This window comes from Hermetia illucens, chromosome 4, assembly GCF_905115235.1.
Source record: "Hermetia illucens chromosome 4, iHerIll2.2.curated.20191125, whole genome shotgun sequence".
In the NCBI taxonomy this organism is placed as follows: domain Eukaryota; kingdom Metazoa; phylum Arthropoda; class Insecta; order Diptera; family Stratiomyidae; genus Hermetia; species Hermetia illucens.
The window spans coordinates 121,150,404-121,294,582 of NC_051852.1; the positions used below are offsets into that span (position 1 = coordinate 121,150,404).

Below are 144,179 nucleotides of genomic sequence, written 5' to 3' on the forward strand. Positions count from 1 at the left end.
CCGTAAAGTATCTCAGGTGGATTCCAAATGGTTGCGTGTAGCTAGATTGAATTTCTAATGGTTTTCTGCTAATGTCACTTCTTTAAGACCTTTCTCTACTCCTCAACAGCATATGCACACACAGGTGAAATCAGTTAGGTCTCAAGGGTAGTTCTTTGGGACAACTCCAAATGGTGTACCTGACACTTTGATATTCAAAAAGTTTACTGGTAAGTGGTCTGCGGAAATCCCTGTTTCAGGGATGATTCGTTTTGTATTACTTTAGAAATGAAGGACGCAGAATATCCATGTTTCATTTAGAGCAAGAAAGATTTGAAATGAAGTTAAAGAGTTTTAAGGAAAGGCTGGACCATTTAGTTATTACACAAAGATGTTTTGAAATGGCTGAAGACTTACTTGATGAAGATAATTTCTTTTCGCAAAGGAAAACTTTTATTTGAGAGGAGAAGAGTTTGGAAGATTTATGAATTGCGTTGTGATAAATCTCCTGGGGGATTTTATTTAACCAATGCAATTCTCGACATTTTCTGCCGTCATATCCGCCATACAATTGCGCGGAGTTTCAAATCAGGGGCGGCATGTTTGTGATCCATAAAATGTTTGGTCAATTCAGAGGATTCCCCTTTTAAATGTTAAATTCCCTCTCTCTCTTAAAAGTTATACTTTTCCTAGCAATTTCGAATTATTTTAGACGTTGAGGGCCGCATGTTGGATTAAAATTTCATATTAAAAACCTCAAATTTCGAAAAGCTGCTCGCAACTTGCCTTCCCCACCAAGTCTTTATATCTGTTCTCGGATTTTCCAGGAGGTCTCTCACTTTCCACCTTGGAATTGGAATGTTAGGAATTTTTTTGTCGTCCATACGTGACCTGCTAACTGGAGCTTTTGGTTCGTCATATCGGGTACGAGTCGCGATTCACTGATTCTCCCGGTAACTCGACGTTTGATTCACTTAATCCGCAAGGGTGAGGACAATCTAGCCTGGAAAGTCTAGGGGGCGATATCTATGGGAGAAGAAGAAGAGGTGATGAACATTGCCTAAGATGGAGCGATGGCCTAGGCCAGGTAGCCAGACAGCTTTTAGAGGTATCGGAACAAAACCCGGATGGTTGGAGTTCCTTTCTGAGGCAGATCTAGGTCGCATACCTCTTACCTGGTACTTTGTTTTCCTGTGAATATTTGTATTTTTAAAAATTGGTAGCACGGGATTGGGCGTTGATTTCGTCTATTTCATTGTTGCCTTTCTAAGAAGTGCGGCCAAGTACACAAAATTGTCGATTTGTTCGAAGCTGTAAACATTTAGTTTCATGTTTTGTCTCTTGGTTTATGCTATGATCATTTTTTAGGCCATCTGCCCCCGCTGTTTCATTTAGCTTTACCAGGGCCTCCTTTGCAATATATTCGATTCAATTGATTGTGCTAAGAGGTTTACATTACCTGCATAGGCCACTATCTCGTATGATTTATACAATAACGTACCATTTAAATCCACTGAGATACCCCAAAGCGGTGTTGAATAATACTGTGGCCAACCCATTGGCTTGCTTTCATCCGTCCGTTGGCCTTATAACTTCAGAGTTAGACTGACTCATTGTCATTATGAAAAGTCTCATCGACAACGACCGGTGACATTTTGTAAAGTATCCAGTAAATGATACTGTCATTTGAAGCCAATGAAAATTTGATGGGCAGCAGCTCTATTTTCCCAATCAATCATTGATCAACAATATTTTTTGAAAAGGGTTTGTCTCATTTTCAAGCATGTCTATCATCAGTTCGTCAGCTTTCTTATAAATAGGACAAATAGGTTTTTTATTATTTCAAACGGGCAACGTTTGTTTATTTAGGATGAGTATGTACGATTTGATTGTATACTATCAAATGCATTTTGCTCAGCGGCTGGTTGTGGGTAGTAGAGATTTTTTTCCGACTGATCGGCACCATTAAAATGAAGTAGAAAATCAACTGATACGTCGAAGAAAGTGCCGTTTAGGTTTTGTCATGCTTTGGCGGTGAACACCTGACCGGATAAACAAATTTTGGACGTAAAGGTGTTCGGCATTGTGGTTCTCTGAGGAGAGTCGCTTTTGAACAAGAAAAGTGGGGGATTTTTAAGGGTGTTGTTTCTGTTTGAGGAGAGTTCGCAGGTTCTGAACACTTCTTGATTCCTCTACCCGGAAAATTTTCGATCTCGTCAAGATGTATTGCGAGAAATGTTCATGCCGGTGATCTAGAAAGTATCTGCTTGTCCGTGCGAATTTTGGTACTGAGACTTGAATGTTAACCCGGGGCGGCCTAAATGAAAAGGCTAGGCGAAACAGAGAATAAACTGGTGTTGGTCTTTCAGTCTTCAGGTGTCGAGGACATTGAGGGGTCCACCTGGAACTATGAAATAAGTCGGAATTCCGGAAACTGACGTTTCGGGTATAAATGTGTTGTGTTCATCTTGCGTGAGAAATTTTCTACGCATGTTTTTTTGTTTGTTCGTAGCTAAAAACGCACAATATTCCGTGAAATATCTAACTTCGTCATTTATATGAGTTCACTTTATATGATCATGATGTCATACATGTCTTCGACTGTGATAAATTCGCGTAAAATGGAGTTACCAGGTGAGCCTGAAGCCCCGCGGGCCCTTGTTTGGAGCGTCCCCCGATTTGGCGAACGCTTTCAGCCTCGAAAAGGATACCTATTTGGGCCCGCCACTCCAGTAACTCCAAGACATTAAAGGGGCCTTCGTATGGTGAGTGCAACGGTCTCCGAGGAGCATCCACCCGAATGAGGACCTGTGAGCATGTCTCTGGGTCTCGAGGGTTGTCGACCTCCGGCGTCGTGTGTTGAGAAAGTGGAGTCGGCCGAAGTTTCGAAAACGCGTCCCTAAGCAGGTACAACATACTCGCTTAACCCTGGTCTGATATGTAACACAGGGTCTGTGAGGAGTCGCAGATTCTAGCCACACACCATTTCCGCGGGGCTAGACGTAAACTCCTCTCGGTGAGCTATGCGATGGCCGAGAAAGACGAAAGGCAGAGATGGTATGCAGGAGCTTGTCTAATTCCGAGAAAAAGTAGACTCAAATTGTATTCCCTGGTCCGTTATGATTACGGCTAGTATAACAAACCGCGAGGTCCGTCCTCGACACAATCGTAACATCAGAGGTATTGCTTCACTGTGTAAACCTGTCAATGATTGTGAGGCAACATTGTAACAGTGGGAGTCTCGCAAAGGGCCAATGATGTCGAGGTGGATGGTGTGGAAGTGTTTGATTGACCGAGGAAATACACCTACTTCCTTTTTTACTTATTTGCAGATTTTACACTTCTGGCACGCCATGCACTGTCTGGCCCAAGAGTTTACGTCCTTGTTCATGGACGGCCAGAAGTATTTTGACGTGACTAACCGGTTCGTCGTCCTAATGCTTGGGTGCGCAAGATCGTGTACCACGTGGAACACTTCCTTGCGAAAAACGACCGGAATAAATTGCCCGGGTCCCTTGTTTGAGGGTCTCGCAGAGTAAGTAGAGCCGAAGATAGGAAACTTCTGGAACTTGTACTTGGAGTTCACCCTCAAACTCTGAAGTTCTGCATCGTCTTTCTGCGCCTCGTCGTTTGCCGTAGAATCGACCGCGGTGGGGACTTTGACCTCCGAGATTTGAGACAAAGCTTCCGCAATGAAGTTGTCTTTTCCAGACACGTGTTTGATATCGGAAGTAAATTGGCTGGTTTTTTTAAGTGCGAAAATGAGGCGCTTTTGGTCCGGTGAACGACACGATCGTAGGTGCTGCAGTTACGCAGAGCTGGGTTGAGCTGTTTCGAAAAGAAACTCAACGGTTGCCACATTCGATTCACCCATTGGTGAAGAGCGGCGCCTACTGCCGTGTCTGAGGCATCCACGAACATCTAGGGGTGCATATGGTGGAGGCTAGTATTATAGTATCAACAAACTGTTGTTTAACCATTTCAAATGCCTGGACGCCTCAGTAGACCACGTAACCTCGCGGAAGTCCTTGTAGTAAGCGTTGAGGATCGCTAGGTGATGAGCAGCCTTGGGCACGAAACGACGATAGAAGTTTAACATGCCCAAGAACCTTCGCAGACCCTATACTGTGGTTGGCAGGGAAAACCTTGTCTGGGTCTGGTTGAATTCCGTCAGGGGTAATCATGTGGCTGAGAAATTTCATCTGCTTCTGTAGAAATTTGCCCTTTTCGACGTTTAGAACAAGTCTGGCCTGAAGGAGATGTTGAGAAATGCACTAGAGATGGTCCAGCACCAGGATCACTCCCGAGACCATTTACCACCAACATCGGTCTAAGACAAGGGGATGCCTTATTATGCGTCCTCTTCAACTTAGCCCTGGAGAAAGTGATTCGCGATGCCGATGTAAATCCAAGACGCACCATTCTCTTCAAATCCACCCAACATTAAGGAAGGCCAGACGAAATACATCGTGGCAACGTCAGTGCCAAAACCAAAATCGAAAGAACGAGCAACATCGAATCGCACTGGTCAAACGAAAACAATGAAGATAGGAGACTACAACTCTGAGACCTTCGACAATTTTTCCTATTTAGGGTCGAAAATCACAACCGATAATAGCTATGACGATAAAATCCGCGGACGGTTTTTGGCTGCCAACAGAGCCTATTTCAGCTTACAAAAACTGTTCCGCTCGAAACGTCTCACCATGAGGCCAAAACTCTTGCTGTACAAGACTATGATCTTGTCAGTCGTTATGTATTCCTTTGAGACTTGGATTTTCATGAAAAAAAACTGCGAACACTTGGCATCGTTTAAGAGAAGAATCCTCCGAAGAATTGTTGGCTCCCTACATGAAGATGAACGACTCCGTAACCTACATAACGACGAATTCTATGAACGATACCACAACCGTCTGGTTGTGGATAAAATTCGGCTCAACAGGTTGCGGTGAGCCTGTCAGTTAATCCGTATCTATAGTAGAAAAGTAGAATATATAGTAGAAAAAGGAGACGAGGTCAGGACGCTAGACAGTTTTTATGGATATCGAATTGGTGGACCTCAACGTAAAACCAGAGTGTCTGGAGTTCCTTATTAAGGCAGGCCTAGACCGGATACAGGTTGTTGCGCCGTTGATGATGATGATGGTGGTTCAAATACTCAGATTCAGAAGAAGAGATGACTCAGGTAAAGGAAACAGAAGTTTAGGTTTCATAGGATAGAGTGGCTTCTTTCGGTATGTCTTCGGGAGCAACAAAGATTTGGGGATACGCCCTGGCCAGATCCAAGGTCATGGAAATACGGCAGTTTGTCAGTTAATGCGCGAAATTTCGGATGAATTTAGTAGGGTATCTGTCGACGCCTGCAATCTCACCGTTTGACTTGGGGACCAAATGGAGTAGAGATGACCTATAGCTATTGAAAGATCTGAAAATATCTGCAGAATATCGCTTGCACAGATGGACAGTTTTCCTGGCGACTTTAAAGTGGTTGCGGGGTCTACTAAGTTTTTGTTCTCCAGGTCCACCAGCAACCCATAGTATCACAGGAAGTCTGCACCTAAAATGAGGGTGCTAATGCCTGCCAAAATGGATCGCGCATGGGAGAGGAGTTCGTGGCAGCTAACCGCAAGTTTTGCGGTATCAACATGTTTGGACGGGGTACGGAAGGAACCAACTTCTCCGCGCCCGTGTCGTTTAGAAAGTAAAACCTCGTGGATTTTATTGGCAGTGGCGGACAAGACCTACAACGACCCCGAGTCCGCGTAGACTAAGATGGCGTGGGTGCTCTCCAGGAACCACTGCAACCATAGGGACTTCAATAGCTCTGAACCGACCTTATCTCCACCCAGCTGCCTCATTTCTCGAAGCAGCTAGCTACGGTACGGTCGCCCAACCTCAGATCGTTCAACAAGTGATTCAGCTTCGCTTTCTCACTCACTGACAACCGGCGTATGAGCTGTCCTTTCAGTTTGACATAGGAGCAGTCTTCCAACACGACTGTGACCAAACTAATAGTCTCCTTGTCGAGATCGATAAGGGCGTGGTTAAAACGCGTGGCATCTGTTGCCTGCCAGAACAAATTGGCGGTACCACGCCCCGTTTTTGCGCCACCAAAAGGAGGGCACGCTGACTGAAACCGCTACCACAGGTGAGCGCCTCCCACGGTTTTATCTTTTATCCAAGACATGTGAGCTAGCGAGCGAAGCAGGAGCGAAATCCGACGACCGAAGCGAATAAAAATGAACTCACGTCCCGTCGGCGCAACAAATCCACCGTAGTCACAGGGAATACGACTCAGCGGAGAACGGAGCGCAATTTTTCCAGTTGTCCGAATTGTCGGGGTCACTAGTTTTAGATGTAGATGTCTGGTCCGCTCGCGGCGACTGTTCGAATAAGAAGGAGGAAGTTCAGTGCTTCGGCGAAGACGAATTCACCACCAGCAATGCAGTCGTGGTTCATGCCTCCGATGTGCCACCACACCTTAAAAACGAAAGTACCGGGAGAGATTGAGATTTTGATAGTTACCGCGATAATCAAATTGAGGTTTAAAATTATGGGAAATTGTGGATAAATTAGTAGCCTTTACATCAAGCTGTTATGAGCCTACTACTTACCTTCTTATTCTTTGCTGGAGTACTAATTATCTGAAATGAAATTGGGTTGAGATAAATGTAAATGTAGAAAGTTTTTCTATAGTATACAAAGGCATGGATCATCTTTTGTTGTAAAAGGCATATCGGTAAGTCATTGACTTTTGTGGAGATTGTGAAGCTTGAAGTCTGTTGTGTAATTGGAAAAGGATGTTGAATTAGAGTTGCATGAAATTATTTAGAAATTCAAATTAGAGTAGCATTATTTTACAAATTTCAAGTAGAATGTTAAATATGCGGTATAATTCTTGTTTTCTTCCGGTCCTCGTTATTAATAATTTGTTAAAGAAAAAAGTAATATAACTATGAATTCCACATTACATTTGAGGATTCCTTCCTCCTTCTGCACTTACCGGTAATACACCCCATTTCAAAGGGCATCCTGGATTATTACCTAATATTAAACGCGATGAACGGTTGCAGGGGCTACAGGTGTGGCTTAGTATGTAGAAGTGCAAATCGCGCACATCAGCGGTTTCCGCTAATCAAAACCACTAAGAGAAACACAAGATATAGGATTGTTTTCAATTTATTTAATGCTTAACAAATCGTAGAAAATAAAATCTCTGCCTTCGATTACAATATTTAAATAAAACAAACATTGTAGTAATATTAAATAATACAAACGTCATTAACTTAGCACTACGCTAGCAATGCAAATATGACAATGATTTTGGTACCATAATGCATTGAGAGATTTCGCAAAATACACAAGAATAGTCTGTTTGAAATTTGTGCAAATTTATCGAATCTGGTGCATTCACTACATTAAAATACGTTTCCTTTCAAATGCATTGTAATCTATGAGCTATTAATTAATGGTTCATTTACGAATTGTGCATTAAATCTACTTGAAATTTGCTGGTGACTGACTAAAATCCAATACGTTCCGAATGTTGATTTGGGTATTGGGTGAGATTCGCTTCAAGAATTCGGTGTTCGTATAAATAAGGACTCTCTGAAAGGGCCGACCATGTCGCTTTGGAAAAGAAGGAACTGACGACGAGATCGACTGTAAAACATATTAACCGCTATATATTGCACAATGGTCTTATACTGTTTCTATTTTCGTGGAAAAGGTAAGTTTGGAAAAAAGGTTGATTTACTGTTGGGAGTTTACTCTTTGTAAACAGAGTTCGATCTCTGGAATATTCCTCATTTCATTACTTATCTATTCCTTGAAATTCTTACTAATTTGTTTGCAAACAACTGTAACTGTTTTTGAAAAGGAAAAATGCCAGGAAAAACTCCAGTAAATAAATATTAAGTTCACTGTATAACAGTCTAGCATTTAAACTTAACCTTCTTCCCTATTCCCCCTAGCATAACATAAAGAGCACAAAAAGGACATTTCTTCGGTAACATTTTCTTAAACTGAGGAGTTCCATTTCTTGAGAAATTTTCTCTTTACATATTTACTGACTTGATTTCACTTAACGTAGTTCCTTAGATGCTAATGGTATTGTAGTATTTATATTAGATACCTTTAATGTTTCATTATAATAATTTATAAGGTATAAATTGACTAGCACAAGTACTTCTTTTTTGGTTTCATCATGCGAATACGTCATTTCGTTCCGCCCCCAGAGTTGACGCCATTTGTTACAACACTAGGTGGTTGCGTTGTCGCTGACACCTGGGGCTGTGGCTGGGATGGGGGTGATCTTGTGATTTGAGCACGAACTGTTTGTGCCGGATGTTTGGCCGTTACCTCAGGGCGAACATTACCACAAATCTGTAAAGATAACGAAAAATTCTCGATCAGTGGTAGAATTTTGAAAGTTATGAATATTTTTCAATTGGTGTTATTAGAACGAAATTTGAGTTTGCATCTATGTGTGGATTGATTCCAATCATCTAAACTTTCTTTTTCATATTTTGTCTATCCCATCATAGCTGTCAAAAATGTTTCCCGAGCAAATACTCACTCGTGAGGAGGAGATCAATGAGGACCTTGTCGTCAGGCAGATATGCAAGGGATGGACTTCGAAACTTGTGTTCACCGGGATACGCTTTCGACCAGGCTTTATAATTGCGGACTGCGCCACGGAAGACACTGCAAAGTGGATTAGAACCATAGTTCCTAGATTGCCAGGCTAGGAAGGAACAGAACTGTCAATATGCGCTGGGGATGATATACCAGAAGCATAAATGGTGACAGTTTTTCTCCCAAAAGCCGCGACAATAGAAACAGAAGACCTTATGGGCCTCTTAATCGCTCAGAATGAAGATCTCCATACTTAACCATGGAGAGTCTTCAGAAGCAAGGTGGAGGGCAAGGGTAAACTCCTCACGATCGGCGTAGATGACCGATCCCTGGAGGCAAAAACGTCGGAGTTGCCATATCAACCACCGATTCGGCAACATACCCGTGCATGTGCACAGGGAGAAGCCAAGGAAAGACACCTCGGAGGAGACACCGGGTGAAAAGCATACCGAATTCCCCGAAGAAGTCTCGAAAGCCATAGAGGCGGAAAGGACTTGACCAACCAGGGAAGTAGATCTGTTGCCCAGTGAAGAGCAGAAGCTAGGAGACCTAGACCTAGGACTCCTAGTGCTCAGGGTGGACAGCGATGCGCAGGAAAGCGCCATATCTGAGGAGGAGGGCGATACTCCGACAGTGGAGAAGAGCTCCAAACAATAACGGAACCAATGGCCAGCACTAAGAAGGCCCAGATAATTTTCCACTATGCGGTAATTGCAAGGGCAAGTTCCAAGGAGAACATTGGAATAGTGCTAGCTCAGGAACCCTGGGTGTACCGGTGGCAGATTCGCGGTCTGCAAGGAGGAAGCATGCAGGTAATTTGGGACTCCTCTTGTGAAAAACTAAGAGCTTGCATAATTCTTAAACATTATCTAAATTACATTTGTTTTTCAGAGTTTCTGATCAGGGACCTTGTGGCTGTCCAAGTCTCATTGGAAGCCGGGAGGAGCACTCGAGAGACAGTCGTTGCATCGGGATACTTCCCAGACAAAATCCGGGCTCCACCGGAACAAGTCGCAAAACTGGTGAAGTATTGTAAGAAGAGGACGTTTCCACTTCTCCTCGGCTGCGATGCCAACGCCCACCACGAAGTTTGGGGAAGCAGCGACACCAATCGAAGAGGTGAGTACCTCCTTGAATTTATTCTTAGCAATAAGTTAGAAATATATAACTTAGGGAACACTCCCACATTTGTGACCAGCACTAGACAGGAGGTACTAGACATAACTCTAGAAAATACTCTAATGAACGGAATGATCAGGAATTGGAGGGTGTCGGATGAACCTTCATAATCAGATTCGACATTGAGGGTAACTTCGAAATAAAAAGAATAATAATGAATCCCTGGAGAACGGATTGGGAATCCTACGCAACGCACTTGAGCAACAACATTGCCCACCTTCAAGGGGCGGTGACATCAGGAGCGAACTGGAACTAGAAACAGTGGTGGTAAATCTCGACACAGTCGTCATTGACGCGTATGAGGCCAGCTGTCCGGCTAAGACAGTTAAGTCATCAAGGGATGTACCATGGTGGAACAGGAACCTAATCAGAATGAGAACAGAGGCACGAAAACGCTTCAACCGGGGAAAACAAGCCTGGGGCTGGCAGAGGTACAAAAATGCACTGACTGCGTATAGCAACGCGATGACGGAAGCAAAACGGGACAGCTTCAGGGGCCCGCCTGTTACAGCACAGAGGAGACGTTGGCATGGAAACCCTTAACTTAATTTTGGTTTTCCGATGATTGCATCTCCAGATTTTAGACAAAACACGAAAATGAATTTCATATTTTCAATGTCATGTCGACAGATACAATGCTTTCTAGATATTCAAACTGGCACACACCTTCCCTGGTTTTCCGAATAGGCAGATGTCAGTACGGCGCGATTATTGTTATATTTACTAAGACCACGTTCGAGCAATTGTGATTAGATCCCATCTTGGCATTGGATTGCATGTTGCTGCTCATAGAAAGCATCATTCTTCTCTATTTCAGAAATCTTGGCTGGTGCACAGCATAGCACAATTGTAATGCTAATTCACATGGGCCAGAATTTCCTGCTAGAAACGGGTCCCGGGTTGTCAGCGTTATCATTCTGAAAATCTGCTTTAAAAATAGAGAAAGTCACGCTGAAACTGCTTGAATGCCTCGCGGAGTTTTCGGTAATACAAGTCCGCCTAACGTGCTAACTATTTAAAGCGTGATCAGCAAATTTTAAGAAACTGGGTCGGTTATGGACAATAAGTTACGTATGCCTTGACATATTGGCCGGTCTCCCACTCATCCATTAATCCTGGGAATCTCAGATCTTTCCTAGTGGAAGAGGAAAACCGGTCCTGAGTGCGAAAGTTTGAGGGATATGTGGGTGCTTCTTGCCATCGCGAAGGTAGTAGCAAAAATAATCCTGGAACACATTAAAGAACTTCTCGAAATTGTTATTCGACAGAGAGCAGGTTGGTTGGATCCTTCTATATTGACCACACCAAAACTCTTCGGATCATTTGGGAGTAGTGTGCACTTCACCTGCGCTTCATCGATTTCGAGAAAGCTTTCAACAGTGCGAACAGGGAGTGTATCCGGAATGCTTTACGTAGGAGCGTATTTCGGAGAAACTAATAGTTATTATAAGAGCGACATGTGACAATGCAAAACGTCATGTGCTGTTTCAAGGTAAAATTTCTCAGGAATTTCAAATTATTGCTTGTTATGGGTCAGAGTGAAATTATGCGGTGTTTCCAACAATTAATTAATTGAAGTAATAAAAACTTGTTGTTTCTTTTTCGTTGGTGTGGGTATTTATTCTTGCAAATACCGATATTTCGGGAACCACTTGTTGCCTTCATCAGTGCAAACAAGTTGTTTGCTTATTGACTTATTTCCTTAAACACTTCAACTATTGTACAATGATGACAACTGCCTGTTCTATCATCGAGCCTTGGACTTTAGCCAAATGCCTCTAAATTTGGAAAAAGAGGCAAACAGAATCAGATTGAACTCAGATTGGTTTTCAGTCGGACGAGTCATTGCATTCTTCCTATCTGTATCAACGAGCGAAACATCGAAGGTGTTAATCAATTTGCCTATCTTGGTAGAGTCTTTTCTACCGACGGTGGCACATCATGTCACCCGACGCGTTAACGTAGTTAGACCAGTCTTCGTTACAAATAAAAGGCGAAGACGGCTTACGGTTTCTTACCGTTTCGACTAATATTTTTAAAAAGTTTGGGTGTTAAGCCTAAACGAGGGGTCCATGGGCCAAAAAGAGAGAGAGAGAGATTGCTCCTCATTTAGTCCGATCCGACATCAAGTGGATGCGGACTTAGGACCCCGCAATCCTTAAAAAATATTTTCAGTGTTCATTGCTTTATCTAAAATTTGGACACCCAGATACCTCGATACCAATATTAAGTTGAAGTTGTTCCAAGCAAATGTTGTCTCTGTTCTGTTATATAGGAGCAATAATCATCACTGTTACACGAAAACTACAATGTTACCCGGTTGAGCAACTACACTCTGAATTGTAAAAATCGACACTGCTCGAGATTACTACCAAGACGCCTACAATAACCTGCCTTCTTAAAATAAGGAGAACTTTTGATTTGGAAGATTTCATACTGCCTCGAATCCTTTTCTCGATACCTCAACAAGTGAAAACTGGACCTCAACCTGCAAAAATACTAAACAATCGGCTTTAGAGGAAAAATGAAAATGACGCTGATAATGCTGTTTCTGAAATCAGAAAACTGTTTTTAAGGACTCATACTACTGCCAGTTCACAGGGAACCACGGTCTCACAATAAAGTCAAAATTACCAAGCATTTCCTACAAGAACAAGGTTCCGAACTGAGTAAATTGCATCTTCTAATTACTTTTGGTTTCATCTTTTGGACTAATACCTCTTCTGATCAAATTGAGAGGCTACAACCCCAGGAAGGGCAGACCCCTAGATATTGTGACGAAAATCACTTTAGAAAATTATGTGTGATGTCAATGTTAACCGTAGTAATGGCAATTAGCCAAGGCACCCAAGTTGTATAACAGTAGGGCGAATAGTTAGTTACGATAATTGTTAACAGATGACTCTAATGGTGGTAAGATCTTGTCAAAGGAGCGAAACAGTTTTCTAGTAAAGTGGTTGCATGCCTTTCTGGAATGTTCCGCAGGGTATAGAAGAGCCAGAAATAAGCTCACAAAGTTAGTCTAGTTCTAGAGTTAGAACGGATCACGTCGGTTATGAATACGCCTCGAATGTACCGGTTAAAAGAATTGTTCTATAATTAATTATACGGTTGTATAATTTAGTGTTTAATAAACGCTTATATTAAAGTTATAGAACTGGTTTTTATTTAGTGCTATGCAATCCGGTAACACGAGCCTACGTAAAGCAAGTAACGTAACTAGTGACGAGTAGGAATAGCGAAGAACGTAACAATTGGTGACAGCGGTGCGATTACGTAAAGAAAAAACGTAACAACTGGTGACAGCCGTAGGAGTACCTAAAAGCAAATTCGTAACAATATATTCAAAAATTACGATAGGAACCAAATCCATTCAAATGCCTAAAACACGTATTGATGCCGTCATGAGTCGATACACGGTGATATTCCTTCAACGGTGTCAATCACATCCTTAGTTACTTATTGTCTGAGGATTGAAATCAGTGAGGAAATTTTCCTCCGCGCTAAAAGCTTTCCGTACACACGGCTTTGCCGGACTAACACCACGCCCTTCTTTGGACACTGATTGATTTGGAGCCTACAAACAGAGCTCCGCTGTAGCTGGGACGGCCGTACTGGTTTATACTAATTGCAGACTTAGCACTCACACTTGCAAATACGAGGCCTACCGTAATTAAGGGGTGCGGTGCTCGAGTAAAACAGGGCAACTCCATGCCTGGGACCACAAGGGTGCTTCGTCCATTATATGGGCACAGCCACCATGAAAACACAACGGCCAACCGCAAATGACCGGGCCGAGAACACATCCCCCAGAGATTCTCCTCCTCTATTCTGGCTCCCATGGTACCACTGCAGACGTGTATTTCGCAGACTCCGGTCTGACCGCCCTAGACTTCAGAGCATTCTCATACTGCATCCACGACAAGCAAGCCGGTGTGAACAGCGTTTTCCGGTTCCATCACATGGAGTTGCTCTGAGCACCAAATATGAAGATACAACTCACTATTGTCACTTGATGGGTTGATGCCGTTCATCGTCTACGATACGATATTCTGTAAGCTGCAGATGAAGATTTAATCATTGCTGGCCGAACCTTCCTTGTTACCTTTTCGCTTGAGAAGTTGGAATCGTTGCTGTTTCATCAGTTTGATCCTAGCTGCAAATGCCCCGAATAATGTTCTTTCTTTTTCATAATAGCAAAAGCTGGAAAAGTCGACCCGTCCGCGACTTTAGTGCCCTAATCTTCCAGAAAACAGAAGAGCAAGGCACGACAGAAGGAAACTGCTGTGGAGCTGTGGTTATCATTAAAAAGGTAAGTGCTGCTACACTGTCCTTTAAGGATTTCAAAGTACCTGGCATTTAGGGCATCTATTCAACAATGCTAAAGGGTGTAGAGCGCCTAGACCAACTTCTAGCGAATCTGGCTCTGAGCTATATACCTACCAATTCGATACCTATAAAAGCTGCCAGGTGTCCTGTCCTACGTGATCGTTCCATCTGAGGCAGAGTTTGCCTTATTTTCTTTTTCTACCATAGGTATTGCCCTATAGATTTTCCGGGCATCCATATGGATTAGGTGACCCACTCACCGCAATTCATTGAGCCGGATTTTATCCACAACCTAACGATCATGGTATCACTCATAGATTTTGTCGTTATGTCGGCTACGGAATCGTCCATCCTCATATAGGGAGCCAAAAATTTTCGATGGATTCTTCTCTTGAACGCGGCCAAGAGTTCGCATTTTTTCTTGCTAAAAACCGAAATCTCCGAGGAACACCTGAGGACTAGCAAGATCATTGTCGTCTACAGTAAGAACTTTGACCGACTATACAAGTCGCTACTCTTATGCCCAATACGTCCCTCCACCTAAGGAAAATGTCCAAAAATACTGGTCAACGGGCTGGAACTTTGAGATTTCGCGTGTCTATTATTTGAAGTCCAATTTCTTTTATCAGTAAATGAAGTTCGCCGAAAGTTGCTGGCATCAACAATGGAAATGACCGAAAAAGATCATTAAATGTATCAACCGACTCTCAATATCAAAGTCTAGACGCAGTGAAGGAACGGAGAGGTTAGTTAAAATCTCACCTGATTTCGGGCGAAGCATGCAAGATAGCGCGGATACTTGTATAGGTTTAAATTAGACAGTTCATCGGAATACCGTCAATGTAGCGATCTAGAGTACAATTATCCCAGATTCATGGATAAACGAAGGCTGAGGTAAACATTGGATAGTACTGGAAAATCAATTTGCAAAAATGCTTGGGGCTAAACAAATTTAGATTCAGTTAAGCACATGGTAGAACGCGCTTAATGTAAATTGAAAGGTGCCTCTGGTGTGGTGAGAAAGGCTACAGCTAAGTTTGACCAGCGCCGTATTTCTTTGCAATAATTCCACAGGAAACAGGAGTACAGGTGGGTTCAGTGGATGTCTTGTTATTTTGATGATTTTCATCTTCGAAAGAGAAGACACAAAACTTCTTAAGTACAAAAATTGTCCAACATTTTTCTCTCCTTATTCCATCTTAATAAACATCATTAAAAGGACACGTCTGATAACTATGCATGATTTTAGTAATTATCCTCGCACTATCTTTCCAAATTGGGTTTGGTTATACATATTTAACTAAATATAAATTAAAGCTATCTTATTGAGAGTTTCGATTTGATAAGTATGGCTGGGGATTGGAGTGATCAAAATCGGCAAGAAAGCGAAACTAAAGCACTTGCATATTGGCTTGGAAAAGTAAGATAAAGATTTTCATTTCGGGTATCTAATCAGATATTTATATATTGAAATATAGATACTATGTGTGCATACTTCAAGCAAGTCAAACTTGAAGTTATAGAAAGGTATCTTGTAATATCTAGTGATCGAAACTAAACTAATGATGACCTTGTAAGTAAAAAATATACTATCGGAGCAAAATCTTTCACGAGAATACTGAATAAACTTACAAATCTTAGAATTATTGAATTGTTCTATTTTCTTGCTCAAAAACAATCAACTCTAATTATGTGGAAATGAAATGACCAGAAAATTTCTCAATGAAACAACAATCCACAAATATAAATGTACATATTCGCGGCATTCTATCTTTTTCAGTTATCACTCGAGCGTATGAGATTGTGCCTTTATCGCGTGGTGAAGATAAAGATAGAAAAATTTAGTGTTGGGATTTTTTTATTTCAAATTTCGGTTGCAGTGAGCAGGCCAGGTGTTTTCCACTCACGAGTTGTGAATAGAGAAAAAATCTTTACACACGCTCTTAGCTGAGATTGCGATGGGTGCAGACCGGTTTGCAATCTATTTACGTTTCCAACTGTGGGCGCCTCGTCATTCATACCTGTACCTGCAGAAGTGAACCGTGAACTGTTTGTGTGTATAAACATACTATTCGTACGGGGACGTAGCTCAGATGGTAGAGCGCTCGCTTAGCATGTGAGAGGTACGGGGATCGATGCCCCGCATCTCCAGGTTACTTTTGTCAAGAGTAGCAAAAATATTTTGAATAAAGATAAAAGTAACTTGTATCTATTTTGTTTGGTGTTTTTATAATATACGAGTATGATGCGGTATTGACTGGCAAAACGTAACCGATTGGAGATGCCGGGCATTGATCCCGGTACCTCTCACATGCTAAGCGAGCGCTCTACCATCTGAGCTACATCCCCGATATGAACGTTACACGATCAAAAAAATAAAAATATTTTCAAATAAATATTTTGTCTAATTATTATTTGTTCGGGCATAAATCCGCAATTCTAATTTGGCGATATGGATTCCATAAATATTTAATTACCAACGTAGTTGTCGGATCGGAAACTCAATGAGGGAGACAAAATCAGGAAAAATAAAAATTTCTTAAGGGGGTCATCCTGTGTGTCGGATCCGCGGAATCGATCAATTGTATCTAGATATAGTGTAGAATATATGGGCAAAGTGATTTTTTGATATTCGGGGTCGTTCGGAAATTATAGTGTTAAATACGTAATAAGTCACAGGTCAGATTTATGTCGATCTCCGTAATAAAGCTCGTATTTATCGGTCCAAATGACGTTCGAACGACTTCACAGAAAGGATAAAAATTGAAGCCAAGGCTGTACATGTGTTTCTTCAAGAAACCTAAGGCTTATGGACTAAATATAGCAGATTAATGATCAGTTAAGATTTTATGGCTAAATATCACATTCTACTTTTTAAATGCGTTTTTCTCGAAACTGCATGCTGCAAATCTGCTGCCACCATATCCCAAAATCTATCCAACGAAATTCTTTGAAATTTTCACGACTTATTCAGAATATATATATATACATAATAGATAATTGCGATTTATTCAGTAGTTTTTTTTATTCATAAAAGAAGCCTTAAAAAAACCGCCAAAATTCACGAAAAAAAGTTTAACAAGACGCAAAAAATTTAGCTTTTAATACTTTTCAATAATCCTAGTTTGCGGACTATAGTTAAGTCTGCACTTTAAAATGCCGTTTACTTTTTTTCTTTAAGATGATCGCAGCGCCCTCTAGCATGGCAGCAGAAAAAACGCTTTTTTTGGAGATGGGTGTATAAATTGCTATATAAATTTCAATAATGAATTACTCTATCGGGCTGGAAAAATTATCACGCATGCCCAAGAAATCAATAAATATATGGTGAAAAATTCGTATTTGTATCTTTATCCAGTTCCTCACAAAAAAATTCTAAAAAAAGCGAAAAAAAACGGCCTTCACATGGGATGATCCCCTTAAGGGGGCGTGACGGGTTCAATTTTTATAAAAAGTTTTTTTTTTATTATTGATTTTGGTTGAAAATACATTTGACAATATGTGGCATGAATATGAAAGTCATATTCGATTTTAACAGGTCGGAAGACCGGAAGCTGCACGCTTCAGGTATGAAAGGTTTTGTGTATTTCTTCTGTAAAGAGATTTGAGTGTGCATTTGTCCCATTAGTACGTAGCACCTAATATATGCACATATTATCTGAGAGTATCCACTTTCCAGTCTGGTCTTGAATTTGTAAAGAAGCAACAAATTCGACCTATTATAACTTTGTTAGTAATAGTGCGATTTTAACCTGGTAGGATTATAGTCTATATTATAGCCTACATTTGCACGTGGTACTAGGATGAACTTAAGGGGGGTTTTGCAGCCAATTACTAAAAATTATGGTAATATACTATTATTAACTTTATTTGAAAGGATATCGTTATGAAGGGTATGTCGGAGCTTAGGCACCATATATTGGCAGTCTCTTGTTTGATTCACTACGCTCCTCACCTTTTCAACAAATGCCCAAATTAACGGGCTTCGAAAAGTACTTATCGAGACCTTTCATTTGGTGAAAAAAAATGGGGCCCTTCGTGTCGACCACTATAACCGTCTCCAAGAAAAATGCGTGTGACAGTAGAGAGAACTGTAGTAGTTGCAAAACGCTCAGACGAGACCAAAATCTATACAAATGAAGCGATATGTGAGTTCAATTCCCGGTTGAAAAAGTCCGGCCTGTCACTGGCTGAACATAAAACGGAAATAGTGCTAATCAGCAAAAGAAGTGCCCTTCCTTCTGTGAAAATTAAAGTTGGTGAACAAACAATTTACTCCCAAGAGTCGCTTAAGTACTTGGGAGTAATGATTGACAAAAGGTACAACTTTAAAAAACACATTGAGGACGCCGCAACTAAAGCGTCTTCCATCGCTGTAACGATCGCGAGGATACTACCGAACATTGGTGGACCAAGACAAAGTCGACGACCAAGACAAAGTCGGCGGAATGGCAAAAGAGATAGAATAAGGCACAAACCGGCTGCTGGACCTAACGTGTTATTAAACACATTCGAAGATGGATTTAAAGGAGCCACAGGGAACTAAGCTACTAGGTAACGCAGTTTTTAAGTGAACATGGAGGTTATCGGGCTTATCTACAACGATTTGGACACGACGAGTGACCATGCTGCCCAAGATATGGTAACGTGGCTGAGAATGCAGAGCATGTTGTATTTGAGTGCCTTAGGTTTACAGCGCACCGAATTAGGCTGGAGGCGATCGCAGACAGGCACTTAACATCTAAAAATATAGTGGAGGTTATGTTGGAGTCAACGAAGGCTTGGAATCACGTGGTAATTGAGCTGAAAATGATTCATCAAAAGCTAGGGCATGAAGAACTGCGATGAAAACGAGAAAGGGAGAAAACAATAATGAGGCGCAGTTAAGAACTGATCCAGTCCCGCGATATAATGCTTATAGCAGTGCCGGGGGGAGAGAGGCAGAAGGAGGTGGTTTTAGTCAGTAGGAGTCTCACATAACTGCATGGCAGGAGCCATCAGTAGGTTTTGAACCTTTACACCTTCCAACGATAAACAAAAAAGGAAGCCAGGCAGATAGTAAACCGATTTTAATAAGGTTTTGTTTTACACAAAATTTTAAATATGAGCAGCCAGTGTATATAGTGCGCCAGGTCACGCTCTTACTTCTTGTATCGTGCCTTTCTCTTCAAAACTTCTGCTTTATACGGGTATGTTACACATTCTCATTTTGTTAGCGTGTTGTATAAATAGAAGAGAACACTTTGGAAACTGGTTTTATAGATTATGAATCGGATTGTGTGCTGAAAAGTCACTACTGTCAATATTGTCATAAACTTTCAAAGACGTTTTTCTCAAAACAACAGCAGCAGCAAGAGGTACGATCCTCTTCAAGTCCACCCAACTACTGGCCTATGCTGACGATATCGACATCATGGGAAGAACCACCCGAGACGTTCAAACTGCCTTCATCCAGATCGAGCAGGCGGCAATCGGGGCGAGATCTTGGGCTGCACATCAATGAAGGCAAGACAAAATACATGGTGGCAACGTCAGCACCGAAGACGAATCAACCAACAACATCAAACCGCACTGGTCAAACACAAGCACGAACAAGAATAAGGATAGGGGAATACAACTTTGAGACCGTTGACAATTTCTCCTATCTAGGGTCGAAAATCACAACCGATAACAACTACGATGATGAAATCCGCGCACGGTTGTTGTCAGCCAACAGAGCCTACTTCAGCTTACATAGACTGTTCCGCTCGAAACGTCTCACCATAGGGTCAAAGCTCTTACTGTACAAGACTATGATCTTGCCAGTCCTCATGTATTCCTCGAAAACTTGGGTTCTTAGCAAGAAAAATTGCGAACTCTTTGGCCGCGTTCGAGAGAAGAATCCTCCGAAGAATTTTTGGCCCCCTACATGAGGATGGACGATTCCGTAGCCTACACAATGACGAAATCTATGAGCGATACCATGACCGTCCGGTTGTGGATAAAATCCGGCTCAATAGGTTACGGTGGGCGGGTCACTTAATCCGTATGGATGAAGATGATCCCACCCGGAAAGTCTACAAGGGCAATATCTATGGTAGGAAAAGAAGACGAGGCAGACCCTGCCTAAGATGGAGCGATGGCGTGGGCCAGGACGCCAGACAGCTTTTAGGGATATCGAATTGGTGGACCTCGGCGCAAAACCGGGATGTCTGGAGTTCCTTATTAAGGCAGGCCTAGACCGGATACCGGTTGTTGCGCCGTTGATGATGATGATGAACATTTTTTTGGGAAATAGAGACGAAAATAGGTGCTAAATGCTTTGATTTACGTCATTTATCGCCACCATTTTGTTATTTTTTGGAGAATTTTTTTGATTTTGGTTCATTCTATAGAGAATTTCATATTGATTAAACTCCCATTTTTTTGGACGTCTCAGTGACCCAAAATCACCCACGCCATCAATTTTAGACATTTTATTAAAAAAAATTGTAGCAGCCTTATGAAAGACACCATCCGCTTCAAAAATGGGTTGACTTCATTCCGTTTCAGCAGTGTAACGCAGGCGTTGATTCGGTCCAAGAGAGTTTTTTGCGTCAACTCGTGTGGTTACCAAACATCCAGCTTTTGTTGGAATCCAATCTTCTGCAAATGGTTCCAAACGGTTTTATGGTCTACATCCAGTTCCTGGCCAATCGAGCAAATGCTCACATGCCGGTCCACTTGGATGATTTCGACGATTTTATTGGTTTCTACGACGGTTGGCCTACCAGTACGGGGTGTATCTTCGACATCCACTAAATCAGAATGAAATCGATAGAACCAACGCTGTGCTGTGCGAATCGTTACAGTATCGGGCCCATAAACTTCACAAATTTTTTCGGCCGCCTTCGTTGCATTTTGACCTCTCAAGTAGAAAAAAGGTAAAATATGACGAATTTCTTGCTTGATGTCTTCAAATCGCCGTATAGTATGACCCGATGCGATAAGTACAACACAAGATATATTTAAGTGTGGCCATCTGTTGACAAAATACGACATTTCTTTTTCCCCAACCCAATATATGCAAAATTTCATCCCAATATCTGTTTTTTTATAAAAAAATAAACGATTAAAAAAAATGAAAAAATCAAAATTTGAACCCTTAATGTCTTTTTCGACCTGATAACGACAGCAGACGTATCAAACTTTCCAGTTTCAATCCTCAGGTTAAAACTGTATTTTAAAAATTAATTTTATTATATTTCTGAAATATGATTAGCACTTTATGTAAATTTTTCTGAGAAGGTAGTAAAAGTTCCTACATTCTGAGTACACCCCTTCTCACACGTTCGTTAAATTATAGGGAGTTTCATGCAATGCAAAATCATATATAGCGTGCTTGGCGCCTGGGTAAACATCATTGCAACAGGTTAATTTTTGTCCGAAATTCCGAAGGTGAAGTTATAAGTGTTGAATCTAACGACTTTACTTCCTTATCGGCAGTCATTTATGTGGAATTGAATGAACTTTTTGGGAATAACAATGACTGAGAGAATATTACAAACTAATGCAATACCTGATGGTGATGCTCCCAGTCTTTGTGTTGACAAAATGCTCCACAATATCTCGCTAAGTTGCATCCTGAACAAGTCTCATTAGCTTTTCTTCCGCAATTCCAACAGGCCTGTAGACGGGACCAAATAAACGTTTTTTCTTATAAAATTTTTGCAGCCATTTTAAGAAACTTTCTTTTTTCAGTATAGAGAATCATTAAGATAGCAATCGTAATATCATGATTAAAACAGCATTTATATTTTTATTCTCATTTGCCTTACTTACATTTTGTCCAGCTGACAGAGATGGGGATTTGCTCTCAACATCGGTTTCTGTGGCATGTTTGCTCATATCGGCGAAAAATTTCTCCATTTTTAAACGTTCTTGTGCCATTACCTCTGCAGCACGATTTTCTGCAGCCGCCACAGCCCTTTGAATTTCAATGACAGCTTGTCTCTTAACCTAAATTGAAAGAATAAAAATATACATTATTTTTATTACTTTTGCATAATTTTAAGTAACTAAGTTAGGATTAGTCCTTTTGGTAAAACTGTAACAAAAGATTCAATAAAAAATTGCTTTATAATATTCGTGGGATGTCAACCAACAATACGGGATAGTGGATTCAATTGCATGGACTTGTCAAAAGCTGACAAACCGCACACAGGATATCGAACACTGCATTAATGACAAGAACGGCACTTTGCTTACCGACCGACAAACCGTGACGCATGCTATAGAAGGCGAGAATATTTCGAGCAGATTCCAAGGGAAGAATTTGTTCATCACAAGCTTTGCCACATTCGGAGCAATTCCACCTGTCAGCGCAACTGAAGACGAGGAAGCAAAGATAAGAATCAGAGAACGAAACAGGATCTGATGATATAGCATCTGAGGTCTGAGACCTCAACACCATGGCTCAGTGAATTGTTCAATCGGGTTATTCAGGAAGGTAGAACACCATCTGAATGGCAAGAAAGTACCACAGTTTCAATATGAAAAAAAAAGAAGTCCAGTAGAATGTTTAAATTACCGTCCGATCCGATTGCTGTCCCATACCATGAAGATTTTTTAACACATTCTTGACAACTGTATTCATGAAATCGTTCAAAGAACCATAAATCAAACCGGGTTTGCCAAGCACTGCGGAACTACTGACATAATACATGCTGTGCGTTAACTCACCGAGAAACGCCGTGAGAAGCATTGCACTCTTTACATCTTATTTTTGGAACTGGAGAAAGTGATTGACTGTGTGGAACCCGTACTCATCTGGTATGTTCTACGATAAGACCCAATGTCAGAAGAACTCGTGCGCTGGTCTAAATTGAGAGGTGCAAAGTGGGGCGGGTATATCAAAACCGTGTCGTATTCTTGTCGGTGTGCATCAAAGAAGTGCCCTCTCACCACTCCGCTTGTTATAGGGATTGTCACATGGGACATCCAACGTCCAGCGCCCTATACACTGCTCTATGCAGATGATGTTGTCCTAGCATCTAACAGCAAGAATGATCTCGAGCAACTTGTGCAAAAATAGAATGATCGCCTCATGCAACATGGTCTTAGAATGAATCTGAATAAAACAGATTTTTTTTCAACTGATCCCCATGAAGAAGACACAATCACTGTCAGTGGTAGTGACCTACCCAGCATTGAACGATTTAAATTTCTCGGGTCATGTCAGTGGTAGTGACCTACCCAGCATTGAACGATTTAAATTTCTCGGATCAATGCTATCAGCCAGTGGAGAACTACGTTGAGATTGAATTGAAATTGCTTATGACATTAGCGCAACCTGGATGAAGTGGTGTTCCACAACTGGTGTTCTTTGTGATTGTCGTATCAACGAACGTCTAATCTAAAATTTATTGCATCGTTTTCTGCCCTGTCGCCCACTATGGTTCTGAGTGGTGGCCGACTATAAAAGACAACGAACAGCATCTTGCGGTAATCGGGACGAAGATGCAGCGTTGGACCAGTGGTGTAGCATGCCTTGGATCACATCTGAAATGAGGATATCCGTGATCGATATGGAGTTGCACCGATCGTGGAAAATTTGCAAGAAAAGCATTTTCAATGGTGTTCACTTGCCAAGATTGGTCTGGACATCGAAATCGATGTTAAGCGTGAGGCCCGCCGAAATCATGGTGGCTTCATACGCTAGATGGTGATTTGAAAGCCTCGCAACTAGATCAGGCCTTTTATAAAACAAAATGGCGCGACCAATCATGACGAACCGACCTCCCTTATGAACGGGATAAAGGGTACAGAAAAGGAAGAAAATTGCTTCGCATAACTCGCAACGAAGTTGACGACCTTCCTTAATGTGTCACCTATCCGCTGCTACTTCAAAATACTCTAATGACACGATGCAGACATTAATTGATTACAGCCTAGAGCTTTTGAGAAACAGTGGCAGTAATTTGTCATGTATCCATACTATAGCAAAGAGAGAATATTGCTGCGGAACAGCTTCAACTTGATGTTAGTGTTCAGATAATGGTATTTCCAAATTTTGGACAAAACAATGATGCTGGATCTGGTGTTGCTAATACGTCGAGCAACATCAAGTTTGGTACCGGTTGATTAACGCCTTCGATGTCGTATTTATTAATGTAGATAGGAAGAGTGCGATGGCCAATTAGATTGATAGCCTTGGCTTTGCTATTCCTTATCTTCTATCTAGAGCCATTGCCCACTGTCCATGACTCGGCATGAAAGCAAATACCATCAGCGTAATCGAGGTGTTGGGGAAAGAAGAAGAAGAGAAGGACGTCACCGATAATGAGAAGAAAACGTATCGGTGATAAATGCTACCCTAGCGAACTTCGATTTTGAATTCAAAACTCCTCTAAGATTCTGCCTCGATGTATCACGTGACATTTCGTGCGAATCACATTCCTACGTAGAGCGTTTCACAAACACTCTCTGTTCACGCTGTTGTAAGTCCTCTGAACAGTGCGAAACCCAGCCTGCCGATCAAGATTCCGAGGTGTCCCTTATTGCGGAAGCGCCCCATATTTTATTTGAGTGGTCACGTTAGCGAAGGCCCTTTCGAAGTTGCTGTTCTTACGATATGGTCGACTTGTTCAAATGTTTCTAGTCAGCCGACCTCCTTCATAACCTACGAAGGTCATGTTTCCAATCATATGCCCGAGACAGGTATTGTCAGAACTGAGTTTGGTATTCAAATCACTCATCCCGATAACAATATCATGTTTACGAAGGCTCTCCTGAATTGAGTTTAGTTGCTCATAGAAAGCGTCAGCTTGTAGCCGTGAGGTCATCCCCTATCCGATGTGCCATTGACGTTTCAGTAGCAACGTAGTTTTGAAATTGGCAGACTACTTACCGACAATTTTCTCCTGGTTTTAGTTGCCTTTGGGTGTATTTCCCAAGATAAATGGAGCTTATATTCTGGACATTTAGTTTTTCTGTCCAATCTTGTATGTTGTGCGATAAAGTTACAGATATTCTCGACAAAAAGCCCAAAAGAAAAGGCATTTTACAGGGAACAGATTATGGTCGCTGATACATGAAAACTTTTATATCAACTAAAGTCTACGATGACTTCTCCGTATAGTCTGAGGCGAAGATATTGGGTTGGGGAAATAGAAATGTCGTATTTTGTCAATAGATGGCGACACTTAAACATGTCTTGTGTTGTACTTATCACATCGGGTCATACTATACGGCGATTTGAAGACGACGATCTGTGCTTCAAGTATCTCTTTGACAGTGTTGTGATCGTACGTTTCAGTCTCAAGTTCTAGCGCGTCAAAAATGGAGTCCACCAAGCAAGAAATTCGTCATATTTTACTTTTTTACTACCTGAGAGGTAAAAATGCAACGAAGGCGGCCGAAAAAATTTGGGAAGCATAGCGTTGGTTTGATTGATTTCGTTCTGGTGTAGTGGATGTCGAAGATACACCCCGTACTGGTAGGCCAATCGTCGTAGAAACCGATAAAATCGTCGAAATCATCCAAGTAGAGCGGCATGTGAGCATTCGCTCGATTGGCCAGAAGCTGGGTATAGACCATAAAACCGTTTGGAACTATTTGCAGAAGGTTGGATTCCAAAAAAAGCTGGATGTTTGGGTGCCACACGAGTTGACGCAAAAAATCTCTTGGACCGAATCAACGCGGCGAGTCGACCCAAATCATCGCCAAGCCCGGATTGACGGCTAGGAAGGTTTTGCTGTGTGTTTGGTGGGATTTGAAGGGAATCAGCCACTATGAGCTGCTCAACTATGGCCAGACCCTCAATTTGGTCCTCTACTGTGAGCAACTCGACCGTTTGAAGCAGGCGATTGAAAAGAAGCGGCCAGAATTGGTCAATAGGAATGGTGTTGGGTTCCACCAGGTCAACGCTCGGCCTCACATATCTTTGATGACCCGCCAGAAGCTTCGGGAGCTCGGATGGGATGTCCTATCGCACCCACCGTATAGTCCGGACCTGACAACAAGTGATTACCATCTCGTCCGGTCCATGTAAAACGCTCTTGGTGCTACTTAGTTGGCCTCAAAAGAGGATTGCGAAAACTGGCTGTCTGAGTTTTTTGCAAATAAGGAGGGGGTTCTATAAGGGGGGATAATGAAGCTGCCTTCTAATTGGCAACAAGTTTGCGAACAAAATGGCGCATATTTGACTAAAATCGCATAATTCTAAGTATGTTAAATAAAGCGTCAAATTTCGATCACAAATACGACATTTATTTTTCCCCAACCCAATATATTATGCTAAAGCATCGATTTGTATGGCATCTGTAGCAAGGATAGCTTGAAGGGGAATCGGGGAATACGATGAAAATATTTTGGAAATCAGAACTCGCGCTAAAGAGCATATGAACCATTATTCCCTTCTTTTATGGAAGTCTCTCTTCTGGGCGGCTCAGTCGACTATCCTTTACGTTAAGGATGCATTAGTAAATAAATTCTCACATTACTTCTCCATGATGGACGCCGGAAACTGTCTTCTGGCAAGCTCAGAATATATGTATTTGGCCTGATAGAGGTCTATTTGGTGGCTGATCATATTTTAAGGGCACGTGGAAGTGACACTTCTGTTAGAGTTATAAAAAGATCTTCAAGCCAGGATTACTAATAGAATTGCTATGTGACCAAGACGAATATGTGGACTCCGAATACCCCAAGCATCTCCTTCACTTTTGGTACGAGGCTAGCCAGCGATTGTCAGTGAAAATAAACGGAAAGTAAAGAAAAGACGCAACCAATTAACGCTAAACGTAACCGATCCCAGGAGAAGATTGGTGAGTTAACAAAAAGAGTAAGGTATGAAAGGTTTCAGGTAAGGTAATTTGATTAGTGACAAACTATCGTACAAGATGTGGTACTTGGTGGGATATTCCCGACTCATATATCGTAAGCCAGTAAGAAATACGAGAGAATAGTCTGTTCTTCTTTAGTAATCGAGAGCGAACTGGAAAAGAGGAACTGTTTTTTTATGAAAAAAGGCGACGACCCGGGTTCTATTCACGCTGCTAAAGAAATTTTGGAGGAGATGCAGATTGGTGTTCCAGTGGGGTGTCGACCACCATAAAAATAGGCAATGCTGCAGCGCAAATAAATCTGCACCATTCGAAGTGTGCCTTGGCTACTTTGCTAGTTTTCCTCAGAGAAGAAGAGATCGATATTGCCTCACTATAGAAGCCCTTGGTTGGAAAATGTATAGCAATAAAATGATTCTAGGGTAATCAGTACAATATATTTTACAATCAAAGAACTATTGATCAGGGCAGGGCTAGAAACTTTATGCTTTGTGGAAACGTCTTACAAACTTGGGTCTTGGCTTACGGGGAGGTACACACCTAGATGGTCGAAATTTTGTTTGCATTTTCTTGAAGTTTGGGGTCTCCTGAATTTCTGGTGAAAGTGGAAAGGTATTGCAATATTTCGATAAATAAATCAATTCCAGCAGAGAAGATGGAACGTGTTACATGACGGCTTTATTCACTCCCTAATTTTGAAACGCGTCTTTCTCAAAACCACGTTTCTCTAATGGGTATCCAAAATTTCTCGAAAACCAATGGACCTTTTGTGTTGAGGTTTTTCATGGTTATTACATACACCACTATCTAGTGCTTGTCATAGGATTGGCAACGTACTCGGATTATAGTATCTAATTTAATAATATTTGTAGTTTTCTTTTTCGGATGATTTTTGAAGAGACGCTAGTGGGTGTTGTGTCCACAGCTTTTTTTACGACGCTCCAAGAATTATATAATGTCTTTGGCCCTTTTTGATATTTTTGGATAAAAAAAAGAATTAACATATTGTATGTATGTATGTATGTATATACTTATAAATAATTAAAACCCCAACCCGAAATTTCAAATGTTTTTCTTAAAAAAATTCACAAAAATTGCCTTTCTTTCAGGCTTCTAGGTATTTATCTCCCCTTAAGTTTCAGTGATTTGACTGTCTGATGACAATAATCAATTACAGTAGAGGACTAGTATGTTTCTTTGGTATGCTTGGTTTACGACTGATCTGCGCTGTTGAAGCGTTGCTACAGCTGCGCTTTTGTCATACCGAGGAAAGGCAATCTTCTGAAGCCGCCTTTTGTTATCCATTGCTTCCGTTCGGTGTTCACCTCCTGGAAGAGTTTTGAAAGTTGCTGTCTTAAGACATGGCGTAGTTTCGTTTTGATCCGATTTTCGATGACGTTCCTGTTGAATCTGTTTGTATCTGTTTTTGTTTCTTCCTTTCCTCGTTGAGCGGTGTTCTTTGAATCATAAAGTTATATGCCGCCAATTTATCGTGGAAATCACGGTTTAAAGTATAAGTGATGGTTCGTTGTATCTGGGTCGGTTTCCTGTAGACGTCTTACTCAAAATCCACTCTTTCCCGGATTATTTTTGAGTCTAGGAACCGTATCTCCCATTCCTTTTCGATCTCCATGGTAAACTCGATGTTCCGGATTGAGTTTCTCGAGAATTGTTCCTTCCTTCTTGCTTCTTCCCTTTTGATAATTGCTAATACATCACCCACGGATCTGATCCAGAACCTCGGGAATGTCCCAGCTTCATTCTCCAGGTTCTCCATGAATACCTCGCATAGCAGCTGTGACAGGGGTTTGCTCATTGCTGCCCCAGAGGTTGCTTTATAAAATTTATGTGAAATAGGATTCATTCATGCACGTGAAGGCCAGTTTCTTATACAGTGTAGCCTACTTCCTTCATTTGGATGAGTTTTCGTGTGTCGTGATCCATTCCTTGAACAAGTGTAGGGCTTCCTTCATCGATACGCTTGGAAACAGCGCTTTTACGCCGAAGGATATTAGCATTTCATCGCTTTGTATCCCCCCGGGCTCGTTGAGTCTGGCAATGAGTTCTCGCCCGTTTCCCACTGCTCGTTTTCCTATTTTTAGGCCTAATCTTTTGACTTCTTCTAAGAGCCACTTCGCAATATTTTTCGTCGGTGAACTCGTTGCTGCTATTATCTCTCTGACCTCGTTGCCTTCTTTCCGTATTTTGGGGGACATTTGATTTTGGGCAGAGATGGGTTAAGCAATCTCAATTCGGCTGCTTTCTTAAAAATGTGTTTGCATTCAGCCGGGGCCTTTTTCACTCTGGCAGAGGGTTTTTCCGTATGACGTGAAAGTTACTTTCTTTTAAATTTTTACGTACTTGGTTGTTGTATGCTTCCTTGTCCATGATGACCACTACGTTTCCTTTGTCTGCTGGTAAGTAGAAAACGGGCTTCTCAGTTGGTCCTCCAAATACGTATTTGTATAGATTAGATACTTTTGGCCAATAAAATGGAAAATATCTTCCCAGGAAAGCTTTCATTTTAATGCGAAGGTAAATTGGCGGCTAGGACATAGAATCGCTAGTTAAGAAAGCCGGCGTAGTTTTCTATGTTTGCAAAAAGTCTTTTGTGCAAATACGAAGGCTAGGTCCAAAAATGGTTCTATGGAGTATATATAGCTATCATTCTTCCAATCCTCAACTATGGTCCTGTTGTGCTGCGCTGAGTAGGGAATATAATAGGACCAATTTTATCAGAATCCAATGAATCACGTGGTCCTTGTTTCCCGATCCTGAGCCCGAGGACACCCCTTCGCTCTTCTACCAGGTCTTTCTCTTCTCATTAGGCCCAATTCAGTGATTTAAATCTAATCATTCGTTGTGGTTCGTAAATGACCTTAGCCTATTTTATGAGTAATGTCTTGGCGAAGTTCACTGTGACTCCTGTTTGTGGCTTATTTTTCCGACCAAAACCGAGATTCTTTTTGGATCTAATCGATATTCCCTTGACCAAATGGCGTCGGTTTCATTCTGATGATAAACATCTTCTGCACACGTAATATAGTAGAAGGTCTTTGGGTTTTAATGTGAATGCCTGCCATGTAGGCATAATCCCACAGTTCTTTTTGGGCACGGATTGATTTGGAGGCCACATTCAGAGCCCCAACGCAACTGGCACGGCGGCATTGGTTTATAGTAAATGCGAGGCCTATCTAACTTCTCTGCGGCAACTAAAAAGTACAGTGCACAATATGTACAGCGCAATTCCACGCTTCAGCCCACCAGAAGCTCTGCCCGCGATATGGGTGCAACAATAACCACCATGCGACTCTCACAAGAGGACCAACCTCAAATAGCCAGGCTGAGATCATATCCCCCAGGAATTCTCCGAGACCATATACTCCGAGAAGGCCATCCCGGTTCCCTTGGTACCAGTTAATTTGATCTAATCAGTCTCTCCAGCCGGACAGTATGATATATTAATATTAAGACTACCTCGTCAAATTTGTGCTAACGAGAACTTCCACGCTTGCCCTAATTTTTCGCAATAGGGTACGATACCACACATGCTGAACATGTAGCCGATTCCATAGTTGTCCTCTGAAGCACGCATCAAAAACAGCGCAATAGGAGGGGTGAGGCCCTCGATTTTCAATGTCACCATGGAGTAGATGTTCAACTTCTACGCTAGATCGAAAAGTGAATGCAGGACTTTTATATCGTAACAAATTCGTCCAATCACCAGACGTAGACTGAGAAGCATCCCCCATCAATGTTACCATAAAAGACCTATTTAGATTTTCATCTTCAATAGCTTCACGCGAGTCTAATAATAACCAGCACTCCGAGAAAAGTGCCGGGGTGTGAAGCTATTTGCGATGATATTAATTAAGCTCAATCAGTCTCTATAATTGTTTTAAGTTTTGTTTATTTGATTCTTAGCTGTAAGCGCGACATACAAGGAGGTGTGCCTGTAATTATTGCCAAGAGATATCAATAGTAAGTTTATGAACATCTTTGAACTTCCTAATATGTAGTACCGGAACAGATTAAAGAACTACGAAAAATTTGCAATTTTCCCTCACCTGGTTCACAGCATCTTCAGCATTCCTTTTCAGTTCTGCTACTTTTTCTTCCGTTTGCCTTCGAATTTCAATGACCGCGGTATCGGAGTAATTCGGTTGGGGGTCAACCCCTCTTTGCTGTAATATCGTAATGGCACGTTTCGTCTTATCAACCATTGCCGATATACAATTGAGCATTGTATGAATATTCTTCCATTCTTCTTCGCCGCTCATTCGATTGCTTCTTTGAGAATCCGAACATCTGCTTCCAGGATCACGGTCATCACGATGATTTGACTATGAAAACAGAAATTAAAGCTGAAATTCGTGTTTCCATGATGTTTACGGGTGAAGGGATAATAATAAAATAATAAATACTGTCAAAGGACGAGGCTTTTTATATCAGCCCGTGGCGGAAATTGAAACTCAAACTGACTAGCTATTAACCACATGAAATCGAAAGTATGTTTTGTGTAGTAATAATAAGATGGAGCGCGTATCTGTGGTTATTTCAAACATTATCCAAAACCTTGAAGGAAATTACCTTATCTAAGAGCACACCAAATCCTGCTTCACTCTGATTTCCTGCACTCCCTTGGTACTCGAATAGCGATGGTTGACTACTGAATAAATGACTAGAATTCATGAGGGCCGTGTGGCTGTGCAATCTTTTCGCTGGCGGGTAGATGTAATCGTTCCAGTCAGTCACAACATTATGCTGATCCCCTAGAGTATCTGACGGCCTCCTTTTGAAAACTAATCCGTTACCATTCACGCTGCTATTCACTGTGGCACCCTCAACCGGAAGGAAAATTTCTGCGTGATCCGATGAGCCGTGGGAAAATTCGATGGCACTGCTTTCATTACTCGTTACATATTGGAGTGGGGTCTGCATCGAAAACAACACAATTTCTTGAATAATTGATAAAGTGTTAAATAATTGAGAGAGCGTTATAGGCATTCAATTTTGTGATATACCATATATTAAATGTGGGGACGAATGTTTTGTATTCTAGGGAAATAGAAGCCGCAATTGTTTTAGAGAAGGGGTTAGTTGAATCTGGCACGCTGAACTGATATGACACAGGCTGGCTAGGCATTAACTTCAAAAGGATAATAATCAGTACTCGAAAGCTACCAATAGGTACGAAACTAGGACTGCGCTAGGACGTAGTTAGAAAGTACCATACCATCTTCTTTCTGTACCGAACTTTTAGATCCAGTGCCACTTTGGGCTTTGATTACCATGAAAATTGCCTGCGTTCCAGCACACAGCTATGAGCGCATCGAACGAATGATAATCCATCTATGTGGGCTTTTCATTCTTACTTGCCTGCAGGTGCTTTCAATCACCTTCAGCTTGAAATTGTACATTTCACTCTGTACTTACACAATTCCATTCATATCCCGTGTAGCTTCAATGTCCTGTCTCTGACTGAATCCTATTCCATTCTGCCCAAGTAGGTACTGTGGGAAAGTAAGCTTGTCGTATCTACTTAATTATCATCATGAATAGAAGATATGCGACTCCCTTTCCACTGTACAGTGTAATGCTTGGAGTCCAACGTACTGGAGCCGAGTGGGTTTCCGCATCATGAGGGTGGAATTTGGTTGCGAAATTCTTTGATATACGAGCGGTGGAATGAGGAGCAGATGTAAATGTTCACATTGATATTTCAAAGGGTAACTATGGAAATCTGAGCAGGTGCTTTCGGCATAATTAATTTCGGATAAGTGTCCTTTAGAATGAAGGGAGAGTGTCTTCTGAATGGCTACATTTCTAGAGCCTCTTACCATTTTGTAATAATGAGAGAACATTCTAGTAACCAAAATAATTCAAGGAAGCGTTTCTTCATATGCAGCAGGCTTGATCGAAGGAAAGAGTCTGTTACTTGTTTACGTTGTTTTGCATTTCCGAAAAAATATGTCAATAAGGCAACTTCAAATCGGTATAGCGAAATAATTCTTCCTTAGTTCGCTTCAAGCCTCGTTGTGGAATAAAGGGGAAATTATTATTATTCTGTTATGGGAAAGTCGCACCGCCTCCTTGAACAACTATTGTGCCCCTTTTACTGGTTATAGTGTACCTATTGATCATAGTATCTCAAGCAGGCCTACAACCGTTAGGAACTTTAGTATGTTCCCTACTTCCAGATCTTTCAGCTCTGCATCTGGTATTAAGTGTTCTCCCAGATGACTCGACCTACTTTGCACAAGTGCCGGACACTGTCCCAGGACGTGTATAGAGGTTTCGTCATCCTCCGCACAAAACCTGCAGGCAGTGTCCGTAGATATCCCTAGCTTCCCAAGGTTCAGCCGACAATGACCAGTAGAATTCCCACTATGATTCGGAGGTTGCTTTTGGTGAGGTTTAAGCAATCCTTTATGCGTATGGGTTCGTATCCCCCAATAAGCACCCTGGACTGCTCCATCCCTGGTAGGCCGGCTCAGTATAGTTCCTTCAACCGTTCCTCTTCATTTCTTAGATTCATAGCCATGAAACCGTTTCCGATTCCACAGAAGGGTTCTGGCCCGTGTAAAGGCGTCCCTGCTCCCTTCTTGGTTAGTTCGTTCGCTTCCTCGTTGCCTTCCAACCCAGCATGGCCTGAAGCCCAAAGTATCCAGACCTTGTTGGACGAGCCGAGTGTATTCAGTCTCTCAAGGCATTCCCATACCAGTTTAGAGTTCACCTGGTTGGACCTAAGTGCCTTGATCGGTGCGTAGCTATCGGTGAGAATAGCTATCTTCTGCCCCCTGTAGTTCCTTTGGAGATTAAAGGAGGCGCATTTGTCTATGGCGTATATTTCCGCCTGGAATATGCTAGTGTACCTGCCCATTGGCTCAAAGTACATTTTCCTTGGACCAATGACACCGGCACCCGCTCCCTATGCTGTGAGGGATCCGTCAGTGTACTAAGTAATCAGTTGCTGGTTTAAGCCGTATGTCCCAGGGCGCTCTCCAAGTTTGCCTTGTTGCTCCAATATGTTTCAAACTTCTTATCGAAGTGACAGCTCGTTGTCATGTTTTCCCTTGGTGTCAGTAATTCGGGCTACCGGCTAGAAAGAATATCAGTCTTCCTTCGATTTAGGCAGCTCCTCACCTGAATATTGCCCTCCTTGCTTGCATCTGTATGTGCAGATGAAGAGGGGTTAATCCCAGAAGGACCTTCAGGGATGCCGTTAGGCATTGCCCTCATTGCCCCACTGATATACACGCAAGCCAGCGTTTGGAGCTTATGTAATTCCCTGGCTTGTGTGCTGAGTTGGGTTGTTTCTGCCCAGATTACCGCTCCATAGGTGATCATTGGCCTTACTATTCCAGTATATATCCAAAGTAGGATCTTCGGGCTGCATACCCATTTTTTTCCTGCTATGGATCTGCAAGTCATCAGAGTTCTCGTGGCTTTCCGACAAGTGTTTCCGACATTTGTCTTCCAAAATAATTTTTGATCTAGCGTAATTCCCAAATATTTGACCTCTGTTTCTCGTTTCACGTCCATATCATGTAATCTTATGGCTCTCCGGTGATCAAGCTTACCCCTCGTAGTGAATGGTACTATGGTGGTTTTGGCTGTGTTGATCCGCAGTCCCACCTTCGTGCCCCAAGCACTAGTAACCCTTAGTCCAGTTTGGATTCTATCACATAGGGTATCTTCATATTTGCCCCTACAGATTAAAACAATGTCGTCCGCGTAACCCTCGACTTGTATTCCAGTATTGTTAACACGTCCAGGAGTTCATCAACTACCATACTCCACATCAGTGGCGAAAGTACCCCACCCTGCGGACAGCCTTGCGTGGTATTCATGATAATAGAATTTGTACCTGCCGGTACTTCTATTTGCCTGCTTTCTAGCATTTTGTCCATCTAGAATGCCAGGGTGTTTCCCACTCCTTTGCGGTTCAGGGCATCTTGTATCTCTGTTGTCGAATGCTCCTTCGATATCCAAAAACGCGCACAGTGTAATTTCTTTTGTTTCTATGGCATCCCGTAGTACCTCTGTCAGCTGATACAGAGCAGTTTCAGTTGACCGTCGTGTCCGGTAAGCGTATTGACAGTGATGTAGGGGAGTACTCTTTAGAACGTTAGTTCTAATATAGTTGTCTATGACCTTCTCCACCGTTTTGAGTACAAACGATGTTAGGCAAATTGGTCTGAAAGATTTAGGGTGAAAAGGATCCTTTTTACCCGCTTTCGGAATAAAGACCACTTTTACCCGTCTCCATGTCCTTTGTATGTATCCCAGTGCTATGCTCCCCTTGCCACTCTCAGAAGAGACTCTAAGATAATTCCTAGGCCTCTCTGGATAAGTGTTGGGAAAATGCCATCTACTCCAGGAGATTTCAGTGGTTTAAAAGTTCCCACTGCCAATCTTAGCCTAGTTTCCGAGCATACCTCTTTTGCTAGTTTCCAGTTCTCCTTCCTTCCCCTTTTATTCGTTGTTGGGGTGTCAGGCAGAATGTTGTCGCCTGTTCTGAGGAGCAGGTGTACCCTGTCTTCCTCATTTTCGGTAAATGTCCCATCTTCCTTTTTCAAACAGACAGAGGATATTCCCCCGTCTTTGGCTACAGCCTTGTACTCCGAGTACGAGCACTCGGAGTACGACCCTGATAAGGACCTATCAAATTGTGCAGAGGAATAGCGTCAAACTCGTGACGACGGCTCTGGAATTTGCGATGGATGAAGTCACACTACCATACATCTGATTCTCCGATTACCCTTCGATGTCCTTTTATAGTTGGTCCTTGAAGTGGTACTAATGATAACCGTTGGTGTGACAATCCAATTGGACCAGGACCTTGAAGTGTATTACAGCACTTCATTGAAAACCGTAACAGTACACTACAGGACGGCAGTACACAGTAGGAGGCAATGTTGTCAATATTGTGCTTGCCTGTGATTGTTAGTGTGATTTGACTCAGGCACTCAGTCAACTGATGTCCGACATCTAGTCACGATACAAGTCCTTGTGCCACTAGTGAAATTTGAACGGCGACCTTCTATCACGACACCCTAGCATTCCGACCAGCCTTCTGGACACTGGAGTAGTAAGTCTGTTTATATTTGCTCTTTCAGCCATGGGAGAAGACTGAATGTCAAGGCAATACTGTCATGTGAGAACTGTCTTTATATCCCCTCCATTAGGGTTGATCTTTATTGATTACCTTATTCGTCGGAGTGTCACGTAAGTAATAAGGCCTATTACCTTTCGATAGATGAAGTAGGACTTTGTAATTTTCTACAAATAGCATTGGATAAAAAGTTGGTTTAAGTGGTGAAGCCCATAGTGTTTTACGTAGGCACCTGTCGTGAGACTTAATCCTACGGTCCTCTTTAAAACACGGATTGATTTTGTGACCACAATCAGAGCCCCGCTGAGACAAGCAACAACGGTACCAGTCTATACCAAGTGCATGGCTTAGCATTCATACTGGTGGATGCAAGAATTACCTAAATCTCTACCGAACTATGGAGTACGGCACGCGTGTTGATACGCAACACCACGTCGAGGCCCGAAGGTCTCTTCTCCCTTGAGCACAACCACAACCACCATGAAACTCTCACTAGGGGGGCCAACCGCAAATAACCGAGCTGTCCTCACATACAACAGGAGTTCACCCGAAGTATGTGAGTCGAGGGGCTTTCCCCGTTCCCATGGTACCAGTATACCCCTGGTAAGGTTTCGTGACCAATTTGCCACTTCAGATGAGGCCCCGTGCAGACTCGGGTCTGATCGCCCTAATTAGGCCTTTGAAGCATTCGCCTACTGAATCACGGCCGGCAAACCAAAGTGATTACAGCGTCTCCCGGTGCCACCACTATGGAGGTTCTCCTCGGCCCCTTGGTTTTGGTTTGGCCGATAGGGTTGCCACCCCATCTTCCTCGCCGCCACCTCTGAGCACCAAAGTGTTTAAGTTTAAGTGGTGAGAAAGTTGGAGTGGAGGACCAATTAGATTGTTTATATGGCTACTACTATCACCCCCACCCAAACTACGATAATGTTGGAGAAGGCCAATTGTACTTTCCAGTGCTTGGTAAGCAGGTGCATTTGCATATCATTCTGATGCAGCATAGTTTCCCCTTACAAGTCGGTGAAGAAGTTGTTATATTCAGGTGACCATGCTACTGGAAACTTCTATCGGCTCATCCATGGTGAATACCTCTAACCTCACAGCAAGTGGCGACACTTTTAATAGTTCACTATTATGGTTGTGAATCTTAGATTTCTGACAAATCGCATAAGCTGTGGCTAAACTAGATTAACAGCATCCTTGTGGCCCTGGTGCTAGGATGACCGTGGCCACACAGTTGCTTACCGAATCAAAAGTTCTTTGGAAGGTAGGAACTGGATTTCCCTATAGAAGTTTCGCAGAGCAAGCACTCGTCTGTGGAAGGGATGGCCATTCACTACGGCTTCAAGTTAAGGTTTTATTGCAGCTGCACCTCCGCAAGGTGGAAGCGTGCAATATCAATTCGTACAATCGTGAAAGATAGCCTAGAAACTTTTGACAGGCCTATAGTTACCGACACCTTGTTTCATCATCCGTTTAAACTGCTGCATAGCTGTGTGATATTTTTATGGAGTCTTTTTACTTTGGATTCAATTTAATTTGGTTTATGATTCAGGAAAGTGTCCTGGAGTCCCCTGGAGTTTACAGTTGCCTGGCACTGCGAGAGTGTAGAGATTTTTGCTTGCTTAATGACAAAATGGTTTCGTTAGTTGAGTGCCAGCCTTTAGATCTCGTTGTGCTGGGTTCAAAGCCAGGTCGTCATGGATGTTTGTATTTGTCTTTGTACTTGTCTCTTTGGTATAAATTGATCACATGCACAGCATTATGTGTGATGATAATGAAACTCAAGCACAGTCTCATTAAAAAACTAAATAGTGGGAATATACGAAAAAAAAACTGGGTCGAGGCAATGTACTCCACAAAGGAGTGATCAGGAAGTGTACTGTCAAGTAACGGTTAGTTAGGCTAGTATTACCGTCGGTTAGTTGGGATTCTATGAGCTCTACTATTACTGTCAGCTCCTATGATAGGATGTTCTATTTGTACTGTATGGGTATGAATGGTTTCATCTCAATGTCCTTTTCAGATTGAGGCCAAAAGACTCTTTATTGGCTTTTCGTACTGTTATGATGACTTTTCCACTGAATACTAGTAACATACAGTATACTCCGATTATGGGGAGGATTTATCTTTCGAAAAAGATAAATCTGAAACGGGGACTCCTGAATCAGTTGAAAATGAAGTGGTGACAGTCTCTATCTGTTTCTAAGCCAGAATTAGATTACCGGATTCCTGGTTATTGCTGCATTTCATTTGGAATTGCAACAATGGGCTTCGTTTCAAAATTTATGATGAGAATAGAAAAGTCCATTGTTGAGATCTGCTACGTGTTTTTGCTTTCAGACTTTTGAATTGGGGAAAAAGGGGTTTCTCAACTGCAGTCCAAGTTGAAGGCTAGATGGAATTGCTTTTTGTAGGATACACCTGGAGAGCATTAAATGACTTTGTCTGATAACTTTGAAAGATCTTCTAAATCGGTCTAGTCACCTGATATTTGAATTTTCAAAGGTCCGGGAATGAGGCAGAGATATTGTCTGTTAAAATGAGTCTGAGTAAGGGATTGCCTGCCATTAGCGTTTCTGCGAGATGCTGCATCTGGCCAAGGAGCTGCAAATGTTTTTCGTCTCCATTTTGCCGGTTTATTAGAAGATATCGAATCAATCTAACTTCCAAAGACCCATTATTTTGGTTGCTTTTTTTGGATAGTTAACTTTTCAGAAACCAAAACCTTCCACTAATATGCCAGTCATAAACATGACGGCCAAGGGAAATAACTGAGCTTTCCTCATAACTTCCTGAGATGCTTAGGTATTCATCACTGTTACAAGCATCGTTTGCCTGTAATTCGGGTTTTAGCATCAGACGCAGAATTTTTCGAAGGCGTTAAAAAGTGGAGAATCTGATTTACAGTCACTACCCAAGTACAAGTTTAAATGAACAGCGCGGCGCGGTCCGAAATCCGGAGCAAATAAGCCAATAAGGCTCTGAAAAATTGATAAGGAATTAATTTTCAGTTAGGGAGATACGCAATAGGTGTTGATAGTAGGCTTGGAATTTCAGGAAGTGATTTTTATATGAATGTGTTCGTCAGATAGTTTTCCTCCGATGAACTGTAACCTGAGATGAAATTTGGGTTTATTACAGACTCGGGTAAAAAGACAGCGGCAAAGTTGCCTTAAAACTAAGGGATCGGTAGCTACTTGTACAACGTCCGAAAACAGAAGAGGTTATCTCACTTATGCCACCATTCTGAATGCTGAAGGATCGTGAACTCTAGTTGAGAGCATGATCCACAAAGCATCCTATGCAACCCTCGGGGTAACCAAGCCTGATAAGAGGTTTATCAACCGAAGGACGATGTTCAAATGAAGGTCCGCAATAAAAACGAAACTGTCATGATTTTCACTTCGATGAAACACAGATCAATTGGCAAATTTACAAGGATTCCAGTCTGTGAGAAAAAAAAGCGATCATTGGTTTCCGTGATACAAAGATATTCACGAAAAACGAGACGCTCGGGATGGGGGGAGAGATCTGTATTTACTTGTCAGCCCACACCAACGCGTTGCGTCATTTTTCATGGAGAAACACTGTGAGTACCATCACTTTCTCTACATTTCATTTATGTATCTACATATAGAGGGCGTTTAACCGTACGTGCGTATTTTCATTACAATACTTTTTTCGACTAACAAGGGAATTCTTAATTGATAGTTACTATCACGGCAACCCACCAATAGACATGGGTCGCGTGAACTTAGTCCGCGTAGCGAACGTCGCGAAAGCTACATGGATGTGGCTATTGTGTTGGACCAACGTCATAACACGCCATGATCACATCTGAAATGTGGATATCCTTGATTGATATGGGGTTACATCGATCGTGGAAAAAGTGTGACAGAGGCGTCTTCGATGGTATGGACATGTAATTTGTGCAGATGCGAATTCCCTTGCCGAAGCAATGACGGCTTGATACGCTAGATGGTGATTTGAGAACCTCTCGACTCCACCCATATGAGGCCTATGGCCGAAAAAAAATTGAGTAATGGATCAATACGAATCGATCCTTCTTCTGAATTAAACGAAGGTTAAAGAAGAAGAGCAGGAAGACGATCCAACTAATCGAATAGAAATCACAAACTTCCTTAAAGTTGGTTAATTAGTTTTTATTGGTGAAGTGCTTTCATGCCGATTTCCTCCGTATTGAAGCTAACGTTTATTATCGTGATTATCTGGAAACCAGAAGGTTGTAATCTTAAAGGAAAAGGGGAAATTTGTAGTCTTGTTCAGCGAGTGCTACGAGGAAAAAAATGGATAGATTCATATGGGAAATACTGGAGAATCTTTCCTGTAATATGGGCTTCCGTCTGTCACAACACTGATCAGACTTTTAAAATGACAATGATAGATGCTTCTACCCAGTTTAAAATAATTAACTGTTTGATATATTATTGGTCGACTTCTAGTGAAAGATATATTATCCGTGAAATAAATATCTGGTTGTATTTGTGAAGAACTTCAGCATCCATCACGCCATACACCAAGTCAGGAGAACCCTGACGAACTGTACTATATAGTAGAAAAATTCCTCACATGTAAATTAAGAAAAAATAAAAACGTAAACGAGAAAAACAAGTGGAGAGCTACTAGGTGCTTCCCAATTGAGTTAACTTAGGTCTGCTCATACGATGAGCTGAATTTCTCTCTGAATAAACTTAAAGAAACCAACAAAGAACCTTCCTTTCAAAAAATTTTAAATATTGGATTATTAGCTTCTGGAATATCTTAGTTAAGCAGATAAACCGTCCTCTATTCGGAACAGTAAGTTAGGAAACTTTGTTGACAATTGGAACGAAATCTTTCACCTTGGGAGGACCTGCAACCACGTAGAAGAAAAAGAAGTAAAGACTTCAATGGTGTAGTCGTTTTGTTTTATTGCCAAATGGAGCGGGGCACAATTACAACGAATTTAGTTATCGATATTATTAAAGAGTATTGGGGAAGACTTCTCTGGATGACACTATTTAGAATGATTTATATAGAAGGTCGTGCGCAAGGGTTCAGGATAGCTTCGCTTCATTGTTGGTGTTTCTCGTTTCTTTCTTGAACAGGGTACCTTAAGGATTTTCGAAAGCAGGCGCTGATAATTTGCTCCAGTGAAACTGTTTCAACCTGACTACATTTTCGATGTGACTGTAAAAACGGAGATAGGTACACTTGTTTTTTTATATTTTTCTACCCTATTACAGTTACTATTAGGCCAATAGTGCGAGTGAATTTACAACGCATTTATCTAGTTCCTTTGATGATGGCAAAAAATATTACAATGCCCACAGAGCCAATAATTTTCTTTAAGGACATGTTAATTATTTGGGTGAAAGGGGGTGGTATTAAAAAGAAGTGAAATTTCCAAAAATACCCGCTGACACGGTAAACTTATTCAAATGATAATGTGTCCTTACCTGGTTAGTAGCTCTCGCTAGACTAGCTATCTCACGTTGTAACAATGGAATATGTGTCTTCATAAATGGAATGATATTTGGTCTGAGGGGGTAACTTGTGATATCCTGAAGAGCTGTTCGGAACTCATCAATTGATATGCCCCCACTCTGAAAAAAATAGAGAACCAAAGTTTATGACTACTGTTAATTAAAAGATATTTTAAAACATGCAATTGACCTATGTAGGAAAAGCACTGTTGCACGGTTGCAATCTTGCTTGCCATAATTTGTCGGATAATCTCTATGCTAGTAAGGTAAGCTAGTATCTCATCTTCAAATCTTCAAATTAATAGCATTTTCTTTTAGCCAAAAGTTAAATGTAATCGGTGGATCAAGTTGAGGCAGGAAAAAGAGAGATAGCACAAGGCTCACTGTGATGGACCATCTACGTGGTAAATACAGATACCACAGTTGAGACGATAGTATCCAAACAGCTGACTACAAAAAGCTGTACGATAATCTACACACTCGCGATGGCGACCGAGGTTTGGACTAGTCAAAGCTGAGACCAACAGATCCAGGATACCGAGCACTTTGGCAGTGTTAATGACAAGAACGGTAGTTTGGTTACTGTTCATATACAACCGATAGATGGCGAAAATATTTCCAGCAAATATCGATCAAATTTTTTTGTTTTTCTCATTTCGAGTAATTCTACTTATCGCCATTGAAAGGCTAATAGAACGTAATAAAGCATTTGGTTTTGGGACAACTTTCAGGATTTGACGGCATTGTACCTGATTTTTGGAAAATGGTTATTATCCTCTAGAGAGGAAGACGCATCCTTGACAGCTTACTGCGTTGTCATTCACTTTATTGCTTCGTCACAATGTAAAATCCAGGGGAAAAAACGTAATTCTTGATCTCTGTATGACTGTATGACGCTACAAAAGGTTGTAGAAATCGCTCGGACGAAAAGTGCGAATAATCAGCCGAAATGAAAAACCATTTGAAATCTTCGAATTACCTAATGAAAATACGAATATCAAATAGTTCAAAGCAAATGTTTTGAAAGGAAGCAGGCATAGGGCATCAATCATGCCTGTATGGTATCGCTTTAGGCTCATGCGTTAGGAGACTTCTCTGTTGGCCCTTTTGGGGAATGATATCAAGCTACCTAGGCTTCAGAGTTTGGATGATTTTGGGAGCTGACGACACACATCCGTACAAAAATCAATGAGATACCCCGACTTTTAATAAAGAAACCCTTCCTCTCTGGTATCTGGATGTATATTCTAAGGATAAGGTCGCACTTCTCTTTGATCCTGCAGCCAACAGAAATTTTAGAATGGGACCTATGGAAGACACAGTTTTTCAGAGCCTGCAATCGGACTCAAAACACAAGTTTAAGAAGTTCCCCATCTTCAGATCACCTTGGCTTTCGTTTCCTAAAATGAAGCCGTCTCTGCCATCTTGTCATAACGCTCTACATCCATAAGGAAGTTGAAGTCTGCACCCACATTCTGATAAGAATTGATGCCACTTGGAGGCCGCTGAAGCCATCATAGGAGGGTCCCTATAAAGTCCTCAAGCGCAGAGAATACACGTTCAATTTGGAAGTCGGTGGCAAGTCCAAGACCGTCTCCTTAGACATACTTTCTTCCAGAAGGCAGACGCCACTGGAAGAAAGCGTGAACGTCGGATACCTTTTGACGTCCGCCTGTCAGCCTCTCGGTTCCAGCCAAGACGAAATGAAACGAAAAATTCAGCTTCTTCAGCCTTCTACTCGGTGTTACTGATTTTAAAGGCCGGCTGCATACCTAGGAAAGCAAAGCTCCCAGTATACAAACGATAATAGGACCCGTGTTGTGTGAAACATGGAACCTAACGCAAAACTTCCGAAAAATTGATCAATACTTTCGAGAGAAGGGTCCATAGGAAAATAATAGGAGCTAAACGAACGAACGACCAATGGTGGATCAAATGCAACCATGAGCTGTGCGAGCTATTTGACGATCTTTAAGTCTTTAAATTAATAAAACTTCGATTAGCGTATGGATGACTTTCGGATACCTAAAAGGATATTCGAAGAGAGGGCAGAATGACAAAGACTGGTAGGAAAACCCAGAAAGCGCTAATTCTGTTGCAAGCAGCGCATCACTGCTCAGATTTCAAAATTGGAAGAGGCGATCGATGGATCGAGATGGTTGGAGGAAGAACATCTTGAAGGCTACGACCCGAAATGAGCTCTAGAGACTCGATGCCGAGTTCATTACGCCTCAACAGCATACAGATATGTTTTTCAAGTATTGATCATCCCTTAATGTTCTAGTAGCATTAATCCTTTTTAACTCCTGAAGGCGTTTAGTGTTTACAGTCTTATTTCGTTTAATATAAAATATCCAATATGTGATGCAGAAATAGTCATTCCATTCATAACAAGTCGGGAAACCGGAAGCTGGACGCTTCAGGTATGAAAGGTTTTGTGTATTTCTTATATGAAGACATTTTATTGTGCATTAACCCCATCAGTGCGTCGCACGTAATATATGCATAGACTATGTCGGAGTATCCACTTTTGGGTGATATTGACATTCATAGTCTTGAATTCGCAAAAAAGGCAACAATTTGACCTATTATAACTTTGTTAGTAATAGTGCGATTTCCACCAAACTTGATAGGATCATGTTCTATGTAATACCCTACATTACTGTAATCTCGTAGTGTCAGGATGAACTTAAGGGGGGTTTGGCAGTCAGTTACTAAAAATTATAGTAATATACTATTATTAACTTTATTTGAAAGGATATTGGTATGGAGGGTATTTCGCTCGGCTAGGCACCATATAGTCGCAGCCTCTTGTTTTTTTTTCAGATACTTCGGCTGGGTAGTTTCTGAGCGTGGGTCCCTTAAAGAGATGATCACTTTCAACCCACACTCCACACCCTTTCCAACTAATGTCAAAAGTAACTAACCGGATTCGGAAAGTACTTATCGAGACCTTTTATTTGATACCCCACATGACGCAGGAAACAGGGTTTGTTCCCTCAGGAGCATACAAGGGGTCAGTCTACAGGCATCTTTATATGTGGGTGTAATGCCCCCAGTAGTGACGGAAGAAGTACTGGAGATTTGCGGTAGGCTGGGAGACAACAAAGCGCCCGGCTTCGATGGCTTACTAAATAAAGCCCTTAAGCTGGCCGTCAAGTCGAGGCCAGACATATTCGTAGAGTTATTTGAAGCATGCTTGGCGGATGGGATCTTTCCAGAGACATGAACAAACCTGGTAAGCCTCCTGGTGAATTATCTTCCTACAGGCCTATATGTTTATTGGACAATATGGGAAAAAGTTTGAACAAATAATCTATAACAGATTGCTCCCGGTTGTAGAAAGTCTGGGAGCCTTATCAGATCAACAATTCGGCTTCCGTATGGCCAGATCAATGGTCGACGCCATCAAACTGGTCATTGGGTTAGCAAATACTGTGCCGTGATTACCCTTGACGTGCAAAATGCGTTCAACTCTGCAAGTTGGAACCTTATAAGGAGGTCATTGGCGGCGATTGGTGTACCCAGTTACTTAACTGCGCTAGTCAACAGTTACTTAACAGATAGAAGGTTCTGGTACGACACAGACAATGGAAACAAAGAATACATTATTTCCGCGGGTGTTCCACAGAGCTCTGTGCTGGGACCGCTATTGCGGAACATCATGTATAATGATGTCCTCAACATCCAGTTGCCAGCGAGCCCACAATAGTGGATTATGCCTATGACATAGCGGTGATTGTCGTTGCAAAAGATTTGGCGAATGTGGATTATATTCATCCAAAGTAATCACTGACATAAAAAGGTGGTTGAAAAATTAAGGTCTTGCACTTGCGGAGGATAAAACAGAGGCGGAGCTTATCACGAAGCGGCGTAAGGAAACCACTGCCCATATCAGAATGGGGAAGCATATCATAACTTCAAAACCAAAATACCTTGGAGTTATGATAGATGCGAGAATGAATTTCAAGCACCACTTAAAACATATTTGCACAAATGCGTCGAATATTAGCATGGCCCTAACAAAGATGATGCCAAATGTTGGGGGCCCGCGATGCACTCGCATACTGTTTATAGCTAGAGTGGTGAGCTCTATTCTGCTTTACGCAGCGCCAATTAAATCAATTGCGTCGCACCTCGCATGCAATGCTCAAAAGATGAGCGCGGTGTAAAGAAAGACCGCCCTAAGAATGTGCTGTGATTATAGACCGTCTCGGATGAAGCGGCCTACGCAGTAGCCGGAATGGTGCCGAATGGCATTTCGGGCGATGAGATGGCACGTATCTATGATGGACCCGATTCTTCCTTTGATCGACAAATGAAAAACGCCGAAAGGGGACAGGCGAAAAAGGGTCGGTGGGCTCACAGATTGATTCCCAGCATCAAGGTGTGGACGAAGAGGATGCATGGTGAGATAAACTATGATCTCACATAGTTTCTCACGAGACATGGCGGTTACCGTAAATACCTCTATAGATTTAAACTGGACAGCTCACCAAACTCTACCAGCTGCGATTGTATTCCGGAGGACCCGGAGCATGTTTTCTTCCATTGTCTTTGATTCGCTGAAGAAAAGAAGAGTCTAGGATTCCTAGGGAGGACCCTAGCATCGAAAAGTATAATTGAAAAAATGCTTGCATGCCAGAAAAGCTGGAGTTCAGCGAACGACGTGGTAGGGCGGATTCAATGTAGATTAAGAGAGGTAGAGTAGGCGAGATCGGAGCGGTTGCGAATGCAATTGATGAGCGAAGGAAGAGGCTAGAGCCATGTCCACCCCACGACGAAATACTTTGTTGTGGTTCCGCAAGGAAGAGGACAGAAGTTTGGGGGTGGTTTTAATGGGAACAAATCGTAGACGCAAGAACCGGTATACCAGTGTCTTCGGATGATTTCCACCTCCGGAAAAAAAACGGACAGACAGACAGACAGACGATAAACCGATTTTTATTTTACACAAACCTTAAAAATCGAGAGTTTTAGGAACTTGAGTCCAGGGGATTTACAGCAGGTTTCTGTTGTGTGGAAGTTCGGTCAACTAAAGTTAATCTCCAGGTTCCGGTCGAGACAAAGACCCATTTGGTCTGTGTCCTTTGGCATATGTTAAACATTTTGTTTGTTCTAATTTACCTCCATCTTTACGGGAGATGATTTGCAGTTCCCTATTCTATTATATTTATCCGAATATATAAATAATCTGAAAAATGGCGCTCATCTAATTCGAGCACTTAGGCTAAGTCCTCCCACTGGCATTTAAATGATAACAACTATAATCTACAAAATTGAAATTGAAATATTTGCTCCTAGATTAAATCGTCCATTTCCACCAAAGCGTGTGAACTGTGGTGTGCAAAAACAATTCCTGTCCTTAATCACACATGCAAATTTCATTCTCCAGTTGGTCCTGAATTGCCAAAAGCATCAAATCAACAGACACACATATATATAGTCACAATATACTCACCGCTAGCGATAACACTAATGCTCTCGTCCTATCACTAATTTCCGGATGTGAGTCCTGTGTGATTTGCACCAAAGATCCAAGAAATTTACGAACTTTCGCCAGAGCCCGGGATTGTTCGAGATGTGGAGTAATGGCTGCTGCGACAGGTGGCGGAGGAGGTGTTGTGGTGGCGCCATTAACTACAGGCGATGAGCTTGCATTACGATTCGGTCGTGGCGGTGCCAGACTGCTGTGATGAATTTGCGGTGACATTGGTGATCTCGGGGCAACGGCTCGTGCACTTTCAGGCGAGTCAGGTGTGCGGCAATTATCCTTACCATTACCTGGAATATGCAAATCAGAAGCATGTCCTTAGAATATGTATAAGGCCTTGGGTGCAGGTAAATGTAAAAGTGGACAGTCTGTGCCGTAACTAAAGAAGATACTCGTACACCTGGAGGCAGTCTCCAAGAGAAACATTTGCACTTTTCCATTGGCATTGGAGGATATCGCAGGGAATTTTAAAAGAGTTAGAAGGCACTTCGGAAGCTTCCCACTTTTTCTTGTTCAAATCTGGTATCGTTCTCAGCAATAGTGCCAGGATTGCTACACTCATATAGGTCCACATGCCGAGCGTATGCTCCATGAATATGATTTTCGATACGCATCGTACACATCTGTCGCTGTTCACATATTAGGCGTATGCAAGGGATGAGCTGGGAGCAGGGAATGCCGACATGTATGACCCATGCAAACAAGCGATGAAATGAGCATAAATGATGGGAACTTGTACAAGATGCTCCTAAAGGTTTTGTTCAAATGAATATAAAGCCCCAGCAAGGTCGAATACAAATCCATGGGAACTGAGTGCGGGTGGTGGCATAACCAAATATACGTACATCCTTTCATCCTTTCGCAAACAGATATACCTCATTTGTTGTAAACGGAGCTTACAGTTGTGGGTTGCGCTCGTATACACACCGCATGGAACTGAACGTAACTGAGAGGAACATGTGTTCTTCGCCAAGCCCGCTAGGTATTTACCTAGAAAATCGATTGTTTAACTATTATCGTCAATTCGAATTTGGGGATCTTGAAATGTACTTTCGTAATAATTCCATCTGAAAACCGACAGATGCGCTTGACAAAAGCTCTGTGTATTTTACCCTGTAGGTTTTCCATTCATCCGTTTCTAGCTAGTCCGAATGCAGAAGGTGAACACGGATTAGTATTGAAATGGCGGAGAATGGGATGCTTTTAGCATATTCCCACAATGAAATGCATTGGAGCGTGTGTTATTTTCGTGTGAAATAGAAATTTCAATGAATTACTAAAAATATATTCGGATGTTTTGGGGCTGAATTTTAATACAGCATAGCGTGCACGGAGTTGTTGACCGATTGCCTGCTGAAAAATTGCGTAGGCAACCTACAATTGCAGGGCAGGGATTATGTCTTTTGGTGCTATTTGAATATTCAATCAGACGGGGGTGTCAAAGAATAATCTGATTTAATTTCACTTATCAAACTGTCGGTAATCCATGCAAATTGTTTAGTATTTCAACGTATTTACATATTCCAGATGCCTCACATCCCGGCGGTGTTAGCTTGGCTTTTTGCCGAGATGCAGCCAATTACTAAAAATATAGTGATATACTATTATGAACTTTATTTGAACAGATATCGGTATGGAAGGTATTTCGGAGCCTAGCCACCATATAGTGGCAGCCTCCTGATTTTTTTTCAGATTTTTCGGTTGGGTAGTTTCTAAGATGTGCTCACTTTAAACCCCCGCACTCTTCCCCTTTCTAACAAATGTCAAAACTAAGACCGGCTTCGAAAAGTACTAACCGATACCTTTAATTTGATACCCTACATGACTATATTTGCGAAAAAAAAATGTACATCCCCCCTTTTTGATGTATGGGGACCCCCCCTTAAATTCGACGTAAAAGGATGTAACTCACTGTATGCGTGAGCGTTCACAGTTCCCACCTCTCTACCAAATTTAGTGTCAATGGCTATAACCGTCTCCGAGAAAAATGCGTGTGACGGACAGACAGGCAGACATACAGACAGACGGACAGACAGACAATAAACCGATTTTAATAAACACAAAACATTAAAAACCAACGCTCATTGCATCGCTGAGACTTATGGAAATTTCCTCTTCAGATGCATGATATCCATGGTATGTTATCTCCTCGTGCGACCCTTTAATAATAATGATCGTTTCAGCGACAATCCAATTGGATCAGGGCCTTGAAGCTTGTTAGAGCACTTCGTTCAAAGCTGTAATGGTACACAACAGGATTACAGGGTATCGTAATCCTGTTGTGTACCATTACAGCTTTGAAGGCAACGTGGTCGGCATTGTGATTATTACCCTGATTTGCCTTAGGTAGTCATGAGTCGACTGGTACCCGACATCCAGTCACGACACAGATCACTCTGCCGTGACTTTGGGGCCGTGACCTGCCGCTACGACAACTTAGCGCTCTGACCACTGAGCACCCGGACATTTCTACAGAATTTACATATATAGCAACCTGACTTCTGTGTCCAGTGGCAGCTTTCGTATGACATACATTGCTTGGTTAAAGACGAGGGAAATACGCCCATCGCGTTTGGTTCAAATGCATTTGTAAGGTTATTATTGATTCTGGCCACCACTGGCGACTGATAAGACTTACGCTTTTGATGAAATTAACACGAATTAAAATCAATTAACTGATAGCTCTCTAGCTTGGTCTCATTTCTTTTAAACGTGGCGTTTCAAGCCGAGGTTTCTTGATTTCCACCGCAATTTGTTCTGGATAAATCTGGCCATGCAGTTATTCGCACTCAAATACCCCTGACATCTTAGCATTCTCAGTACCAGATTTTCTAGCGTCAACACCTCTCCCAGGGTTCCTTCTAGGTTACTCCTTTTTCCCATGAATCTTAGATAGTGGAAAAGTACGTATTTTGGGTTCTCTGGAATCCCACCGCAATTTGAACAATCGGGTGAATTGTCCAATTGTCCTAGTGACACCCTCAATGCGCTGTAAGAAAATCATTATCTTCATCAACGGCGCAATAATCGGTCTAGGTCTGCCTTAGTAAGGAACTCCAGACATCCGGGTTTTGAACCGAAGTCCACCAATTTGATATTTCTAAAAGCTGTCTAGCTCTATCTTAGGTTTATTGAGCCGGATTTTATTCACAATTAGGCGGTCGTAATATCGATTATAAATTTCGTCGTTGTGTAGGCTACGGAATCGTACATTATCACAAAGGAGGGCCATAATGCTTCCGACGACTCTCCTATCAGACACGGCTAAGAGTTCGCAATTTTTCTTGGTAGGAACTTATCTCTGTGGGTTGGAAGAATATCCTTAAAATCTTCCGTGCTTGTTGTAAAAGACCACTGAAAGGGATAGATATTTGTATCCTAGTAAACAGTAAATTTTAAAATTATCCTGCAACCGAAACTTAACAACGTCTCGAATAGGGACTACACTCACCCCGAAGGCTGTTGGATATAGAAGATAGACTATGATTACTTTCTGGAATGTACGCACTCCCTCGGTAACGTTTCATATCGAACACGAATTCCAACAACATCAGTAGGACATTTTGGGCCTAAACGAAGTAAGATGGTGAGACTCTGGAGAGTACTCCTCTCCCTCATGCCACGCTAATGCCAATGTGCTTTTGTGCTCTGGAAAGCCAACCGGTAGTAGACGCGAATCCAATGTTGAGTTGCTTCTGACAGCTACCCCAAAGCGCACTCTCTTGACCTGTAAGCCGGTTTTTGATAGACTTCTGACTGCAAGATTCCGGTCGAGGTTAAAAAGCATCACAACTGTACAGTGCCATACACCAACGGAGACTTTCGATATAGTGGAAAAAGATGCTTTTTACGAGCAATTACGCGTAGTTCAAAGGAAGCTTCCTAACATTGTGATTGTGATGGGTGATCCGAATGCCAAGTTGAGATCTGACAACACCTTCGTCGGGCGTGTGATGAAGAAACACGGCCTTGGCGAGCATAATGATAATGCTGGGAGGTTTGTGGATTTCTGAAGCTTCTACCGCCTCGTCATTGGTACCACATTGTTCGCGCACAGAGCCTGTCATAAGATCAGTTGGGTTTCAAGTAATTGAAAAGATACAAACAATTAGATCGATCATTTTGCGATCAGCTTTAGATTTAGGCGTTGCCTCCATCGGCATCAAATGGGTAGCGTTCGTAACTTATCACAAGGTTGGGGAACCATCAGCCATCAAGTTAAAAATCGACGCTTGTATAATCCAACTGTGGCTCGACAATGGTAGAGCTATCTTCTCGATCTGACGGCAGATACTTTAAGAAACCTGTTAGTTACCGTAAATGGGGATGTGGACCGTTCCTCCAAACAGAAGAGAAATCAAGGCACTCAATCGGAGTAAAGCCGTTGGGGTAACCGGTTTCCCCGGAGAGTAATTTTTCGTTGCACCTACAGTGACTACACATCTGTTTTTTCCTGTCGTATGCGAATCTTGGAAATCCGAGAACTTTCCAAGAAAATGGAAGAAGGAGATGATCGTTAGGATTCCAAAGAAGGGCGCCTGTTTTTAGTGTAAGAATTTGAGTGATACCTGTATAATTGACTTTGCAAAGATAGTAGCTAAAATAATCCAGGAATAATTCAAAGAAAATCTCGAAAACCCGGTCGACACAGAGCAAACTGGTTTCCATTCCGAATCCTCTTGAATGCATCACATCACGCAAAATGTCATGTGTTGCATTGAGCTGTAATCTCAGAAAATCTGTGGACCAAGCGGTGGGTTGCATACTGTCGTGGATATTATTTCTTCCTGTTATCGATAACGTTCTTCATGCTGCCTTGTCCGATGGCATCTTTCCTAAAACACCTCGACTATGTTGATGACATGTCTTTGATCTCACACCGGAACATTTACTTTGGACAATGGATTTGGAAAAAGAGGTAGGTAGCGTGGTACTTAAAATAAACACCAACCAAACCAAGTTTCTGAGTCTGACGGGTCATCGTACTACCATGATCACAGTGCTTTTTTTAATGAAGCATAAGCAATCCTGCCAGAGTTTTGGTTAAATTTTCCCATGAGGACCCTAGATTGCTCCATTCCTTGCAAGTTCACCCAATATAGTTCCCTCAAACATTTTTCGTCAACCTTCTTTCGATTTAGGCAACTCTCCAGTCCCAGTATTTTGGTTATTCTTTCCCATTTCTCCGCTGCCCACCACACTTATGTGCCATTCGTAAAGGTACGCTTAAATGCACTTCAGATGCGCCTAGGAGCTGTCGAGATGTCCGCATCCTTAATATGCTGTTTCACTATAAGTGCTCTTGCACATCTCGCGAGAGGTGGTTCCACTGCATGGTTAGCCAGAAATACAATTGTCGTTCGACTATAATGTGCGGCCTATCCATTGTAATTTCCGCCTTCATCACATCGCCTATGGGTGACAGGCTCATGCACCGATCAAATTCTTCGTTTGAAATAGTATCAGGCCCACGTATTACGATGATACGTTCCAGACAGATCTTAACGAATCCTTGGAGCTCTCGCGTGACAGTGGTGGTCACTTTCCATATGTTACTCCCATATAGCAATGCAGAAAGAACACTAGCACGGAACTTTCTGAACTTGTTCTTGGTATTGAGGTAACTGTATTTTCACATTTTAGACAGGAAAGATGTCATCGTCCATTGAACTTCTCTACGTCCCCCGGACAAAGCAGCATTAAGACCACAGGTAACCAGAAGAAATAATATGGGTGACAAGATACAACCCTGGTGAACTCCGCTATGGGCCTCAAATTTCTCTGAGACTTTACCTCGGTGTGTCATCATATGTCGCTCCGATAGTAGTTATGTGTTTCTCCGGAACACTCTTTCTACGTTGAGCTCGTCAGATACACTCCCTATTCATGCTGTGGAAAGTTTTCTCAAAATCAAGGGCAGGTGAAGTGAACACCTAAACTCCCCGTACTATTCCAAAATGATCCGTAGGGTCTTGTTGTAATCTAATCTATGCAGGAGGATCCAAGCGGAAATAACCTGCCATCCTTCGATTAAGCTTTCGAGATGTTCTTTGATGCGTTCCGGGATTAGTTTAGCCACCATTTTTGCAGGGAGCATGCAGATACCGCCAGAATTGTGACAATCAGATCATGTGACCTTTTTTGGAATATTAACGATCATTCCCTTCCCGCATTAGACATTTCGTCTACAAAAGGTGGAACTTATACGATTAAGAATCGAGGTGAAGTGTTCATTCCACCTCTTCAGTTTCTCGTCATCGTGGATGAGACCCCGGCCTTTAACATCATTCGCAGGATCATCGAAAGATTTAGAGCCACATGCAGGTTTTTTGTTGGATGCGGTATACATCTTTCGTGATGCGGTATACATCATTGGGTTCTACGGCATATTCCACTTCCCTGATAAGCACAATAACCAATTCCCTGTTGCCATGGTACGGTACAGTACGCTTTAATTTTCAGGATTTTGAACGATATGGGAGTTGAGCGCGTCACGCCTATCACTTGTAGAGCCTTCAAACCCTCTGTTCATCCATTCAGTTCCCGCAATCAGCCAGGTGTCAATTTTGCAAGTTGCAGTTCTCTAACCTTGTGAGAAGTGGCGGATGCAAAGCAGACGGTCAATGTGATTCTTCGTGAAGTGTCGATCAGTTGAAACCCAACTGATCTTATGGCAGGCTCTGTGCTCGAAAAATGTGCCACCAATCCAGAAATTTACAAAACCCCACCATTATCGTTACGGTCACCAAGACCGTGTTTCCCCATCATGGGCCCGAGCAAGGTGTTGTCAGAGCCCATATTGGCATTTACATCACTCATCACGATCACTATGTCACCTTTAGGAAACCTCTCCTGAACTGGGTATAACTGCTCGTAGAAAGCAAGGAAGTTTCCGTTGGTGCATGGCACTATAAAATTGACTGTTTAGTTAGTATAGTTTAGTGGGGCGAATCGCAGCTCCAAGCACTCAAACCTTTGCTAGGCCCATTGTACTATTCCCGGAAATCGCCTATTCATCGGCCTCTCGCTGGCGGCATTCGCAGGCCTTCGCGAATCTGAGAACATTCCCCAGAGAAGAGAATGCGCAGGACCAAGGTGTCTTACCAAGGTCTGAGGTCTGAGGAGGCCAAGCAACTGCATACGAAGTGCAGGACCGTCTCTTCTTCCTCCTCGCATTAGCTGCATATAGCTGAAACCACTACTCCGATTTTTTTCATGTGGTAGTTTAGGGGCAGTGTCTCGTCAAAGGCCCTACTAGGGTTTTCATGTGCCACTTTTAAAGGGACAACAAAACTGCCGCTCTAGCGGTCTCGCGTTCCTTCACAAAGATTTTTTCCTGCGGGCAGAAGATCAAATTTCTCCATTCTGATGCATTTCCCCCATCAGAGAAGACTTGACAATAGATGGCCGGATGGCGAAAGCTGTTTCTGGCCCCACCATTGTGGGTTCAGAACCAGCGATGTTTGAGTGCCCTGGGACCCACATCAGGAATGTTTCATTCATTGCCAAGTTTCAGCAGAAATCTTGCAGTTAGAAGTTTGTCAAAAACCGGCTTTCAAGTCAAAATAACGCACTTTGCGGTAGCGACTAGAAACAACCCAACTGCTTTCCAGAGTACAAAAACGCATTGCCATTAGTATGGCAAAGAGGGAAAGAATGCTCTCCAAAGTCTGACTATATTACTTCGCTTAGACTCAGAACGTCGAGCTAATATCGCAGGAATTCCCTCTCGAGCTGGAGAAACCGAACATTCTGGAGACTCTCGATAGCGTTATCGAGGAGCTACATACATTTTATAAACCAATCATAGTCTGTCTTCCATATCCTTCGGAATGAGGTCAGTCCTTATCTGAGGCATTGTTGACATTTCTTCGTTCCGGTAAAAGGAAGATTGCAGGTTACTGGCTCAAAAATTTGTATCCCTTTGAGTCGCCTCTTACGACAAATAGGGAAGACTTTGAGTGTATTTTTTAGCCCCAATTCATAGGGTACAAATGCCTTAATAGCTCTAAGGCGGTCTTGGGTTTGTGCACCACCCCACACTACTGCACCAGTCTTCATTTCAACCAACTAATATAGGCCACGCTGTGCCATTCTCTCGATCAGGTTTTGTTTGGATCGAATCCCAGTATTCATGCATGTTTGTATTTACCTTTGTGATATTCCATTACTGTAGGCTTATCACTTGCGTGGTGATAACGAAACACAGGCATAGTCTGATTGAAAAATTGAGACTATGTGGATGTCCGATACTCCACATAGGAGTGAACAGGCAAATATATTGTGGACATCAGACTTTCTAATCTTCCTACAGTTATTATAATCTATTTACATTTCCTAACCTAAGTGACTCCAATAAAGGAAGTGCTAATTATTCTGTGAAGAAAAAGAAGAAAACAAGTTCCCGTATATAAATATCCGCTCAATCATCACAATCATTCCAAGAGGATAAGCTACCAACGGCAAGATTTGAAATTAACTATTCAAAGGGTGGGAAAAGACGTTTCAAACTGTTGATTCCAAAATGAATGTTCCCGTAGTCAAACACGAGAATGAATTTGGGTTAGCGTCAAATTTGGAAAGCACTTTTGTTAGCAGGGGTGGTTATACCCGCATATAAGAATCATAATTATAATTTAATTCCCAAATATTTTTCCCCAGGGTAGTGAGTAACCACCATACATTTGTGTACATGAGCGCAAAAAGCGAGCGAACGAGTACAGGTAAGTTCGAAACCAAACTAAAAGGAATTGCCGGAGATGTCAGTCCTGTACATATGCTCGTTGATTTCTTCCTCCTCCAATATTTCCCGTGGATTTTTGAAGAGAGAAATCCGGGCCAGAACCCCGTCAAATGCAGACGATTCGCCAGTCAGGAACAGAAAAGCACTTGTAGGTCGTTAGGTTCACGTATTTTCATTTGTTCTCCCAACCCCCCCTGGTATGGTGCCGACGTATAATTTGGTTGTTGTTGCTATTGCTGTTCTGATATTATTGTTTTTTGGTTTTCCACAGCCGCATCGAAATCCTTAGAGGGTGTTTCACTGTACACAAATACCCGCACAGACTCTTGGTACGTCTATAATACTAGCACCCGGCGAACCTGTTCAGCGAATGAATCTCAAACAGATGCCTGTCTTCCGCATTCAAAATTGTTTAAAGGGAAAGCTTTGGTCGATTTGACTTGATTTCCATATTGAAAACGTTTAGAAAAACATTTTCACGAGGCTGTTGACTGCAAAAAAGTGTATATCCTGTTGATTTAATCGATATTCAGTGGAATAAAACGGAAGCATAGAAAAAATAAAATACGCTTCACGAGCATGTTGATTACCAATGACCTTGGGCTTTGTCGCACATATTCATACATACCGCTGCCTTATGCGAAGTAGTAGATGTGAAATATATTTTGATCCTCTCGAGCAAACGATATCTTAGCTTTATTTCTCATTTTCTGATGAGAAGATAGATAGAGTATATCCAAGCAAAAATACCCATTCCAAATTGCCTTGCTTCTGCTTTGGTAATAGGTGAGGGGATTAAGATTTCCATGACAATGAACAAATTTAGCCTGTCGAAAGGTTCTTTGATTACCCTAACTATTGTGTAAATCACGTGATATGTGCGGCGTAAATGTAAGATTTTATATCGAGACAATTTTGAAATGATGACGAGCAAGTTGAATTTTCCATGGCATTCCCTTAAGGGGCGCGAAGTTCATAGAGAGAAGGAAGAAGACCCCCTCTTCGATGCTGATGATAACTGATAACTGTAACCCACTCTAAAAAGTTATGGCGCCTAAAAGTCTTTTTATTGTATAAGAATGGTAGAGAGGGGAGAATATATAGAAAGAAGAGGAAGGTCCCCTTTCAAAACGGGGCTATTTTGACATTATAACGATTAAGTTTAAATTTGGGCCCCGGAGGAGGAAAGGAGGGTATGAGGGAGAAGCGGGATTTAATTTTTCATCAGCCTATTAAGGGGGGCGTTTTGACATCATCAAGAAGAAGTTCGCCCTTTTCTAACCTCGTCACGTCACCCGCAGCGAAGTTGTTACGGTGTCCTAAAGAGGGGTTCTTTTATATCATTAATAAGCATGTTGATAAAGCAATCCTTGACGCCATATTATGTGAATAGCATGTTAGTTCCAAGACCAGCTAAAGGGGGAGGGTTTGGGGTAATGTACCTAGTTCTGTTCCCAGTAGAACTCGTCGTCGGGGAAATTGAAAAGTGTGTGTGATAGCTCCACCATACTCTATCCTGACTAATCATACACCTTCGTCAAGGGGGTTTCAAACAACTGACCTGGTCCGTCAAGTTCGGGGGTCGAAGCGGTAGACTTATAACCTGTCATCCACCAAAAAATCAAACATCATATACAGAGACAGGATGAACAACCTCGGAAACGATCACGCAAACGACTAGTCGTTGGATCCTAGAATGTTAGATCATTAAACAAATCTAATGCTTAAACAGGCCAGCAAGTACAAACGAAGGGTTCTAACTTTCCAGGAAACGAATTGGAATGGTTGCAAGGTAACTGACATGAGGTCGCCCACAATCTTCAAAAATAGGAAGCTATCAGAGAAACGTGAGTTTGGAGTAGCTTTCATCGTGGATAGGGACTTTAAAGAAAATATTATTGATTTCAAACCTTTGTTATCTCCTATTCTAGCACAGATCCAGCAGCTCATCAATCAGCTCATCACTGGAAGCTATCAGTGCCCTTCTCTTTCTTTGGGAATAACGTGCGATTCGTAGTTGTCGAGTATGAGAAGAACTGAGATTTCCTTGGTTGATCCGCAATGTCTTTAAAAGTACAAAGTTCCAGAAAGTGTTCTGCATTCATCCATCTTAAAATAATGGAAGTACTTGTAACTTGCAGGGAAAATAATATCCCCAAAACAAAAGTTAGATATAAATTTATTTAATTTAACGGACAGCAAACAGAGTAAATTCCAATTACTTATTATCCTCAGGAGGAGGAGCAATCAATAATCTTATCCTATGCTTAAAACTACTTAAAGTAAAGAAGTTAAAAAGACCAAGCTGTTGGGCGTTGTAATTTCGGCAAAGCCTAGGAATCGGGGGATGACAGTAGACTTCGAGCTCTGCGAAGGGCACGTTGAAAATGTCTGCGATACGTGTGTTATAAGACGCAGGACCGCAGGTGATGCCGTTAGGAATCCATCAGACACGAGGACTGTTGTACAGCGTATAGATCCAGATAGGATCTACGTTGTTGTAGGAAGGGAAGGTTCAGAAAGCGGAGGCGGAAGGGGTATTCCACACGAGGGAAGCTTTTCTTAAAGAAGAGGGAACGGGTGAATTTACGTTGCATATTTTCGATGGCAAGACAATCATAGTTACGGGAGGGCGACGAAAGCCGTTAATAACAAAAAATTACAAAGGGAACAGAATAGATCCCTGTGGGACGCCAGAGGAGGGAGAGAAGGACCGGAAAGTGCAGCCGCCAAAAGAGCCGCGGCAGGATCGTTTGGAAAGGCAACAGGCAAGCCATAGAAAAAGCGGTATGCGGAGGGAGGAGGCGACCCAACTGATTGCGGTCAGGGCTGAGTTCAGATCTTCGAAGTTCGTCTTACGAAAGTTGAACTTGATAGGCTTGCGAGCGGCAGGAGAGTGGAGTCGGGATATTTGAGCATCGAACTCAAGGGCAGGATGATGGGCATTAGGGGAAAACGGAAGACCGGGTATGAAGGGATTGGGAAAGACAACGCACAGGAAGGATAGAGAGGCTAAGGTCAAGAAAGCGATCCAAGAAGTTTCTAGAAAGGTCAAACTGGACGGCGCCACAGGTGGTAAAGTGGATAAAGGAAGGAAAGGGTGGATGGAGTTATTAGGGAGAGAGGGAAGGCTAGGAGTAATGGACCAGAAGAGCATGGGAGGATTAAAGTCGCCGCAGAAGATGCAAGAAAGTGAGGGAAACAAAACGATTAGGAGCTCTGATAATCGGTCGAAGAAATTCTCGTACAGAGAAGGTGGCCTGAGGCAGGGAAAATATACACACGATATGATAAAGGGGCATACGTTTGGCGGAATGACTCGTATGGTGACAGAATCGTAGGTGGATGAGTAGAAGGAAAAGATGATTTCGGCACGGAGAGGGAACTTAACAGCTATTAGGGCACCTCCGGCAGTTGACTTGCCAAGTGCAGTGCAGTCTCTGTCACAACGAAAGATAGAGCAACCTCCGAGGAGCTCGGAATCTAAAATCCTGTCATCCAGCCAGGTTTCAGAGATACACATGACATGATGTTGCAATGCTAAGGGAGACAGTTTGAAATCCGACAGCTTGGTCCTTAGATCCCCTACCATTTTGACAAAAGAGTATATAGTTGTCAGAATCATTTAAGTTAGATGAAGTAGGCGGGTGGGCTGGACATTTTTACGAAGCTTCATCATCAACGGCGCAACAACCGGTATCCGGTCTAGGCCTGCCTTAATAAGGAACTCCAGACATCCCGGTTTTGCGCCGAGGTCCACCAATTCGATATCCCTAAAAGCTGTCTGGCGTCCTGGCCCACGCCATCGCTCCATCTTAGGCAGGGTCTGCCTCGTCTTCTTTTCCTACCATAGATATTGCCCTTATAGACTTTCCGGGTGGGATCATCTTCATCCATACGGATTAAGTGACCCGCCCACCGTAACCTATTGAGCCGGATTTTATCCACAACCGGACGGTCACGGTATCGCTCATAGATTTCGTCATTGTGTAGGCTACGGAAACGTCCATCCTCATGTAGGGGGCCAAAAATTCTTCGGAGGATTCTTCTCTCGAACGCGGCCAAGAGTTCGCAATTTTTCTTGCTAAGAACCCAAGTTTCCGAGGAATACATGAGGACTGGCAAGATCATAGTCTTGTACAGTAAGAGCTTTGACCCTATGGTGAGACGTTTCGAGCGGAACAGTCTTTGTAAGCTGAAGTAGGCTCTGTTGGCTGACAACAACCGTGCGCGGATTTCATCATCGTAGTTGTTATCGGTTGTGATTTTCGACCCTAGATAGGAGAAATTGTCAACGGTCTCAAAGTTGTATTCCCCTATCCTTATTCTTGTTCGTGTTTGTGTTTGACCAGTGCGGTTTGATGTTGTTGGTTGATTCGTCTTCGGTGCTGAAGTTGCCACCATGTATTTTGTCTTGCCTTCATTGATGTGCAGCCCAAGATCTCGCCCCCATTGCCGCCTGCTCGATCTGGATGAAGGCAGTTTGAACGTCTCGGGTGGTTCTTCCCATGATGTCGATATCGTCAGCATAGGCCAGTAGTTGGGTGGACTTGAAGAGGATCGTACCTCTTGCATTCACCTCAGCATCACGGATCACCTTCTCGAGGGCCAGGTTAAAGAGGACGCATGATAGCGCATCCCCTTGTCGTAGACCGTTGTTGATGTCGAATGGTCTTGAGAGTGATCCTGCTGCTTTTATCTGGCCTCGCACATTGGTCAGGGTCAGCCTAGTCAGTCTTATTAATTTCGTCGGGATACCGAATTCCCTCATGGCCGTGTACAGTTTTACCCTGGCTATGCTATCATAGGCGGCTTTAAAGTCGATGAACAGATGGTGCAACTGTTGTCCATATTCCAACAGTTTTTCCATCGCCTGCCGCAGAGAGAAAATCTGATCTGTTGCTGACTTGCCTGGAGTGAAGCCTCTTTGGTATGGGCCAATGATGTTCTGGGCGTATGGGGCTATCCGGCCTAGCAAGATAGTGGAGAATATCTTATAGATGGTACTCAGCAACGTGATACCTCTATAATTGCTGCACTGTGTGATATCTCCCTTTTTATGTATGAGACAGATTATGCCTCGCTGCCAATCGTCAGGCATTGATTCGCTGTCCCATATCTTGAGCACAAGTTGATGAACCACTTGGTGTAACTGGTCGCCTCCATATTTAACCAATTCGGCTGTAATTCCATCGGCTCCTGGCGACTTATGATTTTTTAGCCGATGAATTGCACGGACTGTTTCTCCTAAACTTGGTGGTGGCAGTATTTGTCCGTCGTCTTCAGTTGGCGGGACCTCAAACTCGCCGATGTTCTGGTTGTTCAGTAGCTCATCAAAGTACTCAACCCATCGCTCTAATATGCCCATTCTGTCGGAAATCAGATTTCCCTCTTTGTCTCGGCAGGATGAGCATCGAGGTGTATAAGGCTTCATCCTGCTGACTTGTTGGTAAAACTTCCGCGCCTGGTGCGGTTGCTCCCTGTACTTTTCTAGTTCACAGACTTGTTGGTTCTCCCAGGCTTCCTTTTTCCGTTGGTGAAGTCGCTTCTCCGCTCGACGGAGTTCGTGATAAGTCTCTGCGCGTGCCCGCGTTCTTTGAGAATGCAACATTACTCGGTATGCGGCATTCTTCCGTTCCGTTGCTAGCTTACATTCATCGTCAAACCAGCCGTTCCGACTCCTTTTGCGGCTGGGGCCAAGTATATTTGTGGCCGTATCCATGATAACGTTCTTCAGGTGGTTGTGAAGATCATTAGTTGATGCTTCATCTCCAGGTCCTCTATTGACTGCGGTTATTGCGGCATCCATTTCCCTCTTATAGGTGTCGCGGAGGGTTGTGTTGTGCATGGCTTCAATGTTCACTCTCACCTGATTGTCAGAGGGGATTCTAGGTGGTATTGTTATTCGAGCTCGGAGCACCATGCCAACGAAATAGTGATCCGAGTCTATATTGGCCCCCCTATATGTTCTGACATTCATCAAGGCTGAGAGGTGGCGGCGTTCGATCAACACGTGGTCAATTTGGTTGAAAGTGGTCCCGTCTGGAGAGGCCCACGTATGTTTGTGGACCGCTTTCCGCGCAAACCAGGTACTTCCAACAACCATTTCGTGTGACCCTGCTAATTGAATAGTCCGCAGTCCGTTATCATTTGTTTTTTCGTGTAAGCTATGGGAGCCAACGTATCGCCTGAATACGGGCTCCTTCCCTATTTGGCTGTTAAAATCCCCAAGTATGATTTTGATATCATATCTGGGACAGGCTTCGAGGGTTCTTTCTACTGCCTCGTAGAAGGTATCCTTCTCCGACTCTGCAGTCTCCTCTGTAGGGGCGTGAACGTTTATGAGGCTTATATTTCTAAACTTGCCTCGCAAGCGCAGAGTGCATAGCCGTTCGCTTATACTTTCAAAGCCGATAACAGCAGGTTTCATTTTTTGGCTGACTAAGAAACCTACTCCGAGCACATGGTTTACTGGATGGCCGCTATAATATATGGTGTAGTGGCTCTTCTCCAGGAAACCAGTCCCTGTCCATCGCATCTCTTGCAACGCAGTTACATCAGCCCTATATTGGGACAGGGTATCGGCTAGCTGCTTATCAGCTTCATCTCTGTACAGGGAGCGCACGTTCCATGAGAAAATGCGCAAATCGTTGTTCCTTTGTCGTTGCCGGGTCCGTCGTTTTAACATCCGTCCTATCCGAGGCTCCTGTTGTGGCTTCGTAACGGTTGTTTTCCGTGTAGGGTTGTCAGCCCTACCCAACCCCCAACCTGGAGGACCAGTTGGTACAATTTGTCCCGTTTTTAGGCGCGGGAGACTCGCCTTCATCCTTCTCCGTCTGCAGCTTTTCGTCAAGAAAGAGCTCCCAGCGGTCACCACGTGGAGGTGGAGATAGGGTTTGGTAGTAGAGCTGTTGGTGTCGGTTCAGCAGGCATTTCCCAGGTTTTATGCTCCATCGTGGGTACCAATCCACGTTTCGCCCCGTGACCTATACTACCCTTTGACCACGAAGCTTAGTCCTCTAATAAGGCTTGACGAAGACCCCCTGTGGCCAAAAGGAAGATTGGACGATAGTATCGAAGTCGTGGGGATATGTCACTTTGAAGGAAGCTATCACTCGGTCAGGAGACCCATCCTTCGTCAGCTTCACACATGAGAGAGGTGACAAAGTTGAGTTGGCTTTGCTTCTGTATAGGGCAAAATTTCATCGGACGTGGTGTAGTACGCTAGCCTTGACACGAACAGCTGTTTCGACTTGGAGCCCACTCAGGCGACAAGAAGTCAGAAAGGCCTGCGATTCAGCGGTGGCGGGTGTCGATGATGCACACGAAAAAACGTGTGGTGATGCTAATGTAGCAACATGTCTTTCGGATCGAGGACGATTTTTCAGTTGGCTAGTGGATGTCGTCGGATTGATACAATCTTTTATAGCCCCACTGGGACATGCGTGGCAGGTAGAGGCAGAGAATTAGTTGACCGGGGCGACTTAGTTATGGGGCCATATTGTTGGCCGCATTCACCGGGAGGGCATAAGCAGAGCCAGTCAGTGGCGTCTCAGAAACTGAGTCTACGTTGGTGCTCGATGAAGTACCAGCTTGAGGGAGTGGAATTGACGGTGATTTTGAAACAGCATGTTGAATCGACGCCAAAGTCGCCGTGTGTTGATGCAGCAGTTGAATTGCATCAGATAGCGTGGCCCCGCAGCAGGCGTTACAACGATATATAACGTTCGGTGAAAGTTTTTCAATTTACCAAGAGGATTTGCAGTTCCTGCGCAGCGTTGCGGAGCACCGTTCAAAAAATGAGGCTTGAATTGGCCCCTAGAAAAATGAAAAATGGTGGTGCTGTATTTCCCGTTGCACTTACACCAGTGCCATCGTGACCAGGGTGTCAGGCTCACTGACTGACATGACTTAGTTAGAGATTTGGACCGTCATAACACTGGCCTGGTCAACATTCCACTTTTTTCAAGGTTCTAAGTCACTCTCTCTCATACAGTGTTTTCAAATGATTGAAAAACTTACCAACATTAGTTCGGTTGAATGCTGTATGCTATACACAAAAGAATACCCTATACCTACACACCCCACAAAAATAAAAGCAAAGAAAACATCCAGAACCTACACAATTTCGTGAAAACCCGAGTTTACAAATAGCTCAAAATATAAGAACACCATAAACACACTAGGGGTTTGGAGCGCGTAATGAGGGTGGCGAGCGTATAATCGATTTTGCGGACACCCATGACCTTGTACTCATGAATACATGGTTCATCAAAAGATTGTCTCATCTTTCTACATTTTATAGTGGGAAAAGAAAAACGCAAATCAACTATAGTCTCACAAGACACCGACATTTTACCACTGTCTCTGACTGCAAAGCAGTTAGCACCTATGAGACCATCGCACCTCAACATCGGCCATTGATTGCCGTCCTGCGAATTAAGCCACCGATAAGTTTGAGAAACGCACTGGCCCTTGGCGCATTAAATGGTGGCGACTTCGTGAGAAGAAACAAGAAATGATGTCACTTATGCGATTTCCAACCATTACGAATGTGGAAGAATCATTTAACCAAATGAAAGACACGATCCACAAAGCGGCCTCTGCAACCCTTGGGGTCACCAAGTTGGGAAAGCGATACATCAACCCAGATACTTGGCTTTGGAATGCTAACGGTGAAATGAAGGTCCGTGAAAAGAAACGCTTCTATCACAAATTTCACGACCATAAAACGCATGTTGGATCATTATAAAAATCTTTATGATAAACTGAACACTCGGGATGGCGAGAGAGATCTGTATCGACTAGCCAAAAGCCGTAACGAACGTACACAGGATATCGAACACCTCTGCTCTCCACAATCATTGTCGACATTTGGACCAGTTCCACCAGTCAGCGCAACTGAAGTCGAGGACTCAATTGAACGGATGAAATCGGGGAAAGCCGCTGGACTTGACTACATTGCATCTGAGCTCTGGAAAGCGAAGAGCTGGGACCCAAAACTGTGGCTCAGTGAATTCTTTAATCGGGTTATTGAGGAAGGTAGAAGACCATCTGGCTGGCAAGAAAGTACCACTGCTCCAATATAGAAAAAGAAAGGTAGTCCAGCAGAATGTTCAAATTACCGTCCGATCCGGTTACTCTCCCATACCATTAAAATTTTTGAACACATTCTTGACAACCGTATTTGCGAAATCGTTGAAATAAGTTGAAATAACCGTGTATCAAGACGGATTTGTCAAAAACTGTGGAACTACTGATGCAATACACAGTGCGCGGTTACTCATGGAGAAATACCGTGAGAAGCATGGCCCTCTTCACATTGCATTTCTGGATCTAAAGAAAGCGTTTGACCGTGTGCCTCACGAACTCATCTGGTATGTTTTACGACAACACTTAGTGCCAGAAGAACTCGTACGCTGGGTTCAATTGGTGTACCACGATCCGAAAAGTAAAGTTCGTAGTATGGCGGGTGTATCAAAATCGCTTCGTGTCTCTGTTGGTGTTCATCAAGGAAGTGCCCTCTCACCACTCCTCTTTGTTCTCGTTATGGACACCGTCACACGGGATATCCAACGTCCAGCGCCCTGGTTCCGCAGATACTGTTTTCCTAGCATCTGATAGCAAAAATGATCTGGTGGAACTTTTCCCAAAAATGGAATGATCGCCCCAAGGAAGACCGTCTCAGATTGAATCTAAACAAAACTGAAATTTTAACAACCGATCCCCATTAAACAAACACAATCACTGTCAGCGGCAGTGAGTGGGTTAATGCTATCAGCCAATGGAGAACTGCGTTATGAAATTGCTTCACGCATTAACGCAACCTGGATGAAGTGGCGTTCCACAACTGGTGTTCTGTGTGATCGACGTATCAACGAACGTCTCAAATCTAAAATTTACCGCAATGTCGTTCGTCCTGTCGCTCTCTATGGTTTTGAGTGTTGGCCGACTATAAAAGACAATGAACGGCGTGTTGCGGTAATGGAAACAAAGATGTTGCGTTGGACTCGTGGCGTGACACGTTTTGATCATATCGGAAATGAGGATATCAGCGATAGTTATGGGGTTGCATCGATTGTGGAAAAATTGCGAGAGAGGCGTCTTCGATGTTATCGTCACGCAATTCGTGCTAAGGAGAATTCACTTGCCAAGATTGGTCTAAACATCGAAGTCGATCGTAAACGATCAAAAGGCAGGCCGAAACAACGGTGGCTTGATACGCTGGATGGGGTTTTAAAAGCCTCGGGATTGCACCCAGATCGGACATTCAATAGAGCCAAATGGCGAAACCAATCACGACGAGCCGACCCCGTTTGTGAATGGGACAAAGGCTGAAGAGAAAGAAAAAGATATACCCTAGGGAAAAATAAAACCAAACAAAATTTTCATAAAATCGACTCACAGCAAAACCGATTTTGATATAAAAAAAAACATCAATATTTCCTAGTTTAATTTTGATTCAATTTTTGCTGCCAATATTACCAATTTGCCCCTAGTGTCCGGATAGCTGAGTGGTTAGAGCACAAGGCTGTCATACGAAAGGTCGCGGTTCGAATCTCACTGGTGGCAGTGGGATTTGCACCGTGATTTGACGTCAGATACCAGTCGACTCAGCTGTGAATGAGTACTTGAGTCAAATCAGGGTAATAACCTCGTTTGAGCGCAATACTGACCACATTGGCTGCTACAGTGTACTGTAGTGTACCGTTACGGTTTTGAATGAAGTGCTCGAACAAGGCCCTGATCCAATATGGATTGTTGTGCCAACGATTATTATTATTATGAATTTGCCCACCAATTTTTTACCAATTTACCCCACGCAACTTTTTTTGGCTGCGATGGCAAATATATACAATATACGTACAAATGAATAGAAAGTTCCATTATATTGGTGCCGACCATCCTCAACTTAACTTAGGAACTTACTTTTAGTGAAACAATCGGCAGCGAAAAAATGCGTGACAGCGCTGTCAAAATACACTTTAGGGGAACGATTCACAACTTTCGTCAATCATTCTTGGTACCAAAAGTCCCATACAGTAGAAATTTCACGTCGGCAACTGTTATCGATCGAGAGATAGTGCATATTATTGATTTCGACAATTTACTATTTTGCGCCAACCTCCTCTACATTTGGGCGAACCAACAGCGATGGTGCGTGAGTGGGGTGGGTGGCTATGCCAGCCATATCTTACAAAAGTTACATGAACCAAAAGTCTGAGCGCTCCTGATATTCAATGGTTAGGTAGGTTGTTACAAATTCTTCTTCTTGGATCAACTTATACGAAGGAACATAGATGGGTGAACAGAGTTTAGGGCGCTCAGACTCTACCGGCGTTAAATCTGCTTCAATTTGCAGAGGAGGTTTCTAACGGACTTACGTTTGGAAAAATGGTTTTCCTATTGGAAGACAATTTATTTCTTAGGGACTTAGGTATAAACTACACATTATTATCGAATAGAGGAGAGTACATATCAGAAAATGCCATACCCTTCGTTCGGCGATTGTTGGCAGTTGATTCATAAACTTCTTTATCTGGAATTTCTTCTTTAATGATTGTTTTACCATCCAATGCCATCTGAAAGGAAAGAAAGGAAACAATTAATATACTTGGTATTTGATAATCGTAAGTTATAAAGTTAATGATGATATTCGGCCCAGTTTAAGAAAGGAAACCTGGTAAAGGTCATAGAATTACCTGACAAAACTCTACCAATGAAGTCTAATACAATGGACGAACGGAATCGAATCATTATTGATACAATTAGAAACATATTTCCTCCTTGCCAAAAAAGCCCCGAAAGGTCAGAGCGTAGATCACCGCCCGGTCCTCTCTGATGGGACACACGTTTCACCAAACTAGAACACGTGACACATAACATCATCATCTTTAATGTGCACCACTTAAAAGTGGCATGTTCTCTTTCATGTTACCCCATAAACATCAAACAAAATGAAGTTGTATTTTGTCAATAGACGTGCTAATTGCTTAGCTCACCTAACCGCTGGCATTCCCAAACATTGGACGACAGTCAGAATTGCGGAAAAGACATTGAGTGCTTGCCAGCAATTCAATTCCTCAAACTTTTCTTCAACGTATCTACTGAATTCTTTCACTTAACATTTCGCAACACTTCCTGCAAAACAAACATCCGCAGAAGCATCGTGTTTCCAATCACTCGACGCTGGCACCAGCATCACTTATATGGACCAGCAGAAGCGGCAACTGAACGTTCTCCACGTATGCAGGCCTTCTAATTTCAGATGGAAGCAACATGCTGTGATTCTGAGATAGATTCCAGATTTCGATTTGATTATCATTTTTAGAAAAGAAAGTTGGAGTGAAGGTGTTAACCCTTGAATAGTATGGAGGAGTACATGCCCGATTTGGGTTGTGTTTTTTCGATTCACTCAGAGATCTCCATCAAGTATTATAATGTAATATAAAGAAAGCACGTATATCTCTGCTGTTTTCAAGACAAGCGCTTCTTTGAGATTTGTTACAGATATTCCTAAAAATGAAGGCGTTTGGGTTGCACCCGGTGAGATTTATCAATAGAACACTGTCTGGCTGCTGGTCTGTTGATTTATGGCGGCTGCAAGGGTTAAACATACACCGACAGGCAATATGATAATCGTCTTCATCACTATGCAGCAAATGCTTCTTGTCCATCAAAAAATCAATCTTTAAGTCTGGACGAGTCCCGACTGTGGGCCATGGGCGGCCCTCAATGAAAACATCCTACTCGATTTCGATTCATGATTCTAGCGATATAATTATGGTCTGGAAAGTGTTTCGCCGCATGGTGCATACTGGAAAGGCGAGGAAGGCGAAAATATTCGGCAACCAATCTCCAAAGTATGTTTCCCGTCAATGTCGTAAGTCCGCCTGAAGGCCTGTTGTTTCTCATCTCCATGAGTTGGCTGCAAAACACAACGGAGAGGGTATTCGCCTCGGCAGAAAAGTCTACACTTGATTCGGAGCAATCCGCCATCAAGTTGATTTTCTATCGTACCCGTAAATGCCATGGAATGAAAGAGAAAGATCCCTCCATAAAGTTGGATGCCTTCTTAAGTGTTCTGGCTGTAGTACGCTATAAAACAAATGCTCCGGCGGGGGCAATAGAACTTCACAATTTTTAATTCAGTCTAAATATTTTGGGCACAAGTCAAGGGGCAGGAAGGAGTTTGCAAACTTTTCGATAGCATGAACTCGCCGCCCTAATTTTAAAGGTTATGGCGAAGGATGGCACTGCATATGATTATATTCCAAATTTACCAGTTAATTCTTTAAATGGTTTGGCGCGTTGACGTCCTTGCGCCGGAAAAGTACTACATTCATTGCAATGTATCTGAAATAACAGCGAAAATCTTCTCAAATAAAATTCCTCCGTATACACACTGTACCCACTCTAAGTGCTCTCAATTCTCAAACGGATGCCATCAGACTCTTTTTGGCACGTAGGGAAAGCATTCAGACCTGTCAACTGCAAAGATGAAAAACAGAAGTACCGCCAAGCCAGTGGAGTCGTGGGAGAAGGAGGTCGTTTCCCATAGAAAAACGAAAAGCAAAGTTGTTAGGCCAACCACCGACCGACTCTCATCCCATCCTGACTCGAAATGAAGAAAACCAAACAGCGCGGGTGGAACATTCAAAATTGAACATCACTTGAAACTGTCAGAAAAACTCGTGAAAAACTGAAATGAGCCCAGATGCTGACGTTCTGTGTGTCTGACATGTGACACAAATGACTTTCTTTCTACGTACACACAATGTCGATTGGTCCTTAATGATGCCAAGTTGCCAGGATGCTTGGCGTACTATGGCAGCTTGGCCGACATCACTCGCTGGCATGTGCATGTAATTCGGCTGCAGATGTTGTCTCGGAATCATGGCCATATTAGTTACCTCCGCACAATCAGACCTTGCGAATTGGGGTGGCATGTGGCTGCATTTACATGTGTAGCAAGTGGAATTGCAATTTGCAAGCCGAACTTCGAAAGTATCACGTTCGCCACAGTAAAATCCTTGCCCAGAATAATTCGGGACCCTTTGGAATTTTCCATTTTCTTCCCATCGTGCCTCTGCTTCTTAGAGATGACCCTTCCAAATTGGGGTGAGGAAATGTTGGCCATCGAATCGATTCTGCTAATATTTACTTGAATACTTTTGGGAAGGCACCATATGATCAACACTTGCGTCACTTATGGCGCCTGGATTCATTCTCTCCTGGCCATTGACTAGAGCCACATAATTTACTCGCAAACAATTCGACACATTTGCATATGATCGCAATTTTAATGGAAACCACATGTTGTACATCCTGCACTGAATAGAAAACGAAAAGCGGATAGAATTTCCACCCGTTTCCACACTAACACATGTAGGAATATAAAAGACTGCAAGAAGCTGTTGTGACGCGTTTTTATGAATGTCTGCTTTCGCCTGGTAGCGCGGAGTTCATAAAAATGGATTTTTGCAGTTCACCTGATTTAAATGTAAACAAGATGTCGTTGTGGAATGTCTGTTCTGCTCTCTGTTGTGATCCGCTATTATTTTTCTTGCAATTTTATTTGGCAGCCGGATGCTATCAAGAATAGTCACTTGCGAAATTTTGTTAGAAATTCGCAAGGATATGAGTAAATACATAACTTGGTGGTTAGTGAAATATCTTTTTGGATTGGGGCGAACACATGAGAGTATTTGTAGGCTATGCACCCCACATTCTCAACGACTTCCTTCCACTCTCAAAGTTATTTCCGAAGTTAGAGGGTGCTTCATATGTAATACCTCGGGGTGACAACAGCCCTCTGAAGACAGTTTCTACCTCTGTCCCTTGTATGGTAAGCCTCGTGCGTTCAAAAGCAACATTGTCCACATTCTCTGCAATCATCTTTTACGTCCGGTAATAACGAATTGCCAAAAGCAGGCGCAATATACCTCATGTCCGCTTGGGAATGGCTTTAGCTCTTATCTACATAATTTGTCCCTCATCATCATCATTATCAACAGTGGAACTCCAAATATCTCGGGTTTGTGCCGAGTTCCACCAATTCGATATCCCTAAAACCTGTCTGGCGTCCTGACTTACGCCATCGCTCCATTTCAGGCAGGGTCTGCCTTCTCTTCTTTTTCTCCCATAGATATTGCCCTTATAGACTTTCCGGGCTCCTCATCCTCATCCATACGGATTAAGTGACCCGCCTAACCTATTGAGCCGGATTTTATCCACAACATGACGGTCATCGTATCGCTCATGGATTTCGTCGTTATGTAGCCTATGGAATCGTCCACTTTCATGTAGGGGCCAAAAATTTCTCCCTGTTGTCGTGTAATGCTTTAATTTGGTGGATCGTCCGATCTCTTTTGCCATTTCAAAATAGATTCAGTCCATTCCATTCGATAGGTTTGGAACTCCCTGACTGCTGTAGTGACAGTGGCTATTTCCACTATGATCAGAAGGCTCATCTTGGAGAGGCTTAAACAATCTTTTCAGTCTTGGGTTCGTATCCCCTCAAGAACACTAAGTTCGCCAGTTTTTCTTGTTTTTCTTGTAGCGTAGTAGCGTGAACCTATTTCCGACTCCACAGAATGGTTCTGGCCCGTATAGCAGCGTCACTACTGCCTTTTTGGCCAGCTCGTTCGCTGCCTCATTGTCTTCTAACCACATTTTGTGGTCTGGAACCCAGACTGTTCAGCACTTGGTTAGCGAGTTGAGAGTGTTCAGTATGTTAAGGCATTCCTATACCAGTTTAGAATTTACTTGGTAGGACCTAAGTGCCTTAATAGCAGATTGTGTGTTCCTAGAATAACAATATTTTTTTCCAATAGTTCCTTTCGAGGTTGAAGAGGCGCATCTGTCTATGGCGTATATTTCCGTTTGAAATTTGGTGGTGCTCTTTCCTTGGACCACTCCAGCGCCTACTCCCTCTGCCATAAGGGGTCCGTCCGTGTACCAGGTAGTTAGTTGGTGGTTTAAGCTGTTTGTCAATGCCACGCTCCCCCAGTTTGTCCTGTTGATTTAACATCTTTCACACTTTTCACCGAAGTGAAACCTTGTTGTCATTTTATCCCTCGGTATTAATAATTTGGGGTTGGCCAACAATCCATATTGGATTAGGGCCTTGAAGTTTGTAAGAGCACTTCATTCAAGACCGTAATGGTACACTGTGTGAGGCAATGTGATCAGCACTTCCCTCGCCCGAGATTTAACTCAGGTACTCAATCACAGTTGAGTTGACTGGTATCCGACATCCAGTCACGATAACAAACCACTCTGCGACCAGTGAGAAATTTCAGCTGGCGCTCTAACCCATTGAGTCACCCGGACACTGGTAATTTGGGATGTCGTCTGCCGTCGATCGCTATAGGTAGCTCCCCGTCTCATTGATAACCCCAGGCATTCTGAAGATCGCCTCCTTGCCTGCAGAAGGGCCTCTACGGATTCCGTTCGGCAAGTTTTCATTGCCCCAGTGATACGCACCCAAGCCAGGCTGCGAAGTTTGTATAACTCCCTGGTTGTTGTACTGAGTTTCGCTCTGTAACCATTGGCCCTACTATTGCAGTGTCTTATTGATTTCCAAACATTTGACCTTTCTTATTCGTTTCACCTCCATGCCAATCTAATGGCGCTCAGGTGATCCAGCTTGTGCTTCCTAGTGAATGATATTATTTTGACCTTGGCTGGACTTATGCGCAGCCCCGCCTTCCTGCATCAGGTGCTAGTGACTCGCAGTCCAGTTTGGATTCTATCACGTAGATTATCTTCATATTTACATCTACATCTACAGATTAGAATAATATTATGAGCGTAACCCTGGACCTGTATTTCAGTGTACGTTAATCCCCAATTCAACAGATGTCGAAACTAAAACCGGGTTTGGAAAATAATTTTCATTCGATATCCCTCATAACTATATTTAGTGACCTAAGGCTAATTGATGTTGACTTAGTTAATCTAGACTAGGTGAAATGTAATGAAAAGTAATCTATACCTGCGCGAAGAATGATTGCCGCAATATTGGCCCGACGTGGTTAGCCTCTATGAAAGTCTGGGGAAGAGCTTTGATAAAAGAGGAAGGGGAGGCGTGATGGTTGAGAGGAGAATTACTGTCCAAGTGGAGGGCCAGCCCTGACACGTTTCTTCTTCAGACGCGCGACAGTTTGATCATATGCGGAATTATGGGACAAACCCTGGAGAGGTCGTACAGGAGAGAATTTTTCTGAAACTGTTGGTTCGACCTTCTGCATTTGGTCGTGAGTATCGTTCCGTCGAAGCGTTGGATGGCTTCTGCTACGTTGGGTGATATGGTAGCTCTTGTTAGGAAGCCACAAGTCAGGATTGGTCGAATTACAGATTTGTATAAGAGAGTTTTGGTGGCAGGGAACAAGGCCCGAGATGAGAGGAGGTTTTTCAAAACAGCTGAGCCCTGAGAAGTTTTGGCAATAGCAGATCTGACATGAGGGTTGGATTTAATTTTTTTTGTTGAGAGAGATTGCTAGGTTAAATACCTGGTTTTGGCTTGAGAGTAGGGTTAGTAATGCGTAAATGAAGGTTTTTACTTTCTGGCACTGTACGGCAGTGGCATTTCCCGCTGGGGTTTCTGAAGCAAATAACCTCAGACTTAAGAGAATTAACGGTGAGGGCCCACCGGTCGAAATACGCAATGACCCTATTGGTTAGAAGTTTGAGAGAGAGAGAGGCTAGTGTGGGCCTGGGTCTCCTCGCATATAGGATGATATCGTCACCGAATAGGATCCCTCCTGATGCGAGAGGACCATTGTCGTTAGGAAGAAAGGGCGGGTGAGAGGCCGCCTGAGCTGCCGTTGGCGTACGGGACAAGCTTACGGCAGGGAGGGGAGTATCGTGGAGGTAGATGATAAAAAGTTTGGGGCCTAGAATGGATCCCTGAGGGACTCCTAAGTTTATCGGGAAGTCGATGGAGCAAAGTCCAACGAAGCACACGTGACAAGTTCTGGTGGAGATGAAGTCTCAAAGGATACTGAATAAGAGGAGGGGGCAATTGGTCTGAATTAGTTTGTAGAGCAAGCCCTCTTTCCAAACTGAGTTAAATGCCTTTTTAAGGTCCAAGGTGCAGGCTACGGTGTAATGCTCATTTTCCAGGTGATTGACGATGTAGTCTTGGTTTCCGAAGCAAATTGATTAAGTGGAATGATAGGGGAGTAGTGCCTATTGAGGTGCTTTGTAGGATACGTTCGAAGTTTTTGCCAATATTGGAAAAAAGAGAGATACGCCTCATATCTTTGAGAGATCTTGCCCGAGCACCCCCTCTTAGGGATAGGTGTTAGGAGGGCTGATTTTCATGATAGCAGAAAGTGTCCGTTGTTCAGGTAGTTGTTGAAGAGGATGGCGACATGTTCGCTGGTGGTTGGCGCAAACGACCGCAAGACAAAGTTAGAGATACCTTCGGGGCCCAATTATTTTTTATTGTTGGATCGGGTGATTACATGTTCAATTTCTTCTAGGGAGGTGAAGAAGGAGGCGAACTTGTCGATTCTGTCTATATCAGCTGGCCAGCTAGGGAAAATGGTCAAAGGTAAGATCCTTCCAAGCTCAACCTTGTATCGTTGACAGTAGTGGCGACCACCGAGATCCAGATGGGGTCCGCGGGCGATTTGGTTTTTAAAGGTGACTGAGGTAGTTAACGCAGGCGGATATTTTTTGCTCAGGAGAGTGAAGCTGGAGGTTATCTATTTTTATTAGGTAGTAGTTGACGTTGAGAGAAGATTTTTTCTTCTAGCCAATCGATTAATTATTGAGTGAGAGTTGTGGGGCAGGCTTGAGGGATTTGAGGAGTTTCTTGCAGGATGTATTTAGTTCGGACCGAATGGCTCCATTGATTTTACTGGACAGGTCTTTAATGATCTCGGAGAGAAGACGGTAGTCAGCATGGCATTTGTCCCTTAACGGGTGAAATAATCGTTTGCTGCGCTGCAGTGGTCTGTTTCTACCGAGGACTAAGAGAGGCTGAGTGCATGGTGGTCGGAATGGGCTGCCAAAGCTAGTGGCACAGGCTGAGAGATTGATGAGATTATAAATCCGCCTAGGGAGGAAGGCCCACCAGGAAAAGATGGCACTCGAGCGTTAATGATGTCCGCGCTAAGGAATGGATCTGACTGGAACCAATCGAAGAGCACTTTGCCATTTTCGTTGTTAACTGAGTCGCCTCGCGTTGAGATCACTGCCGATGATGCAGGCGTCGAAAGTGGCCGCGATTTCCCAGAATTTGGACAAGATGGGAGTGAGGTGCCGCCCGGGAAGTAGAGAGATCCGATTATGACTCCGAGGACGCCTCCACCCCTAACAGGTAGTCTGACTATTGGTAACAGGCAGTTTGGTGCAGGTGCAGTCGATGGGATGCTATCATACTTGCCCTAAGTCCCGATCTCACTAAGATGGAAATGAGCGAATTAGTGTTCATTTTGGTGGTCTAGCAATTTGAAAAGGAATTGGAAGTACGCTTTGGGGACGGAGGTAGTTGTGGTAGAAGTCAGAGATTGTTTTCCACAGGGAGGAGAATGGCATGTTGAATAGGGACCTAGCTTCCATGAAGAAGCCCCTAGGAGTGGACGAATGTGGTGGCGATGAAGAACTAAGGGTTTCGACTCCTGGTCACTGTAGCGAAAGAAGGTGTCAGCGAGGGAGGGTTGATTCAGTTGGAATGAGACAAAGGGTTGAGAGACAGGAATAGCGAAGAGTCTGTTAGTGGCGCAAGGGCAGAGGGGGGTCGGTTGAACGAAGCAGACCGAGAGTGCGGGATGGTTTTAGCTCTTTACGTTGGATTGATTCCAGCCTACGGGGCATTTTGACAAGTTAGCTGGGTGATCCAGCTGGCGTTGTCTTGTACAGTCGAACGGGGGCAGTCCCTTGAGGCGTGTGGGCCCGTGCACTTAACACATTTGGGGACGTATCTACAGTTTGAGGAAACGTGGGCAAATGATTGGCAGTCAAAACATTGGGTGATATCCCCGTTTCTGGGTTTCTCTCATCTGATCTGCTGATAAATTAGGGTAATTTGTTTTGTGATTATATTCGCATTTGCCTCAGAATTGAATGTTACATGGAAGAGGCTTAAGCTGGTGTCGTTGGCTCGTGATCACGGGGTGAAAAACTTTGATACACCGATCGGCGTAACCTGTGTTAACTCCTTAATTTACGATGCCACATCTCCGGGAGTGAATTCGTGGGGGGAGACTCAGGATGAGGGAATGACCTTCCAGTTTGGTGATCTTGATTAGATGGAGGCCGAATTGAAGCGGACTTTGAACCTGTCGGCCGCTAGGTTGGTAATTCCAAATTTTGCATTTTTGTGGATGTTCTTGATAACAAGACCCAGCAGTCAAGCCATACAAAAAATCAAGAGAGAAAGCTGTTTCTATTCTTATCTGTAACTACTGACGAATTGACCGTGTCGGCGGATTTTGAAGTTCTGGGACGTGCGTGTATCGCTTCTGGGCGATACTCACTGTCAGAAAGAAGATGGAAACGGTTTTTGTTCCCCGGGAACTCGGTGCCGTTTGTTTCCTAAAGCAAATTCGTCTTGAAACCCTTGAATGTAATTCACAGAGGAATTTACTTCATCGTTCCGAGCGTCAGGTTGGTCCCCAGGAGGGAAGCTCTTGTCGTCGTCGATGATTATGGGAGGGCAGTCGTCGTTAATAATTTCTTCGGTCATAACGTTCGTGGCGGCCGAATGAAGGAGTTATGCGGTGATGTTAGAATTGCCCAGTGCATGTGCGGTGATAATGAAAGCTGGTTCCGAGTCCTTTACATTCAATCAATCAAACGTAGATTTCAACTGGATATTTTACGGCTCTTTCTCCATGCCCTCAAAGACGATTGATCAGTACGTTACATAAATGACGATCGATATTATCCAGGGCCTCTTACAAGTATCTTTCAGTATGGCTCTCATTGAAAAAAGTTTCGTCGCTATAGTATGATAGTCGTAGTCAGATAGAACTAATGTTCCATTTTGCTTTAAGAATTGCTGAGCTCAACGTAAAGTTATAGTGGAAATTTGCTCGGATATTCAACAATTGCTTTGTCCTCGGCTTGAGTACCTGATCATCTTATGCCATGACCATTTTCATTTTCACCGATCAATCTACGGACGAATGATTTAACTATTTTAAATATCGCATTACTGTAGAAACCGACATTTTTGGGTGTGCAAACGGAATTATACAACTTCAGATCGTTTCGCGTACGCGGCACTCATTTCAACTGTGCCGGGATTTTACATAAGTTACAAAGCAACGTAGGCTTTAGTTGCAACCGGTTTTTTTTAAAAAAAATGCAGACAATTGAAAGATGTTATAATTTACCAGGAAGCTAAAATCGGTTGATTTTAAAGCGTTCGAAAAAGCTCAAAAATATCCTTAAATGGTAAGGAAGGGATGAAATTATCGCTTTCACAAGTTTTGCACGCATTAGACCAACTAACCTTGGCAGATACCATCCGCATTTTAGTAAATCTCTTCAGGATCTGAATTTGTAGGTAGTTGCAGCAACCATCTCTTTCATGTACATCACAATTGTTATTTCGTACAGGGTAAATCCAGCTGGGGGGTTTGACAGTTACATGATGTCCTACCCACACGATGTCCACAAATATACATAATCTCTAAATGAGAGCGATTCTACTGTATAAATAATAATACTTTCAACGAAGTTTGATACTAAACACACCATGATACTAACGTATTGCTCAGTAAACCATGTACTCGTACCTGTCTTGTACAATATGTAATTGCATAATCTCTATTATTCCCCTGAACATGCTGTCAACTTTCACAAGCCATATCATGGGAAAGAATTAAATAATTTGCTGAGTGCACCTGCTGCTTTTCTGACTGGATGATAAATTACTGACATCTTCTGTACGTGGATGGGTAATTCGCAGCTCGCAAAACGTTCCTAAGCGGCATTCTGTTTCTCTAATAGCTCTAACCCAATTGCAAATCTGCTCCCAACCACCCTTCCAATGGTGCCAGTCCGCCTCCCCCGAAACAGTCGAAACTGCGAAGTTCCAGCACTCCGGGCTGAAATCCTGCCAACAATTTAAACGGTGGGAACATTAGGCGCCACACGGAGAAATCATTAAATTTTTGGCGCAAACTGTTCCTCCCGTCTAGCATTAGATCTTAACCGACATCGTGAGGAATGTGAGGGATTACGACTTTGACAACGGCTGGCATTGGGTTAAATGTAACCCCAGCTGTAAAAATATGCTCCGTCTTTAATCATCCCATCACGGTAATCGACATCGTATCACCCGAAGAAAGGGGTAAGTGTGTGCGGTTGTGAGGAGAGTTCGTGTCAAGTGCAAACTTTTGAGAGACGGGAAATATCCTTGCAAGGATTCTGGCATAAGCAGAAAACCCATACCACGCAGTAAAACCAACTGTCGGAAATTGAATGAATTGCGACAGCTGCTTTCCAATGTTCAGGACACCTGTGACCACGACAAGGATGACGATGAGAAGAAGTCGACGACGATGCCGGCACATTGCGGGAGATTGTGAGGGTTGAGGGTTGAAGTACGAAACATCGGCATGTCCCTGTGAGGATCCTTTGAGAAATGCCGGGTGCTAGGTACAGGGGTTGCCATTCGTTGGAACGGGGTATCTGTTTGTGTTCTAAATTGAGAAGTTGTGTGGAAAAATGTTTGGATCTTGTTTATTGGAAGCCGCTGATTCTATTTTTCTAACCAGCTCGAAATATACTCAAATACGCTAACAAGATATGCCACGAACATGTTGCAATTTGAACTGCTGCCTTTTTTGAAGGAGGGAAGGATATAAGTATATACTACAAATGTATGAGTATAACGCTCGGTTTGGTGTCGTTAATCATCTTTTCGAAAGGACAGGTATCGTGACTCCGCCTCAAATGTTACTTCTGATTGCAATCGGGTTCAACTTGATTTTAAGTTTTACGCAAAATTTCGGTTGGCAAAGTCATTGCTTTCATCTGTTTATTCTTACGGATTTACGTCGTTCATGTTTTCAAAACCTAACCAGATTGTTAAAAAGGATCCTTAAGAACGTAAAAAAAAAGACTTAATAAGAAACAGAAGAAGTATTTTCAATTTTTTTGATATTCCACAAAATTAGATAAATTGTGGGAGATATATTTTATGCAATCTTGCGATAACCACGTTGAATCAGTTGAAAACAAGGATATTAAAAAAGCTCGCAAATGAGGATAGCACTGCCTAGTGCAGAATAAAAAAAATTGACTGGGGTCAGCTCAAATCTAAAGCCATGGATAATATTATACCTGAGGCAAAAAAAAATCTAATCAATTCATCGACAATCTCACGAAACTAATTGGTAAGAATATTTTCCATCCACAAAAGCAAGGTATGAATATACGACGAGAGCAACTTCAGAAAAGTAAGGTTAGTTCTGATAAATGAGATAAAAAATAATACACATGCAAAATAAAAGGGATCGAACCAGGGCAAAAAGGTGAACGTGATAAAACTTCCTAACCGTTTTATGGAGTGAAATTATAAACTGATGGAATCACGATTTGGTGAGAAGAAAGAAGAAATGATTTCACTCATACGATTGCCGACCATTACGAATATGGAAGAATCATGGAACCAAATGGAAGACACGATCCACAAAGCGGCCTCTGCAACCCTCGGGGTCACCAAGCCGGGTAAACGGTACATCAACCGAGATACTTGGCTTTGGAATTTTGATGTTGAAATGAAGGTCCGTGAAAAGAAATGCCTCCACCACAGATTTTTCGACGATAAAACGCCTGCTAAGTGGCTAAGTCGTCCGAGCGAACCATGACAGCAATCTTTACGATAAACTGGACACTCGGCATAGCGAGAACAATCTGTATCGATTTGCTAAAAGCCGTAACGAAAGTACACACGATATCGAACACTTCTGTTGCGTTAATGGCAAGAACGGTATTCTGCTTACCAATCTTCGAGCCGCACGGGATAGATGGCGAGAATACTTCGAACAGATTTCAACTGAAGAATTTGCTGATCCTCCACTTCCACAATCATTGTCGACATTTGGAGCAGTTCCACCTGTCAGCGCAACTGAAGTCGAGGAGGCAATAAAACGAATGAAAAGCCACAGAACCTGACGATATCGCATCTGAGCTCTGGAAAGCGAAGAGCTGGGACCCACTGTGGCTCAGTGAATATTTCAATCGGGTTATCCAGGAAGGAAGAACACCATCTGACTGGCAAGAAAGTACCACTGTTCCAATATGGAAAAAGAAAGGTAGTTCAGCAGAATGTTCAAATTACCGTCCGATCCGGTTACTTTCCCATACCATGAAGATTTTTGAACGCATTCTTGACAACCGTATTCGCGAAATCGTTGAAATAACCGTGAATCAAGCCGGATTTGTCAAGAACTGCGGAACTACTGACGCAATACACGCTGCGCGGTTACTCATGGAGAAACACCGTGAGAAGCATCGCCCTCTTTACATTGCCTTTCTGGATCTAAAGAAAGCGTTTGACCGTGTGCCACACGAACTCATCTGGTATGCTTTACGACAACACTTAGTGCCAGAACAAATCCTGCACTGGGTTCAATTGCTCTACCACGATCCAAAAAGTAAAGTTCGAAGTATGGCGGGTGTATCAAAACCGCGTCTCTGTCACTCTTGTTATGGACACCGTCACACCGTCACACGGGATATCCAACGTCCAGCGCCCTACACACTGCTTTATGCAGATGATATTCTCTTAGCATCTGATAGCAAAAATGATCTAGAGCAACTTGTTCAAAAATGGAATGATCGCCTTATACGGTCTTAGATTGAATTTAAACAAAACTGAATTTTTGACGACCGATCCCTATGAAACAGGCACAATCACTACCAGCGGCAGTGATCTGCCCAGAACTGAGCAATTTAAATACCTCGGGTCAACGCTATCAGCCAATGGAGAACTGTGTTATGAAATTGCTTCACGCATTAACGGAATCTGGATGAAGTGGCGTTCCTTCCGTCTTTGGGATCGACGTATCAACGAACGTCTCAAATCTAAAATTTACCGCAATGTCGTCCGTCCTGTCGCTCTCTATGGTTCTGAGTGTTGGCCGACTATCAAATACAATGAACGACGTCTTGCGGTAATGGAGATGAAGATGTTTCGTTGGATTAGTGGCGTGACACGTTTTGATCACATCCAAAATGAGTATATCCGCGATTGTTGTGCGGTTGCACCGATCGTGGAAAAGTTGCGGGAGAGACGTGTTCGATCACGCAATCACGGTCATGCAATTCGTGCTAACGAGAATTCACTGGCCAAAATTGGTCTGAACATCGAAGTCCATGTTAAACGACCAAAAGGCATGGGGATTTGAAAGCCTCGAGATTGCATCCAGATCAAGCATTCGATAGAACTAAATGGCGAAACCGATCACGTCGAGCCGACCCCGCCTGTGAACGGGACAAAGGCTGAAAAAAAGAAGAAGATGTATAAAACTAATACTATTTACTCCACCGAAGTATCGTTGTGGAAGACGGTTGTGATTTAAATTGTGACTGGATGTCAGAAATCATGACCTTCCGTGGAACTTGCAAGTCTCCTCCATTATTCTACGCCGCGTAGTTTTGGGAAAACCACTCTCCGGCCATCCCTGAATAGTACGTTACATTGCATGACATAACCCGCAGTGGAGTTATCAACCTTTCTCAATGTGTGAGCTTGCAACTGTCAATTCCTCCTTTTGATCAACATGTTTATGGGCATCTAACCAAAACGCCGATGAAGATTTCCATTTATTATGATCTTATGTCACAATAAAGATTTTTTAGCGTAAATGACGTTGTCCATTAAACCTCTCGACGTCCTCCAGGCAAGGTAGCATGAGAGTAAAAAGCATCGATCATAGAATGCAACTCCACCACTCCAAACTTTTCTGAACTTTTAAGTCGATACAGCACGAGACATTTTTCACAAGCTTATGATGCCCTGATAATAGCTATCAGTTTGTCGGAAATGTTCTTCCTGCGTAGAAAATTCCTTATAAAGAGCAGATGAATCGACGATCTGAAACTCCGCACTAGATGTTTCAAGATGATCGAAAGGTTGTTGACGTGGTCAGCGCAGGATCAATCTTTCAAGGTGTTCCTTAATGGTTTGCAGAATGATTTTGGCTTTAAGTTTTACTGCCTCCGGAAGCACACACTCAAGACGGTTGTCTTTCTTCGGAATTTTAACAATTATCCTCTTCTTCCACTCACTGGGAAATATTTCCGAATGAGTTGAAGTTGCACCTCTGTAGAAACTACAGGGGTTGTATGGAAAAGTTGCTCAACGAAACCATTATGGTTGTCGGCTTTAATAGGGGTAGCCAGTATCCGCATGCTACAGTAGCTTGCAATAATATCCACAAGATATAGTACTTCACTGGATATTATATGACTTAGAATCATGATGAAATGCTCCTTACTTCTCTACAGTTGCTCATAATTAGTTAAAGCCTACCGCTAACGTGCCTCACAGGGCCATCAAAAAGCACGAAATCGTTGCCTTTTACTATTAGCTTCTGTTTACCTCATCAACGCAACGGTACAATTCCTTCTGCCACAGCATAAGTTACGTTTAATTTCTCGTGTCCTTTCATGGTAACAGAGCATCAGCGCGTCGTGCTCAGCCACGGTCACAGTTACCAGCCGCTTACGTACCTTGATTCGCCTTTTATTCAAATTTCGTCCCTTTAGAATGTATCCTGTAACTTCATACAAACTAAAGATAAGGACACTTTTGATGGCGGTTACGTAACAGGAGAGTTCTCCTTCCAGTGGACGACAGCTACGTCGTGGAAATGACTCGTTCTGAATTTTACAGCGAGACGCTTTGTTCTCTGCGAACAAGTAGTGACACCCAAGCAAAGTAATATAAATGACCATTATCTAATGGGTCTTTCGAGGCCCAGACAGTACCCCTTTTTTTACACACATCGGGAAGACAACTGTTATATCGATTGCTTATTGCGATATGGTCGATTTCATTGAATATACGTTGCTGGTCACTTGAAACACTATTGATTTTCTGGCACCAATCCACAAACCTTTCCCCGTTGTTATTATGGTTACCAAGAACAAGTCTCCTCAAATAACTGAGCATGGCATGCTCACTTTGGTATTCAGTTCATCAATCACCATCAAAATGTCATCATCGAAAAACCTCTGCTAAACTGCGTCTAGTTGCTCATAGTAAATATATTTTTTCATTATATGAAAAATATCAGTTAGTGCGTAGCAAAGCATTGTAATACTGCTTTATCCTGCGCGGTATCTTGTATTCAAGACCCTGTTTCCAAGTCATGAGGGCGCGCCTTACGGTAGCAACAACAAAACTCCGATAGCAGACGCGCGCCTCCTAAGATTATGTTTTCCAGGATACAAGCGTATAATGCCGCAAGATGAAAAGGATTATCCTCCAGAGTTCCATCATTTTAATTTACCAGAATGAAATCCTTATATCGCTGGGATTCTCGCTGGAATTGCATAAAACGAGCAGTCGAGGGTCCCTTGATAATGTTATCGAAGGACCCTGGTTGGGTAGCGTGTATTGAACAGGTATTAGTAGACCGCGTTGCTTCGAGCGAACGATGATTCGTCCTTGAGTTTCAGATTCAGCTTCAGGGAACTGGTGTAGGTTCCCGAGGGTAAACTCATTCCTGCCTATTGCGGCCATGGAAGAAAAAATTATAAAACTGAGGAGATAGAAGTGGAGGAGGAATTAGCTGCGTTTGAAAAACAGAAAGACAGAAAGGTAGACTTGCAAAGTCATGTGACAATATAAACCGAGTGGATTCGCAGTCAGAGTTGACTGTCTTTTCGAAAGCCAAAAAGGAAAGACTTACCAGAGAACGTGGGGTAATTGTGAAATGCATGCGCTCTCTATTATTCCTACAGACGAGATCTACAGAAAGCACCAAGCTACGCACAGAATATCACAAACTCCGGCGATTGACATAATGTCTAAACAACGGGGGAGATACATATCGCAACCACTAAGATACAGATCAGTTTGAAGGAGAGTCTGCAGCGCGATAAGCAGAAGCAAAGCTCTCTGCTGACAGAAGCTAGTTGACGAAGTAAGGGGACTCGGGAGGACTTGGTTATAAACTGAAAAATCGGAGCTCTGGAGAAAACCGGTTCACTTAATGCCAAGCAGATGGGCCGTACTGTACGCGCAGCTTACAACAATATAGATCGTAACATATTCTATAGAATAATGGGCAGTTTTGGAAGTCCACCGAGCTGGTACGAAGACGAATATCCAGGCTAATACCCAAGGAGAGTTAAGCTTCAGTACAAACCGGGGTGTGAGGCAGGCCTCCTTTCACTATCCCTTCAATATAGCTCTGCAGCATATCATTCGAAAAATTCCAATGAATAAAAAAGGGACACTATCTGTAAAATCAATCCAGCCAGAAGCATACACCCGAACTCAAGGTAAGTTGTATACATTTGAAGTTTGTAGCAAAGGAAGCTGGATTAAGGGGCAACGGGCTCAAAATAAAGTTTATGTCCCAGGCAAAAAAATCAGCTCCAACACAACAAAGCATGAAAATGGAAAAGTCCAACCTCGAAGGTGCGGATAATTCTATACATCTTAAAAAACGCCTGAGAAAGGCCAGCGCAGTAGACGGCGAAATTCGGAAGCAGGTAAGTTTAGCCAAAAGATCATCCTGATTCTGAATTCATAAAAGGAAAAGCAAGCCCCGCCAATATCGAACTATCATCAGACCTGTGCTGGTTGAGTGGACCAACTTGGACCAAGACAAATGATGTGAAAATGCCGGTAACATCTTTGGGCCCCGAGTTTTTGGACGCATACTTGGTTCGATACGAGTTGGAGAGAAACTGGAGAGTCCAATATAACGCGGAGTTGTATGAAATTTTTCACCATGGAGCTGTATCCATTCTGGTCATACTTTGCAAGTGACACAGGGTAGGCCACCTGAAGCGTATGGACTACTTGAGAGGCACAGAACCACAAAGAAAATAACGAAAAAATTGGAATAACATTATGTACAACTACAGGAAATTTGGAGATTAAAGGATGTGGTCAAGGGAACTAGGTTTTTAGAGGTAATGTGTTCTGGAGGAGGGAGGATATGTCACTTCATAAATGATGACCGATGGATAGGTTTTACTGAGCTGCTTAGTAGAGTGAATTAGGAAATCAGGCAATCTGTACGTTTCACGTGTAACTTTGAGGTAATGATTAGAAAATGAGAAAAACCTCTTTCATGCGTAATGGTTGCTAAGGGGTAATAAGTTCGCATTAAGGATGAGCTTCCAAAGAAGAAGAGAGAAAGGAGAATAGGGAGAGATGGAGAGAGAGGACAGATGATAGAGGGTAGATGACATTCTACAGGCGGCAAAGAAAAGAAGACAGAGAACAAAGTACCGAAGCCAGGGGACAAAGGGCAGAGTATAAACACATAAGCGAGATGGTGCGCCGGGGTTGGATTGGAAATTTAATATCATCCACATATAGCACATCAGGACAAATTGGGTGTTATTGCAGTTAAGGTAGTTTGAAAATATTAAGCCGGGAAGGATAGTTCACATAGGGAAAGTTTTTTTTTTTAAGAAGAGGGGACAACCTAGGACAAAATCAATCATTTTGAAAGCACAATTGATAATGTCGACGAAACAGAGATTAAAACGAAGGGTCTCATCCAAAGTTACAAGAGCTGAGAAAGAAATGATAGAGGGTGTCCACTAGAAGACTAGCAGAAGGATGCAGGGGGGGGGGGATTTACCACATTAAGTGACACTTGCTGATAATTAGTGCCAGTTTGGTCATCGAACAGCAACACGTCACAGTATCTAAGTTGAAGTTTAAGAGAGCAGAGTCCTGTGAAGACGAAACAAGGGCAAATAATTTAACATTGTCTGCATAATGTAAGCAGGTGAAAATGTAGATAGTAGGAGCCCCTGGGGAACTCTATACGTTGAAGGGAATTAACCATGAACCTGGGAAAAAGCTTTGCAGGGTCCTTTAGAAAGGTAGCAGGCGAGCCGTATGATAATTGGGAAGGCAAAGCTGAGCAGAGAGAGTTTGGGGAGAAATACGTTATGGCTGAAAGAATCAAAAATTTAGACAAACCGGCTTAAGCATCGAAGTCAACGCAAAACACTCAACATTACATATTAAATTTGATTGTCTCTCGACCCCATCCACGCCGAGAAAAATGGTGGATTCGATCAAGATGATACACACCCGCTATTGAACGGGACAAAGGCTAAAAGACAGAAGAGGTTACAAAGGCTGTGTACCGGGAGACAAGATATTTCTCAACAGGGTCGGTAAGGTTAAGAATGTTAGAAACAGTAGATATTTCACAAAGTCGTGTTGTTCTTTCCTTCTCATTCGATGATGTACCTCTCGAGGATTTTGGAGAAACAAAAGAGAAGCGTGTTGCAGCAAGTGTAGAGTGACTTCTTCTTAGAACAATGATAATTATTCCTAAAGTGAGAAGATTGAAGAACAATGTTTTTATCGTTCTGTACTCTATGTAAATTTATTAACTCCGTCAGGTTATTTACACGGCATGTTGGTCCCAAGCCTAGATAAGAGACGAGGGTTTGAAGCAACGTACTTTGTATTGTCCACAGTAGAATAAAAATAGAATGCTGAAATTATGAATTATGAAAAAAAGAGATAAATTAAGTACAGTTGGAGTTACTTCAACTAATCTTTTTTGGTGACAGGTCCTACAACAGATCAATTAAGAAAACACTTTCAAAGTGGCTCAAAACAAAAACGATAGTGTTGAAGTCAAAGCCTCGAAGAAATGCTAGTATGTTCGCGTCAGTCCCGGCAGGGGGGGCCGGTTTTGTTGAGAAATAAGCGAGGGTCCCTAAGGCATGGAGGACATCAGAACGTAAGTAAATTAGTACAACAAATACGTGACTGCACGCTAAATATTGGTACGCCACTGAAAAGGCAAAGGAGAGAAGAGAAAGAGGCCCACTGATATTTGTATTCTACAAGAAACTCGATGGTATGCCAAAACCTGCGACATAAAACGCAAACACGTTAAAAATAGCTATAATCTAATCTATTTTGGTAGCCCTCGCAGTCAAAATGTGATTGGCATCGCCATCTCTGATTTTTTCCGCAATATCATAAAAAAGTCGACAGCTGGTCGCACTATTCACTTTACATTAGATACGCACCACAGACGAGTCGACCTGATGTCTTCTGGCAACTAGTTGACATGAAGATCTATAAAGTGCCTGCCGGTGAAAGAGCACACGGCAACAGATGCCAACAGATGACGGAAAAGGGTTTGAAACACGAAATGAGGGTGGCGAGCATATAGTCGATTTTGCAACTTTGTACTTGTGAATATATGGTTCATAAGACGACTGTCTCAACTTACAAATCGACTATATCCTCATAAGACGCACCGTCATTGCAAACGCGTTCTCTACGAGACCATCGCGACTCGACATCGGCCGATGTCGTGACAAAAGGGAAGAAATGATGTCACATACGAGATTAGCAAACTTTACGAATGTCGAAAAATGGTGGAACCAAGCTAAAAACATGATCCACAAAGTGGACTATGCAACCCTCATCAACGAGGCACTTGGGTTTGTAATAACGATGTCCATGAGAAAAAACAATCATACGTTGCGTTAATGACAACAACAATACTTTGCTTACCGATAAACGAGCCACAATGGATCGATGGCGGGAATCTTTCGAGGATATTTCAACGCAGCTGTCAGCACCACTGAAGTCGAGGAAGCAATCAAAAAAATGAAATCGGAGAAAGCAACAGGATCTGACAATATCGAAGTTGGGCTCTGAAAAGTGAAGAGCTGGGAGCTATTCACTCGGATTTTTGAGGAAGGTAGAACACTATTTGACTGGAAGGAAAACACGACCGTCCCAATATGGAAAGCGAAAAGTAGTCTACCAGAATGTTCAAATTACCATTCGAACCGGTACTATGGAGATGTTTGTTTAGAACCGTATTCGCGAATAATCGTGAACCAACCCGGGTTTGTCAAGAACTGCGGAAATAGTAACGCAACACAAGCAGCGTCGTTATTCATGGAGACACACCGTAAGAAGCATCGTCCTCCCTACATTGCATTTCTGAATCTGGGATCGGAAGGACTGGTGCGCTAGGTTGAATTGCTTTACCACGATCCGAAAAGGAAAGAGATGTGATCTACCAAAGCCGTTTCGCATCTTTGACAGCCCTGTCGCTGCTTGTTCTTGTTACGGACACTGTTCCATCCAATGTCCGTTACTCTGTACACTGCATCTAAATAAAACAGATTTTCTTTGATTGATTCCCATGAAACAGGCACTATCACTGTCAGTGGCAGTGGCAGTGAAAAGTCGCAAATCCAAAATTTTCCGCAGTGTTGCCTAACCTGTTACCTTTTATGGTTTTAAGTGTTAGCCAACAATAAAAGACAATGAACTGCGCTTCGTGGTAATCGAGGCAAGGATGTTACGTTGGACCAGTGGTGTAACACACCATGATCGCATCTGAAATCAGGTTATTCACGGTAGATATGGACTTGCGACAATCGTGGAGAAATTGCGAGCGTGGCGGCTGCGCTGGTATGGTCATCTAATTTGGACGAGAATTCACTTGACAAAATTGGTCTGAGCATCGAAGGCGATGGGGAACGACCAAAAGGCCAGCCAAAACAACGGTCAACGGTTATATTGTGGATGGTGATCTGAAAGTATTGCAATTGAATCCAGAACAGGCTTTTGACAGAGCAAAATGGCGTAACTAATCAAGACGAGCAGAGCCGACTTCTAAAGGGGGCAAAGGCTGAAGAAGAATAACGACCCCATGTAAATGTATTCGTCGGATATCATGGCTTCGAAAGGTCATTTCAACTACAATTTATCCTATTACTTTAAAATCAGAGCCAACAATTGGACAAAACCAGGATGGAAATGTAAATATGGAGATGTAACTATTATTTTTGCAATTTATTTTATCCCCACAAATGGACTGATGTGATCAATACACAACTTATATAAGGAGGGCATTTAAAATATGTGCATATATTTCATACGTGCGTACTTATATCATCATCTCGTTGGGGAAATTGTTTGCAGAATAAATTTTAATGTTTGCCCATCAATTGAAATCTGGAAAATCAAAATTCATCGACATCCCCACAAATATAAATAAAATCATTTTGAAAATTTCTGGGGAAGCAAAACATTCTCACAACTGAACACACAAAATCTGTTAAATAGATTCATATGCAATACAAACAGCAACCCTTTCCACACGATTTCCACCGGCCGGGATACGGCTAAGGTTGCTGCAACCCAATGTGTAAATACAAATTTCAGTTGTGGCAGCTGGCGAAAGGATAACAGCTCGAAACATATTGCATTTGCCGTTCAATGTTCAGCTGTGCAATTGTTGACATTAAGCTTTGCTAGCCTCCCTCGGACTGAATGGATTAGGGTTGGAATGCGGTCGAAACTGTCGCACCACATTGCACCTGGATCCCGAGCTGAAATCCAGCAGAATAAGGAAAAACAAAAACTTGGTATCCTTGCGTTCCCACTCTCCAGTTTCGCTAGCAAAAAGCCTTCACAGAAAACTGCCATCCGTAGCACTTCTCTCAATTAATCTTGAGTTTAGGAATTGTTGGCATGGCGTTGGCGTAGTTGCCAACTACACCATGTGCTCCTGGTATTTTGTTCTTTCAATCTCGAGAAGGATGTAAAATGCACATGGCGCCACGGGGTGGCACGTGTCAAAGCCGAATTCAATTAAAAGCAGGTGTTGTTGATGGCCTTGCATAATCATCCCATTTGGAAACATTTTTGCCCCTCGCCCTACATCTTGCGACGGGTTCGTACGATGTTCCCTGGCTATGGCGGATAGTGGGAACCCAGGTGGCGAGAACAGCCGCTGCTGTGCGCGTTAAGTGGTGCAAGGAAGGACATGAACAGCGCCACCACAACGAACGGCAACCGCAACATGGTACTCACTAGCAGTCCTAGCAGTAGTTATCTATCCACGACTGTTGGGGGTGAACTTATCGCTTTTGTACTTGCTTTGCATGGGGTGATAACACTCCGCAGGAGATATGGACATTTGGACTTTAATATCAAATTTCTTCGGGAGATTCCTTGGATATGATTTTTTTTTCTCCTCGAGGAAGCGGAATAGTCGCTAAGCAATCTAGAAAATCATAAGCGAAATTGGTCCTTGGTCGGAGTGCATTTACTTGCAATGAGAACGTCCGTCTGATTTTCGCGAATATTTAAATTGGGTGTAAACTTCGAATTCCATTCTATAGTTGTTTTGATTGATTGGGTGCGATAGATTTACAGAGAATTATCTCTTGTCACGTAGCCCATGGAATCTTGTCTCATACACAATCTCGTAGGAGCAACAATGCCTCCCACCAGTACACGAACTTTTGTAGGCTCCCATTGACGACGAACTAGAGTAAAAGGTCGACAGTTAAAGGTACATTCCTGAGTGGCATTCAGTTCCTCGAATTAAAGCGGTTTTATCCACCAAGTTCAGTTTAGGCAAATATTTCCTTCCATTTGTATTCCAATCATCCTTTCTCACAAATTCCATTGTCGCTGTTTTTGTTGTTCCCAAGTGCCACGGAATTTCCTGAACTCCTGAAAGTTCATCGGCATTTTTTTCACTCTGACAAGGAGATATAATGTGGGCGTGTGAAAATTTCACTATTCACGCATTCGGTGCGGAAAATGAGAGGCAATAGACCCAACGGAGTTGAGTGAAATGGAAGAGTTTTAATGGAAATTTCATTTCTGGGATTTTAAAATAATATTTAGAAATCCTCAATTTTATGTATACAACCAAACTTTCGGTTGAAAGGATATAATTAATTCTGGATATGGTTGAAATGCTTGCGGCCGGTAAAGGTTTCGGACGGCCAAATCACGGTGGGGATATTATTCTCCTTAGGGTTTGACTGAATCGGTGGAGGAGTTCACCCGTTGGGGTGAAGACCTTGTGGCGCCTGCCTGTGACTAATTGAGTTCCATAGCGTGTTTCCTTTCCCAAAAGTGGTTTTTAGAGTGCAGTTTTTATGTAGGATTCAACAACTATTTCAGTTAGGATAAATAATATTTTTTTATTGATAACAAAATCAATTTAGGAAGGAAATGTTAATTTTAAGACCGGATCTAAGCATTATTTGGTATTCCCCACGTGTGCTAGTTTTTAACAATTGAAAGGGGTATTCATAAATTATGTTAATAGGCGTGGGCCAAATGAAAAGAAATGCGGGTAGTAACTAATTCCCATAAGAAATTTCTGACCAAAATTAGATAAATTCTAAAACGGGCAGTAAATTGGAGAAAAGGTATTTTTAAACCGCCTTATAAAAAGACTATGTGGGTGTAGTTCAAGGGTGTTGGAAATTTATTTATATAAAATAACTTAGCAACTTTCAAACTCATTAAAGGAAAGAAACAGGAGTGGGCTATGAGCTGTAGTGTGTCCCCGTCCCGTAGGGTATGCGTCTATCGATTGTGCATGAGTTAACGTTAATGAAATACTTTGCTATTTGGTAACGTTATTTTATTACTTGTTGCAGAGGGCCAGCATATACAGGCTGGAGGTACTCAAACAACTGCCCTGTTTCTTACATTCTAGTCTCTTAAATAGTATTGCTTATGTCTAATGAGTAGATAGGGAAAATACATAACACATTTCCCTATGACTCATGATCCTAATTATTTTATTATCAATATGGAAAATACACAAACCTTATCTCTAACAGATTCATTGGGAAAATATACAAAACATATTTCCCTATGACCCGTGAATTTTATTGCTTTACAACATAAGATACACAAAATAAGGTTTATCTGCTAATGTGTTGTCGTTTGTGATCATCTTCTCATCACGTGATGACTCATGCCCCGGGATATCATGAAAAATTTAACTAATTGTTTAGATTTTTCTTCTCCATTTGTGAGCTCCTTCAACCTTAAGCCTTATACTTCACATAAAAACGGTACCTTTCATTGGATGCGTGAGATTTCATCCATTGATAGGTCTAACCGCTTCTTAGAAAAGTACATGTGGCAGGCAAAGTAGACTCCTTACCGTCAATATACCTCGACAGTGCCTATAGTGATGATAGCAAACTGTTGCATCTATTTTAATACTACAAGTAGTCTGCAGATATATGTGTCTCAAAAAAGTACATTAGTCTAGAGAACAACCGTTGCAAGGGCTTAGAAAGATACCACAAAAGCTGCACATTAATTAGGTCAAAGAGGAGACACTGCACAAGGTTAGCAGTTATCGCAAGAACTAGTGGTGGATTCACTTGGGAGAAGGCCGACGATGCTGCAGTCTTCCCCGATGTAAAACTAGCAAAAAATATAAGTCAGGAAGCTCCCGGAAAACTGTCAAATGCTGAAGTGCACAAATAGAAAACGCAACGGAACGAATACGGACGAACCATCTATCACCCTCCTCGAAGATACTGTATTTGTCCACCACCAGGTGATTAATATAAAATGATAAAACGAAAGCAAGCGTCACCCAGGCGCTAAAAAAGTTGAATTTCCAAAGCTCAAAGGACGACAAACCCGAAAAGAGGAATGGGGAGGGGGCAATCGGTTCTTATAGACTCTCATACGCTCAGACGCTAAGCGACAAAAAGGGCTCCCACTAGAAAGGAGGAAGTCGAACAGAATAACCGATTATGGAACCCATTGCACAGGCTTCACTCAACATAAGAGAAGTAAAGCTTCAGAAAGGAAAATGCGGCGATCTTTAAGTGAAGGGGCTCAAAAGCTGGCGAATTAATTTTAACAGAGGGGAATGATTTGCCGCATCCACAGGCGCAAGCGCGTGCGATCGTAGCGGCATGGGGAGCGGTTCTTGGTGAAACAGCTGGACTGGCGGGTGAGATAGAGAGGGAGTTTTGGATTGGCAGCGGAGACGGCTGGAAGACATGAGGTGACATTCGAAACTTTTTCGCGCGGGAGCATCTGGTGAAGGAGAAAGTTTTGATTTGGCATAAGAGATTTCACAGCTGTCTCCGGAAGAAGATTCGAAAAATTTTCGCAGGGAGCAGCTGGTGAAGCGGACCTTTTCCGACGGATACAGAGACAGAAGGGTAAAAGGATACGTTGGAGCAGAGGAAGTTGTTGATGGTTTTAAAGGCGATGATGGAGTTGTTATCCCAGCGGGCGTGCCACGTAAACCTGGAAGGACTCGAACTGATTGGTTCAACACCGATGCTGGTATCGTTCACGATTTGACTTCTACCATTACGGGCAATTCCCCAAAGGTTTCAATCCTGATTATTACAAATTCCGTGAACCCGTGTGTATCAATTGCTGCAGAAGTTGTAAAATCCCAAGGAAAGAACTATCCCCGTCGTCTCTCCGTTGTTTCAATTTAGGATATTCATTTCGGATCCATGTCGATGTGAATACCGTTGTTATTCTGATGATCGGTGGTGGTGTTACACTTATTCCGGTGATATCACAAAATCCTAGTGCGCACCAAAGAAGCAACCGCGAACTCTAAAAGGGTTTTTTTTTATTGGAAAGGAAAATGAAGTAGTGAATTGTATACTTCTGAAATTCATATTGCAACGTTTTAAATATTTTTTTAGGCGTTAACAGAATCATCATCATCATATATACACACAACGCCGAGTGTTAATTTTTCTTTGGCCTGGGGATATCAAGGAAGCGAGAGAACCTCAGGGGCCGCGCTTCAATCACGATCTGAGGCAGAAAAAACCATGATCGGGATTGCGATCCGTCGTGGATCTTCCCTCTCGAACGCGGCACTCGGGTCCGGAGACTTACGGCTGCACGCGCACGGTCGAGCCGTTTTTTTTCAGTGTTACCTCGCGTTCTGGTTTTCATCGTTAGGCCTCGAATTCCTTCGTTGTTGTCTATTTTGAAACCCGATGCGGACCCACATATCGGTATAAACATGTTAATTTTGTAATAATGGCACGTGGGGGATCAAAGCCCGGACTTACACTCACTCTTCTTTTCTTAGCTCCACAAAAATTATCTTCGCGGATGCCTCCATGATCATATCTTTCCTTTTCCCCATGTTCACCGCCCCGCGAAAAGCTACAATTTTCCATTTTTCAAGCTCCTGACATACAACAACCTAGGCTGCACTTGATCAAATGCGCAGCTACTGTTTCTTTTCAGTTATCGTCTTCTCAGTTTTGTTGCCAAACCATGGAGTACTACCCTTCTACTTTGCCTACAATGAAGCGGCCACTTTACCAGCTTTTTCAATCCCTTTTGTAGAAATGCAAATGGACTGAGTCCGGGGCATATATTCCGAAGCATAAACCAATCAAAGACCAGTCATCTGGATCATCAAAATTAATTCACTCAGTTGACGTTATTTTGTACCAAAGTTAAGTCCCTGTGATGAGAGTTGGTTTAGAAAGTCTGGCTCAGAAGTATGCTTTTGGATAATGCCTAGAAAGTGCGCTTAAAGTTCTTCCTCCTTACTCATCATTCTCTGAATGTAGGTTGTTGAGCTACTAGCTATTTTGTTTGACTGTAATTGGCTTCCCGCTTGTTTACACTGACAAAAGAGAGTTTGTTTGCCATGTTACTCACCTTCACATCACAGCTCAGCAATTGAAAAAGGTGAATGAGTCTGTAAAAACAGTAATCTACCGAAGACTCCCTGAAAATAGAGCCCTTATCCAGAAGAACTACTATCCTTTATGGAGCTTGGGGATAAAATAGTTGAGGAAAGGAAAAAAAACCCGAAGGAAAAGCCAAGCCACAATGTCACAGGCGACCCAAGTGACACCAAAACACAAGGTCATCTGCCTTCAATCAAGTAAGAGAGTGCGAGACAAAGAGAAGGAAGCTTTAGGGAATCAACATATACCAAAAGGAAAAGTTCACATTGGATGGGTTGTTTGCGGACTAATGTCTGATGTTTAGCAGCATCTATCGGTCCGAAGGTGTGGGGAAAAAGCACATATTGCCAATAGGGACCCTAAATGCATTTTGTGTGGAAGAAAGGAGGGACGGAATGACCGGCATATTGCCGTGGAATGAGGCGGTAAATGCCCGGAATTTAGGAGGGCATTAACTGCAGTGACAAAATGAGGTCAATACATATAAACTTTAATGATTGCGGGGTCGAACAGGATTTACTTGTACAGACCACTTACGTATCCGCGACGGAGATTGCTATCATTAGTGAAACATTTACCTTGGTGTATGGGTTATAGATTCGACTGGTGTTGCAACGATATGGGCGTGCGATCGTTAAGCCATACAATATAGCATGAGGCAGGTAGTGGCTTTGTGTGGACAAAAATAAACGGTGCATTCAAATACAGCTGCTACGTCACACCGAGAGGCACACTACTTGAGATTGAAGACCTGTTAGACGATTTTGTTCGCAACGCGTGGGCCATCGAGCAAGAAAGCAAAGAGACTAACACCTTGTTTGTTAGAAGCATTCGCTCAGTTGGATATAGTTCTGAACACCAGGATGGTCTGCAAAAATGATGGATGAACAAACATTTATTGAGCTGTGGCTAGACCTGCCTAGCAAAAGAGGCACCTTCACCGATAGAGCACCGCATGCCACACAAAGCATCTCTAGAACATGTGACGCACCGATGTCTAGAAGAAGCTCATTGCTCCCTAGGAGACCAAATAAATGGTGGAATAGTGAACTTGCCAGTCTTTGATCGATTTACCCCCGAGCCAGACTGCGGAAAGGGTCCTGCTGCCTAATGCTGGCAAACCTCCAGGGGAACCGTCCCCCTATACACCCATATGTCTTCTAGACACTATGGGGAAAATGTTGGAGCGGATAATTTATAATAGTTTACTTCCGGATGTCGAGAGCCAAGGACTATTTTCAGATAAGCAGTACGGGTTTCGTAGACCCAGATCAACCATTGATGCCATCAAAATGGTTACTGGCTTGGCAGAAAATGTAATTCACGGAAGGAGTTATACCAGTGTCTAAGTTCGTCGTGGTGACCCTGGACGTGGGGAATGCATTCAACTCGGCCAATTGGAAGTTATACGAAAGTCTCTCGCGATGATTAGTATTCCCACCTACCTTGCTACTATTGGCGATAGCTACTTGCAAGCGCGGGTGCTCTAGTATAATATCGATGATGGACCAAAGGAGTACGTTATCTCCGCGGGTGTTCCACAGGGCTCTGTATTGGGCCCACTATTGTGTAATATCATGTATTATGATATACTTAACCTTCCCGTTCCGGAGGAGGCTGCGGTTGTGAGCGACGCCGACAACAGAGCACATATTGAAGATGCTTAGTTGTACTCAAGCAAAAAAATCAGTGTTAAGGCTTGGTTAGGAAGTGCTGGACTGGCACTCGCGGAAGAAAAAAAGATGAAAGCGATCTTCGTCACTAAGCGCCGCAGGACAAATTACGTATGTATTCGAATTGGGAATCATATCATCTTCCAAGCCGGCCATCAAATACTTGGGAATTATGATAGACGGAATACTCAATTTTAAGCCTCATATAAACCATACCACGGGTATGGCTCTGACAAGAATGATGCCGAACGTAGGAGGGCCGCGGCATACTTGCAGGCTGCGCATAGCCAGGGTGGTGAGTTCTATCTTGCTGTATGCAGTTCCAGTTTGGGGAAAAGCTCCGCATGTTTTAGGCAATGCACATAAACTGAGTGCGGTCTACAAAAGAACAACCTTAAGGGTGCGTTCTGCATTCAAGACCGCCTTAGATTATGCAGCGTTCGTCGGTATCACCAGAAAATTTTATCCGGAGAATGGATTTTAATACAATTTTATTTTACACAAAACCTTAGAAAGCATCACAAAATCTCCTAATTTCCATGTTGACCTTTTACTATGAGTTTGACTATTAGACATTATGGGGGCGCAGCCAGTCTAGGAACTTACTTAGAACAGACTGAAAGTCTTTTCAAATCAGCTTGAAAGAACTGGGTCTAGCGCTTCCGTTAGGGTAAAACAAACCACTAGACCTCAAGTCCAACCCCCGATTTTCTCGTCGATATATTGCGGGGTTGTCTACCCACTTGAAGCTTTGCTCTATAATAGGTCATGGGGAGTGAACTTTTCATACTAAGTCCAAATTCCGCTTGGGTGACACTTTCACTGATTCTTGTTATAATTTTCTGTCTTATGGACCCACTCAGTTAAAAGTTTGGTTCAAAGAACACGCATGGTGCCGAAAATCAAGAAGGATGAATAATTGTATCCACTCGTGATCGAAAACGAGTTCAAAATTTAAAGAATTAAGCTTCAAATTTCTCGACAACCGTTGAGTATTTCCCTTGAATTATCTCATCACTGAGATAACCGAATTCCTGCTTTCTCATGGGTAGATTCGATTTATTATGAATTGGTTCTGTCAGAGATATGAATATCCATCAATGTTCCCTCGCACATGCCTCAAACGAAAAGCAAACAAAGGAATATTAATGACATGACGTAGCTACCATCCAGGTGTATTTTCACGAAAAGCACATGCACACATGTGCTCCATTTTATTCATCCGTTAATTCGTTCTGCTGCCTTTGCCAACGGAACTACTTGAATTCCTTCAAGGCATATATGTCATTTGTCGGAGCCCACGAAGGAACACATTCTGAAACCTACCTAATCTCCAACTGTTCTCCCATTCTTGTTTCACCGTACAATATACAGACGTGAATGCTGCCTTGCCTCCGCTTTCGCTGCCATTTACCATTATCAGAATCAGAAGGAAACTTATTCGCAGTTGGCATATTCCTGCATTGCCAAACTTTAGCCGTGCTTCCTTCTACACAGGACTACATAGTATGTCTCCCATTGAGAGTTTTCCTGCTGCTGACATTCTGAAGTGGTAGTGTATGCCCTTAAAAAAGTCTGGGGATGAATTGAATGAATTGAATTATTCAGTTTTCAATTTTCGATTTTCCGGTGGGCGGTGCGTGGTAGGTAGATTCTGTTACTACTTTCAGTCTTGCTAAAGACAATCGCGGAAAATGGAGAGAAAATCTTGGGCTCACCTGCAGTGCTGGATTGATCGGCAGTGAGATATTATAAATTTCCACAGAGACTTGAATGTTTCGGAAATTGTTGAGCGTTGCATTGTCTTCAACAAAAACTGTAATTATTTCCTTGAATTAGCTCCTTCATGAAAGTATCTACGCCTTACTGGGAACTTTGTACAATTATGTGAACTCGAGGGCATGTAATAACCGAGCTCACTTAATATTATAAAAATTCTTCACCAAAGTTCGATTTAAGTGCAAGCGGAAAATCAGAACTGCTTTCAAAGACGACATTTTCTACCATTCCTTCATTCGAACCATTCTTTCCTGGAAACCCAATACCTTCGCCACGATTTCAGTCACATTCCCACTTTCCCATTACAGGCTGTAGGTCCTTACAATGGCCGTATATGTCAGGCTGCTGTGCTTTTGCTCCCAGCACAGCGTCTTTATAACATCCCAATCCAAACTTCTCGGGATCCTGCTCGGCTGTACTCTCGATGTTTGTTCGCCTCTCCTTTTTTGTAGGTACCTCTTAAAAAGTCCATCTGCTGCACATGACATTTCTGTTATTACCTTCACCAATATGTTTTTGGATTTGTTGCGGAGCTGCGGAGGTATGGAGCCGGATGATGGCGGCATGGCACGGCACAGAATGGCAAATATTATTTGTGAGCTGCACATGAAGTCTTGTATTTTCAACATCAGTCTTTCATTTATAGTTTTCGTTTTGTAGCTCGCAGGCGAATGCCTACAAAAGAGCGTGGTATGCTCTCTGTTTTGAAATGACAGAACAGCTATTTGTAATATTAAGGACATGAACATGTTTCTACGGAAAAAATGGTTGTGGAGATTGCTAGTGCACTACACTTTCCTGCTCGAGGCTGTTTGTTGTCCAAAACACACAACCGAAATTTGGACGAAATGTCTGCAGGCGACGTTAGAAATAATTTTGCAGTAGGACGAAATATTAATATAATTAATTGTAAAATGTCGAATTCATGCTCGTAATGGATAGGTCCTTCGTGAATTTGAGTGAATTGGTTGTACGTTGTGTAGAGCTCCTGAGGGAACGTTTTCCATTGTGAGCATTTCACATCTGATGGAGCCGACCTAAAAGCTCACTCAATTTTCTCATATGCCAGCTAGTTAATCCATGACATCCTGATCCTGGAGGTTAATATCTCCTCTATTTGCTTGAGGTAAATGAAGTTCGAGAATCAATCAATGCTTACAATACCATGGATCGAATTTCGTAGGGTGGTCGTTTAAACAGCTAGCCAGGTACAATTTATGCAACCAATTTTTTCGCTAGTGAAACCCCTTAAAGATGGGTTTCAATCAAAAACTGGCCTCTGTAAAGACAAGGGTGGAAGCATAATCAATGAGAATAATTTGATAAACAAAATATGGGCGTTCTACTTCTTGGCACTCCTAAATCGCCGAGTTCATCAGCTGTAAACCAGTAACCTATGAAGGGACACAAATGAAACTGAAGAAATAAAGACAAGAATCTGGCTGACGAATAAAACCAGGGGTAGGAAGCTGCGTATCTAGAAAATGATGATGATGAGTTCGGCCTGTCAGTTACGCCTGAATAGTCCGCATTTGACTGGCAGCCATAACGTTGATAGAAGGCTTTGGCCTGTCAGTTTGGACTCTTCAAGCGCCCGACGATCGAATAAAAAATGATTCGGCCAACCGACTAGACAGGTTTGTTTAGATTGTAAGCAAGGATTTCTTGTTTGTTTAGGATGTGAGCGAGAATTCTATGGGGATTTTTATCCCTGGTGAACATAGATAGATATATAATAGATAGATGCACTTCTTCTTCGATGACGCTACAGCTCAAATCGAACCTTGGCCTCCTAGATGCATTGCCTCTAATTATCTCGATCCAAAGAGAGCGTTCTCCAGTTAGAAAATCTTCGAATTTGTCTGCCATCTGCGTCCACTAAGTCCTCTCAACGTTTTCGTCGCTTCTCTTTTAGTCGGTTACCATCGGTTTTAGCTTTCAGCAGTCGTTTCGGAATTCTTCCTTCGCGAATTCGTTCGATGTGGTCAGCCCATTGCAATTTCCAGATTTTTACTAGTGTCGATGCTGGTGGATCGTCAAATAATTCATACAATTCATGATTCTATCTGATTCGCCAGGCATCTCGTTCCTTTACAGCTCCGAAAATCTTTCCAAAGCCTTTTCTCTCGAAGATATCGATCTTCCTACCTTTGCGTCAAGGTTCACGTCTCGTATCAAAAAGTAGCACGGGTCGAATTAATATTTTGCAGGTGCATAATTTATTGTGTCTGTGAACTTTTCTCGATGTCATTTTAGGGAGGGCCGCATTGGATTTCGTGTTTTCATTTCCATCCTTCGTGAGTAGGGCTCCTAGATAGATGATTTGGTCCACCTGCTCGAAATTATGCTCGCTAATTGCAATGATCTGCATACTAGAAGTCGCCTTTTGAGTTTGGGTCATGTATATCGGTTTAGCTTGATTGAACATGAGACCCAATTCACTCGCTGCAGAGTCGAACTTCGCGAAAACTTCCTTCGCACGAAGCATCGACCGGGCAAGAATATACACGTCGTCTGCATATGCCACCAGTAGCGCAGATTTTACCAGTCAGAACCTCTGGTATCAACTGAGGCCACCTTCCTGAGGACGTATTCCAGCACCCAGTTGAAGACGGTGGAGCGACACCATTCGTTGTTAATCATTGTGGCTTTCACTAGCGGAACTAGCTTCGGTGAGATTTTTTGCTGGATCATTATTCTATAGAGAACATTGCGATTTACACTATCGTACGCGTGACTGATGTCAACGAACAGTTGATGTACATCGATGTCATATTTCCACCACCTTTCGGGCACTTGCTTAAATGCGAATATCTGGTCCTTTGTCGATCGTCCGGATCTGAAGCCACCTTGCTATTTTCCGATGATGTTGTCTGTATACTCTCTCAGTCGTCGTCCGATTATATTTATCAGCACCTCGTAGCACGTTCACAGCAATGAGATCTTCCTGCAGTTTTCGCAATGCAAGAACACTGGACAAATTACGCTTTTCCACCGGTCGTCAGGTATTTGTTCAGTTGTCCGGATTTTGCTGATTAGTTTGTAGATTCGACTGGTGAGCTCTGTGCCCCTTCTTTTCAAAGCTCGACTGGGATGCCATTGATTCCGGAAGTTTGTGATTTTAATTCAAGCAGGGCTGCCTCTGCTTCGTACAAAGTCGTGGATGTGGGCACTTAGTCTCCGTTTGGGTCATCCGGAATGTGTCGTCGTTGGGTTGAAGAAGTCGTGAAAATACTGAACCTATCTTGCTTTCATTTGAGTCGCGTCGCTGATAATATTGCCATTCTGATTTCTACAGAGTGTAGTTCGCGTTTAAAACCTATCTTTATCTATTTTACTGTGCTGAATGTAATGTACGTCGTTCTTCCCCAAGCTGTCATCAAGTATTAAAATTTTGTTGTTAGAGAACTTTCGCAGTTCTAGTCTGCTGATCTTCCTAGTTCATGATACTTGTCTTCTCTGGATCGGGTCCATCTTCCGATTAGTAGTCGGTAAGCTTCGTTTTTCTTGTTAATCGCTTCTCGGTGGACATCGCATTGAACCATTCATTGCGGTTCCTCCGTTCTAGATGCCCAAGGGTGATTTTAACTGCAATCTGGATACCATCCCTAATTTTCCGCTCCATTTTGTGACCACTTTCCTCAGGATGAAAATGTAAACCACTTTGATCGTGTCGTCTTCCTATTTCTCCACATTGAATTGACGACTCCAGCTCCGGTGGCAGGCTATTCGACAATGATATTTCCCTCTAACCAGAAAATGGTCCGAGTTATAGTTAGCATCTCATAGCATCCTAACGGTCAATATCTGTGAAGCAGCTCTATTTTCAACGAGGACGTAATCGATTTTATTAGATATCTGCCCATCGGGTGCCGGTATGGAACAATTCGTTGCTAATTTTAGCGTTGAAGTCTCTTAATAATACTGGAGGAGGATAACCCGTCAAAAATTCAATGATAAAAGATCACACCCAAAAATATTTAAAATTCTCGTTTCAGTTCATTCGATGTAACTGACAGGCCGAACTGAACGTAGAAGGCGGGTTTTATAGTACCGAAAGGTAGACCTTATCTCTTATGAGTGGTACATCAGGTGCAATAATAAGTTCAATCAAATCTATGGTGAACCAGTCTTGACAAAGGGACGACTACAAAAGCTCCAATTGGTTGGTCATCTGAAGCATATGCACACGTGGATTCCCACAAGAGAATTCAAAGAGAAGACTGACAAAACAAAGTCAGTGAGAAAACCAAGGAAAAAATTAGAAAACGCAGTCGACACTGACAGCGAAATCCGTTAAGGTTTAAAAAAATGAAGGACGCTTGCATTGGACTAAGCCATGGAAATCAAGGCCCGTTGCGAAGGAGAAAAAGAAACACACTCAATGAGTGACAAAAAGGTTTAGCTACAGCAAAGTTGAAATTGAAAATCTGATTGCGTTTAACAATGGCAGGCACAAGTTGAGTGTAAATTTGAAGTATATATAAGATCTGCACAGTAAATGCCATTATTTTGCCGGAACTGATGGAAAGTTAATGCACATCCTCCTCTTTTTTCGATGTGCAGACCAATCTTGGCAAGTGAATTATCATTAGGGGGGAATTGCATGTTTCTCCACGATTGGTGCATCCCCATATCGGTCACAGATATCCTCATTTCGGGTGTGATCATGGCATGTTACACCACAAGTCCAACGCAACATCATCATTTCCAATGCCGTGAGGCGCCGTTCATTGCCGTTTATAGTCAACTAGTACATATAGGACGACTGGATCTGGAACGCTCTTTGATGCGTCGATCAGAAAAACACCAATGGTAGAAAGCCAATTCACCTAAGTTACATTGATGCGAGAAGTTATATCATAACGCAGTCCACCACTGGTTGATAGTATTGGTCCGGGGTATTTAAATCACTCAGTTTCAGGCAGGCCACTGACAGCGATAGTACCCGCTTCATTGCAATTAAGATAGTGTTGGGTACCAGAACTGCACTTTCCAGAGCTCACCTACGATGTCCATTTAATGATATGACCATAAAGATCGCCCAACTTAAAATCAGCGTCAGGAACGTTACAGGTTTTCTTTCGAGAAGTTGTCAAAAGGCATCTTCCTCGACATCAGGTCGACCTGTTTGTGATACGTATGAGGTGAAGAAATGAATCGTGCAATTAGCTGATATAATGGTGAGCTTCATCGACCAGTCATCTAATCGCTCGACTTCTTTAAGAGCAAGACAAAGAGATGGCTAACAAAATCACAGATACTCTGAGAGATGGCCAGCAAAATATTGAGTGTGTGATTGATAGAGAAGTTTATAGGAATTTTCACGCGCGTTCTTTGCCGCAGCTTTAGCCACTGCACCATCGACCTTCTCGTAGAGCGCGAATATCAAAGAGCTTCTTCTGGAGGGATCTTGGGAGTTGCTCCATCTTGGCAGTGAGGATATCAGTATTTGGCGGACAAATATGTATAAGTTTTAATAATATTTGTTGGCGCAACAATTCATATTAGATAAGGGCCTTAAAGTATGTTAGAACACTTCATTTAAGACCGTAATGATATACTACAGGATTATAGTACCCTATAGGAGGCAATGTGGTCAGCATTGCGCTCGCTCGAGTTTATTACCCTCATTTGACTCATTCACAGATTATTACCCTCATGAGACTCATGAGTCGATTGGTATCCGAAAGCCACTGTGTTTTGCTCGGACAAATTAACTTACGTTCTGATACCATCTATGTGTCAAGAACCCTTGCTGATTCGCCGACAGGACCGGAACCCCTTGTGCCACATCGAGAGAGGGGAACTTTCTCCTAGGCTTTGAATTCAACATTAATTTTTGATGCATATATAGCGCCAAATAAGATGTTGAGAGGTAAAAGCAATGTCTGACCCGATGTTGAATTATGGAACAAGATGGGAATCATTTTTTGCCTCAGGCCAGTCGCAAGATAAACACAAAATTGATACGATTTTTTTTTCCCGGTATAAAACGCGGTCTTCCAATCGTCGAAATCTAGCAACTTCAGTGATTCTGGAATATGACTTTTAACTTCGTTGGTATGCAATGCTACAAAAGGTAATAGAGATTTCGGAAAAAAATCTATACCGTACCCTTTTCACTCCGAGGGCAGCGTTTAATCTTCGCAGTGAAAATCATAGCTTGCCCGTCTGTTTGTCACACCCGATTTACTCGGAAACAGCGAAACCGATTTTCACAACAAAATTTCGTGAGAATATGTAGTCTGCGCATGTTTTTACATGCAGCGAGTAGTGTCATTTTGTGTTGAGTTTAAGAACGGCTCCCTATACATGCGAAAGGAGGATGTAAATTTCATAAAATTACGTAAGAAACATTATGCACTTATTGACTGTGTATAATATGTGTGTATAATATATAATCATAACGACGCTGGTCAAAGGAGTACATGTTCTTTCCTTAATGAAAGATGGAAATGTGTAGTGTCCGTGGTCAATCATCAGTTAGTGATACTTTGATACTTCCATTGTCCTCTTTTCAATTTCCTGTTTCCCATCCCCGCATTCACACATTTTCAAAATAATAACTCAAAAATGATTTTTATTCCATTGAAATTTTTTTTAAATGTTTTCAGGTTTATATGGAAAAGTTCTAACTTTTCGAAACCATCATTAACCTTTGTTGTTGTTGTTTAGATATAGTTGTTGTTGCTTATTACGAAATACACTCCTAACGCTTTTTCCAGGCTGAGGTGGAATATAGCGCATGCATATTCTGTGATCTACCTAGATCGCTATCCGGTTGAAAACCCGTTTGGGGTCAACAACTGGAGGCCGATACATGACTGATTTCGTTTTCGGATCTTATCATACCGGTCTAGCGTCCGGAGATTCAAAGTAATATGAAGCAGGCCGCAAGTAATGCTGCGGAGTCGTTATTGGGAAATTGAAAAACATAAGTAAGTGGATGGGGGAAAATGAAATCGAATTGATATGTTTGGGATCGAGCGGGATCGTTATCCTGATCAAAGCCTCGCTTCCTTTAAGCTTGGCCACAACTACCCCAGTCACTGAAAACTCTTGGAAGGGAAATTTAAGAGAGAGCTCTGGAGCACATTCTCGTAGGAGTCTTTTGATGAAAAGCTACTCTTGGATTTACTTTTCTTTTAATTCTGTGTCAAGATGGCTCAAGTGGTTAGAGTGCTGGACTAGCGGAAGGTCGCGGTTAAAATTTCACTGGTGGCAAAGGGATTTGTTATCGTGACTGGATATCGGATATCAGTCGACTCAGCTGTGAATGAGTCAAATCAAGGCAATAGACTCGGGCGAGTGCAATGCTGACCACATTGCCTCCTACAGTGTACTGTAGTGTACCGTTACGGTCTTGAATGAAGTGCTTTAACACACTCCAAGGCGTGATCCAATATGGATTGTTGCGTCAACGATTATTATTATTATTTACTTCCGGTGTATTGTGCGATTTTATCGGCACTGAGGATTCAGTTTTTAATAAAAATGTTGGTCCGTTCGTGATTCGATCCAGCGGGGTGGAGGGATGTGTATTGAACGCTGTCGTTCTCGTCGAGTGTAGGCCAAATTCGATAATAGTTCTAGGCCCTTGGAAAATTTGTTAGAGCTCCTCGTGTGAAATCAAATTTTAGGCTTTTCATCGGTTGATTTTATGGGTGCGGTGCGTAACGCTGCTACGGGCGAGAAATCGGACCCGTGCACGGCTCCAGCTTGTGATCGTTAGCTGGGGCGGGGATCCAGCGGGGTATGAGAGATATTCTTGTATACCTTCTTCTCAGTTATTTATACTATTACTTTCCCTCTTTTATTTTTTTAATTTGTATCCATATTTTCTACTTTTATCCTTTTAAATGCATTTTTAAGTTCTTCGAATTGCGTGGATTCTTTTGTTGCTTCTGCGTGAATTGTTCACTAAATTATAATAATATAAAGTCGACGAAGTTTATTTGAAGTTTCTTTCTTCTCTGTCTCCTCTGTAACCTGCAAAGCTCACATAATAGTAAAGGGACATCTTTCATCTTTACATCCTGAGGATGCCATAGCAGGGTGGGAACCTCAAAGGCGCGCCTCTTGAACATCTGAGGCAGGAGAAGCATCAACTGAGGATGCGATCCGTCGTAGATTTATTTGCAGCTTTTGTTCGCATGTTTACTTCCGTTAGGTACGCGCGGTATACCTACGCTTTTTTGTTTTTCAGTATAAGGGCTTGCAGTGTTTTTGAATAACGCATAAATACTTCGTTCAAAGAACCCCGTGGCCCACTGTCAACGGAACATTTTGGTGGAGCTTGGGTTTTGGTTTTCGGGAAAGCTCTTCCGTCTTATTTGTCCCCGCCCACTTAAGATGATCGCCAATTCCAACTATGTCATTGCAAACGTATTTTGGGGAAATTGCACATCTTGGAGGCGCTAGTGATAACAAAGGATGCAAGAAGAAACGCATGTTTGGAAAACACTCGAAGGTAAGAATGATAACCGTGTCAAATTTACTTAAACTTTCCTTCGATGTCGTGGTGGGAAGGAATGTGTAAAAATAGGGACGAATGCAGTAGCTCTTTGTTAGTAGCTGTGCTAGTGAAAGCGGTATATTTCCTTTACTTTGAAGTTGAAGTTTTCCTGCGCCAGTAAGGAGCCTTAATTTGAACTCAACGTTTCCAAACAATCTAACCATACATATTTAAAAAAAAATAAACTACTTAAACCCATTAGTGACTGTACCCACACACTCGGTAGTAACGCATGTACGTACCATGTATATCACCTCTTAGTGTTCCTCTCCAATTTCATGTAATTACCACGGAGCCAGCAAGCACTTGTCGCACGGTAGCGCAAACGTTGTAATTACCAGAACAGACAGAAACAACTATCCCAGAACTACCTGTGCGGGTGAAATTCGTTTAAAATCGGCTACATATCTGTTTGTCGTCTTTTTCGGTTATACATACGTATACCAACTCGTATACCAGCTAATGACAGCCAGCGAATGGGGTGAAAAGGCGTACAGCGTATGGTGTCAGTTCCCACGGTCCCTATTAAACCCCAGACTAAATACCGGGTTGCTAATGAGCGTCATAAATCAGAAAATTGTTTAGGCACCTTGTCTACAACTTGTAGGAGGAAATCACCACCGCCAATGCTCGAGGACGAATCGGTTGGTTGGGAAGCTTTTCCTTTTGATGTGAAAACAAACAAAACTTCCCCCAGTTCCACCAGTTGGTGGTTGATAGGTAAAAGGTACATATGGAGCTGATGTTGAATCTACTCACATACATTATTTATGTTAATCATTCTTTCGAAAAAATTGGTTTATAATTTAGAGGTGAAAGTTTCTCAGCTACTTAGTTGAATCCTTTGTTGTCCTGCGAGCTGCTTGGCGAACGATTTTATGGGCACGTAGGATTTTTAGACGCTGGTGAATTATCGTGAAGCAAAAACCAAATCGAAAACCATTAACATTTACAACTCAGAAGGAGTCAGATTTGTGGGTAGAAGGCCATAGACGCCCGTTGAAATATCAAAAATAAAGTCTACATTTTAGGTATGACATTTGGAAAGCGGGTAGATTTCTCCAGATTTGAAATATTGGTTAATTTAAGGTAAACAATTATTCGAATCGGGGCACATTCATTGACCAAGTAGCACAAACTGTGCAGGGTGTTGTTAGCCGTCTGTTGAAACTTTAATGTGGAAAGTATAGTATAGAGTGTGAGGAAGATATCTGTGCCTGCAGTCTTTAACGTACTCAAATATCCTTGCGTGTCGTCATTGGATGTGGAAATAATTACTTCTGATCCTGAGTTAATGTCGAAGTCGTTTGACTTGATGACGTTGGGGAAAGTGTGGGTTGAATATGAAAATTTCATGCTTTGACTTTTTAAGTTGGCCCTACGCATATGAGTCAATGAAAATTGAGGATGAATGAAGTTTAAAATTGCTCCACAGTTATTTTGGGGAAAGCATGTACATTTGATGACATCAAACTTTTAATTATGCATATATGACTGACACAGCGTAGAGATTTGAACAAAAGTCTAAAGATTTTTAAAAAGAATACACTTCGGAGAAAAGGAACGATTACATTAGAAGCAATATTGAAGCTGCTGATTAATAAGTCGAATGATAATGTGGATGGACAGTATAAATTGCAACGGGATGAATTACGTCATAATGATTAACCATTGCCAATAGAACAAATCGGAATTGTTTACAGATAAGCAATCAGACGTTCCACCACCAGAGGTGCAGAAAGCATTGACAGAGGTACTGTGAATACGGAACAAAAACGTTTTATTTGAATGGGCTCTACAAACTAGGAAGAAACTGAAGGTGAAGTCGGTATTTTACATACAACCAGACAAAGGAAATGCGATTATGATCTGAGCAAGGAGGAACGATTAAACAATATAAAATTCCAGGATGTGTAGAAAGATGCAAGGCCTAAATCCATAAAAATAATAAGGGTGACAATAGAAGAATGTGATCTGGTGCTGAATGTTTCTGTAAAAGGACTAAAAATTCCAGACCCAACCTTACCAAGATTGAGGCGTAGGCATTGTGTCTTTGATATTTGTTGAATATTACTAAATTTTAAAGTAGGTAAATGACGCGTTCTACATCATACTATTGGGGAATGGCCGTCGGATTCTACAATCACAAGGATTATTGCCAGGGGAGTCCATTAAGGAAAATTGTAGTGTCCGCAGCTTGGCGACATAAGTGGTAGTCCCTAGGTTCTTTGCCATGCAATTTGATCAAGTATGACATTCAATAATGTGTAATAGTCCATTTATCCATACATTTTTTCTACCACTATAGTTTTCCCAACAATCCCTGTTTATTTCACAATTTCTATCCCGTCTTTCATTTAAATACAACACTTAATACTTCAACTAATCAATTTTTCTTATTTTTATAAAACAACTGAAGAACTGGTTCCTTTCCCTTAAACTTCAATTTCTATTTTTTCGTAAATTTCCAATGATATAAGCCGGGCCAACCTTTCGTTGACCCTCATAAATTTGCCCATATTCTACATTATTGGGTGCAAGGAGGCAATTGATCGTGGCTAAAGGGAATGACCTGCCGCAGACTTCAACACAACAGTGTACGTTGCTGTTGACGCGGAGCCCGGCGTGGACTTTTAAGTTCAAGGCCATGGACCGGGAACGAAAATTAGTGCGACTGGGAACGGCTGATCGTTGAACTGCGGAACAACTGGACTGGAGGATTGAGGTAGTGGAGATTTTTGACTTTGGGCGGGAAGATTAGTGGATGAGTACATCAGCGAGAATGTGAATGTGAAAAGAAAGAAAGTGAAAATTAAAATGTGTGAGTAGTCATCTTCTAAGTATTGGAAGAAAAAAGGAAATTATAAAATTACTAGGAGCGCTATACCAAGAGCACCAGACGTGATCTTCGGAGTAGTACCGGATCAAGTGCGTCCAAAAGAAAGTGTTGAAAGGATAGTGTAGTGCAAGCAAGCAAGGACCACCAACATTCCCGCAAAATCGAAAGCTGTTGAAGAAGACGATGAAGTCCTTCTCATGTGTCTTTCGCTGCATCGCTAATTTCTGAAACACCTCTAACTCAACGCGTTAAAGTGTTTAATTGATTAACCTGATTACAATAGACGCATCTCAGAAAACGTTCAGTTTTACCAAATAAATCGCTAATATGGATTAGGCAATTAGGCCGCGCTGTCCTTCCTATTGGGTATGAATTTATTAATGGAAAATCTCATTGGTTGATTAAGATCTCTTGGTTGAATTATTGAGGCAACAATGGATGTCGGCGTGTAGTAATAATTGGTACGTTATGACGTTTGCGTATATTCCAACGTACGTGCGTAAGTGATAATAGGTTTTAGAGAAGAACAGTGAAAAACTTTATTTAGAAAAAAAAAAATAATTAAAAGATACTTTGAAGCAAGAAAAAGACAAAGAAAATAGATAAAAAAGGAAGAATTTTAACTGCCGTAGCGTATAAAAGCATTGGAATCTGCAGTGAATAGTATTTGTATTATGTAGCTGATAGCTGGTCACCACCAGATTCCGTTGATTATTCATCCGCGATTATTGAAAAAGTTTCAATTGCAATAATTGTCCTTTTTCTTGCCTTTGAACGTGCCCTTTTGTGAAAGAGCGGAGGGCGTCGGATTTTGGTAACATGAACTTCACCTTTGCAGCTCTAAAGGGGGAAGGCCTGAATCAGCACATACTTTTTCCTTTTTTTTAGTTTTATTTTATTTTGTTTATCCTTTTTGTTTATTATATTATTATTTTCCTTTTTCTTTTTTTTAACATTTTATATTTTTGTTTTGTTCTCTACGATTCTGTTCGTTTCTTTTCTTCGTTAAATGGAGTCACTTCAATCTCATTATTATAAAAATATACTTTGTAATGAACTATCATTAGACACTCCTGATTTGAGGATTTCCTTTTACCCTACTCCTCCCTCCTAACCCCGCAAAAATCATTATACTAACGGACATCCTCTAAAATCAAATCATGGCCTGAATATGTGAAGGAACTGCCAGAACCTCAGAGGCGACTCACGCATGGGAAAAGACATGTGAATTGCTATGAAATGACACGTGAGGACTAGAAGTGTTCGAATGACCCCCACATTGAGGCGTGTAAGCACATGTCTACAGAGCACAGACAACTTCGCCATCTATTAAGGATTTTTGGGATAGCTCTCCACTTTTGGTCGTCGCCGGCCGCTCAGGATGGCCTTTTGACCTATCACCGCAATGTCAATGTTGTCATTCCACATTCTATTGAATTTTTCTTTCCTCATTTTGAATGAGCGGCCACGGTATTAGAAACCGAAAGGCAGTAAAACGGTAGAACTGTTTTCTTGTGAAGGAAAGAAGTTAAATCCCGACTTATACGATTTGTAGGGTAAGTTCGAAGTCGGGAGAGTAGGAGGATACTTTGACATTGGAGGGAGAACACATGTAATAATAAAAATTAATATGGCCAGCAGATAAACCTCTGCAATAGTTACAAGGGAAATGCTCAAGAACCCTAGATTTGCCAACAGTAATGATGCAGGTAATTGAAAGTTTTGTAACCTTGAATATTTTTAAAATCCAATGGTAAGTATATATGTATTCATCTCAGAGTTCCTGTTTGGAGATAAGATGTTAGTGAAAGGCCATATGGATTAATTTTGGGTCAAAGATTGAATCAAATTGTTTAAGGATTTCTCCGAGCGAGAGCGGCGCAAGAAATTTTCATTAACTGTACCATGAAATTACTTAAAGGATTATCGTAACCTGGACGAAGTTTCCCTCCGCATCTGAAATCCCTTACGATTGGCGCATCGCCCTTCCTGTCGTGGCATAACTCGCTAATATCACGTCCGAAATAAGCAATTTTTTATTAGATATGACCGTGCCCCCATTCTAAAGAAGTTGCTAGAGAAGCGTTTTCGACAGTACGTTTATGTTATCCGTGCCGATGAAAATTCGGTAGTCAAGATTGGTCTGCAGATCTACCCAAAAACCGAATCAAACAATGGACAACTCTTTTCAAATGGAATTGCGCTTTCGCTTTCTCTCAGGTCGCAACTGGAGTTATACCACTGGTCCACCACATTATGGGAAGAACAATATGAGCAATCGACCTTCACTCAAATCGACCAGGAGGCGATTTTCACAAGATCTTCAGCTGTACATCAATGAAGACAAGACGAAGTACATGATGGGAATGTCAGTACCAAACACCAAAGAAGCAACAGCATTAAATGGGAACAATGAAGATAGTAGACTAAAACTTTGAAACCGTTGATAATTTCTTCTAAATCCACGGTTGTCGGGAGCGGACAGAGCCTATTTCAGCTTACATGAACTGTTCCGCTCGAAACGTTTCTCCATAGGGTGAAAGCTCTAACTCTACGAGACAATGATCTTGTCAATCCTCATGTATCCATCGGAGACTTGGGTTCTTAGCAAGAAAAATGAGGAACTCTTATGCCCGTTGGAGAGAAGAATCCTTCGAAGAATTTTCGGCCCCCTACATGAGGATGGACGACTCCGCAGCTCTATATAACCACGGAATTTATAAGCAGTACTATGACCGTCTGGTTGAGGATAAAATCCGGGTGAATAGGTTGCGACCCGCGAGGATGATCCAGTCGGGAAAGCCTATAAGGGTAATATGTCTAGAAGACGTAGCAAACCCTACCTAGATGGAGCGATGACGCAGACCAGGATACCAGACAAATTTTAGGGATATCGAATCGGTGGACCTCGGCGCAAATCTAGGATGTATGGAGTTCCTTAACAAGGCATGTCTAGATTGGATACCGGTTGTTACGCTGTTGATAATGATGATATACTATAAATATGAATAGAAGAAAACCATGCTCGGCTTCCTTGTGTTCAAGTTCAACTGGCCTAACTTTTAACATCGATTTAAAAGTTGAGGAAATTAGGGCTGGAACATTGTGATGGGGCTCATTCTCAGAACCTATTCAAACAGATCATAGTGATGGATCTTCAAAATACCTGCTCAAATAAATTTGACAGAGTGAGATTTCTACGAGGAAACGCACAAGTATAAAGATTTGAAACTATATAGGTCATAATATAGGGCATGATATCGCCAAATTTGGTGGAAATCCCGATATTGTTAACGGAGTTGTATGTAATCGATTATATTCACCTAACATAATATTCTGAGTAAGGGAAAGCAGGCCGTTGACGTAATACAAAAACTCTGTAATTGACACTTCGAAAACTTTACGGTTGAGAATATTTTGTGATGTGTTATGGTATTATATGGGGTGAACGAAAGGGATTATCTATTTTTAAATAGCTGGCATAGGAAGACGATTAGGGTTTGAGTGCCGAAACTAGTACCTCTAAAAAGTCATAACAATGTCAGTCGATGAGTTAATTTATAACGTCATGGGGATTCTTATGACGTTATAAATTAAATAATCGTAGAACTATGTTGAATTGGGTAAACAATTTTCTCAAAGCAGGTGGAGCGTCGAGTTTTATGAATCATAGGGCTCCGAGGTCTACTAGGACAGAAAACTAAAAACGGACGCGCTGCATTGACATAAAGCCCACGCAGAACAGTGTGCCGACATTTTCTAGTCATGAAATGTTCCAAACCCGTATAAAATTCATTGACCCAAGAATTAAAGCCTGGAATTTTGAGAGAAAGTTCTAAACATAAATTGATGAAAACTTGGTCAATTAGGAATGGATGGATGGAGCTGTTTTTAAGTGACAAAAAAAACCTGCGGTACTAGACTAATAGGAACCCGAGAATCATTCATGCAACATCTTTACGTTCCCCTCGCGTCACGTTGTGGTATGCAGTCTCAACCAAGGTCACCATCATTACTTACTTCTTCAAAGAGGAAGGTTTGGACATCGCTGTCATGGGGCGCCTACCAAGTCATGTTAAATGGGGGGGCTTTGTGTAAAATGAAACCTTATTAAAATCGATTCACTGTCTGTCTGTTTGTCTGTCACACGAGCTTATATCCAAAACCGAACGAAATTTGGTAGACGGAGGCGAACTATGAAATTCCACGAATATAGTGAGTAACATAAATTTAATATGCAAACGGGGAAGTAAAAATCTTTTTCATCGGATATGGTCATGCGAGGTATCAAATGAAAAGTAGCACTTTCAAGTTCCGAAACTGATGTTAGGTTAACCCGGATTGTAAAGTGCGCGAGTAAATGAGACAGGACTTATTTTCAGAAACTACCCAACTTAAAACCATGAAAAAAGGGTGGTGGGCTTATATTATATGCAGTCTTCAAAATATGTCCTATTCGGAATCTTCTGAAATAAACTTATTAATAGTATATTACTAGCTTTTAGAAATTGATTAAAAAACCCCTTTAAGTTCATCCTAGAAATACTAAACTTTGGACCGGCATACGCATGCCAAGATTCATGGAAATTCGGCTATTAGTGCCAAAGTTATATCAGTTCAAACTTATCAATTTCGCGCGAATTTACTGCATCTTAAGTCATGCAAATAAGATGCTGACATCATAATTAACGCGAATGATTGACACTCAAGTGAAATATTAAAATTCCATTCATGAAGAATGTACTTGCCTCCAGCCCTTTTAAGGTTTTGTTTTACACAGAATAAATTCGATGTCTGTCTGTCTGTCTGTTACATCCGATTTAATCGGAAACAGCTAAACTGATAGTCACGAAATTTGGGGAAAAAGTGTGGTCTGTGAATCCCTTTTCATACAGCGGGTAAGGAGGGCTTAAGGAGGAGGGCTCCTAATACATGTGAAAGCAAGGGTGTACGTTTTTTTTACGGAATATGGTGGTGTGAGGTATCAAATGAAAGGGGTCAAATAGTGCTTTTCGAAAATGATATTTTTGATACTTGGTGAAACATAGGGGAGTGAGGCCTTAAAACCTATCAACCGAAAACTCTGAAAAAAATTACGATAGTGCATCCATATGAAATCTAGGCCTCAAAATAGATCCCATTCTGATATGTGCTTAAACAAACTTAATAATAGTATGTTACCATATTTTAGAAATTTACCTGAAAATCCCCTTTCAGTTCACCCTAGAAGTACAAAATTTGGGATAATTACAACTAACAAAATAATGCATAATTTTCGAAAGGTTAACAAAAATCCAACAATTATTAACAAAGTCTCTATCGCATTCTAGGACATGTATGACGTCATCATCAAATATATGAATGACGAGAGTTGGAGTTTGGAAATACATAGGTATAGCCAGACATATTTTAAATGGGAGATATATGCAAATGGGAAAACATGAGTAGGGTATTTCTTACAAAGAAGATTCCAGTTTCCGGTATTCCGATTTGTTTATACTTTATTTGTGTTAAGAATAAGATTCCATACTATCATTGGACTGTTAAACCTACTGAAAGAGGAGTTTTTGAATCGGTTGACTCTCGGAAACACGAAGCTTCTTTGGCCGCCGTTGTTTTTTTTTGTGAGTCCATCTGAAGAACAGGGTGTGTTTAAATAAGCCAAGAAACATCGAAGTCCTGCGATCGAGGATGCAATTTCGAAAGTTAGACTCTCCAAAACGTAGTTGAGAATTTCAAGAGAAAGGTAGCCGAGTGCAAGAAAGTTCATGGCAATTAACTTCTGGGAGTAAGGTCCCATAAATTAATTTCTCGTAAAATTCCATCCTTTTGCTTTCTATTTGATTTTGATTCTTTTTCTATCTCAATACGTAGCGTTTAGAAATAGGGAATTCGTTTTGCCCGACTCTGCACTTCGGAATCTAAAGAGCTGTCCAGCAAACTTGAAAAAGGCACAAGCGTCAGTCGACTATGTTTCGTATAAGAGATGTCAGATTAAGGAAAGATCAGGACAACTAGAGTAAGGATGGTCCCTTTTAAAGTTTAGGCATCTAATAAACCTTCTTTGAAGTGATTTAATTGCATGGCGGTGTGATGATCATATGATAAGTCCATGCTAAAAGCTTCAGACACAATTACACAATTACGGATTTTCGCCGATTCTACAAAACACAAAATTCAAATAAAAGTCCAGTCGTGGATAGGAAAAAGGAACTGTGTTAGTTCCTACACTGAACAGGTAGATCATTAGTTGACACCAAGTCTATTCTGACTTCCTTTAAGTTAGAGTTCTGCTGGTTTCATGCCGGAGACTCTATTTTAGGAAAGGTGTAGCAACTCCAGTTGGTCTTGAGCTGAGGCTAGATTCTGCGCTTTTGCCCATGGGACCTCGTAAGTTTATCAGTCGGGGGTTAGTCGCGCAGTCTCAAAGGGCGTTTATTTCCCAAAGTTGCAGTCGGAATAATACTGTGTATAGGAAAGTAACTTCTTTCATTGTTCTTACAGAAATAAATTTTCGGAATCAACTTTCAAGTATCCCATTGATAAATCAAAGACTTTGTAGTGTCATCTAGAAAATTCTGTAAAAGATTTATCGAATTTCAGTCAGTATGAGCACCACTAGGTTTCCCAGCAGAGAAAAATCTTCTCTGATAGCCATCTAGAATGGTCGCCAAATAGGAGTCGGGCACTGTAACTAACTAACTTGTTATGCAGTTACAGGAGCAGTTGACGATATATTCGGTCCAGGTATATATCTCTTGACAGTTGCCAGCCCTCTCTAGACGAAGACCAACGCCTACCTAGCCGAACACCACAGCTCTCCATCAACCAGCGACCGAACCTCGTCCAAGGGCAGCCATTGCTTTAGCCCATTCCGGCATCCCACAGGCAGGCAAAATACAATAGTAAGTGAGAAGAAGGAGCGGCGACCCAGGGGAGGCCAACAGATGCTGCAGCAACTGGAGAGGCGCATGCTGCATAGTGCAAACTCCGAGAGAATACGACGAGCCCGGAAATCAAACAGCAGATCGGGCGTGACCTTCGAGAACCAGTAACTAGAAAAACGGAACGATCAGTTGGACGAGCCGAGGGTGAAGAGGAGCCGTACGTTACGCCTCTGGAAATAGATGTAGCCATCAGAACCCTGCTGAATTAAAAAATAATAAAGAAAGAAAAAGAATGCTTAATTTGGTCTAGGAGCAGTGACAGTATGGAGTAAAATACAGATGAGACTGGGGGCTATCCGTACGAGTATTCAAGCTAGAGAAGCTAGCAAGAAAGCATAAAATACTGCTGCACTTTGGGAAAAAGGTCTCAAAGTGGATAGTGGCAGAATATCAACATAGAAACGGTAATAATTAAGATAAGGAACCACGATACGAAAGCACACTCAGGAATATTATGGATGAACAAATTATAAAGGATGACTGAAGAATATTTATGAGTTGAAACAAGGAACGGCCGATAAAGCAAGCCATCCTAGAAGTTCGCCTGAAGACATCGACATAATGAAGACTAAATGGGAGTTTGCTGCCTAACAAACGCCACACCGAGGTCCTAGTAAGAGGAGACCATTTTTCCAGATCGACCATCGAAATAGTAAACAGGTGTATAGGGGCACAGTTTTAGTGAATGACATAATCAGTAGCATTCCCTAATGTAGAATGGATGTGATAATGTGTTCTGATCGTATTACTGATATCATGTGTCAAAATTTAACCTAATACTGATCCGATCAATAGAAGAATCCCCAACAGAAAGTAGCCTTATATTGTTTGCATATAAAAAACGAGGACAGGTAAATGAGTAAGGAAAGTCATTTATCAAACAGGAAAATCAAACAGAAATGGGGCGATAATGGAGCCCTGAGGTACCCTTCATAGGAGACGAGTTACAACCATTGAAAGTGGCACAATTTACTCTGCCATGTAAGCAAAATCTGAACTAGGGCAAAACAGTTGATTTAAGTTCATACGATCGGAGTTTGGTGAGAAGCAAGGATTGGCCAATAATCGAAAACTTTATGAGAAGTCAGTATGGATTGTATTGACAACTTTTCTTGTCGTCAGAGACTTCGCAATGAAGATGGTGGATTCAATCGAGTTATTCACAGTCGGGCTACCGTGTTAAAACCCATTCTGTTCCTTTACAATGAGGTGGCTGAGTAGTTAAACAAAGACCACATATTGGGAATGAGATGTTCGCTTTCTTAGTCCTAATTCCTGTCAAAAACTAAGGTCGCAGTAGGAATAATTTAAGAAACAACAAACGTTACTGAAGACAGTTGTCGATTTGATTTAACGGAAAAGTAGGTAATTAGGAAGCCGCTTTTGTGGTAAAAGCCGGATATGTTGAAGTGGTTGGTATTGCCGGCAAGGTTTTTGGGGAGTGTAATTACCTTTAATCAGTGTAATTACCTGGAATCGCTAAATGGAGATGCTAGTTCCACACGGTCAAACACTGATGAGGACCAGAAAAAGATTGAAGCAATTTACTATGGCCGACAATGTATGTGATGTTATTTTTTGGAAAGTGTTTCCACGTGAATTAGGTTTGCAACTTATTAAAGTAACAATGCTTGAATTTATATATAAGTAAGTGACAATCAAATCGTTCGAAACATATTATCTTGGGGAGTTAGGTTTGATCTATAATTTAAAGTTTTTGTGAAACAGACCTGGTCCACAAGTAGATCCTTTTTGCTACCAATATTTGATCAAGATATGCGTCAAACTTTCTATTTTCTTTCTACTTCGTCATTTGATTTGAGGAATGAAGAATTAAGGGATTGATGGATGAATAAGAATTACCGAACACATATTCACATATTCAGTATATTTTCAGCACAAGAACTTACAGGTGATGCTGAGAATTGAATATTTCGTCCAAGTAAATTATGTATATCAATTATTTGGAGATACCCATAATTTGCATGGAGTTTCTTTTTCTCCTTCAGAAATTTCGATTTGGCGGATTGTTATCCATGCAGTTTGCAGTTCCTCAACTTTAGACTTCAAATCTGTCTATCCTGAAAAAGATTCTTCATCCAAATCTGTTCATAAATATCAACAATGAAGGTAGTGCATTGCCAATAGTTACACTTTCACTTGGATAAACAAAGTCAACTTCTCAAAGATTTATCTTGAGTCGGTTTTTGTAATCATTATTCACTAATAGCCTAATTTGCCTTGCAATAGTGGTTGTCACTACAGTTGGATTTTTGTCACTATAAGATATTTTCACATCAAACGTATTAGATATAACATATAAGTTTAAAGTGAGAAAGAAATAAGGAATAGGACATGTTCACTGAATTTTGATTCAATTTAACTTTATTTATTAGTGAATTTTAGATACCACAAAGCAGTCATATACAAAAATTGTAATTTTATAACTGAATCAAAACAATCCTAACTCACCATCGCTGAATAATCAAGTCTTTCCTCAAGATATACTGGAACAGAGCCAATGTCCTGTATCCAAATGATGCAATTAATTCACTCAACAGCACCACATTCGAGCACCGTTGCCCGCACTAAAAAACACTCTTTTCAGATTTGACCCACTTTAGACGCGAAACATACAAAGGTCACAACTCGAGATGCATCTCAAGTGGGAAATCGCAACCAACCGCACGGAACTCCAGTCTGTCCCCAGAACACCGACTCCACTCTACTCCACTTCCTTTTTCAATGTTTAACCATTCGCCGAGATACTAAACTCGTCCTTTAAGAACCTATTTGTGTGTCTAGTCAGAAGCTATATATCAAATGAACACTTGCACTATGTCACCGCGCACTATCTTATCACCGCAAGGACAAGGACATAGAAGTGAAAACGTGGTTCGACCGATTTGTCGAGGATCCTGAAAACCCACAACCGAACTGAATCAAGCCTCGACTTGGAATGAAAGTGGTCTACAGTTCAGGTTGCAGATGACGGCGGTTAAAAGATATCTGTACGTCCGTCTGCTTCAAGGAAACGGAGAAACTCGTTCTGGGGTGCGCACAACGCACTTTCCGCACTCGTCCACTTCCCATTCAACATTCAACCAACGATTCAATTGCCAAGCACATGAGTTTCCCTTGGAACACATGTGATAAACAGAATGCGAGTATTGCCGGCCGACTGCTGGAGTAGTTTGGTATTCTAGCATTTAATATGCTCGGGAATTTGGGTTGTCGTTTCGAAAGTATCTTTTCTCGTAAATAGTACATTTAGATTGACAGATACCATTCACAAACAGTCTCTTGAGGAACATTACCGTAGCAGAATTTTTCACTGGGAAATATGCTGAAATTCATGTAGAGAGGTTCTGGAAAAATGTTAATTTCAACAATTACCTTAAGGACTTGGAATTGCAATAACTTTATTCGAAAAATTGGATTTGTTAAACTGAATAATGTTATACAATTAATTTAAAAGATTGACGGCTAAAATTTTATTGCATATTTGATACTTGGATGTTGCAGGGAAATTGTTGGCCATATGGGAAACTAGATAAATTGACTTTCACTCAAAAGGACTAAGTTTGTTTATGATTAATTCTAACCATCCTACAGTGCATGAAAAAGTTGCAACTTGAAATTGTCTAAGGCTATGATAGTTCGTAAAGCATCTATATAATTTCTTCCGTACTCGGATTGGTTATCGCTTTATGAAAACATAAGACTTCTTAGGCCCCCACTACATTTAATACCGAGACTTTGGTCATCGCAATCCTTACAGGTAATTCTTCGGATCCGTACAAATGACGCATACTATTTCTGTAGGTCCGTACGACTAGATTCTACCTTGGCGGGGTATAATGCAACAACCAACCGGTTAATTGAAGTGTGCTTCCGCTCGTCCACCTTTTTCTGAGGCGCCTGCGTTCGTTCCCTACTGTTTTGCGTCACGTACCTTTGAGGCGACCAATTCGTTGGTCATTTCGGGAGAGCAGATTCCACTACATGGTATAGTGCAATTGTCGTCTGAATATGTGGCTTATCCAATGCCAACTTCTCACAACGCACGCGGGTACCAGACCTGTGCACCATCCAAATTCTTCGTTTGTAAAAGTATTAGGTCAGTGCACTCCGATCATATGACGCAAATAGGTGTTGATAAAGACTTGGAGCTTACTCGGAATCGAAGAAGAGCAGGTGAAGCGAATATTTAAACTCCGTCCATTGTTCCAAAATGATTCGTATGGCGTTGATTCGGGTCTGATCACTCGCCTCGGGTAAATGAGTACGCAACGAAACTTTTCTGCCAACTCTCCGTACAACAAAACACACAATATATCGCAAGACAACACTAACGCAAAACACATGATCTACCATGACCATTCGCCATTCGCCATTTCAAGTACTTATACACACGTCCAACCTACGCACCAATTTAGCTAAACGCCTCTGGGCTCGATGAGATGCCTTCAAAAGCACATATGTTCAACGATACTGACACCTCAGTATGTCACTGTGATCCGGTACTTCAGATCCGTTCTCTTCAACTTAACAAGTGGCGGACTAGGTGATTTGCCTTTGAGCAACATTGCGGCGGTCTTCTCCGTTGAGATCGCTATAATAATAATAATCGTTGGCGCAACAATCCAATTGGATCAGGGTCTTGAAGTGTGTTAGAGCAGTTCATTCAAGACACACTGTAGGAGGCAATGTGGTCTGCATTGCGCTCGTCCGCTATACCGGCTTTAAATCGCGAAACATTAACGATGCGCATGTACTGAATATCCCGCTACCCAAGCGCAAGTCAAGTGTTCTCCTCTACAAGAATGATGAGCTCGTCTGCGCAACGCATTCAGTTCTGAAACTAAGCTCGCCCAACAATTTGCCAATCAACAGATTTCATACAAAGCGACCTATGATAAATCCCTCTGGGCAGCTATGGTCCACATTAACCCACACGTGCTTGGATGAACGCTTTCCTGCCACTGAAGTAGCCTAGGAGCTCATTTATGGAACCACACTTGCAGAGTTCCGAAAACACAGGCGATCAACTAAGGTAATCAAGTATCACTTCGAAATCTGCGAAGATTCCAAGAACATATTTGTTCGTATATCCTTCCCGTAAACAACATTTATACAGACAGGGTGGGTCGCCAGATGGTTTTGCACGTCGCGCCGGTCATCTCACCCCAGCCAGGTAACTTCCGCGACCTAAGCTTTGCCATGCCATAGGAAGAATATCTTCCACCACCTCTTCAGTGAGGTCGACAGGAGACACCGAAGGCTCGGAACTCCCAAACAGTTCACCCAGCAAGAGACAAACACATTCCACCCAGCTACAACCACGCGTGCTCCAGCCAATCGGCGTGGAGGATCTATATTTTGACAACCCTTTTGACTAGCACGAAGGATACGACAAGAGTATGGTAACTGACACTACATTCATCTGACAATCTCCATGACCGAACAACATGCAACGTTTGCAGAAGTATTCCACGAAAACGCGGGGCCACCTCATCTTGATACGCGATTTACTGCTCAAAGTTGTCTGTAGATGGATAGTATATGCTTATACAAAACCACTGTTTCAAAGACACCGCGATTGAAACACACACACATCATTTCATAACGGCCGCTTTGGCCGGCCCTCTAGTAGTGAACATTCGCATGTCGGCAGGAAAACCCTGGCGCAGCCATTATCTGCTCATGGTTCCTGAAACACGGCGACGTGAATGCTGCGCTGACGTATGTGTTGGCCGAGATCGTCTGAGCGACATAGCACTTAGTTTCGGTTAAGCCATCCTTGTTGCGATTGGGCACAACCTCCATCTGCGCATATGCCCATCCGGATAACACCGGAACGGAGAGTCTCAGCAGAGCACCTCATCACTTCAGGAGGAGGCTATAGCTCAGGTCGAAACGCAGATATCTGAAGCATGCATGGAGCAAGTCATGCGACCTGACTCTGTAGCTGAACTATCTTACGTAGACATGCTCAGACTCAGCTTAACGATTACCCTAGGTGTCTTTCTATGGCAGTGTTACTGACAACTTCAGGGTCCGACCGCATAAGGCGATCTTTGCTCTCTTTCTGAACTTCTCGAACGATATATCGCTTGTAAGATGGTTCTCGTAAAACAATTTAAGAGCGATAACTTACCTTGTGTGAGTTTGTTAGATCTCTCATCAGCAGCGTCCTTCCTGTGGAACTGGACGGGGTCGGCTAGCAATTAGCTGTGAATTTCTGTGTGATTATCACCGCTTTAATCTTTCATTACAAGAAGCTCATTTTGAACGTTTGTTACAAATATTTTTAATTAATGCCACCCGTTTTCCCACTATAGCATGTGCTCTGCATGGCGGTGCATTGTGGGAATATTGTAAGGAAGACTGTGGTCTATTTCCGTCTCTCTTGTAAAGGGAATTATTTTGTGGATGTTGTTGAGACGTGACAAAACGGAATTTCGTCATGACCACAGCAAGTACATCTCAAAGAGAATAGAGAGATTATTCCCTCTCTCTCCATATTCTCTTCCATTTTTTTCCATGAAAACTTCGCTAAGTGGAGAAGAAAGGAGGCTACCCATGGAAACTCCAGAGGTTGTCTTGTGGAATCTACCCTTGAAAGGCCAATTTTATACATCGACGAAATTCTTTCTTACACTCAGATAAACCTTTTCTCTTCTGGAGTCCACAGTTCACGGAAGTTTCCCTTATTCAATTTATCCATGATTGCTTATCTCATGTCTATCATGTAATAAACCGTTTTTTCATTGCGGCCCTTGAGCATGGCAGTTTCTTTACTCCCTATTGGGATCCTTTTTCCTTTGAAATTGTCTTGTGTAATTTTGGTTAGATCTTTTCCTTCAGTTTCTTTTTCTTCCGTTGGGTGTTGAATTCGATGTCCACGATTATGCCCAATATTGGAAGTCTGCCTTCCTTTAGGGCGTGGTTCATCCCCTTATCAAATAAAGCTGGAGGCTAGGACTCTCTCAATTTAGATTGTAAGCACTGAGAAACGTAGCAACTGGCTGCCGAAATGTCGCCATGTGCGAGAAACATATTAGGGATGTCCCTAATTAAAAAACGATCTGCTCCTTTTTCTCATAAGCCGAACCAGATTTTATTTCACTTGATGATAAAATAATGAAGTCTGCCAATTAAAAATAGAAAAGAAGAACATCGACCGAAGCAAATAGATCATGACAAGAGGTATCCAGCTGGTGATTGGACAGGTCCAGGACGAGAGGAACGCCAAACCCTGAATATGAAGATTGCGTAAAATTTTATGTTGCGAATGTGTTTGTTTATATATTTGAAATGGTTTAAGACGCCAATGGTGATTTACCACCTTGGAAAACCCACGGATATTCGTGATAGAAAGCCTCCAAGAGATATTATCGAAAACTTACCTCATTCTAGACAACCATCGAGAATTTTGATCGAAGACAATATGGGAAAACTGAAGGAAATTGGACTCGCATATAAAAGACCCAATGTGAAAAACATTCCCAAGGAGTCCGTTTGTTCAACTTTGGATAATAATTTAGACGTAGAACTCGTTCTATGAGTCTTGAATTATCCTTAAAAATGTAAGGCTGAACAAATCTTTGTTGATATCTGGTAATAAGGCGTGGGTCCACGAGTACGATATGCAAACCAGCCAACGAGCCGGAAATGGAATCCATTTCGAAGGCGGTTTATTCAATTTTAATGAATAAAAGATAAACATGTGTTTTATTCAACAATTCTCGGTACCCTTTTGGTAGTATGAATCTTCTACGCAGCTTTTCGGGCGAGCGCTACTTTGCTGTATCTGTCTACTGATCACATTGGGGAATACAAGACAATTATAATTACGACTGGCTTTCACCAATGCTAATGGCTTGTATGACATCTGACGTGCTTACTTCACAGTGGATGCAACAAACATGGTTGCAGATCTGGTAAGAAGCATATACAACTCTGATAGGTTGTCTTATGGTAGTTCGTAACAAATCAACAGGTTTCTGGGTACTTAGCGAGACTTATCAAGAATAGTCTGCCGAAGATTATTCTTGATACGGGGCGGATGTTGCACTCGTCATAGCGGTCATTTGCACGACACTACATCGACTAGATTGAGAAAATGGGGAGGCTCTGGCTGCTGCAAGCGCTCAGAATTTGTGCAAGAGACCCATTCAACTGCCCTCTCGAACACGTACTCAAAGCGTTTCTGGCTTACAAGGCTTCCAAGCTTTTGCTCATCTTGAATCAGCCAATTCTACCAAAAGCTGAGTGTGTTTATCGCTAAATCTTTTGTGTAAAACAAAACCTTATTAAAATCGATTTACTGCCTGTCTATCTGTCTGTCACACGTTTTTTTCTCACACACGATTATAGCCATTGACACCAAATTTGGTGGAAAGGTGGGAAATGTGAAAGCCCCCTTATATAGTGAGTTACATCCTTTTATGCACAGTTTAAGGAGGGTGTCCTCATACATGCAAAAGGGGGTGTACATTTTTTTCACCAAATATAGTCATGTGAGCTATCAAATCAAAGGTCTCGATTAGTGCTTTTCGAAGCCAGTCTTAGTTTTAGCATTTGTTGGAAAGGTGGTGAGTGCGAGGGGTCGAAAGTGATCGTTTCTTTAACGGATCCATTCTCAGAAAGTACCCAACCCAAAAATATGAAAAAACTCAACAGGCTGTCACTATATGGTGCCTAGGCTCCGAAATACCGTCCATATTGACATTCTTTCAAATAAAATAATAGAGTATTACTATAATTTTTAGTAATCGGCTGCAAAACCCCTTTAAGTCTAGTTCAACCGCCACGAAATGTAGGCTATAACATAGAGCATGATCCTACTAAATTTCAAAGTTGTCGCTTCTTTGCAAATTCAATGAATGTAAATATCACCGAAAGTGGCATATATTATGTACTATGTACTAATGGAACAAATGCACACTCAAATGTCTTTACATAAGAAATACACAAAACCTTTCATACCTGAAGCGTCCAGCTTTCGGTTTTCCGACTTGTTTCTCATTGTCCACAGTGAATGCCACCATCTTTCTTACGAATGACTTTTAGGGAGCAATGTCCACCACTTGATGTCTGAGTAGGTTAAGCATCAGCCTATAGGTTTGTTGCTCTGGGTTCGAATCCCAGACATCATGGATACTTATGCCTTGTTCAGCATTAAGTGTAATGACAATGAAACTGAAGAATTGCCTCATTAAAAATGAACTGGGAAAAGTATAATAATAAAAAGAAAAAGATTGTATGGACGACCTATATTCCAGAAAAGACGGAATAGGAGATGGTTCCTTTATGCAGGTTGCTTGACGCCCATTTCTGTCTTATGATGATTATGATAGAGCTGGTTTTTCAAAAATAAATCTTGGAATCATCATCAGAGCTATCTGATGTTTATGCAGGCATTTCTGAACAAATGCAAGCGCCTAAGACTGATCGTCTTTCCATGCACTAATCACACCAAGTCTAAACGAGTTTAAGGTGCCACTAGGGGACGTGCGCTCAACCTGGACTTTATTATGAATATGTAAGTTTCATTATGTATTTCATATTATGTATTCTAGGAACCCTAGTGGTAACAAAAGGGAATTCGATAACGAATTGTTGTGACAAAATGAATCCGGTGTCGGATTGCTGCTGACATTTTTCGGAAGGCGCGTTCTCATAACCTGAGAGCAGGTTTCTACTAGGATATTGAGATAATGGATGGGAGATTATAGTCCGACTGGCACATTATTGTGGTATTTAAAAACGGAGATCTCTGACATAAAAGGGGGAGATGCTTTCTATGGGAATTGTGATGAGTGATCTGAATCCTAAGATTTTGCTTAGGGATCATCTTGTTGTTTTTAACAACTACTGCAACAGGGTTGTAGGTTTACACAGGTTTCACCACTTTGACATCGGCGGCACACTGCTTGAGCACAGAGCATGTTATATGGGACCATGATCTAACAGTTTCTTACTTTCCCGAACCCGCTGTCATCAAACAGTGAGCAAAGCTTGTTAATGCGCTGATGAAATTAAAACAACTTTCCTCCTTGCAGAATGTTGTTGTTCTACCACCAGAAATGCCTTCTCATGCACGATGATAAGCAACTAGACCGATGGAATGAGCTCTTCACAACGTATAATATCTAGTGAAGTTCCACTAGCCCCGTAACATGGGAGTGCAGATTGCCCCTCCAAACGAAAGTCAATTAATCTTCCTTTGACGGTCTATCGCGAAAGTGCCCATTCGCATGGAAAGAACATCTGGAAAGTTTGATCCTCAGAAAGCAAATTGGTTTCAAATTGGGGTCGTTTGGTACCGGCCACAGTACGGGAGTCATTATGGAGCAGTTTGGAGATTCAGGCCACTTCCAGGCCAATTCCTCATCTATTTCGTGATCGCTTCCAACAAAATCAACAGGTAGTGTGCCTGGAGTTCTAGCAACTTTCACTTGCTCACGGGGTCCTAGACCTTGATCAAATGGCTCTGAATTTGGGAGAGAGAGGCAAGTAGATTCGGGTCGAAGGTAAGTATAAACAAAACCAAGGTATTCATTGATCGGTTTTCGCACTCTTCTTATTTGCATTATTGGGTTGAATTTTGATTGCATGGAACAATTTTTATATCTAAGAAATGTTGTTTTTGCCAGCAGAGCGCCCACCTTGAGACAGTACACATTAACAGCACTAAATTTATTTTGGCTATTTCGTCCAAAATCGTTCAATCGTTTTTGAAATGTTGAAGAAAATTAAGGCATTATCAAGCATTTACAGACCTTCAATTGACCCTCCACTCGATGAATGTGTGTTTCGGAGCTCTATCTTCACTTCTTCGAATAACTTCAGTAAAATGAATTTCGGTTTTTTATAAAAAGTTCCCTAAGTTTGAGCAAAATTGAAACGGCAAGCCAGTGATAGGAAGAATATTAATATTAGCAGCAATTTCGACGTATGACGACAAGCAGACCCAAGTGTGGCTCCGCGCCGCGCTACAACGCGTTCACATGTGCGAGCGACACATATGTGAAGTGAATACCGGCTGGCGGACACATGTTTCCTTCGCATATGAGGAGTGGGCGGCCAAACAGCATTTCGCATCCCAGACATCTGACTGGGAACTACCAAGAAAACAGGAAAAAATGCCGGTCTGGTGTCGGCCTGATCAGCATGCCATTGCTACACATTATCAGCGTCGTGCTCTCATGACGGATAAGGAGATGTGTACTGCTTCCGAGCCACCCCCGTATCCGCTCCCAGCACGTTGCAGGCATGCACATGTGAAAGTTGCTGCACACCAGCTGATAAGAACAGATTAGAATACTTTCCGAGTTTTACTCGTCCAAGAGTACCAGGGGGAGTAGTTGCGGCGTCCTGATAAGGGAAGCCGACCTAGGTAACGTTCAATGACAGGTCTTTGATTAGCTGACGTGCGACGATAATCTGCAGAGGATAATAAGCGATGGATAAATAGCTGACAATAAGGGAAATATTTGCAATCGGGAATTAGGGGCGGTTATTTGGATCAACATTATGACAAGGTGAATGCGATCAAATGTGTGGAGTACTTTCAATTTGTTTTTGTATTTCTTAACCGAAAAGGTTCATTTGGAAATAGAAACTTCGATTTTTTCTATGGGGCTCACTTCTAATATTTGAATAGAAAAGCTTCCTTTGTATTTTCCTTTGAAATTTAATATTGATTCACCCAGGTTCTAACAGTTCAGGTAATGAAAATATTGGTCATATATTACCTAAGAAAAGTTAATACTGCACCCCAATTTCTGGCTGAAAATTAAAAACAGTTGAAACGAATTTGAAGTTAATCCGAGTGAAATTTGTAGTTAGTCTAGTTTCATTAACAAAACCTTCCTCATAAGAACTGATTTAATAATTTCAGGAAGGGGTGGAAGTTGATGTGGTTCAATTTTCTGCAAAATATAGAGCGTGGACGGTATGTTATTCCCGTCGAAAACCACTCCCATTTTGCCTTTTGACGTCCGTCAGTTTGGTTCCAAAATTTCGACCGAATGAATATAATATGATCAGTTGGAAAAAGAAACATTATGTCGGATACGAGATCCTTGACTATGTTACTATAGGGCGCAATCTAGTTCAAGGTAGCCAAGGTTCAAGTCATAGCGAAAATCCAACAAGGTGTGCAGTTTTTCGATTTCAGCTCTAAGTAATATGCTTGCATTTATTGCCTACGGTGAATCCAACCAGAAAGGAATGTACGGAAACTCTCAACTTGAAATCCTACTACGGCGGACCCGGAAGAGGTAGTCTCGGCAGGAGAGCTTAAGCCATTAAGGAGTGGGAACTACGGATTGAATCCTGCCTGTCAGAACCATCCCCTTCACTCTTACCAGGAAGGGTGAAAGATAGGGAAGCCGGTGACGTGGACACTACTGGGCCAGGAACCTGCATATTTTGAAACGTTTCGTTAGGAAACGTCAACAACACCTCGGATGGGAATTGACCTCATGGCTACCGAAAACGAATTAAAATTTGTGTTTCGAATGTGCAGAAAATTAGATCGACCACTTCGCGGTCAGCAGTTGATTTAGGAGTTGTCTCTTGAAAGTGTCTAACAAAAGAGGTGCTCACATGGACCTTGAAAAGGATCATAACCTGATGATCGCTTATGTTCACTTGTGTATTGTGTCCGCCACTTCTCGCAGGGTTGGAGAACTGTGAATCCTCTAAATTTAACATCGACCGCTTATATGATTCAGTTGTCGCTCGACAGTGGGAGAACTATCTTGCTGATCAGACGGCAGATATACTGAGTAACCCACATGAGAATATCGGGCTGGCAACAAAAATGCTCTTTACTCGGGTGCTAGAAAATGGCCAGGTCCTGAAGGGGCGTCATAAGATCCGGCTGACTGCGCAATCGCGGAAGCGGATCTGTAGAGTAGGTGGCGAGAAACGTCAGATAAAAAATAATAATAAGAAAAAAGAGTTAAGAAGATAGTTGGCAGTCATTGTGAAAAGAACGAGTTTTGTGCAGAAAGAAAATAGTTACGGACGGAAATCAGTATAATTTCTAATATCCCTGAATTATAATAGGAGTACTTTTTTGAAACTGTGTATTGAACGTTGTTAAATACAAGCTCCTAAAGATCAATGAACGGAAGGGGTTGAAGGCTGAAGGCGGGCATGACGCGCTCAAACTCCCACACCAAGTAAAATCCCGAGAATTTGCTATTGCGCTGGTCAGAGAAGCGACGTCAACCGTCGACTTCTCATTCATCATAACGAGCTTCTGAAGAGGTGGAAAAAACATTTCACCGTATCACATCCGGTGAGGTTCCTCCTCTTGTGGATGAAATGGCTAATCCCTGTAGCATGCGGATACGGACTGATCCTCTAAGCAGAAGAGAAATCATTTCGGCCATCAATGCACTCAAATGGAATAAAGCCACCGGGTTATACGGCCTCCACGCAAAGTTAATTATCGCTATACTTGAAGTTACTGTAAATCAGCTGTTTCCACCCGTACGGGAATGTTAGGAATCCGAGGCCTTCCTCAGAGAGTGGAAGGGGGTGGTCGTTAAGATTCTAAAGAAGAACACCCGTTTTGAGTGTCACAATTGGAATTAGTAACTTAAAATAATCCTGGAACGCATCAAAGAATATCTCGAAAACTTGATCTATAGAGAACATTGTGGCTTCCGCTCCGTATCTTCCAGCGTTGACCACATCAAGACCCTACCGATCATTTCGATTTCGAGAAAGCTTTCGATAGTGTGAACCGGGAGTGTATCTCGAGTGCTCTACGCAGGAGAGGCATTCAGTAGAAACTAATAGCTATTTTCAGAGCGACATATGATGGTGTAAAATGTCCAAAGTGGAGTCCGGCAGAGTAGCATCTTGTTACAAATATTATTTCTTCTTGCTATCGGTGACGTTTTTCATGCCGCCTTGTTCGGAGGAAGTAGAGGAATTCAGTGGATGATGACATCTTTCCTTAAACACCTTGACTATGCTCATGGCATCTGTTTGCACTCTCACCGGGTCATGGATTTTCGCCTAATGGCTCTGGATTTGGAAGTGGAGTTGGACTGAAGATAAACATAAAAAAACGATGATGGAATCCATGCACGGTTATTGGCAGCTAACAGAGTCTATTTCAGCTTACAAAAACTGTTCCGCTCGAAATGTCTCATAGGGTCAAAGCTCTTACTGTACAAGACAAGACAGATCTTGCCAGTCCTCATGTATTCCTCGGAGATTTAGGTTCTTAGCAAGAAAAATTGCGAACTCTTGGCCGCGTTCGAGAGAAGAATCCTCCGAAGAATTTTTGGCCCCCTACCTGAGGATGGACGATTCCATAGCCTGCATAACGAAGAAATGAGGATGGACGTAGCCCGTAGTCTACACAATGACGAAATCTATGAGCGATACCATGACCGTCCGGTTGTAGATAAAATCCGGCTCAATAGGTTACGGTGGGCGGGTCACTTACTCCGTATGGATGAGGATGATCCAGCCCGGAAAGTCTGTAAGGGCGATATCTATGGTAGAAAAAGAAGAAGACGCAGTTCCTGTCTGAGATGATGCGATGGCGTAGGTCAGGACACCAGAGAGCTTTTAGGGATATCGAATTGGTGGACCTCGGCGTAAAACCGGGATGTCTGGAGTTCCTTATTAAGGCAGGCCTAGACCGGATACCGGTTGTTGCGCCGTTGGTGATGATGCCTGGTGTTTGAAAAAATGTAACGGACAATTTTAAAAGCAAACTGGTAAGTGTGTGTGGGCGATTTAGAGTATAAGAGAATAAGTTGGAATAAAGCACTAACGGTAAAAGCAGTGCCTTTAACTACCTTCCCTTCCAAACCCCTTCAAAGTAATAGTTCCTACAACCATTGGAAGTAATATTATTATCCTCAAAATATTGATTGCAAGGTACAATGTTCAGGCCAAGATCCGGTATTATATCATATAAGTATATCACATAAATTATTGAAAATTCAGTGAGATATTCGGCTCCCAAATATTTAATAATTGCTACTATTGGGAGCCTTATTAATATTTTCAATCTACTGATTCGAGCAAATAGGCTTTGAGTTAGGTTTTTTTTGCATATTCAGCTGTGTTGGCTGTACCTGCCTTTACATTATGACCGTGAAAATAGCTTTAGCATCGTGAGAATGTTAGATCTTAAGGGCGAGATATATATATGTACATATGTATGTAGGAATCTTAGCTTAATTATTAAGAAAGTGGAAGTCTAACGAGTATATGTGCTGGGGTCGGCGGAGGAGACGTATAGTACATATGTAGGTGGCACCCAAAGCGAGAACAAATGGATCCCCTCTGATCGTCCCCACACTCACGTTAACGACAAATGGCCTTCTGGGATGCAGATGACGCCCAACGTGAGATTCTAAACCGAATGATTATTTTAGACAGCCTTTGGTGGGCGCCATTGTATCTCCTTTAATCAACCAAATACTTAGGGTAGGGTTCATTATGTTAGTCCTTAATTTTTTGGATGTTATTCAACACATCCAGGAAGCACAACTTTCTGAAGTGATGATTTGCAGGGACACAGAAACCCGGATTCATTGCTACACCGAAGCCTGAATAATTACCCAGTTGAAAGCAATTTCCGAAAGATTTGCCAGAACATTGCGCGAAAGCCGCTTACTGCATCGATATTTACAAATGGAATTGTGAATTCCGAATTTCGTTCATATTCCCATGCCGCAGTTTTACGATCTCCGAGCTTTTATTAGAATTAGAATCTTTTTGCACCAAAGTTAATCGCATTTAACATTTTATTTATATTCTAACGAAATAAAATCGACCTACTTGCGTATACCATCAGCAACAAACTGCAACCACATGGCACAATTAAATTCGAGTGAAAAGCAATTCCTGAGGAAAAACCAGAGAAAAAAAACGCTAAAATTAGATTGCAGGAGCGCGAGCCAGGAAAGCGCAGTAGTGCCTGGATTGGGGATCTGGTTCTTGTCTCGGAACATTCCCCGGCCGAATAGGAAAACAAGAAATTTATCTGCATGCCCACCACCGCATCCGCCGAATACGGTTAATTTTTGTTTGCAAACATTTGTTATGCAGGTGTTTTCATCTCGATCGAATATGTACAATTCCAAAGATCCAAATAGACGTGGAGCAGCTGAATGCGAACTAAGCTAAGTCGAGCGGTTCGCTCCGCCATATGTGAAATGTACATCGCAGCTGAACCAACATTTATGGCCAGACAACTCCAAGTGGAGGCTGTTTCATCAAAGTCGAGTTGGAACAGAATGCGCTCGAAATTAGAATGATAGATTGAAATTTGCATCTTAACGCTGAGAGGATTGGATCGTTATGCATACATTCCTATTATTCAGCTATAAATTCGGGATTGGAAAGCTGCTGGAAATATTCATGACTTTCACTAAATATGTTGTTTTTGGTGTAGTTTGCAATACTCCTATATAGTTAGTTTTTGTAATGACTTGCACTCATATTCACTTGAACTTGTGAAATGATGTGAAAACCATAATAATGCCAAATGATGCTTATCACGGTTACGCCTTGGATAGGATAGTATCTAAAAGTCTCCGTAAGGTATCACGATCAACATCTTTCCAATTTGATCCATTTTTTATGTTCAATGTAATAATCATCCTTATGCTTCCTAAAAATGCTGGAGTGTTGTTCTTAAAGTAGCATGCAGGAGCAATGTATGTCTTTTTTGTCATATCTGTAAGGCATGAAATCGGAATGCCAAGATTGCCTTGCAATAAGGAAATCCTAAATAGGGAAATCTACATATAGATCCGCTATAAACTAGGGAGACAAGGAGACTCAGCAAATTGACTGCCATTAATCTTAGTGGCAGAAACCTTGCGAACTAAAAAGTGGCAGTCAGTTTTTTTTCAACTGTTCTGATCCGACATTAAATGATTGCACACTCAGAACTTCCTGAATCCTAGAAAAAATTTAGTTTTGCTTGGGCTATTTAGTTGGTTTTCACCTGCTTAAAAAGAAGGGAGGTACTTTGCCCAAAAGGTGAGGTCCGGGATCTAAAAAAGTGATACAGAATCGGGACTGAATCCTAACACAAAAATAAAAAAAAATCCTGTAATAGATAAAATATTTGAGAAAGTTTGACGGCAGTAGAAAGTGATGTTGATTACATGAAGTGATTGCAATATTAAGGGGCACACCTAGTGTGACAGCCAAATTCTTTTTCTACCATAGATATTGCCCTTATAGACTTTCCGGGTGGGATTATCCTCATCCATACGGATTAAGTGACCTGCCCACCGCAAGCTGTTGAGCCGGATTTTCATGGTCGGACGGTCATGGTATCGCAAATAGATTTCGTCGTTAAGTAGGCTGCGGAATCTTCCATCCTCATGAAGGGCGGCTAAGCGGCCAAGAGTTCGCAATTTTTCTTGCTAAGAACCCAAATTTTCAAGGAATACATGAGGACTGGCAAGATCATTGTCTTGTACAGTAAGTTGTTTTAGTAAGTTTTTGCAAGCTGAAATAGGCTCTTCTGGCTGCCAACAACCGTGCGCGGATTTCATCATCATAACACTTATCGGTTGTGATTTTCGACCCTACATAGGAGAAACTTTCGACCGTCTCAAAGTTGCAGTCTCCTATCTTTATTGTTCTCGTTTGACCAGTGCGATTCAATGTTGTTCGTTCTTTCGGTTTTGGCGCTAACGTTTACAGCATGTACTTCGTCTTGCCTTCATTGATGTGCAGCCCAAGATCCTGTCCCGCCTGCTCCATCTGGATGGAGGTAGACTGTTGACTGTTCTTCGCATAATGTCAATATCATCAGCGTAGGCCAGTAGTTGTGTGAACTTGAAGAGGATGGTGCCTCTTGCATTTACGTCTGCCTCGCGAACCACTTTCTCCAGGTCCAGGTTAAAGAGGACGCATGATAGGGCATCCGCTTGCTTAGACCATTGTTGATGTTGAATGGTCTCGAGAGTGATCCTCCTGTTTTTATCTAGCCTCGCATATTGGCCAGGGTGAGCCTAGTCAAACGTTTCAATTTCTTTGGGATACCGAATTCTCTCAAGGCCGTGTACAGTTTCACCCTGGCTATGTTGTCATAGGTGGCTATAAAGTCGATGAAAAGATGGTGCAACTGATGACCATATTCCATCAGTTTTTCCAGCGATTACCGTAGAGAGAAAATCTGATCTGTTGCTGATTTGCCTGGGGTGAAGCCTCTTTGGTATAGACTCCAGTCTAGCTGGATAGCTGAGACTGTCTTATAGACGGTACTCAGCAACGTGATACACTGCGTGATATCCCCCTTTTTTTGTATGGTCATTGTATGGAGAACTATATACAGGACATGCGAGCAAAATTGATAGCGATCGGATCATTTGCCGAAAAAGCTGTTTCAAGAAAAACGAGTTTAAAGATAAAATGATCTTTTCAATGTTATTAATGGATTGAAGTTATACACCTTTCTCTTCTTCAAAAAGTGCTTCTTGAGTTGAAGAAGCTCTTCTTCGAGATGATCGACTCTCTTTTAAAGAAACCCGTTGGCGATGGTCAGCGATTCGTAGTCCCGTCTCGTCCTTAAGAGCCGCATCAGCTATTGCTGCAGGTCCAACAATAACTCCCATTACATTCAATATATTGAAAATTGATGAATCACCGTCATAAAATATTAAAGTTGCAAAATTATTTAATAATACGAAAGTTTTAAGGCCATTGTCAAGGTGCTTTGGTGAATAGTGCCAAAGTAAACCGTTACAACTTCCATTATTGTTTAGAGTATTACTACCTTTATATCTATCAAGCAATTCATGTTGAGATAAGTCTTCATTAGTTGGTTTTAGAGCTTTTTCAACTTCTGGATCCAGTGGGAAGTAATCGTGCTTAAGTTTATTCATCATTCTTTCAGCTTCTGCCGGGCGATAAGCGCACTAACTCTCTGCGCCTTCTGGACAATTACCATGGTTTGGTTTCTTATCAGTTGAACACAAATCTTGATTTCTCATAATTGCCAAACCGTGATATTTTTTGTAAATTTAATAAATAAAATTTAACTTTTGCGATGGTTTGCTTTTCCGCCTAACTTCTTATTGGTTTTCTTTAAATTTCTTTCTTTTTTTCACATGTAAATAGCATTCTAATTTTTCAATAGGAATTTATAAGGATTCAAACCTATTAACCCTTTATGAGAGGCACTATCACCATCCCCAATGTAGCGAAAATATTTTATGCCATATTTACTAATCGAACAACCAAACATACCTTTTATGCTATTTACCTCAATTTTTGAGGCAGATCCCTTATGATTAATATTACATTCTTCTTCGTATTATGATACCCAATCTTCACTCTCTTTTTTTTCTCCCCCAAAAAAACACAACTCTGACGGTAAGAGGATTCACACATGAATCAAGAATTTTCTTGCTGAATTTTCCTGCCAGCGTAACTACTCTAAAACCGGAAGTTTGACCATGTTTTTTCCATGTACCGTCAAATTTGTCTCTGAGTTTTCTTCCTTTGATGTAAGCTCTTCATTTACAGCTTTGTGAAACATCCAGCAAAAGTTTGATGATAAAATTTGCGTCATCAATCATTGGTCCAGAATTGATGTACGAATTACCACATTCACAAATGACAGCTATTTTAAACTCTAGGCCTCTTGGACTTGCTTGATGAAAAGTAGTTGCTTTTTGACAAGTTTTGCACACCACTAAATTGCTAATTGCAGTAAAAACTGAAACAAACTCTAAAATACAATACCCATGAGGTGGGTCAATCACTACATTATCGTCATTATTCCGTGATACTTTCTCTGTGGACGTATTGATATTCGCAGTAGATTGCTCAAATGTATGTCGGTTCCCGGTAAACTTGCGTTTTTTACTATTAATCGATATCGAGGAACATCATGAGTTCCTTTTTTATTTAAATACAGAGATTGTTTACGTATTTTCAGTAAATTAAAACGTGCTAACTTATGAAGGGCACGATACAACGGTTACAATAAAGCTAAATATATTTGGCTCCGAAAACACGTGGCGCAGTAGTAAACGGAAAATTTCTCAAAATGTCTATACTGATATACATAAATACCTCAGGTACGTCCAGTAGCTAATACAACTATCTAACTGCCCAGCGGCTACTCTTTAAGCGGCTCTAATTCAAAACCTATATGAGATATCGATTTAAAATTTTAGAATGTTATTTTTAAAAGTATATCTCATCGAAATATGAAAAAAAAATCTATTTTTTAAAAATTTCGCACTAGGTGTGCCCCTGAAGCGGATGCTTTTTCTGCATCGTCTGAATTCCTATAATTTGCTCATAGTGAATATCTTTTTCGAGGAACCCCCAAAATTTTCCATCGCACCCGCAACAATAATTCTAAGTGAAGTATGCTTTCAAGTGCTTCACAACAATAACTAAATACATAAGTGTTCCGCAATTACCTAAGCGATCCGCTAGGCAAATGCAATGCATTCCCTCCATACTGATGTAACACTTTTATGTACATATATCTTTCCTTATTTCGCTTTGACCGTAAGCCAAATTTTATCATTTTTACTACAACTTACATAATGAACTACAATATGAAAGTTGACTATCGTTAGTCATGCCAGTAGCGTTATTCCATAGAAGGAAAGAGTGGCTAATTTTATCGTTCCGTGCAACCACCATCTAACTTTAGCTTATATGAAGTACTTCTTTTCCCATTCACCAACCAACTCCGGAAGGTAGGCCGAACCTTTGGCACGTCTTGCCGCTTTGAGATTTGCACCATGGGGAATTCTAGAATCATATCTGTCCATATCGTGAAACAATATGAAGTCGGATAGCAAAAGTTAAAGGAAAACAAAAAAAAAATAACAATCTTACCGCACGTAATGAATGAAAAATGAAATAAATTAAATGAAATTAAAATTACAATGATACTAACTGCAATAAAACTACAACAAAAAAGTTTTGAAAGTATAAAGTAAAAAAGTAAAGTAACGAAAAACTAAAATAAAATGTAAATTATAAATGACACTATAAGAGAACAGACACCAAAAAAAGAAGCAAAGGCGGCTTAATGGTTGGGTGCCGTTATGTTTAACATAATTCGCACTTACGTCGTGTTTATGACTTATATAAAGGAGCGTTTAATATCTGCAAACCGCTCCGGTCACCCTGCTCCCAGGGCAGAGGCGTCTGACAAGCGGTTTCTGCCCTGGCGAGGAACCATAAAGCCTCGTTTGCTTATCTTTGCAAGTTTAGGTGCTGAGTCCGTAGACTCCGCATTTGGTCCGATTTCAACAAAAGAATAAGTTGATAGAAAACGCAGAATTCTATTAACTTCCTAACCAGTTCTAAAGGTGGATACCAATCTGAACGTTCCCTCATGGATGCATATGGTCGTGAAAAAAGCAGTGAGACCATACAAATTTAGCTTCGTCACGGCCATAATTTTAACTACAACCGCTTTTTTTCGCTGCCAGGGCATTCGCGTTCGTCGGCACTAAACAATTGAAATTTGTGTCGGAAAATAAATTAAATGTTTTATTTTACCACTTCCTAATTGAAGGACATCCATTATGAATTCGAATATGTTTCTAAGCCAAATTTTGTTCTTAACTTTTAAATTCAGAATCTTTGCACGCAGGCTCTACACCCTTTCTCTATTGACCATTTTCATTACCAGGAGTGTCCTTTATAAACCCACACCGCCAAGACTATCCAGAACAAAGCTTCCAGCTGTGTGTATAGGGTTGATTACGAAGGCAATTCTCCATCTAAGAATTCCCATTAGGAGCCTGGTAATGATATCATTACAAGATGCTTCCGTTAAACACTCGCCAAAAATACTCGTTTTACTTTATCGACCAAACTACAACCAATTGAAAAGAGTTCGCAGATACATAATTTGCATTATAGAAAATAATTACCCTAGTATACATCAAGGAGCAGAACCTCGGTAACTGGTTACAATTTGAAGTATTACATGGCCATTTCAGAAAGCTATCGGTCGCAAGCTATATCGCCTTCTCGGGAAATTCGTTTCAATTTCTTACAGCTTCCGATCCCTTTAGAATTCGGGGTCTAAACTTGTTAATTTCTTAGGCAAACTACGCGAACCCCAACAGAAGTTTTCAAGTAGTTTCACAGAGATATACGGGGTACTGTTTTATCCTGTTAAAATCAATGAGTGGATGGTGAAACAGTTTTTCCATCGCTTGCCGCACACAGAAAATCTGATCTGTTGCTGATTTGCCTGGAGTGAAGTTTCTTTGGTACGGGCCGATGATGTTCTGGACATATGGGCCAAACCCAGTTTACCAAGATAGCGAAAAATATCTTATAGATGGTAGTCAGTAACTTGATACTTGTAGAATTGCTGCGTTTTTATCTATGGAACAAATAATGCCTCGTTCCCAGTCGTTAGGCATTGATTAGCTGTCGCTCACCTTGAGCATCGGTTCGTGAGCCGCCTGTGTAGTTGGTTACCTTCATATTTAAGAAGTTCGGGCTGTAATTTCATCGGCTCCTGGCGATTTATAATTTTTAAGCCTATGAATTGTACCGACTGTTTCTTCCATGCTTGGTGATGGCGGCGATTGTCCGTAGTCTTCAGTTGACGGCACCTCCATCTAACCAAAATTTTAGCTGTTGAGCAGTTTATTTAAATACTCAATCCATCGCTTCAATATGTCCATATGCTCGGAAATCAAACCTCCCTCTTTGTCTCGAAAGAATGATCATCGAGGTATATAACTTCCGCCTCTTTCAATTGTCCCAAAAAATACGTTTGTTCCTCTCAGTTTCTTGCCGTGGCAGTGACCATGCCGTTTTAGGTAGGACAACTCCTGAAGGCATGCTGATCGCTGTTAAGGCTTACCGCCGCGCTAAATCTCCATATGCACTCGTCCTCTTTTTTAGTTTACAGTTGGGTTGTAATATGATACATATTTCTCCACGCAACTCAAGTCCATTTGTTATTTCCTGTGTAAATGACAGATCTCACCTGCATGGGAGGTTCCTCTACAGAGTATTTCAAGCAATAACTGAAGTTCTTTCTTCTCTTTCCTTCATGATTTGCGTTGACCTAGGTTCGCCTGACCCTTACTTCAAGCCGCCAATTTCGAAGACCTGAACTCGATCGACTATCAACTGCGATTTCGTCCTCACTTCAATTACACAATTCTGTTTATCTTGCTATATCCCTTCTTTTCCCCGCGTTCTTATTTATTCCAATTCTCCACCTGAAACTCGCACCAAAGAACAATTGTAAGTCATCCGGATCTTTGCAAAGTGTCAGTCAACATAACTAATTTCCTCCGTTTGAGTGTATTGATGATCAAAATGATTTCTCTTCAGTTTGGAGCAATAGCCCGCATCCGTAAGTTCTGATGATTAGCTATTTCACTTGCGGGGGGAGGGGGGGGACTTCCCCGGATGTGACGGGATTAAGAACCGTGGTGAAGTATTCCACTTCTTCAGTTGCTCGTCATCGTGGATGAGAAGTCGACCGATAACGTGCTTCACAGGACCATCCAAAGATTTGCGACCACATGCCAACTCCTTCGTGATGCGCGAGGTAGCACCACTAGCTTATGAAGCCGTTACCCTGCCATGCAGGCTGTATTGACTTCTTCCTTCATCTGTCCCGAACGGGCTTACACCGTGAATGTCGGATTCTCGAATGAAGACATACAAAGGGGCCAACCAGGAAAGCTACGCGATCCCAAAATACCTCAACGGATGTTACTCATCAAAGAACAGCCCATCACCAATTCTTTCCATTTTTGTCAAGGACACCGTCGTGTGAACCCGTTAGAAAAAGGAAAAAATAGTAAGAGTTTTCAAATAAAACAAAAACGGTTTATTTATTCTTCCAAATTTATTTCGTCGCCATTAAACTAATACACTTATGCCAAGGTTTTTTCTAATCCTCGAAACAGTTGCTAGAATTGATTTCCTGAATCACCTTTAAGATCTTCATCGATACGGTTTGAATCTCCTCAATCCAGTTAGAAAGATATCGACAAAGTGGCAATTTCAGTTTGGGGAACAGCCACTGAAATTGGTGCTACCACTATCAGTAATAATAAGCTGCCGAGGAAGGAGCTATTGTATTTAAATACGGAACCCTGAATTGCTCTTAGAATTTATGCAGGCTCGAACGGGCGATGATTCTTTTCCTTTATTAGTTCGGCTAAGCGATACATTAAAATCTTAACCTTTTAGATGAGTTCAGAAAAGATCGCATTCAGGTCCCGCTTGATACTCCCAGGTGATAAAGAAGGATTTGAGGGCCTCCCTCACGCAGGTAACAACGAGAATTACTAGATTTTAAAGGATACCAGGCGTTGCAGAACTATAATATTTTCAAGGAATAAATTGTCATTATTTCCGTATTACGCGGTGTTATTTGAGGACTTGTAGAAATATTTATCTAAATTTAAGACACACTTACATATTTGTGCTGATATCACATTAATACAATAAATCAATAAGCAGCCCAAATAATTACACCCAAATTAAGTACGGTCGAGTTGAATATTTTTGCTGTTCACAAACTCCGAAAATCATTCTGAGAATATTTATTTATTATTCTTGTTTTTCTCCATCAAGTGTTGGTGTTACTATTCGTGACTGGTAGATGCGTGGGAGCCTAACTGATTCCCATTTTCGCAATTTATGAAGCAGAAAAACGAAGAATAATCAGAATGAATTTTTGTTAGAGATAAAGACTTGGCTCCCAATTTACTTGCACTATTTTCCTTAATGTTCGGTTCAATGCATCCTGTGTGCATGTACCAAAATCGCTTCTTGTACATTAATTAGCACCTGATTGAATTCTAAAACAATGAGCGGTTTCATGTGTAAAGGACTTCTAAAGGTTACACTTTCCTCGCGGGTCTTTTGATAATTTTTTGTTCCTGTCCTTTCGGCCAGCGCATCTGCCTATTAATAGACACAAAAACGATCAGTGCTTGCATAACACCTATCAGACTATGTGCGTACCTGAAATTTCACCTGCTGCCAATTTTTCGATTGGTCGCATCCACGGGATGATGAGGTCAAGGCATCTGCATCGCATGCGTTAAACACCTGTGTACTGTGTTTTGTGTGCAATTGGGATTATACAGCTGCGACCTGCGAACGACAGTTGTGTCAATATGACGGCATCGCACCGCATGGGAGACTGCTCCCAATAAGAAAATATTGAATTTTTATACATACATTTTGTACTATGCATTGTATCTGAAATCTAAAACTTAGTTGCAATATAACAATTAGAATTTGTCAGTCAATCACCCAGTATGTATGCATTCCGTGAAAATACAGACCTCGTCAATATGGTTTTATGTCAGTCTAGTTTGTCATTTGTCTGTTGCAATTAGATACCAACAAGCCGCTGATGCAAGCGTGAAACATACACAACAACTTAGATAATTGCCTGAAAATTTCTGTACCAAATTTAGAAGGAGATTTTTGTACTCATCGAGTATCTACCAGCAGCAAGTGCAAAATATTGATAAATATTGATCGGTACTTCCTTTAGGTTCACGAAAACGACTGTTGTTAAAACGAATTGTAGATGAAAACTACCCCAGCTTAGATTAGACATTATGCGTTAAGCTTAATAGTAATCTGAGTTTTAAAACCCAAACCATTTTGTTACCTGTGTAAAGAATTTTAACAATTTCATCGGACTGGTTCCAAAGGAAGCTGGTATTGAAAAAATATATAAAAAGGTTTCAGTCTTATCTTGATAACGGTAGCGAGGGTCCTCAGAATGCTCCTTTTCTTCAACTCAAGCGGGAAATACAACGATACAAGTTGGACATTCTGGGCCTAAACGAAATGAGATGCTGGAACTTTAGAGAGTCCTCCTCTCCCTCTTGCACCATTATGCTTTTGCACTCAAGAAAACCAAGTGGTAGCAGACGCGAATCAGGTGTCAGGACATTTGTAAATACTACAGCAAGGTACGCCCTCTTGACCTGGGAGCAGGTTCGAATTCCAAGGTGGATTTGGACATATGATGCAGAAGCACAACCTTGGCAACCATAAGGATAGTGATGGAAGGTTTAGGGATTTCTGCAACTTCGACCATTTCGTCATTGGTGGCGTTCGAGCATAAAGCCTGCCATAAGGTCAGCTGGGCTTTAACTGGCTGACAACGTAATTTGCGATCAGCAGCAGATTTAGGGGTTGCCTCCTGGATGTGCGTAACAGGAAAGGCACTAACATCGGCCTCGTAAGGAATCATCATTGATGGTCGCTTTTGTTCGCTCGAGTATTGCGTCCGCCATTTCTCACTGGAGAACTGCGAAGCCGACCGCTAGTATGAACCAACTATCGCTCGACTGTGCGAAATTAAAAATTAACAAGTCGGGAAACTGGAAGCTCAGGTATGAAAGGTTTTGTTTGTTTCTTCTGTGTGTATATTTGAGTGCAGAACTATCCCATTTATACGTACCCCGTTATGTACATTCATTTAGCATCTCAGACTACCCACTTTAGTGTGATATTGATATACAGTTGCAGTAAATTTACACGGTAAAGTCAACTTTGAGCTACTGTAACTTTGTTAGTAATAGTACGATTTTGATCATACTTGGGGATAATATGATTCATATTATAATTCGAGCAAATGCTTGACAATCTTGTTCCCGACACAAGGGGAAATCCTGGTAATTTGAATGCTTGGGCCCAATGGTGGGGAAGCAGAGAATTAAATTGGGGGGCGCAGTTTATTAAAAGCTTCTGCGCAGATGGACATAGTTTTGGCTAACGAAGGTGCTATAAACACCTCTCAGAAGGCGGGGTCAGGCTCGGTTGTAGACCTGATTTTTGTCAGCCCAGCGCTGGCGCGTGGTATGTCCTGGTGCGTTAGCGAACGCTACACCCACAGCAATCACCAGGCAATCTTCCTTGAGACATGTGTCGAGCCATTTGGGCAAAGAGCTATCATGTCCGAAACCGAAAAAGATTTCAGATTGGTCTGCAAAATCTTTGGATGAGCAGACCTTCATAGAGGTGGGGTTTGATCAACCGGATAAAGCAGGCGCCTCTACGGAAAGAGCCGTCCATCTGGCTCAATGCATCGGCAAAGCATGTGACGCGTCCATGCCTAGGAGGTACTCATTCCCCAGTAGAAGACCAAACTACTGGTGGAATGATGAACTGAGAGAAGAGTGGCTCAGCGATCGGTAGGTAGAGTCGATCAGGGGCAGAAAGAGTGCGCCTATAAGGCAGCCCGCAAAACCCTCAAGCTCTTCATCCAGCGAAGCAAAAGGAAATGCTTGAAGGATCACTGCTCAGAAGCGGTCGTAAACCCTTTGGGGGGGGGGGGGTTGCTTATAGAATCGTGATGGGATGATTCAGAGGCCGTTCATCTCCGCGGATCACGTGTCCCACCCTCTTGCCGAAAATCATCCAGGGGTTATTTCCCCAACATTCCAACCAGTTCTGAATATGACGGCAATTCCGCCAGTCACCAGAGATGAATTGCTGGAAATCGGCCGTTGAATAGGAGACAACAAAGCGCCAGCCTGGACGGAGTACCGAATAAAACCCTTAAGTTTGCAGTGAAATCCAGGCCGGACATGTTTGCTGAGCTGTTCGAAGCGTGCATGTCCGAGGAAATATTTTCAGCGGCATGGAAGCGGCAGAAGTTGCTACTTCTACCTAGACCTGGTAAACCTCCAGGTGAACCATCCTCATACAGACCCATATGTCTTTTGGACACTGACGGGAAAATGTTAGAGCGGGTAATCTATAATAGATTACTCCTAGTTGTTGAGAGTGAATGCGGCCTTTCAGATCGGCAGTATGGGTTCCGAAAAGCCAGATCAACCATTGATGCCATCAAATTGGTTACTGGCTTGGCCGAAGATGCAATCCACGGAAAGGGTAGTAAAGGGTAGTCCGGAGGAAGCCAAAGTGGTGGGCTACGCTGTCGACATAACGC

General features: G+C 42.0%; 1 protein-coding gene and 1 non-coding gene across 4 annotated transcripts; both read right to left on the reverse strand.

Moving 5' to 3' along the window:
- Positions 1-7,147: 7,147 nt before the first annotated feature.
- Positions 7,148-119,401, reverse strand: LOC119656004 (protein CBFA2T2). 3 transcript variants are annotated; one of them, XM_038062244.1, is made up of 10 exons: positions 118,688-119,401; positions 114,468-114,491; positions 67,266-67,353; positions 46,996-47,318; positions 41,508-41,654; positions 31,518-31,862; positions 30,995-31,270; positions 21,925-22,101; positions 21,662-21,769; positions 7,148-8,364 (listed from the first exon to the last, which is right to left on the reverse strand). In XM_038062244.1, exons 1-10 carry the CDS (start codon positions 118,688-118,690, stop codon positions 8,197-8,199), a joined length of 1,659 nt encoding a protein of 552 aa, XP_037918172.1. In that variant the 5' UTR covers positions 118,691-119,401; the 3' UTR covers positions 7,148-8,196. The 3 variants fall into 3 exon arrangements, with proteins under 3 accessions (XP_037918172.1, XP_037918174.1, XP_037918173.1); XM_038062246.1 differs by lacking the exon at positions 114,468-114,491 and having other exon boundaries at positions 67,341-67,353; XM_038062245.1 differs by lacking the exon at positions 114,468-114,491.
- On the reverse strand, positions 16,401-16,473 carry Trnaa-agc. Its single transcript has one exon. It is a non-coding gene; the product is annotated as a tRNA-Ala (tRNA).
- Positions 119,402-144,179: the final 24,778 nt, after the last annotated feature.

Bases quoted from the DNA above. Each gene is read 5' to 3' on its own strand.
- LOC119656004 (XM_038062244.1), bottom strand. The intron at 67,354-114,467 runs GTAAATTTCTAA...CTTTCCTTTCAG, and splicing joins AACTGAAAGGGGATTTTCAG to ATGGCATTGGATGGTAAAAC. The intron at 41,655-46,995 runs GTGAGTATATTG...TATTTTTTTCAG, and splicing joins CATTAGTGTTATCGCTAGCG to AGTGGGGGCATATCAATTGA.